This window comes from Coenobita brevimanus, chromosome 24 (genome assembly GCF_032717465.1).
Source record: "Coenobita brevimanus isolate Jiangsu-jjx chromosome 24, ASM3271746v2, whole genome shotgun sequence".
NCBI classification, from domain to species: Eukaryota; Metazoa; Arthropoda; class Malacostraca; order Decapoda; family Coenobitidae; genus Coenobita; species Coenobita brevimanus.
Window position 1 is genome coordinate 5,294,288 of NC_136977.1, and position 144,179 is coordinate 5,438,466.

Below are 144,179 nucleotides of genomic sequence, written 5' to 3' on the forward strand. Positions count from 1 at the left end.
GACATGACACATCCTTGTTTCAATCCAACCATCAAATAGAAGAATTCACTCAGTTCACTATCCACACCTACTGCAGCCTTATCACCATCATATATACTCTTCACAGCATTCAACAACTTCCCATCTACTCCATATATTCTTAATATTTTCCACAATCCTTGTCTATCCACCCTGTCATATGCTTTTTCCAAATCCATGAAGGCGGCATACAATTTCTTTCCCTTCTCAGATATTCATTCTGATGATCTAAGAATGAATATCTGATCTACACGACCTCTTCCCTTCCTAAAGCCTCCCTGTTCTTCTCCAACTAATTTCACTGTTATATCCCTAACTCTGTCAATAAGTATCCTAGCATATACTTTTCCTATTACACTAAGAACACAAATACCCCTATGATTATCACATACTTCTTTTTCCCCTTTTCCTTTGTACCGGGGAATAATTATACTTGACTTCTAATCCTCCGGGATTCTACCTTCCTCTTAGGTCAATCTGCACATCTTCCACATCCATTCTACTACTACCTCTCGTCCATACTTCAGCATTTCACCACACACTCCATCAATTCCTGGGGCTTTCCTCATTTTGACTTTCTTCATTGCTTTCGCAACTTCCATCCTACTGATTTCTTCCTGTCTTCTCACTCCCTCCTTCCCCCAGCCATTCCCCAGCCACTTACACTCGCATTACGTTCATTCTCTATGTTCAACAATTCTTTAAAGTGTTCTCTCGATCCATCTGCTCAATTTTTCTCTCTCCTCTACTAGTAATGTACCATTTTTATCTTTCACTCTCCGGCTAACTTCTTTGGCACCCTGTCAAACTCTCTTTACCTCTTTCCAAAAAATTTCTTTCATTCCCTCCAACTGACACTCAAATTCGTTCCAAATTCCTCATCCGCTCTCTTCTTACTCTCTCTTACTAATCTTTTCACCTCTCTCTTCCTCTCTACATGTAACTCTCTCTTCCGTCTTTCAACTTCTTCCACAACCCTGTTTCTCATCCACTCACTATATGCTTTCTTCTTTTGTGCCACAGCCTCTCTCACCTCTTCATTCCATCATGCTGTTCCCTGTATCCCCTTTCGTCTTTTCTTCAACCCACACCCCACCTCACATGCTGCACAGATTTCTTCTGTGAATATCTTGCACACACCTTCCACGTCCCCCATCTGCTTCAATCCATAATTGCCCAATCGCTCCTCCACTTCCCTCTTATATTCTGCCTTTTTCCCATCCTCTTGCAACCCTTCCACTCTCCTTGCATGAACTACTTTTTCCTGTCCTTCCCTTCTTCTTGTATTTCTCCATTTCCTTTGCACCTTGATTCTGACCACCACCAAGTAGTGGTCAGAAAGTCCGCTTCCCCAACCTCTATATGCTCTTGCATCCATTACACACGTTCTTATCCTTTCATCCGCACACACATAATCATTCTTTGCCTTCCTTTCATTCAGTTCATCACCCACCCTTCTTATCACACACCACGTATACCTATGGATCATTTTTTGTCTAAGAGGGTATTGGCTATCACCAACCCCCTCCTGTCACAAATGTCCACTGATGCACTGCCATTCTCATCTATCTCTTCAGGCACACCCCATTCACCAACTACTCCATCCACCTTCACATTCCCTACTATACAGTACACATAGCCTACAGTAAAAACAAGAGCAGAATAGAAGTGACATGGTATATGACAATAAGTCTCCGACGAGTCCTACATAATGATGATGGGAAGGACCAACACCTTTGACCTAAAGTGGAGAAAGAGACTTCATTGACAAGAATCAACCTGCCCAATGTGTGGACATGAAAAATGAAACCATCGAACACTTTCTGCTATTTAGCAGCGGTTACGGCCAATACGTAACAAAACACATTTTCACAACAGCCCTACATACATGACACCCAAGGATTTATGGCCGATCTACTCGCATTCAAAAATTGACGCGAAAAAAAATAACAGTTAGAAAAAGAATAATTAGCTATACAACTATGGATGAAAAGAAAACAAGTAACTGAACAGGCACAGCCAGCATAAAATCCGCAAATGTGAAAAAAAAAAAAAAAGAGAGAGCCGAATCAGAGGCATATCCCGAAACAGCTACTTGACCGTTCTTGACGTCTTGTAACGTTTGGCAACGTTGGCACTCCGCAGCTGTGTTGCCATAATATTAGGATTGCGGTTGTGTGAGTGTTGTTATGTATTTCTTCGTAAAATTTACGGTTGTTTGAACTGCCCTGTGTACAGTGAGTAATATGATTCGACAACGTTAAAAGCGACCTCGTAGTTTGAGAATCAGACGTGGTAATTGTATCTTCTGCAATAAAAGATTTTGAATGTTAACCAAGAGAATGGTAGTGTTGCAAGCACGAAGGTACGGTAATTTGATATCAGACCTTTTGTTCTATATTCATTTGTTAATTTATATTTTGATTAAAATAACTTGATTTTGCTTTATGCAGTTTTAGTCCCATAAGTACACAGGAAATTTACTAGCTACCTCACTCTGGCTAAGTGCCTTTTTTTTTGGTGACATATGGTTAGGTTAGTTCTGTACCTCTGCATGAAAAAGTGACTACTTGCCATGACATTGTTTCTGGGGGGAAAAAAAAAAAGAACTTCACAAATGTAAATAAAATCATAGCATATTGTAGTGTAACTCTTTTTTTTTTTTTTTTTTTTTTTTAATAAGGTGTAATATCAAGGCTTCAGCTGATGAATAATGCTTTCATTTTGGTGGTAGGTGGTGGTGACCATCATCCACTCACTAGGTCTTGTGCTGCCTACTTCTTCCTTCACCTTTATCATTCTTCATCTGTATCCGTTCCCTGCTCTTCCAGTTTCTCCTTTATTACTTTTTATTACTCCTCTCTCCTGCCGGGTGGCTTTGCATTGAGTGACAAGCCTACCACTTTCCTGTAAGCCGGGAAACCATTTTCAGTGGTGGGTGGTAACCATATAACCAACCCATATATATTCCATACATGTCAACAAGTGGGTTGCCAGAGGGTTAGTGCCCCTCCCCGTAAAACAACTAAGTTAGGTCAGAGACAAACAACATCCATTCTGCTACTATCTCTCCCCCATGTTTCAGCATTTCACCACACACTCCATCAATTCCTGGGGCTTTCCCCAATTTAACTTTCTTCATTGCTTCCACAACTTCTATCCTACTGATTTCTTCCTGTCTTCTCACCTCCCTCCTTCTCCCAGCCATTCCCCAGCCACTTATACTTGCATTACTTCCATCCTCTATGTTCAACAATTCCTTAAAGTGTTCTCTCCATCTGCTCACTTTTTCTCCCTTCTCCGCTAGTAATCTACCATTTTTATCTTTCACTCCCCTGCTAACCTCACTTCCACCCTGTTTTACTCTCTTCACCTCTTTCCAGAACATTTTCTTACAGTCCCTCCACTTTACACTCAAATTTCTTCCAAATTCCTCATCCGCTCTCTTCTTACTCTCTCTTACTAATCTTTTCACCTTTCTCTTTCTTTCTACGTATAACTCTTCCGCCTCTCAACTTCTTCCACGCCCCTATTTCTCATCCATTCATTGTATGCTTTCTTCTTTTGTGCCACAGCCTGTCTCACCTCTACATTCCACCATGCTGTTCCTTGCACCCCCCTCCATCTTCTCTTCCTCCCACACACCACATCACATGCTGCACATATTTCTTCTGTAAATATCCTGTATATTATAGTAACACCTTCATAACTTCACAGCTTTGGGGGTCAATGCTTGCAGAGTTTGTTTGTTTGTTTGTAGAATTCCACCCACTGTGGCGCAGCATAGGTGGACCTCCGTTGTAAGCAGGCTGCTCTGCTCCGCCGTTGGCTCCACGATTCATCAGGGAGTTGTTGACGGAGTTGGGATAGCCTGGTGTAGGTGGCTCATCTGATACTGTTCCCAGCTACTTGTCCAGCTGACGTTTAAAGTAGTTGGTTGTCACTCCTGTCAGCTGTCTGATCGCCTTTGGAATACGAGCTCCATTCCTTGCGAAACTGTTGTGGGTTATTGTAGCAATTTTCTGGGTGGTGGCTTCTGTTTTCCTGATGTAGTACAGTCGTCCTTTACTCAGGTTGTTATTCACTTCCAGTCTCACATCAGGCACCAGCCCTTCCAGTACTTTCCCCACATAGATCACAAGGTAACGCTTTCGTTGTCTTTGCAGAGAGTATAGTTTCAGTTCTTGCAGTCGTTCCCAGGAGTTCATTTGTTGGAGGCCTCAGATTCTGTGCGTGAAGGTCTGCTGGAGAGCTACCAGTTTGATGATATCCCCAGCTTTGTATGAGGTACATTGCTGGCAACAGTACTCCAGCTTGGGTAGCACCAGCACCTTCCAAAGAGTCAGCATACATGACCTGTCCCTGGTCCTGAATGTTCTGAGTATCCAGCCAATGCTCAGAGAAGGTTCCATCTTTTCTCATTAAGACTCCGAGGTCACGCACGTGTTCTTTTGATATGATGTCTTGTTGGCTTACCTGGTAGTTTGTGCTGAGTTTAGTTTCTGCTAGTGGGCCATATCGAAGCGGTTCAGATTTGTCACAATTAATGTGCATGTTGTTTCTGTTATCTACAATAACCACATTTTGTCATTGTTCCTCATGCCTACTGCATTTCTAACCTACCACCTTCTGTCATTGGCATATCCTTCAACAGAGTTAGCTGTGACATCATCCTTATGTACTAGAGCTTGATTGCCAAGATATTCCCTCCATTCCTCACCATCATCTTCATCCCGTAAAAAACTTTACTAAACCTCAAACTATCAACCCTCTGAACTATTCTTGTAACCCATTCTTCCTTTCTCATTTTTGCTGTTGGCATAACTATTCATTCTGAAAATTATGTTGTGATCTCATTTTTATCTCACTGCTCATCTCTTTTTTACATTTTGTTTCACCCAGTGTAGCTATCACTTGTTTTATGTTTCAAGAGCGTGATTTTTTTTTTTTCAGTCACAAAACTTATAGATTTTTAAGCTTGTAACTCTACTAGCTAGGTACATTTAGCTTTTACATGCTCACCATTGCCTTTCAGGTGCTGTAATGTACATAGGGAAATGTGGAGCAAGGGGTTTAAAAGAAATTTTAAAGGATACTGTGCTGTCATTGGTGGCATCCTCATTCACCTTACCCTGGGCAACCTTTACAGCTTTGGTATGTAATATGCTTTCCTGACTGATCCATCACACAGTAATCATGTACAGAGGGGAGTACAGTGATCTGCCATTTATCTGTCAGTTCAACCCAAACCCTGTCAGATAGGTTTTTTTTTTTTTTTTTTTTTTTTTATAAATAATCCCACCCAACCCTTCTACAGGGAGTATAACCCCTATAAAACCCTATACAGGTCTCCCTCCTTATTGACAGGGGTTGCATTCCTAAGATGATGGTCAATACACAAAACCCTTTGATAATGATTTTTGGGGGCCACCTTTATATGTTCATTATGTAAATTGTACACAACCACTCATATTTTATATTAACATGATTTTAAGTATGAAAAAGGTGTTTCCTTTATACATATTATACCATAGGCCTGCCTTATCCACACTGAATGCTTGTTCAGCTGCAGGCACTAAGAATATTATTATCATAAGCGAGATTGAGACGCGTAGCTGGAATTGAGCTAGAACTGAGCCACTTTGTAAATTTATGTAACACAAAGTGAATGTTGGTGTGCATCAGGGGTCAGTCTTGAGTCCCATGTTGTTTATCATGGTACTTGAAGCCCTTTCACGTGACTTTAGAAACGGACTCCTGTGGGAGTTTTTGTATGCTGATGATTTGGTGTTGATTGCAGAGAATGAAAGGGAGGTGGAGGAAAGGTTTAGGAAGTGGAGAGATGGTATGGGGCAAAAGGGTTAAAGGGTAAATGCAGATAAAACAAAAGTGATGATATCTAGGGTTGGTGGCGGTACTGTCAAAGATGAGGGAGAGTGGCCATGTGAAGTTTGCCACAAGGGTGTGGGAAGTAATTCCATCTTGTGCGGTGTGTGTGATAAATGGGTGCATAAGAGATGTAGTGGTATCAGAGGTAGACTGCGAGATAATGCTGATTTTATGTGTACGGCGTGCCGGGGTGAGCAGGTGGAGATTGTCAGATGTGAAAGGATTGAACTTGCTGGTGAATCTCTTGAGTGTGTGGAAGAGTTTTGTTATTTGGGAGACATGCTGTGTGCTGGAGGTGGGGCTGGAGCTAGCTCTGTGGCTAGGGTGAGAAGTGGTTGGAAGAAGTTCAGGGAGCTCTTGCCTCTCCTGACATTGAGAGGGCTCTCCCTACGTGCTAAGGGGTCTTTGTATGCAGCATGTGTTAGGAGTGTAATGCTGTATGGCAGTGAGACCTGGGCAGTGAAGGAGGAAGATATTCGCCGGCTCAGACGTACAGAAATGACAATGATTAGGTGGATGTGCAGTGCGTCCCTGCGTCCAAGGCCTGGAGGGGCTGGGTTTACAATGGAAGAGTTGAGAGGTAGGATGGGACTGGAGTGTATTGGTGTTGTGATGAGGAGAGGTAGATTGAGGTGGTTTGGACATGTGGAGAGGATGGGGGATGATAATTGGGTGAGGAGGGTGAGAAGTGTTAATATTGGGGGTGGGGTTATGAGGGGTAGACCGAGAAAGACATGGGACGAGGTCATTAAGTGTGACCTTAGGGTTAAGGGACTGAACAGGGAGGCTGCAATGGATCGTGCAGCGTGGAGAGCTGCCATTAGGTGACCAAGGCCGACACATGCAAGCATGTTGGAGCCTTTAAAAACGAAAACGAAAACAAAGGAGACAGGTTGGTGCCACCTGTGTGTGTGGCGTACAGACATAAACATTTTGTTATTTTCCACAGAAAAGTTTTCTCTTGTGATGTAAGAAAATGTAGCATCCAAATGGAACTGTAACAAAATGGAATGATTTGGGTAAAAATGTGGTTTCTGCAAAGAATATCCATGCTTTCAAAGCAAAGTATTGGAGGTGGGACAACACAAGCTTAGCTGAAATCCTGTAGAACACAAATAGATAAATACAAATTCACATGATACAAAATAAATTAGCACAATACAGAGGAGATTGACTGGTGCCACTTGCATGTACAGTATATTTATGTATCCATTTTATTATTGCTCACCAAAAAAAAACTACAGGCACCAAGAATACTGTATTTTGGGTCATTCCATCTTGAGGAATGTTACATTCGGAGACAAGTTATTGAACTGCTTACAGTTGTACCATATTTTTCAAAAGTGTGTAATAGAAACAAATGGTTTTTGAAAGTTATAAAACCAACACATCTCTACATCATACCACAGTCAGCTTGTTTATATGTTTTAACTTGGATGTTTATAGATTTTCAAAAGCTGCGTGAGGAACGTTACCGTTGTGCTACCCCCTCTTGTAGTTTGCATGAGTAATTTCAATAAGTCTGTGATTTGACTGGTTCAGTCACAGGAGTGCTTCATATCAATAATATGTCATTAGGTAAGGATCATATGAAGCCATACCCAGCAAATTTGATTATTCCAAATAACTGTTGTTCAGCAAAGGAAAATGTGATCATCAGACACGTTACCCGATAAGTGAGAAGCATTACTTGTGTGATTTTTACTGAAATATGATTATACAATCAACTCTTATTACAGTTACAGTAATCGTAAGTATCTGTCTATCTATCTATCTATTGCCAGACGCCTCAATCCTGTTCGGTGTGGCCACAAACAAATCGCCTCCACGTCGCCGTCCCCCGCCATTTCACTGCCCTGCTCCAGACTCTCACCCCCCTCTCTCATATACCTCTCCATCCCATCCCTCCATCTCTTCCTCAGCCTTCCCCTCCCTCTCCCCCCCTTCCACCTCACTCATATACACTCTCTTCGTCAGTCTTTCACCCTCCATCCTCTCCATATGGCCAAACCACCTCAGTGTATTCCTCCTAACGCTTCCTGTCACATCCACATCTACACCACAATGCTCCTTTATATCCTCATTTGTCAGCCTGTCTCTCCATGTGACTCCACAGGCTCCTCTTAAATAACTCATTTCCACTGCTCTCACTGTTGACTTGTGCCCTTCCAACAACGTCCAAGCTTCACTTCCACGCTAGAGTTGGTATCACAATACTGTCATGTAGTAACTTTTTCACTTCCATGCTCACTTCCCTGTTTCTTATCACTGGTTTCAAGGAACCAGCAACCTTTCTCCCTGCTGTACCCTTTCAAGCACTTCACCCTCCAAACCTACATCCTTACTCATCACACTACCCAAGTACTTAAACGTACTCACATTTTCCAGTTCCTCACCATCCAACCTTGCTGCACAATCACTGACTTCACCTCTCTCAAAGACCATCACTTTACTCTTCCCCACATTCATCTTTAGATTCCGTTTCTTACACACTCTCCCAAACTCATCCACCAAGCCTTGCAGCTCCCCTTCATCTTCACTCAACAACACAGTATCATTTGCAAACAACAGTACAGGGAGTTTCCAAACACTACCCTCTCTCATCAGGGCCGCTCCAGCATCCACTACCCTGCCTTGTACCTCTTTTATTACCCCATCCATGTACAGATTGAACAACCATGGAGACATGACACATCCCTGTTTCAACCCAACCTTCAAAGAGAAAAACTCACTTAGTTCACCATCCACACTTACTGCAGCCTTAGCACCATCATACATACTCTTCACAGCATTCAACAACTTTCCATCTACTCCATATATTCTTAATACTTTCCACAATCCTTGTCTATCCACCCTGTCATATGCTTTCTCCAAATCCTTGAAAGCCGCATACAACTTCTTTCCCTTCTGTAGAAACTTTTCCACTAAAGATCTAAGAATGAATATCTGATCTACACAACCCCTTCCCTTCCTAAAGCCTCCCTGTTCTTCTCCAACTAATTCCTTTGTTATTATCCCTAACTCTGTCAATAAGTATCCTACCATACACTTTTCCTATTATACTAAGAAGACAAATGCCCTTATGGTTACCACACACTTCTTTTTCCCCTTTTCCTTTGTACAAGGGAATAATCATACCTCCGCAACTCTACCTTCCTCCCAGGCCAATCTGCACATCTTCCACATCCATTCTGATACTAACTTTCCCTCATGCTTTAACATTTCACCACACACTCCATCAATTCCTAGGGCTTTCCCCAATTTAACTTTCTTCATTGCTTCCACAACTTCTATACTACTGATTTCTTCCTGTCTTCTAACCTCCCTCCTTCTCTCAGCCATTCCCCAGCCATTTATACTCGCATCACTTCCATCCTCTATGTTCAACAATTCCTTAAAGTGTTCTCTCCATATGCTCACTTTTTCTCCCTTCTCCACTAGTAATCTACCATTTTTTCTTTCACTCCCCTGCTAACTTCACTTCCACCCTGTCTTACTCTCTTCATCTCTTTCCAGAACATTTTCTTACAGTCCCTCCACTTTACACTCAGATTCCTTTCAAATTCCTCATCCACTCTCTTCTTACTCTCTTACTAATCTTTTTACCTCTCTTTTTCATTCTACATATAACTCTCTCTTCTGCCTCTCAACTTCTTCCATGCCCCTATTTCTCATCCATTCATTGTATGCTTTCTTCTTTAGTGCCACAGCCTGTCTCACCTCTTCATTCCACCACGCTGTTCCTTGCACCCCCATCCGTCTTCTCTTCATCCCACACACCACATCACATGCTGCACATATTTCTTCTGTGAATATCCTGCACACACCTTCCACATCCCCCATCTGCTCCAATTCATATTTGCCCAATCGTTTCTCCACTTCTTTCTTATATTCTGTCTTTTTCTCATCCTCTTGTAACCTTTCCATCCTCCTTGGTAATACTCCTTCTTCCCATCCTTCCCTTCTTCTGTTACTCCATCTTATTTGGATCTTGATTCTGGCCACCACCAAGTAGTGGTTAGAAAGTCCACTCCCCCAACCTTTATAAGCTCTTGCATCCATTACACATCTTTGCATCCTTTCATCCACACACACATAATCAATCATTGCCTTCCTTTTATTCAGTTCACCACCCACCCTTCTCATCACTCGCCATGTATACCTGTGGATCATTTTATGCCTGAAGAGAGTATTGGCTATCACTAACCCCCTCCCAGCACAAATGTTCACTAACATAAACAAAATGTGTACTGATGTGAAATTTACATAATAAATTACAGTGAGGCCTTGAATCTGGCATTTTTTTATCTGGCAGTTTCACATCTGGCGACAGGTTAGAAACTTTCCAAGGCCCTGCATCTTGCGAGGTAGCCTTGAATCTGGTGGACGCTCGCCAGGCGAACTTAGCCTATGTGTGCATCCAGCTCGGCACTTGGCAGCCATCTTGTGACAAAGCCATTCTGTATGTTGCCACCTCACAGACCACAGCTACCACCTTGCCTGACTAGTTTTTGTGCCCATGTCTCCTGTTTTGCGGTGTTCAGCTAGAACTTGTTACAATAGTACGTTGGCAACCTTGGGATAAAAGTGCAAAAATATGTAAAATAGGGTAACATTTGGGTGACTCTGTTAATTTTTCCCCATTTAAAGTTTGCCCCAGATCTGGCAGTTTTGCATCTGGCGCAATTTTTTTTAGACTGCTGTATTTACCAGATGTGAGGTCCCACTGCAGCTAACCAGAAAGTAGTTGTTGGGGGCACACCCCATCCACTCACTCAGTGTAGTGCTGCTCTCGGGTGCCTGTCCTTTCCTCTCTTCCTTCTTTCCATCCTTCTTCTTCTGTCTTTCTTTCTTCATTCTTTCTTCTTCCTTCTGTCTATGGGTGACTCTACTGTACACTGAGTGACAAGCCAAATCATTTCCTGTACACCAGGAAACCATTTACTATGCTGGGTGCTGGCCATATAACCAATTTATGGTGCCTGATGGTTTAGTGGGCAATAAAAGCGTTTCAGTTGGATTGAGCCAGGGGTGGTTGGGATTTATTGTTCACATAATGCCACTCAGGGATGGGTGAGGCTGGTCACTCATCTTAAATGTCTGGACCAACTCTCCTAGCCCTGAGCTCCTATGCTCCTCATGGGGCAACACTGGATTAGATGATGAATGAATGAATAAACATAGCAGAAGACGGTTCTTGTTTAAGTCATCAGCAGTATGACATAAGCATAAACTAGTTGATTGAGGGGGGAAGAGTCACCCCTTTGAATGTAAGCACCATTCCTGATACTTGAGGAACTGGCAAATCCTGCACAACCATGTTCTCTGCTATCTCATCTCGGTCTGGGTTGTCAGGGAAAAGAAACGGAGTATGACCCACTCTGTTGATGCGCCCCTTTTTCTAAGGCAATTAACTCAGATTATATCCTCTTCAGGCACTGACTCAGTGACAGCAGTTCATAATGTTTAGACAACTTCTTGGTTGTATAATGAACCTGTACAGTCATGAACACCAATGAGGGGAGAGTCTGCCACTGGACGGCAGGTTAATTGTGTACGTCCACCCTTGAACTCCCTCTCTTTACTCCCACAAAACTACCGACTTGTTAGGCAGATGGATCGGAGATCTGAAGCTTTGCTGTCTCTCGCATCATCCTGCATGTAATATTAGTATAATTGATTCTACCATTAGGTGAATTATTATTTGTATACATCCACCTTCAATTACAATATATTGATGTTTTAGCAGATTTCAGTACTATGACCCCGCTGTATAGAATTTTTTTTTCAAAATATTACTTGTCTTCTAAATGATATACAGTATTAAAATTGAAATAACAGAGTAGATGAGGAATTTGGAAGGAATTTGAGTGTAAAGTGGAGGGACTGTAAGAAAATGTTCTGGAAAGAGGTGAAGAGAGTAAGACAGGGTGGAAGTGAAGTTAGCAGGGGAGTGAAAGATAAAAATGGTAGATTACTCGTGGAGAAGGGAGAAAAAGTGAGCAGATGGAGAGAACACTTTAAGGAATTGTTGAACATAGAGGATGGAAGTGATGCGAGTATAAGTGGCTGGGGAATGGCTGGGAGAAGGAGGGAGGTGAGAAGACAGGAAGAAATCAGTAGGATAGAAGTTGTGGAAGCAATGAAGAAAGTTAAATTGGGGAAAGCCCCAGGAATTGATGGAGTGTGTGGTGAAATGTTGAAGCATGGGGGAGAGATAGTAGTAGAATGGATGTGGAAGGTGTGCAGATTGGCCTGGGAGGAAGGTAGAGTTCCGGAGGATTGGAAGTCAGGTATAATTATTCCCTTGTACAAAGGAAAAGGAGAAAAAGAAGTTTGTGGTATTCATAAGGGCATTTGTCTTCTTAGTATAATAGGAAAAGTGTATGGTAGGATACTTATTGACAGAGTTAGGGAAATAACAGAGAAATTAGTTGGAGAAGAACAGGGAGGCTTTAGGTAGGGAAGAGGTTGTGTAGATCAGATATTCATTCTTAGATCATTAGTGGAAAAGTTTCTAGAGAAGGGAATGAAGTTGTATGAGGCTTTCATGGATTTGGAGAAAGCATATGACAGGGTGGATAGACAAGGATTGTGGAAAGTATTAAGAATGTATGGAGTAGATGGGAAGTTGTTGAATGCTGTGAAGAGTATGTATGATGGTGCTAAGGCTGCGGTGCATGTGGATGGTGAACTGAGTGAATTTTTCTCTTTGAAGGTTGGGTTGAAACAGAGATGTGTCATGTCTCCATGGTTGTTCAATTTGTACATGGATGGGGTAATAAAAGAGGTACAAGGTAGGGTAGTGGATGTTGGAGTGGCCCTGGTGAGAGAGGGTAGTGTTTGGAAACTCCCTGTACTGTTGTTTGCAGATGATACTGTGTTGTTGAGTGAAGACGAAGGGGAGCTGCAAGGCTTGGTGGATGAGTTTGGGAGAGTGTGTAGGAAGCGGAGTCTAAAGGTGAATGTAGGGAAGAGTAAAGTGATGGTCTTTGAGAGAGGTGAAGTCAGTGAATGTACAGCGAGGTTGAATGGTGAGGAATTGGAAAATGTGAGAACGTTTAAGTACTTGGGTAGTGTGATGAGTAAGGATGTAGGTTTGGAGGGTGAAGTGCTTGAAAGGGTACAGCAGGGAGAAAGGTTGCTGGTTCTTTAAAAGCAGTGATAAGAAACAGGGAAGTGAGCATGGAAGTGAAAAAGTTACTACATGACAGTATTGTGATACCAACTCTAACGTATGGAAGTGAAGCTTGGACGTTGTTGGAAGGACACAAGTCAAGAGTGAGAGCAGTGGAAATGAGTTATTTATGAGGAGCCTGTGGAGTCACATGGAGAGACAGGCTGACAAATGAGAATATAAAGGAGCGTTGTGGTGTGGATGTGGATGTGATAGGAAGCATTAGGAGGAATATTCTGAGGTGGTTTAGCCATGTGGAGAGGATGGAGGGTGAAAGACTGACAAAGAGAGTGTATATGAATGAGGTGGAGGGGGGGAGAGGGAGGGGGAGGCCAAAGGTTAGATGGAGGGATGGGGTGGAGAGGTATATGAGAGAGGGGGGTTTGAGTTGGGAGCAGGGCAGTGAAATGGCGGGGGACAGGGCAACATGGAGGCGATTTGTTTGTGGCCAGTCTGAACGGGATTGAGGCATCTGGCAATAGATAGATAGATAGAAATAACAGTGACAAGTTATATGACGACTAGCCCTAAAAGTCCCACTCCTACCTTGTCATATGGGTAGCCACATATCCACCCATCTACCTGCTCACTTAACCCATCCAACACTCACCCTTCCAGCTGTCTGTGCGACCTACCAAGCACATCGATTTCAGCCATCCACCCTACCCACCCATGAATGCCACCCACCAAGCTCATCTAACAATGCCACCCAAGACATCTACGCACTCACCTGCCCATCCTGAACCCACCCACCTGCTGAACCTACCAACCCAACCACCCACACAGAGCACCCTGGCCACACAATCTTCTCAGCCACCCTGGCGACCCACTGTCCATGTCGCCACACACCCTGGCAACCCACACATTCCGACAACCCATCTTGCTCACCAACCACAGTCACTCACCCTCCCCACCCACGAATGCCACCCACCCTGCTCACCCAGCAGTATCACCCATCACATCAACCCACCCAGCCCTCCCACTGTACCCACCCCTCTCTCCTTGAATTAAGTGTAACTGCAGTGAGTTCTTGTCTAAAGCTGTGCGTGAGAAACATTACATCTTTTTCCAGTAACGTTCCTCACACGATGCATGTAACGTGTGTGACGGAGCGTATGGCGTACCAGAGTCTTACAAGGTATTACAGGGCTACATTAGTAAGATATTAGGATGCCTATTTATAATATAATGTTATTTTAATTTCCTCCTATTCGTGAGCTGTGTATGTTAAAAAAACGTCACACACATTACTACTGAAGTACTGGGCTTCCACTTCAAGGTCGTGCCACAGTCTGATCGCAGCTTATACATAAACAATTGTAGTGACAATTACAACTTAAATAGATGCTATTTCAATAAAAGCCAGTGACAGTATTCCAAACAAATACTGTACATACTCAGGTCAGTGATGATAAGAAAATTGCTAATTTCTGCATGAATTTTTCTTCAGTGACATGGTTCGACATTTTTTAATCCCTTGCTCTCAGTGACAGTTTACAAACTTTTCTGTCCAGATCCATAATATTCAATGTTTAAGCTTTAAAATGATATGTAATTTATATATTTTTGGTCAATTTTTAGATTGACACTAAAGGTTGACATTTGCATGGAATGACCCTTTTGTTATTATGAGTGAGAGTAAGATGCATAGGTGGATATGAATACTGATAGAACCAAAAACAGGCCACTAGGTACATAATTTATGTAACACAACACAAAGGAGACAGACTGATGCCCCCTGCATGCATATTTCTGTAAACATTTAATATTTTCCACAGTAGGAGCTACAGGCACTGAGAATATTTTTTTATTTATTAAAATGAGAGTGAGATGTGTAGATGGATATGAGTATAGATGAAAGGAGGTGACTGGCAGCATTAGTTATGTAACACAAAGGAGACAGGCTGATGCCATCTGCATGCTTATTTATGGAAGCATTTTATTATTTTCCACAGAAGGAGCTGTATGCCAGCACAAGGGTATGCAGCATAAGCCTATGCAAATGCTGTGGTAAGGGAACAAAGGCCCAAATTGTAATGCTCACCAATACTAGATGGCTTATTCTCTCTGACTGAGGTGGAACTGGCAGTGGCCTTTGTTTTGGCAGGCATCATCAGTAGTGGATGGGTGATGTGGGGAGCGATGGGTGGTTTGAAAATTTTGGTTTCAATTTGTGGTATCAGTTAATGCAGTAGAAAATGGATATTGTTTTAATTCATACCAGATTTTTTGCGTTGTCAGATGTGAAGTATATTGCGTAATGCTGCGTCAGATAAATGGGGGGGATTACTATTCTGTATGCTTTATATAGACAATAGATGCTCGATTTAACAAACTAGTTCAGCCTACCCCCATTCTGTTATCTCGAATTTTCCACTAAATTGAGTTCTGTAACCAAGGCTCAACATAAGGGAAAATTTTCAGTTATTTCGTGGTACTTTCCGCTAAATCCTTGAAGGCAACCCAAACCTAGCAAATTATGCTAACTCAGTGCTACATACAGCAATTAGAACCCATAATTAATACCCCACATATGCATTACTGTATATGGAATTTCCTTAATGGAATTAGACTCGTTTTAACAGAAATTTTCCCTTAAATAGGGCAGAAAATACCACAAAAAAATTATTCTGTTATCTCGGGCTTCCACTAAATCAGTATTCGTTAAATCGAGCATCTACTGTGTGTGTGTATATATAGCTTATACTAGTACCGTATATATACTGTATATATACATACCTGGTATATATATATATATAAATATATATATATACTGTATACCGGTATATCTATATATCTAGGTATATATATATATATATATATATATATATATATATATATATATACTGTATATATTTATATATATATATATATATATATACCTTTCTTTTTTTCTTTTAGCACATTTAGTAACAGCATTACAGTTTTGTTAGATTATTTTCAATGAAGAAGGTAGATAGCATAAAGTATCTTGTAACTTATATTTATGCTTGTGTTTAGAAATGAATGACCATGTGTAGGTCTTTTCACTTTATGTTGTGTTCCTTGTGTCATTATATGTTGGTGCATGTTCCAGTGCCATTCAGCTGTTCTATAACTTGGGGATGATGTCTAATCAGTATTATTGGTAGCAGTGGAACTTCAGGATATATTTTTATTTATTTACTGGTTTACTTATTTATCCATATATACTGTATACTTAATAACAAAAATGGTCATAGAAATGGCAGTATATAATGAAGACTTAATGTAAGTAATATTAGCCATGTGTGTATGCAGGCAACATGATGACATACATGGCATCTTATCTACACCAACGTGTAGACCCCTCAGTGACATATGCCAACATCATTTGGGTCAACTCCTTCACCACCGCTGCTCAGGGCTGCTTCATGGTGTTGGGTGGCCTACTTGAGCGCACCCTGGGGCCTCGTCTCACCTGCTTCATTGGCTGCTCTCTCCTTAGGTAAACACTTCGATATAGTTGGTCAGTGGCTGTTACTTGACTCCTTGAATGCCACAGTACTCTTAAGTGCCTTCTTTATCTTTGCACAACTCATAATTTTAAACAATGCAGGGGTTTTATTCACTTTTGTATAGAGTGCAGTATAATTCTTATGTGTGGGGAAGGCTCCCCATATACCGCCCTTCTCAGTAGGGTGGCATTTTGTCCCATCAACTTTCCTCTTACCTGCTTTCTTCAACCTCTGTCTCTTTCCTGCACTGTTGCATTTTCATCTCTTTTCTGTTGCCATTTTAATAGCCATTGCTCTTCTTAAGTGTCTGCATTCATTACTCCTTCATTATGGCAGGTGTGTAGCACCCATCTGACAGCAAACATGCAACCCTTTTCTGTCTGGCTTTAAGGCAAGAGTAAACTGATATTCCCAGTGCTTCATATATGCAATAGGTCAATGCTGGAACTGTCATCTTCTGTCTTTATTTCCTTCTGCTGATGACCTTCAGTCTTTTAAATGCAGTGTGTCCAAGTATTTTGAAATGAACAGATCTTTATTTATTTATTTACCTTTTTTTTTTTAATTATTAGAAGTCTTGTAGGCCTCCAGTCTTTGGATCCTTCTACCTGGTATAAAAAAAAAAAAAAGGGGAGTAATCATTTTACGTAATTTATTCCGTGAGTGAGTGTGGCTTGAATTCTTGAAAGTTGCATTACTCTTCGTAGGTAAACACTTTCTTCACCTAATTTAATTTTCAGTGATCCCTTGGTTATTTCACATAATTGGTACTGAACATGGTGCATGATACAGTAATGGAATTGCACAATAACTAAAGCGCAGAATCTATGGGATTTGTCCCAATTGGTACCAGGCATCCCATGTGCAAGTCTTGATTTTCCCCTTTACAACAATTTATATCTACTAAATGCTTTCAAACTGTTATGGTAGGTGTCAGAAACACACATAGACATGGTTAGGTTAATAGAAAGTGATGAAAAGGTCATAGTAAGGAAGAAACACGTATCATTGAGAAGCCTGAGATGGACTTGAGGTAAGGCATTCCAAGGTTAGGGGATGGAGAATTAGTGGTCTCCACCACATGAGATTAGGCCAACTCCTCAAGTAGGGTCTTATCTCTGAATCCCTCAAGGCCATTAGAAACCACAGACACTGCACCACCATTGTCAGCAGAAAACGTCTCAGGTATGCAATAACGATGTTATGAGCTGAAAAATGCACTACAGTAGACCCTCATTATAATGAACTAATTGGGGGAAAACTAGTTTAATAAAAGCTGATAGTTTGTTACATCTGAGGATCCCTCCTCCCCCAGGTGAGATTTCAGACAAATGTTTGAAAATAAATGAGTACTGTTCAGTACTGTAGCATATTCTAGTACAGTACTAAAAATGAAAAGTATACCCATTTTATACCAACTTGGCCCATGATTTCACCCTGCTACAGCTTGTTTCATGTCCCTGTCATAGCACTTCTTCATGATTAGTACATTATTACTATACTATAGTCAGTTATTACAACTCAACAGTCATGATTGGGAGAGGGTAGTTGGGGACTTGTGAAGTTGCCTACCACAAGAGGCCATCACCATTAATAGCTTGTCCATTCTGAGTACATGTTAAATTACCGTGATTTTTCTCTGTTGATGCGAGATCCTGTGTGGCAAAATACCATTATACATTGTTGAAGTAGTGAAAAAGCTTCATAACAAATATATAACAGAAGAGAATACATTGCTCTCGTTGTTTTATTACCCCCAAAACGAAGCTAGAATTGTGAAAATCTGGCACATATATTTCTTTTTGTCATTTTTAATGAACCTGCCACAAAGCTGAGTTAATTCTTGCCTCCTGATATGTTTGATGTATACTGTAGTTTTAACCAAGCACTTGTTTTGTTTGTGTCAGTCTTTTTTGACATTGGTGGAAATTTAATGATGTATTAAATTATTCTACATCAGCCATCCAAGTTCAGAAACAGTCCCTGTTCCAAGATTTGATGTGACTTACTTGAAAGTGGTGAGAGCATGTTTTCCTGGGGGGAGATTTGATATGACTTATTTGATAGTGGTGATAGCATGTTTTCCTGGGGGGATAAGTCATGATCAAATCTTGGAAAGGGGATTTTCTCAGAGCTTGGATGGCTGATGTAAAATAATTTAATACATCATTAAATTTCTGCCAAAAGAGCAATTGACACAAACAAAACAAGTGCTTAGCTAAAACTATGGTACAGTAAACCCTCGATATGACGAACCCCGATATTGCGAATATCGGATATAACGAACGGCCAAATCGCGACCAAACTTCCCCTGGATTTTGCGAACAAAGATCACTAAATGAGGGGGACGTTTGGGAGTCTGCCCACGGTGACAACAGCATCCTTTCCTGCAACAGTAAGTGTACTTCAACAGCGTCCTTTCCTGCAACAGTAAGTGTACTTCAACAGCGTCCCTTCCTGGCACAGTAAGTGTACTGTAACAGTATTACATTATACTGTATTCTTATTATCAGTGCTGGGCAGGTGCGCAAACACTTCCGCAAAGCGCAGTTGCGCACCCTTGTGCTCCGGTGATATCGTTCGCGCATTGCACACCACACGAGACCACGTGCAATTTTGCACTTGCACACGTTGGAGTGTGCCCTGGTGAGAGAGGATAGTGTTTGGAAACTCCCTGTACTGTTGTTTGCAGATGATACTGTGTTGTTGAGTGAAGACGAAGGGGAGCTGCAAGGCTTGGTGGATGAGTTTGAGAGAGTGTGTAAGAAACGGAACCTAAAGGTGAATGTAGGGAAGAGTAAAGTGATGGTCTTTGAGAGAGGTGAAGTTAGTGAATGTACAGCGAGGTTGGATGGTGAGGAATTGGAAAATGTGAGTACGTTTAAGTATTTGGGTAGTGTGATGAGTAAGGATGGAGGTTTGGAGGGTGAAGTGCTTGAAAGGGTACAGCAGGGAAGAAAGGTTGCTGGTTCCTTGAAAGCAGTGATAAGAAACAGGGAAGTGAGCATGGAAGTGAAAAAGTTACTACATGACAGTATTGTGATACCAACTCTAACGTACGGAAGTGAAGCTTGGACATTGTTGGAAGGACACAAGTCAAGAGTGAGAGCAGTGGAAATGAGTTATTTGAGAGGAGCCTGTGGAGTCACGTGGAGAGACAGGCTGACGAATGAGGATATAAAGGAGCGTTGTGGTGTGGATGTGGATGTGATAGGAAGCGTGATGAGGAACACACTGAGGTGGTTTGGCCATGTGGAGAGGATGGAGGGTGAAAGACTGACGAAGAGAGTGTATATGAGTGAGGTGGAGGGGGGAAGAGGGAGGGGGAGGCCGAGTATGAGATGGAGGGATGGGGTGGAGAGGTATATGAGAGAGGGGGGTGTGAGTTGGGAGCAGGGGAGTGAAATGGCGGGGGACAGGGCGACTTGGAGGCGATTTGTTTGTGGCCACCCCAAACGGAATTGAGGCGTCTGGCAATAGATAGATAGATAGACACATGAAAAGGCAGGTGTGCAAGCGCAAGTAAGTTTGCGCTTGTGCACCGGCCTTGCGCACCTGCCCTATGGATTACGCAATCCAAGGGACACGCGGTCTTCCAGGGAACACGTGGTCTTGGGAGCTTCCCACATGGCTGGACAATGGATGGGGGAGGCTGAGGCGGGTTGCGAGGGTGGGTTGGTGGGGGGAGGCGGGAGGGAAGGGGATAGTAGCATTTCTTAATATGCTTCAACAGAGATAATGTATTTTTAATATTTTTTAAATTATTATTATTAGTAAATAATAATAGATATACATTATTTATTAAGATTAGTATATGCAATTCCCTAAAAAACCCATTAAAGCATATCATTTAAATCAAATATCCACAGCCTAATAATTCCTGATATGTTTGATGTATACTGGATATTTGATTTAAATGCTCTGTTTTCATGATTTTTTATATTTTGTAATGAATTACATATGCTATTGTATATCTATACTGAATTATTAAATAAATTGTCTTGACAAGACAAGAGAGAGAGAGAGATAAAGAGCATTATTCTGAGAGAGAGAGAGAGAGAGAGAGAGAGAGAGAGAATAAATACAGGAATGGCAAAGGAGCGTCCCTTTGAGTGAGGAGATAAGGCATAAACTTCGTCCCTCTTCTCTCTCTTATTCTCCATTCCTTCCCTCCTCTCTTATTCTCCATTCCCTCCCTCCTCTGTCGGAGAGAGAGAGAGAGAGAAAGAGTTGATGATACAGTAATCACTTGATCTTTGCCAATGCCTTGGTAAATATAGGCTGTTTTTCTTGGACAATGACCTACTGTACCTCAGTCACCGCGGGTGGTGGGCAGGTTGCTAATTTAGTAATTTATTTAATTATACCAATATATATTTTACAGTAATTCCCACAAATATATGCAAATGATTTGTGCTAGCGCTTTGCGACGTTGCACAAAGCTAAATATTAGATTGCGCACTTGCACAAATTACAAATAATAGAAAATCTATCTGTCTATCTATTGCCAGACACCTCAATCCCGTTCAGGGTGGCTACAAACAATCGCCTCCACATCGCCCTGTCCCCTGCCATTTCACTGCCCCACTCCCAACTCACACCCCCCTCTCTCATATACCTCTCCACCCCATCCCTCCATCTCATCCTCGGCCTTCCCCTCCCTCTTCCCCCCTCCACCTCACTCACATACACTCTCTTCGTCAGTCTTTCACCCTCCATCCTCTCCACACCAAACCACCTTAGTGTATTCCTCCTAACGCTTCCTATCACATCCACATCCACACCACAACGCTCCTTTATATCCTCATTTGTCAGCCTGTCTCTCCATGTGACTCCACAGGCTCCTCTTAAATAACTCATTTCCACTGCTCTCAGTCTTGACTTGTGTCTTTCCAGCAACGTTCAAGCTTCACTTCCATACGTTAGAGTTGGTATCACAATACTGTCATGTATATATGCAAATGGTTTGCGCTTGCGCTTTGCGACATTGCGCAAGCTAAATATTTGTCAGATTGCGCATTTGCGCTTGCACAAGGTAGCCGACTGTGGATTGAGCTTTGCGCTTGCGCAAGGTCCTTCTTCGTTTGTGCTGCCCACCACTGCTTATTATAGGTATTGTATTTATATGTACAACTTCATACAGTATTGTATTTACATGTACAGCTTCATAAACCATTGAATTCTCCATGTAAAACTTCACAGAGTTACTTTAGGTTGTGTTTGAGCATGTAGGACCGAACGACTACCCTTACATAGCGAACTGAGTTCGGTAATCCCTCAGAAATACCAACCCCTCGTATATAGTGAACTTTCAGATATAGCAACCCACCCCTCCCCCCAATTAATTCGTTATATCGAGGGTTTACTGTATAAATCGAACATTTTGTGAGGCAGGATTTAACCAAGCTTCTTAACAACTTAATGAACCCCTAAAAGATGGGTGTCTGCACTTGCTGTCCAAGGGTACTAGGGCCAAAAAGACTGGTGTCCACATATGCAGTCACACCCCCCCCCACCCCACCAAACCCATCCCCTGCCACCTCACCCTCACACCACCTGTCACCCACCCCCACCCTCACCCCCCACCCTCACCCCCCACCCTCACCCCCCACCCCAACCCCACCCCCTCCTCCAACCACCCCCACCACCCTATCCCCAAATCCCCACTGCCGCCAACTCCCCCCACCATCCTCCCAATACCCCCCACTATCCCCTACCACTCCTAACCCCCACCCTCCCACCACCCCTAATCCCCATCCCCCACAACCCCCAATCCTCCCAACCACTCCTTCACCACTCCCACTCCCCCCACCATCCCCCTACCATTTTCCACCACTCACCACCATTTCCCCATCACCCACCACCCCCTATCCCCTACCCTTTACTGCCCATCTCCTATCCCCACCACCCCCAACCCCCTACCCTCCTCCACCCCCACCCCCCAAACAACCCCACCTCTCCAACCCCCAGTGCCACCCCCACTCTTTTCCCCCCACCTCTCTCCCCACCCCTCACTTACCACCCCCATCCATCAACCCCCACCTCCACCATACCCCCCACCCCGACCCCCCACCTTCCCTAAGCACCCAGTCCTCATCCCTGCACCGTCCCATAACCCCCACACACCCCCACACCTCCCCCCCACAAATCCCCCCCACAAATCCCCCACCAAATCGCACCCGCCGATTATGCTCGTCCCGAGGCATGTCTAAACATTCCTATGCCTGTCTTTTAGAGGTTAAAAACGACAAAAATAAATATATAAGTGCCAGGTTTTCAAAATTGGGACTTTGTTTTCAGGGAAATAGAACAACAAAAGCAATGTAATCTTCTCTGTTATACTGTATTTTTGTTAAGAAGCATTTTCAATACAGTACTTTGGTAGTGTATGATGGAATTTTCCTACACAGGGTCTCACATCAACAGAGAAAAATCACAGTAATTGAACACATACTTGGGACAGGGAAGCTGTTAACAGTGAGAGACATCTGGTGGTAGACGATTTTTGGAAGTCCCTCATTTCAGGCCAGACTGAAGTGAGAAAGGGTAGGAAACACATGTACACTGTTCGTGTATAGATGGATTTACACTGCTTATACTGCCACTTCTCGTGTAGGCTGTACACTGAGTCAGCTGTCATTCATTGTCACTGTTGGCAAAGATGGCTTCTGGTAGAATACTACTGCTATCCTCTCATAGTCTCCATGAAATGCTTTAATGCAGGCACCCCCTGGTATACAACATTTTGCTGTAATGATCTTCAACTTATGACATCCTTTTTTCAGTATGTAATTGGCCAGCTCTTGATTTAACCATCACCATGCTGGAGAAACAGTATGATCAGCAGGAATACTACCAGCAAAGCAGTCAGGAGCTTGAGTCATAGAGTGCTATGTACATAAGATCCTCAGTATGGTCTGTAGTCTGTAATTCTGAATGACAGTTCATGTTATGTGACCTCTTAGGTGACAAGAATTGAGTGAATTGTGTCAAGTTATTTAGCTGATCAGCTGGTCACCTTGTAAACAAGTGATTGCATCTTTCCAGTCAAAGTTTTGCTTACTGGTATGTATTGAAAGTTATCCTTAGTATGATCCGTGCATTACAATTCTGAATGACAATATATATATATATATATATATATATATATATATATATATATATATATATATATATATATATATATTTTAGCTTTAAAGTAACAAAAACAGGTGAAGTGTGTGATCATTCATATAGCAGTATGGATCAGCTGATGGCATTGCTTCATTCCACTTCAAATGTTTTCCTTCCTTCAGTGACAATTATCCTCAGGACAATAATGTGCATTTCAGTTCAGAATGATGGTTAATATTATTTGGGCTCTAACAAGACAGTCAAGTGATACGTGTGAACAGCAGTAATAAAAGCACCCCAACCTCTAACTGCAAACCATTTGGGAATGTCTTTGAGCTGACAGTGTTATGATTTCACCATGCCGTATATTCAAAAATCTTTCTTCAGTGGTTTATAACAGCAGTATTGTGGTGTTTTAGTGGTTATGGTTGTTAAGTAGGTTGATTTAAAACCTAGGTAGTTTGGGTTGATTGGTGAAGGAGAGTAAGAAGAAAGTGGATGAAGAGTTTGAGAGGAATCTGGGTGTGAAATGGAGGGAGAGTAAGAAATTGTTTTGGAAGGAGGTAAAGAAAGTATGACAGTGTGAAAGGGGTAATAGTAGGGGAATGAAAGATAGGAATAACAGATTGTTGGTAGAGAAGAGAGAGAAATTGAGGAGATGGAAGGAGCACTTTGAGGATTTGTTGAATGTAGAGAGTGAGAACAGTGCGAGTATAAGTGGTTGGGGGAATGGCTGGGAGAAGGAGAGATGAGTGGAGGGAGGAAGAGATCAGTAGGGCAGAAATAGTGGAAGCAGTGAAGATCTAGATGGGAAAGGGCCCAGGAATTGATGGAGTGTGTGGTGAAATGCTGAGGTACAGAGGTGAGATTGTAGTGGAGTGGATATGGAAGTTATGTAGATTGACTTGGGAAGAGGGAAGGGTTCCGGAGGACTGGAAATCAGGTATAATTGTTCCTTTATACAAAGGAAAAGGGGAGAGAGAAGTATGTGGTAACCATAGGGATATTTGCCTTCTTAATGTGACTGGAAAAATAGATGGTATAATACTCGTTGATAGGGTTAGGCATACAACAGAGGAGCTAGTTGGAGAAGAACAAGGGGGATTTAGGAAGGGAACAGGTGTGTAGATCAGATATTTGTTCTAAGATGTTTAGTGGAGAAATATATAGAGAAGGGAAAGAAAGTGTATGCTGCCTTCATGGACTTGGAGAAAGCTTATGACAGAATAGCTAGACAAGGTATGTGGAAGGTATTGAGAACATATGGTGTGGAGGGGAAATTGCTGAATGCTGTGAAGAGTATGTACGTAGGAGCTAGGGCTACGGTACGAGTGGATGGTGAGCTGAGTGAGTTCTTTGATCTCAGTGTGGGACTGAAACAGGTTTGTGTAATGTCTCCATGGCTGTTTAATATATACATGGATGGGGTTGTAAAGGAGTTGCAAGGTAGGGCAGTGGATGTAGGGGTGGCTCTAATGAATGAGGGTGAGATTTGGAAGATTCCGGTGTTGCTGTTTGCTGATGATACAGTATTGTTGAGTGAAGATGAATGGGAGTTCCAAGGTTTGGTGAATGAATCTGGGACAGTGTGTAGGAGGAGGAAGCTGAAAGTTAATGTAAACAAGAGTAAAGTTATGGTGTTTGAGAGGAATGAAGTCACAGAATGCACGGTGAGGTTGGATGGCAAGGATATGGAGAATGTGAGTGTAATCAAGTACTTGGGTAGTGTGATGAGTAAGGATGGAACTTTGGGAGATGAAGTGCGTGAAAAGGTACAGCAGGGAAGGAAGGTTGTTGGTTCACTGAAAGCAGTGATGAGGAATAGGGAGGTGAGTATGGAAGTTAAGAAGTCACTGTATGATAGTATTGTGATCCCTACCCTGACATATGGAAGCGAGGCATGGATCTTGCAAGAGGGGAACAAGTCAAGAGTGAGAACAGTGGAAATCAGTTACTTGAGCATGTGGAGTGACATGGAGGGACAGGTTGACGAATGAAGAAGTGAAAGAACGTTGTGGGGTGGATGTGGATGTGACATGTGGAGAGAATGGAGAATGAAAGACTGACTAAGAGGGTGTATGTAGGTGAGGTGGAAGGAGGGAGAGGGAGGGGAAGACCGAGGATGAGGTGGAGGGATGGAGTTGAGAGGTATATGAGGGAGAGGGGAGTGAGTTGGGGGGTGGGTAGTCAAATGGTGGGTGACAGAGCGACTTGGAGTCGTTTTGTCTGTGGCCACCCACTGCGTGATTAGGGTGTCAGGCTATAGATAAATAGATAGTTTGGTAGCTGCATAAGAGTAACTTTGGCTGGCTACTTGACATAGTTTCATTGGACCCATGTTGTAGCACTCATGATTTACAGTACTGTACTGTATTTCAGTTTCCAAACTTTTTTTTCTCAGGTGCAACCTAGATATAAATCGAGAGTTACTTGTATGTTAAAATGCCAGTCACATATGTCATGTGTGCAACTTGATGAACAGTACCAAAAAATATGTAACATTTGTCACACACACCTTTGAAGAGATTGTAGCAGTTATACTGAAACAGCTGTGAGAAACCAAGATTTTATTGGGTTGAATGATAAGTGAATAATTGTGTAACCTTTATTCTTAGGCATGCATTTTGATAGATTTCTCCCATTTTTACTTTCTTTTTCCTTGCTTTGTATGTCTTAGCCTCACTTGATCTTAGGCATTAGTAAGGGTCGGGATGATAACAGTGATGAAAATTTAGAGATGCTGAACATCAAGAAGTTGAAGTATTGTTTGTTAGTGTTTACAGTCCATTGACCATGCCATTTTGTCAGTATGTGTTCTTACCTAATTGTTCTTCATAATTGTATCTTTACAGGAATGAGTCAAACTTGTACTGTCCCTTGTATTAAACCATTTTTATCATCCATCCATCCGTCCATCATCCAATCCTACGTTGCCCCATGAGGAGCGTAGGAGCCCGGGGCTAGGAAAGTTGGTCCTGGCATTTAAGATGAGAGTGACCAGCCTCACTTATCCCAGAGTGGCATTACGTGAGCAATAAACCCCAACCACCCCTTAGTTATCATACATATCTTTAAATTTATGAATAGTTTTGGCACACACTGTTTCATTCAGTAGTGCATTCCACTGATTAATTGTCCTATTGGGAAACTGGATTAAACCATTTTTATCGTACATATCTTTAAATTTATGAATAGTTTTGGCACACTCAGTTTCATTCAGTAATGCATTCCACTGATTAATTGTCCTATTTGGGAAACGATTTCCATACATCTTTATCACCCCTCTTTTTATGCAGTTTTTTGCAGTATCCTTTTGCTGATGCCTCCCATAGGTTATATACTCATTGATGTCTGTTTTCTCTTTCCCTGTGATCCATTTATATAGCACAATCATATCTCCTCTTTTCCTTCTGTCTTGTAATGTTGGTAGGTTCAGTTTTTCTAGTCTTTCTTCATAGCTTAGATCCCTTAAGATTGTTACCCATCTTGTAGCTGCCTTTTGTAATTTTTCAACCTTATGTATATGTTTTTTGAGATGTGGACTCCAGACTGCTGATGCATACTCCAGGGTTCGCGTGATGAATAATGTTATTATTTCTTAGCCTGTCGTCATTTATATATGTGAATGCTAATCTCTCTGAGGAGAGCAAGAGGGTAGAAGTGGTGAATGTGTTCGAGTGCGAGATATGCTGTGATGGCGTTGTGTGAAACGAAGATGAAAGGGTGTGAAGTGGAGTGGGAGGGTGTGAAATGTGTAAGATCGGGAATGAATGGGCAAGGAAGATGCAAGGAAGGAGTTGCTTTGTTGATGAATGCGGTGTGGCAGAGTGGAATGAGAGACTACAAATGTGTCAGCTCAAGGTGTATGTATGTCAAGTTCAAGTCTGAGAAGGTGAAAGTCACAGTGGTTGTAGCATATGCACCGTGTGAGGACAGGAGTGAGAGAGAGAAACACAGGTTCTGGGATGAGCTGGATGAAATAGTGGGAGAAGTGCCCAGGAGCTATAAAGTGATCATAATGGGGGATATGAATGGAAGAGTAGGCACTGGTCCTGAGGATGACATAGTGGCTTGTAATGGAGTAGCAGGAGAAAATGATAACGGGAAGTGACCAAAGGATATGTGTCAGAAGAGGAGGTTGTGCTTTTGTAACTCGTATTTCAAACACAAAGATGCACATAAATATACATGGTATAGAGGGAACAGGGATTGTGTTGAAAGAAGCCTGATTAATAACATGCTTGTAGAGAGGTCGATGATGGGAATGGTTGCTGATATGAGGGCCGTGAGAGGACGATGTGGAGGTTTGTCAGATCATATGATTGTGGTATGCAAGATCAAGCTGAGAGGAGTGAGGTGGATCAGGAGAGAGAGGAAGAGTCAGGGAGAAAGACTGCAAGTTGAGAAGCTGAGGATCAAAGAAATGGCAGATGATTACAGGACCAGAGTAGAGGAGGAGTTAGAATCAATGAATTGGAATGAAATGGATCTAGACAGCCTGTGGAATGCATATAGGGATTGCTTAGTTAGGAATGCTAAAGCGGTGTGTGGTGTGGCAAGAGTAACAACAAAGAAGAAAGGTACAGCATGGTGGGATGAGGAGGTTAAGAGAGTGATGGCAGAAAAGAGGAAGAACTGGCTAAAGTGGTTACAGGACAGAGGTTCAGTTGAAATAAGAACTGAATATACTGAGAGCAAGAAGCACGTAAAGAGACTAATGAAGAGGAAAAATAAGGTGGTAAATGATGATCTAGGAAGAAAAATGAATGCGAACTACTCTGAAAATAGGAAGTTATTCTGGAAAGAGGTGCAGAAATGTAGAAGTGAAAGCGGAAAGAAATGTGGTGGTGTGAAGGATGTAGGTGGTAGATTATTAACCCATGGGGATGAAGTAAGGACCAGATGGGAAGAATATTTTGAAAGCCTGATGAATGGGAATAGAAAGAGCAGAGCGGCTGTAAACATGATTGGTTTTGGGGGTGTGCAGAGAAGGAATGCAATACTAGGAGACGTGACACTCGCACAGGTGAAGAGTGCTGTGAAGCGGCTGAAAAATGCGAAAGCAGCTGGTGTTGATAAGGTGTATGCAGAGATGCTTAAGTGTAATGGAGAGAGTAGAATTAAGGGCTTGTTGGAGATATGTAAGAAGGCATGGATGAGTGAAACTGTGCCTGCAGAGTGGAAAAAGGCTGTGATTGTACCCCGGTACAAAAAATAAAGGTGAGCGAAGTGAGTGCAAGAATTACCGTGGCATAACTTTATTTAGTGTGGTAGGGAAGGTATATGGAGAATTATTATAAAGTGAGAGAGGTATCAGAAGTCCTAGTGAGTGCTGAACAGATGGCTTTAGGAGTGGCAGAGGATGTGTGGATCAAATATTTGCAGTGGGACGGATAGCAGAGAAGGCTTGTGACAAGGACCATAAGGTGTTTATGGCATTCGTGGGTCTGGAAAAAGCATATGACAAAGTGGACAGTGAAGGATTGTGGAAAGTTTTGCACATGTACTGTGTAGTTGGCAAGCTGCTAGGTGCCGTGAGGAGACTTTATGATGGTAGTGAAGCATGTGTAAGGGTTAATGGGCATCAGTGGGGTGTACGACAAGGTTGTGTGATGTCCCTATGGTTGTTCAATATATATATGGATGGGGTGATGAGAGAAGTAAAAACATGAGTAATGGAGAGAGGGATGGCGTTGGTAATGAATGGTGATAGATGGAATCTCTCAAATTTGTTGCATACTGATGAAGCAGTACTGCTTGCTTCTTTTTTTTTTTTTTTTTTTTTTTTTTTTTTTTGACAAAAACTTGGTACGCTAGTGCAGAGTTTTGCTGAGGTCTGTGAGCATTGTGCCTTGAGAGTAAATGTAGAAAAAAGTAAAGTGATGGTTATTGAGAGAGAAGGTGACTCCCAGTGCGATGTTACAGTGAATGGAGTGAGACTGGAATTGGTGAGAGGGTTCAAATACCTGGGAACAGTAACAGAAAAGAGAGGAAAATGTGCAAAAGAAGTTGAAAGTAGATTGACACAAGGAAGAAAAGTAGCTGGTCCAATGAAGGCCTTGATAAGAAACAGGGTTTAAATGCTGCAGCTGCATGAGGCTTACATGAAGGAGTGATAGTGCCAACTTTAACATATGGACTATGGTGTGGCAAAAATAAAAAGTCAAGAGTAAGAGCAGTGGAGATGGGACTGCTGAGGAATGTATGTGGAGTACAGAGGTTGGATAGGTTACGAAATAATATGATTCGTGAAAGGTGTGGCGTGAGGAAGTCGGTGGACACCAGAATTGAAGAGAGTTTACTGAGATGGTATGGTCATGTGGAGAGAATTGGTAACAATAGAGTGGTGAAAAAGGTATATCTGAGCGAATTTAAAGGAGGGAGGAGGCGAGGTAGGCCAAGGAGAAGGTGGAGAGATGTGGTGGATGAGTGCGGGAGGAAGAGAGGTTTGGAAGTCGGTGAGGCTTGGGAACTGACAAGAGATCGGGCTGGCTGGAAGAATGTTGTGAGGAGAAGTGCATGGTCAGGGATTTGACACCCCTTTTTAACATGACAGTGTCCGGATTGACTCAATCGGACACGTTTATGTGAAGCCACAGAACATTGTGCATGTTTTTGACGTATCCGATAGAGCCAGGATACCGGGGGCTTGAATGTTGAGTGAATGGAAGCCAGGCCCATTGGATTGGGCAAATTTGGGCTGTCTGGACATTGCCAATCCTCACCCTGCCCTAGGGTGGGAAAGGAGGTCCCAATGATGATGATGATATTCTCATATTAGCAAGCAGTGTATACATGCTCTGTACCTTTTCGTTGATGTGGTTAACCGGAGATAGTCTGTTATTGATAATCTCTCCTAGGTCCTTCTCCACCTCTGATATGTGTAGGGTTTAACTTCCTAGCTTATAATCCCAGTCTGGTCTTTTTCCTCTTTACTAAACTTAGTTACAGTACATGGGATTTGTCCACACTGAATACCATTTGCCATCTGTTGCTCCATCGTTGAAGCTTATTTAATTCTTCTTGTAGCTTTCTGCAAGAGTCTGTGTTTGTAATTTTCCTTTGTATTTTTACATCATCAGCAAACATATTTAGATAGCTTCCATTTCCATAGTTGCCGTCAGTGTCATTTATATACTGTATACCAGAAACATAATTGGTGCCAGTACTGAGCACTGTGGAACTCTGCTGGTCACTTCTCACCATAATGAGTAATTTCCCCTTAGTACAGTTCTCATTTCCCTTTTTCTGAGAAAGTCTTGCATTCAACAGTACAGATTATCTTGGATTCCTCCTTGATGGGACAGTTTCCATAAAAGTCTTTGGTGCGGTACTCTGTCAAATGCTTTCTTGAAATCTAAATAGATACTACTGGGAGGTTCCAAAGATACGAGCAGTTGGGTTCCATTTGGCATAGTCGTATAATGAATTCTCATATAACAAAACACTTAACTAATGGTAAAATATTGGTTGGGTTCAAGGCCCCATCAAAGGCAAGTTTTCAAGCTAAAATATACGATACCAAATGCAACAAACATATCTATATTACTGAACTGTAGAGAAAGCATCTTGAAAGAGCAAATAGTACTGTATGCAAATAACATGACTGCACATTAATTAAACACATAAAACATGCATAACACTCATCTATAGGTGATAATGTTGCATTGGAGGTGGGAAGCTGGCGGTCGCCAGCTGAGCAGCATTGTCGGATTCCCAAACCCATATTACCTTACCTGGCACATTAAAATTATTGCCTTTTGATCAAAATTATCACACTCATAAACAAAGGCATTCTTTCACATAAATTGGTAATTACTGTGGAATTAATATATTTGTATGTGGAGTGATCAGTTAATGTTACTGAATTTAACTGTTAAGTACCTGCCAGATTATAATACTGGTTATCATAAGAGTTACTAAATCCTACTGTTGTAGTAGTGTTACAGTAGACTTGTTAATTTTGCAATCCTCGATTTATTTTTCAGATTATGAAATTAGGAAAGTCATCACATTATCGCATGCATGCTATCGCATATCGCAAAGTGTACCAAATTATTGCATTTTGCGATAATTATCGCAAGTCTAGCAATGCTGCAGCTGAGCAGTCCTGCTACTTCTCTCCGAGGTTGAGAGAAAACGGCAGTGACTGCGTTTGCTGGGATAACTGATCCTCCCACCTCGCCCCAGACTGAATGTCGTGTCATTTGATTTTCGAGATCGTATAATGAAAATAGTCCCTAATCTACCCAGATTGTATCATTGGTTTCTTGAATATCAAGTGGTCGTATAACGGGACCTCCCTGTATCTACTGATCCTTCTCTTTTTCTGTAGTGTTTGTGCAACTCTGTCATAGTAGCTTAATAGATTAGTAACACAAGATTTTCTGTTTCTAAAACTGAACTGTCTGTGGCCAGAATTAGGATCCAAGTAAGATGGAGAAATAGAAGAAGGGAAAAACGAGAGGAAGGAGTAGTTGCAAGGAGAGTGGAAAGGTTACAAGAGGATGAGAAAAAGGCAGAGCATAAGAGAGAAGTGGAGGAACGATTGGGCAAATATGAATTGGAGCAGATGGGGGACGTGGAAGGTGTGTGCAGGATATTTACAGAAGAAATATGTGCAGCATGTGATGTGGTTTGTGGGAGGAAGAGAAGACAGAGGGGGGTGCAAGGAACAGCGTAGTGGACTGAAGAGGTGGAACAGGCTGTGGCACAAAAGAAGAAAGCATACAATGAATGGATGAGAAATAGGGGCGTGGAAGAAGTTGAGAGGCGGAAGAGAGAGTTATATGTAGAAAGAAAGAGAGAGGTGAAAAGATTAGTAAGAGAGAGTAAGAAGAGAGTGGATGAGGAATTTAGAAGGAATTTGAGTGTAAAGTGGAGGGACTAAGAAAATGTTCTGGAAAGAGGTGAAGAGAGTAAGACAGGGTGGAAGTGAGGTTAGCAGGGGAGTGAAAGATAAAAATGGTAGATTACTAGTGGAGAAGGGAGAAAAAGCGAGCAGATGGAGAGAACACTTTATGGAATTGTTGAACATACAGGATGGAAGTAATGCGAGTATAAGTGGCTGGGAGAAGGAGGGAGGTGAGAAGACAGGAAGAAATCAGTAGGATAGAAGTTGTGGAAGCAATGAAGAAAGTGAAATTGGGGAAATCCCCAGGAATTGATGGAGTGTGTGGTGAAATGCTGAAGCATGGGGGATAGTAGTAGAATGGATGTGGAAGATGTGCAGATTGGCCTGGGAGGAAGGTAGAGTCCCGGAGGATTGGAAGTCAGGTATAATTATTCCCTTGTACAAAGGAAAAGGGGAAAAAGAAGTGTGTGGTAATCATAGGGGCATTTGTCTTCTTAGTATAATAGGAAAAGTGTATGGTAGAATACTTATTGACAGAGTTAGAGAAAGAACAGAGGAATTAGTTGGAGAAGAACGAGGGAGACTTTAGGAAGGGAAGAGGTTGTGTAGATCAGATATTCATTCTTAGATCTTCAGTGGAAAAGTTTCTAGAGAAGGGAAAGAAGCTATGTGCGGCTTTCATGGATTTGGAGAAAGCATATGACAGGGTGGATAGACAAGGATTGTGGAAAGTATTAAGAATATATGGAGTAGATGGGAAGTTGTTGAATGCTGTGAAGAGTATGTATGATGGTGCTAAGGTTGCAGTGCGTGTGGATGGTGAACTAAGTGAATTTTTCTCTGTGAAGGTTGGGTTGAAACAGGGATGTGTCATGTCTCCATGGTTGTTCAATCTGTACCTGGATGGGGTAATGAAAGAGGTACAAGGTAGGGTAGTGGATGTTGGAGTGGCCCTGGTGAGAGAGGATAGTGTTTGGAAACTCCCTGTACTGTTGTTTACAGATGATACTGTGTTGTTGAGTGAAGATGAAGGGGAGCTGCAAGGCTTGGTGGATGAGTTTGGGAGAGTGTATAAGAAACGGAATATAAAGGTGAATGTAGGGAAGAGTAAAATGATGGTCTTTGAGAGAGGTGAAGTCAGTGAATGTACAGCAAGGTTGGATGGTGAGGAATTGGAAAATGTGAGTACGTTTAAGTACTTGGGTTGTGTGATGAGTGAGGATGGAGGTTTGGTGGGTGAAGTGCTTGAAAGGGTACAGCAGGGAAGAAAGGTTGCTGGTTCCTTGCAAGCAGTGATAAGAAACAGGGAAGTGAGCATGGAAGTGAAAAAGTTACTACATGACTATTCTGATACCAACTCTAACGTATGGAAGTGAAGCTTGGACGTTGTTGGAAGGACACAAGTCAAGAGTGAGATTAGTGGAAATGAGTTATTTAAGAGGAGCCTGTGGAGTCACATGGAGAGACAGGCTGATGAATGAGGATATAAAGGAGCATTATGGTGTGGATGTGGATGTGATAGGAAGCGTTATGAGGAACACACTGAGGTGGGTTGGCCATGTGGAAAGGATGGAGGGTGAAAGACTGACAAAGAGAGTGTATGTTAGTGAGGTGGAGGGAGGAAGAGGGAGGGGGAGGCTGAGGATGAGATGGAGGGATGGGGTGGAGAGGTATATGAGAGAGGGGGATGTGAGTTTGGAGCAGGGCAGTGAAATGACGGGGGACAGGGTGACATGGAGGCGATTTGTTTGTGACCACCCCAAACGGGATTGAGGCGTCTGGCAATAGATCGATTTTCTAGTATCTTCGTTACCATGCTGGTCAGTAGTTCAGTGGATTTTGTCTGTTTCCTGTCTTGAATAGGGGAACAATGTTTGCATTCTTCCAAATTCTGTATCAGGTAGTTTACCTTGACTTAAGGAATCCATGAATATTGAATATATTGGTCTGCTTAACTCTTCTGCACATTAATGTAGCACCCAGCCTGAAATTTCGTCAGGACCATTTGCTTTTCCCTTGCCTAGTTTGCTCAACTCTTCCTGTACCTCTTGTTCCGTTATTTGTATATCTGGTAAGGCATGGGCATGCATTTTCCTTAACATCTCTCTCAAAATTACTTTTGTCTGTAAAAACTGATTGAAATTTTTTGTTAAATAATTTACAAATGTCTTCTTCTTGGATATAGATTATCTCCTCATTCATGATGGACTATTTTATCATTATCTTTGGTTTTGCTTTGGATGTACCTGTAAAAAGGCTTCAGTTGATCACTACTTTTATTTATAATGAACTCCTCAAACTGTCTTTGAGCTTCTTTCCTTATCCTTGTATACTCATTTCTTGCCTGTTTATTGTTGTTATGTGCCCTCTCACTATTGTGTCTTCTGTATCTATTCCATAGCAAGTTTCTTTTCTTATTTTATTTTTTTACATTCTTTGTTAAACCACTTCTTTATCCTCATTTCTGTGTCTTTGTGCTGAGGGATATAATTTTTGACTCCTTTTTCATAAAATTAACAGAATTTTCTTTATACAACATTTATAGCTTGTCCTCTAAGCTCCTTTTCCCAATTATTTCTAAGATGTACTTCTTTAGGTCATGATAGTTGCCCTTTTCATAGTATAGGCTCTTTTTGTAACTTTCATTACTGCCAACTGTATTATATGCAATCCTGAAGTTGCAATTTAATATTGCATGGTCGCTTTTGCCGAATGGAGGTGGTACATTATGTTGTCAGTATCATTATCGTGCCTAGTAAATTTAAGATCTAATAATGATGGATCATCTAGTCCTCTTTTTCTGGTGTTTCTCTTTACATGATGTGTTAGGAAAAACTCCTGTACAATATTGAGGAGCTTTTGATCCTAGCAGCTTTCACAGCCTCTTACATTTAAAGTACGTATTCCAATTTATATTTGTATTGAAATCTCCAGTTAATATAATTCTTTCATATTTGTCTACCATTCTATGTAGTAGGGCTTTTAAACTCTGAATTGTTCTTTCTGCCAGGTCTTCACATTCACCCCTTTCCCAGGTGTTTGTTTTGGGTGGCATTTACCGGCATAAATTTGCCATCATTATTTGCCCTTTAGATGTGTTGCTCTCTACTCCAGTTAATTCTGCTTGTGGGGGAATTTCTGGTTCTATCTCTTTGACTTGTAGATTTTACATTGCTAATATAACTCCTCCTCCTTTTGTCAGATTTCTGTCTCTTCTCCTTATGTTACATTCCTCAGAGTTTACGATGTCATTTGATATCCTTGGGATTAATTTTGTTTCATTAAGGCAAATAATATGAAGTTCCTTTTCTTTGGTATAGTCTTGTATCTCTAATAATTTGGATACCATTTCATCCATGTTTGAGTACATAATCTTAATCATGTTGTTTACGTTTCTGACATATTTTGAGTCTATTGCCTTCCTTTTTTTTTTTTTTTTTTTTTTTTTTTTTTTTTTAAGTCCTTGTTGGTTATGTACCACTGTCTTACTTGTAATCCCACTACTTTGTAAGAAAAATTTATTCTTCTCTTCCTCTGATCTTTCCTCATTTTTTGTTTTTGCTTCTTCCCTCTTCTCCTTTATTAATCCCTATTCCTTCTGAGTTAGGCATCTTTTTATCCATACTTTTTCAAATTCCTCTTTTTCCCTGAGTTTGTTAGCATTTTTTAATATTTCCTTTACAGTGTTCACACTTTGGAAGGTTACTTTGAGGGGCCTTGACTTATTTCTCTCATATTTTTGTAGCCATTTGTGGGCCTCTGTATCTTTATCAGATATATCCTCTGATACTTCCATCAATTTGTTTATTATGTTTACCATTGATCAGATATATCCTCTGATACTTCCATCAATATGTTTATTATGTTTACCATAAGCGGTAGGTGGGGGCAGTCACCATCCACTCACTTGATGTATTGCTGCTTTGGATGTCTGCCCTTTCCTTTCTTTCATCCTTCCTCTTCTGTCTTTCTTTCCTTCATTCTTTCCTCTTCCTTCTGCCTATGGGTGACTGTACACTGAGTGAAAAGCCAAGTGGTTTCCTGTACACCAGGAAACCATTTACTATGCTGGGTGGTAACCATAAAACCAAATTATGGTGCCTAGTGGTTTAGTGGGTAATTCAAGTCCTCTATTCAGATTGAGCCTGGGTTGGTTTATTTCCAAGGAGTGGTTGGGGTTTATTGCTCATGTAATGCCACTCAGGGATGAGTGAGGCTGGTTACTCTCATCTTAAATGTCAGTACTAACTTGCCTAGCCCTGGGTTCCCATGTTCCTCATGGGATGACATTGGAGTGGATGATGGATGAATGAATGGATATTTACCATCACCTATTTGTCTCTCGAGATTGTTTTTTTATGTCTTCATCAATACTAGTGATTACTATTGTTTTACTGATCTCTGCTGATTCTTTGACCAGTTTTGGATTGTTTTTTATGATTTCTTTCACTTCATTTATTATGCCTTCTACGTTTGTTTCAAAATCTTTCTTTACTTTCACCATTTCAGCATACACAGTTTGTACTTCATCTCTGCAATATCTCAACATGTCATTCAGCTGGGAAATCCATTCTTCAGTATCACTGCTTGCTTCCCTTATTGTCTCTTTAACATTTTTGAACTCCTCCATCATACTCTCATGGTTGACAACCATACTCGCCATTTCACTAGTCTTCCTTCTCAGAGAAACTACCTCAACTGACAGCTCATCTTTTTTTTTTTTTTTTTTTTTTTTTTTTTTTTACTAAGTTTTCATTTTCTTTTGCATGTGTAGTTCCTTTTTAATTTCATCTATTTACATTTGAAATATATTTTCCAGTTTATTCAGTTCTCTACTATTTTATTATATATTTCCATTTCAACCAGTTCTGGGTAGAAATCATTATGCTGTTGTCAGCCTTTATCCCTTCTCTTAACACCATCCATAGTCACTTTTCCAGAGATAGTACTCATCATGCAGAAGGATAGTTCTTACTTAGAAAGATAACTTTTACTTTAAAATTGGCATCTCCCTGCTTCCCATCTGGCAATAATGACAACACCCACCTGATGTTTACGTTGTATCAGCTGATTCCTAATGCACTGACTTTGGATGTACAGTATTCATTTATTTGGACAACACTTTTTGCTTATACATGCTCTGCTATATTAGAATATCACTTAATTTAGCCTAGTACAGATCTTGACTCATATAAAGATAATATTAGGTGTGGCCAGTAGCGGCCAGCAGTGGCCAGTGTGGAACATAGTGACTTGCGTCCCCTCTCAGCCCTCTCGCCAGTATGTGTGTGTGTGTGTGTATGTGTGTGTGTACTATATTTTTTTGCTTTTTTTTTTTCAGTGCTGGGATCATGCTGACAAAGTTTGCAATTGAAGTAGGGTTGATTGGTGTAGTCCTGACATATGGACTCTTGGCAGGACTTGGCATATCCTTATCGTACGCAACCCCCCTTGCTTGTGGTATGAAGGTAATGCTTGCTCTTGATTGTTAAAAATCTGATTTATTGACTGTAATAGTATCTTCTAGAATATTGCACTTATACTGTAAGCTTTTATACTGATTGCAGTATGTGCATGCATTTGAAGAAACTTTATGTTTAGTATGAATGCATTTTAACCATTATACTGTAGTTTAATTTTGCATGAGTACATCAGTAATCTGACTGACTGGACATGCTGTTTTTGAGTCTTATTTTAGATATTGCTGCCAACTGAGAGGTCTGCTTAAGTCATTGAATAACTCATAAATATGCAGCATAATTCTGTATACCTTTCCATTGCTGTACTTGTGCATTTAGAAAGATTATTGTGTGTAATACCATGTGAGAAATAATGATATTGTACTTTATCAGGAGTTCACAGACACTGCAATGTGAAGCAAACAGCAATAGTGAGAAGAAAAGATACTTTTAGACTTGCAAGAAGAAATGTGGAAGACAGAGCAGGAAGTATTGAATTTGTTGATGAACTTTTGCTCATGATGGTACATCCATGGTAGCAATCAACAAAGATATACATTACAGTGTTCTTGGATGTCCAACATTTGTTCTTGTGATGGGGAAACAAAAATAGGATAATATTGATCATTATCAGTTATTGTATAGTGCTTCTGAATTGCAGTACAAGCATATTTTTTCATTGTTTCAGTGGTACCCAAAACAGAAAGGTGTGATTAATGGGTTGATTGTAGCTGGCTTTGGCCTGGGTGCACTTGGCTCCACCACCTTCCAGACACACTACCTCAACCCACACAACAGTCTTCCAGATGTTTCAGGGTTAGTGATTGTTCACCAAGCAGTTCAGATTTCCTAACATACCTCAGTTTGTCTGATATATCTTTTGTGTATGTTTGCCTCTGTGTGGTTGTTTGCTTGTTTGTGTGTTTGTTTTCCAAGTGTAGTGTGCTCATAGGCTATGTGAATAAGTGTATGCAGGCATTGCAGTACTGTAAGTGTTTTACAAATAATGTTATTTTATACTGAACCTTTTCATTCATACAGCTTGCAGATACTGAAATTAAAGTTCCACCATTCAGTTGAGTTGTGGCATCTTCTATAAAAATGCGGTTTGGTTTCTTTGCAGATATTTCACTGAAATGAACATTTTGGATAAAGTTCCATCTTTATTCATTGTTCTGGGCCTTATCTTCCTTGTTATGCAGTATATTGGTTGTTTGCTTATCAACAAGCCATCTGATGAGGAAATGAAGGTAGGACTCATGTGTCATAGTTTCATGTCTGTTTGATCAGTTAGGAAATGGAAATTAATTTATCCCATTTGCAAAGAATTTACAACACTTTTTTTAGTTTGGTTATGTACTGTTTTGTTACTGACTATTCCATGAATTTATAACAGTACCATATACTTGATAGAGGGAATTCTTGAATTATTTATCTGTATAATTGTGGTAGGGCTTTGCAGCAGTGATTGTTGCATGATAAGTATCAACTATCCCAATACTTTATATCGATTATTTAATGAGCATTATGCTATATATGCATTCAGTCTTGAAGGGCACTTAACAGAGTGCATATTTCTGCCAGTAAGTGGTTCATATTTCAGTACTGTATTTATTGAAAATAAGTTTTTGTTAAAGAGTACAGTAGTGCATATTTCTGCCAGTAAGTGGTTCATATTTCAGTACTGTATTTATTGAAAATATGTTTTTGTAAAAGAGTACAGTAGTGTTAATGAAAGTCTTGAAGTCTTTCAGTGTGATAATATCTTTTTCTGGTTTACCATATTTGCTGGTGTATAAGGCCAATCTGTGTATAAGACTATCCCCAATATTTCCATACAAAATGTGGGTCTAGAGGTATACTTTGTGCATAAGATGAGCCCTAACTCTTTAGACACCGGGCGCTTGGTTTATCACTCTTCTAACTGACCAGTGAAATGATACTATAAACACCTTGCTAAACAACACAGCCTTTGGATAGGCTTTACCTTAAACCAGCTTTTTTGGGTTTTACAGGCTATCTACATAGCATACGATATCTAAATGGGTTAAACAGTTAATATTCCAGTATTAACTCATACTGTATTAAAAACTTAAATCATGGTAACGTAAATTTTATACAATAGATTAAAAGAAAGTTACATTTTATTAAAGTCATTACATTAACTGTCATTGATTAAAAACCTTCAAAAATCAATGTCATCCTTATCTGACATCATCAGTTCATCAGATTCATCCTGTGTTAAACTTGCATTTCTTCGTCATAAGGATCAAACTCTGAATTCAAAGGTGTAGCTTTGGCATCAGCTTCCTCCTTCTCATCCAACGTGTCATCTTCCCTCCCATCCACTGAATTGGATGTTACACATTTCATGAAAGAGTTGATGACTTTCCACAGAAATATCATTCCATGTCTTGATAATAAAATCACATAGCACATCCAGATCTGGAGCATACATATTCCCACCTTTTATATACAACTTTTTATCACTGATTATCCACTCATTCTATTGCTCACAGTTATTCAGACATACATTAAGTGGTTGTAGGACTGAAGTTAATCCACCAGTAATAACAGCACTGTCACTGTTGTTTATCATTGAGCCCTGCTTCAGATCTGGTAACCCTGTGCTCGGTGGCAAACAACCCACTACCCAGCCCGATGCTTTCATACTGAGATACATGCCGGTGTTAGTAGCGTGGGCTCAACAGGTTACTCACCTTACTTTTGTCCTCATGGCTGTATCCATGGAGATATTTTTATAAAAATTTGCCTTCATATAGAGAACAAGTTGTGCCATTTCAAGAGTAAGGTAATAATTTTGGTTCTGAAATCATTATTGTCATTTTTGTTTTCATTTTCACTTTTGAAGGCTCCAACATGCTTCCATTCGTCAGCCTTGGTCACCTAATGGCGGCTTTCCATGCTGCTCAGTCTCTGGCAGCTTCCATATTTAGTCCCTTGACCCTGAGGTCACACTCAGTGCCCTCGTCTCAGGTCTTCTTCGGTCTGCCTTTCACTACCCTACCCCCAACATTAACACTTCTCACTCTCTGCTTCCAGTTATCATCCCCCATCCTCTCCACTTGTCCAAACCATCTCAATCTACCTCTCCTCATCACAACACCAATACACTCCAGTCCCATCCTACCTCTGAACTTTTCCGTCATAAACCTAGCCCCCCCAGGCCTTGCACTCAAGGACGCACTTGACATCCACCTAATCATTGCCATTTCTGTACGTTTGAGCCTGCGAATATCCTCTTCCTTTGCTGCCCAGGACTCACTACCATACAGCATTACACTCCTAACACATACCGCATACAGAGATCCATTAGTACGGAAGGAGAGCCCTGTCAATGTCAGGAGAGGCAGCAGGTCCCTGAACTTCTTCCAGCCACTCCTCACTCTAGCTACGGAGCCAGCTCCTTCCCCACCTCCAGAACATAACATGACTCTCAAATAACAAAACTCTTCCACACACTTAGGAGACTCACCAAAAAGTTCAATCCTTTCATGCCTGGCAATATCCACATGCTTTCCTGGACACACCACGCACATGAAATCAGCATTATCTTGCAGTCTGTCTCTAATACCATTACATCTCTTATGCACCCACTTATCACAAACACTGCCCAAGATGGAATTACTTCCCACACCCTTGTGACTGATCGCACATGGCCACTCTCCCTCTTCTTTGACAATACCACCCCCAGCCCTAAATACCATCACTTTTGTTTTGTCTGCATTTATGCATAAGCCCTTGTGCCCCATACCATCTCTCCACTTTCTAAATCTTTCCTCTGCTTCCCATTCATTTTCTGCTATCAAAACCAAATAATCAGCATACAACATCTCCCACGGTAGTCCATTTCTGTACTCACATGAGAGGGCTTCAAGTACCATTATAAACAACATGGGGCTCAAGACTGACCCTTGATGCACACCAACATTCACGGAAAACTTATCACTCAAATCTCCATTCACCCTTACCTGGATGTGAGCACCCACATACATGGCCGGCCATAATGACCCTAACCAGTCACTCCTCGATCACAAACTTCCTCATTGCCCACTTCACCACCTCTCTGGGGACTCTGTCAAAGGCCTTCTCCAAATCAACAAAAACAAAGTACAGGTCCCTTTTCTTTCTTATGTATTTTTCCTGGAGCTGTCAAACAATGAATGTGGCATCAGTGGTTCCCCTGCTTTGCTTAAACCTAAACTGCATCTCATCAATATTCACACTTTCTCTAATCATACCTTCTGTTATCTGGTCTAAAAGCTTTATGCCTCTATAATATCCTCATTCGGGGCATCACCCTTCCTGTTGTACACATTTACAATTACACTTTTCAGCTAATCATCTGGGACGACACACTCACATATAATCGTATTTATCATGTCAGCGACTAACCTCACTTCTATATATCCTGAGTCTTTCAGCATTTCAGCAGTCAACCCAGACATCTGCTGCCTTCCACATCTGCATCCTGCCTATTGCCCCACTCACAGTTTCAACATCAATCAAAAGCCAAGGGCCAACCATTGGATCTGGTGGCTCCAAACCCTCCCTGTCCCAGTCAAACTCCTCATTCAACAACTTGCTGTAATGCTTTCTCCATGTGTCTTTAATATCCCCACTGTTCACCACTACCCTTCCTTCATCATTCCTTACACACTGCCCACCTATGATATCCCGATTATCCCTCTTCATCTGATTTGCCACCTTAAAAATCATATTCGTCCCTTCCACACTATTTAGGTTATCAAGTAAAATTCTCTGACTCAGACTTTGCCCTGTAAATCTCTTTTCTAGCCCTGTGCTTGGCAGCTAAGTATTCCTCTTTGTTACCACTCTTCTTCCATTCCCGGAAAAGCCTTCTTTTCTCTTTAACTGTAGCTTCTACACCCTCATCCCACCACCAGGTCACCTTATGTCTTGTCCATCCACATACGGAATTAATAACTCTCAAGAGGTTGGTCTTGAGGGCTCTGTACTGTTCATTAGCACTTCTGTCCATGTCTCCCTGTTCAGCCACCACTCTCCTTATCTTGCTGTAGAAAAGCATCCCTTACTGCTTGGTTTTCCTCCTAGGTGCATAGGTCCTCTTTTTTTATCACCTGCTCCTTAAGCACCCTGTCACATATAAATAACTTGTGTTGCTACACACACTCCTCGTTCCTTATAACTTTAACATCCCTCACTAACCTCCTATCAGCCCTCATGACCAGGAAATTGTCTGTGTGGCTGCTGTTTCCCCCAGACTCTTACAAAATCAACCTGCTCTCTCTTTTCCTAAAATGTGTCTTGCACACAATCATGTTCAGTGCCTCCCCAAACTCGAGTATCCTTTCCCTTTCCTCATTTCTTGTACCACATACATATCCCCAATGTATTCCTTCATATCCTTGAGCTGCTTCACCTACGTGAGTTTTTAAATCCCCCCCTAATATTACAATCTCATCATCCCCCATAACACTTACTGCATGTATTAAGTCATCCCAAAGTCTATCCTTCTCAGCCTCATCCAAGCCTGCGTGTGGAGCATAGGCCAATATATTTGCAAACATCATCCCACCGAGCAAAATTTTCATTACTATTTTCTTGTCACTGTCATAACATTCATGACATAGTCCAGCCATTTCTCCCTGTGACACAAAAATACAAACTCTGTAAACTGTATCCAAAACTTTGTAAAAACCTTCATAATACTAATAGATTTCCACAGTTTCACATGAAATAGTGCTAGTAAATAGAGGTAAATAACTCTATAATTTAGAGTTACTTACTCCCAAAGAGGGAGAGGAGAATTCCTACTTTTGGGAGTTGGGGGCAGGGGGAATCATCAAAGATTTTCTAGCAAAAGTGTTAAATAGCCAGGAAGAGTTTGGGAACTTCTGGTCTAGGTGAAGGTGATGGTGTGGGGTGATGGTGTAGATTGTTTGGTACTGTACATTTGAGGCATGTTTGTGGTGGTTTTGACAGGCTTGGCAAGTCATTAGGGTTGATTGTAGGAAGGGTCCTGCCCTTAAGCCACCATTTTTCGCATAGGCTGTATATCTCCAACAGTGTGGATGACCATGATGCTGCTCCTAGTACTGCTGCATTAGCCATGTTATAGGCAAGCTAACTGTATATGGAAGGGCAGATGACAAGGGTAACACCTTACTTTTAACATGGCAGTCATTGGAATGCCTTATTTTCTCTTAAGTGTTGCAGCAGGGGCGCAGCCAGAAATATAATTTGGGGGGAGGGGTATAAACCTAGCCCCCCCCACGCCTCGCACTTAATGACGCACTGCACTATACACATTCTGTAGTTAAGAGTTCCACCAAGTTGGCTGTAGCTATTTATGCTGAAAAATTTCACTGAGAAATGTGCTTTTATCATGAAAGGCTTTGTCCACCTCTTGCATCATAAAAGGAACAGTTCCTGCTAATAGGACAGGTCCACCAATGATATACTGCCAAAAATCATCATCAGTATACAGTATATCATCACAAACTGGCCAGTTGCATTTCTCAGTTCCTCTCCTTTCAAAAAATTTCATTGTACAACTCTTGTTCCATACTTTTAACACTTAGCAATATATGCTTTTTTACCATAATCCACATCACAGTATTTTCTCTCTTTAGGGCATGCATGCAACCTGAAAATGAGAAATATCTACTTGTTGACGCCCAAAACCACCATTAATACAGCAAACTACAAAACATAGTAGTATATAATGCACGAAAAGTAGGTTTTTCCCTGAGATAATGACAAATTAAATTGTTGTCCCAACTCACCCTGGCATGGGTGCCCGGAGGGGGGGGCAGTTGCCTCCCCTTGGAATTCGACGGTTTCAGTTCTTGTTCAAGGATGATTGAGTGATTTGAGTTGATTCATGCATTCCGTCACTATGCATGTGATGTAACTCATGTAAGTATATGCCTATGCCTATTTGGAGTGTATGTATTTTGATATATTATAACCGCACATATATGTATAATTTATTTTGCCCCCCATCCTTACAAAAAAATCCAGCTGACGCCCCTGCACCCTGGGTAAAAAAAAAAAATCTTGAGGAGTCGGGACAGTTGTCTATTAATCCTTCAGCATTGCTCTGCTGTAAAAATGCATTTTCTGGATAAAGCACTAAACATAACAATTGAAGATTTCACCCACCAAAAAGTAGACCTTTAGCTCTAAAACTGACTGTGAAAGAGGAAAATTGGCAAAATATGTGTATTTTCAAAAATGGAAATTTTACGAAGATCAAAATGCTGCCCTTTCATATTTGCACGTTTTTCATGCATTAGGCTATTCGTGGTTCTATAGAAAACTAGTATTAACAACATTTGTAAAGCTGGGGCAGGGCAATTGAATGGGCATCATAAAAATGGAAATGACAACTCTCATGTGTGGGGAGGCTCCCCACTTACAGCTCTTCTCAGTAGGGTGGAGTCAAAGGCTTTTCATCTCATTAACTCTCCTCCTCTCACTGACTCCCTTCAACCTCTGTCTCTTCGCCGCACTGTTGCATCTTTATCTCTTTTCTATCACTACTTTAATTGTCACTTCTCCTCTGAAATGTCTGCATGCATTCTTCCACCTCTATGATGGACACGTACCACCCGTCTAGCATCAAATTCTCATCCCTTTTCTGTCCAACTCTCCAATGCAAGAGTTAACCGTTACTCCCAGTCCTTCATTTATGCAACAGGTCAACTCTGGAACTCTCCCTCTGCCTGTATTTCATGCTGCTATGATCTCCAGTCTTTCAAACGCAGTGTGTCCAGGCATCTCGAAATGAATGGATCTTGAATTTGACTCTCTCTTGTATTTTGTTTTACTCTTGGAGGGAGCTCTTAATGCAGGCTCATGGCCTTTGGTTCCTTCTTCCTCGCATTTAAAAAAAAAAAAAAAAAAAAAAAAAAAAAAAAAGGCATTGCAGTGCCCACTGTTCCAACTCACCCCGTGTCCCTGCACTGTCCCAACTCACCACACTCAATGCTAATGTCTGTGAAAATCCATCATATGTTAAATACTTCACTTAGTTCAGTGATGATTACTTCAGTGATGGTTGCCACTCTGGGCACAGGTAGCAATCTATCTATCTATTGCCAGACGCCTCAATCCCGTTTGGGGTGGCCACAAACAAATCGCCTCCAAGTCGCCCTGTCCCCTGCCATTTCACTCCCCTGCTCCCAACTCACACCCCCCTCTCTCATATACCTCTCCACCCCATCTCTCCATCTCATCCTCGGCCTCCCCCTCCCTCTTTCCCCCTCCACCTCACTCACATACACTCTCTTCGTCAGTCTTTCACCCTCCATCCTCTCCACATGGCCAAACCACCTCAGTGTGTTCCTCATAACGCTTCCTATCACATCCACATCAACACCACAACGCTCCTTTATATCCTCATTCGTCAGCCTGTCTCTCCATGTGACTCCACAGGCTCCTCTTAAATAACTCATTTCCACGGCTCTCACTCTTGACTTGTGTCCTTCCAACAACGTCCACGCTTCACTTCCGTACGTTAGGGTTGGTATCACAATACTGTCATGTAGTAACTTTTTCACTTCCATGCTCACTTCCCTGTTTCTTATCACTGCTTTCAAAGAACCAGCAACCTTTCTTCCCTGCTGTACCCTTTCAAGCACTTCACCCTCCAAACCTCCATCCTTACTCATCACACTACCCAAATACTTAAACGTACTCACATTTTCCAATTCCTCACCATCCAACCTCGCTGTACATTCACTGACTTCACCTCTCTCAAAGACCATCACTTTACTCTTCCCTACATTCACCTTTAGATTCCGTTTCCTACACCCTCTCTCAAACTCATCCACCAAGCCTGGCAGCTCTCCTTCGTCTTCACTCAACAACACGGTATCATCTGCAAACAACAGTACAGGGAGTTTCCAAACACTATCCTCTCTCACCAGGGCCACTCCAACATCCACTACCCTACCTTGTACCTCTTTTATTACCCCATCCATGTACAGATTGAACAACCATGGAGACATGACACATCCCTGTTTCAACCCAACTTTCAAAGAGAAAAATTCACTTAGTTCACCATCCACACGCACTGCAGCCTTCGCACCATCGTACATACTCTTCACAGCATTCAACAACTTCCCATCTATTCCATATATTCTAAACACTTTCCACAATCCTAGTCTATCCACCCTGTCATATGCTTTCTCCAAATCCATGAAAGCCGCATACAACTTCTTTCCCTTCTCTAGAAACTTTTCCACTAAAGATCTGAGAATGAATATCTGATCTACACAACCTCTTCCCTTCCTAAAGCCTCCCTGTTCTTCTCCAACTAATTTCTCTGTTCTTTCTCTAACTCTGTCAATAAGTATCCTACCATACACTTTTCCTATTATACTAAGAAGACAAATGCCCCTATGATTACCACACACTTCTTTTTCCCATTTTCCTTTGTACAAGGGAATCATTATACCTGACTTCCAATCCTCCGGGACTCTACCTTTCTCCCAGGCCAATCTGCACATCTTCCACATCCATTCTACTACTATCTCTCCCCCATGCTTCAACATTTCACCACACACTCCATCAATTCCTGGGGCTTTCCCTGATTTAACTTTCTTCATTGCTTCCACAACTTCTATCCTACTGATTTCTTCCTGTCTTCTCACCTCCCTCCTTCTCCCAGCCATTCCCCAGCCACTTATACTTGCATTACTTCCATCCTCCACGTTCAACAATTCCTTAAAGTGTTCTCTCCATCTGCTCACTTTTTCTCCCTTCTCCACTAGGTAGCTAAAGCCTGAAATATATCACAAGGAAAATCTTAGACATTCGTTGGCCTCCAGTTTCTGTGTGCACCTACACTTATGTAGAGCTCATGGCATGACATTATCATTTGTTATTATTACTGGCAGTAATAATATCCTCTACAATGTAATGCATTTGCTTAACAAAAACTTACCTTTTAGAACTTGAAGTCCAATATACTTGATTGCTGCTGCTGCTTCCGTTTCATAATAAAGTGATCCAGGGAAACCCATGGAATACGTCTTTTCACTTCTTGTCACAGTACAACGTGCAAGTAGCATAATTAGCAAGTTGTATGGACTAGTCACTGGTACAACACAATCTGATGAGAGATGACTGATGGTGCAGGCAGATGATGAGCGAGTGACACTCAGCTGATGGCAGGTAAACGTTGCCACAATAGTTTATTTTTCTTGCCAGTTCTGCCACATGTAGGCCTACATGCCCACAGGTACTCCTAACTAGTTAATTACGGTACATAAACCTATTAGTAGTGGAGTTTCCTGTTTTGAACATAATGCGTCATTAGGTACATAAAAAAAAAAAAATTGAAAATTTTGCAGAGCAGCACACGTTTCTTGCTTCCTTTCCTGCCTCCACTGTTCACCCATCTGGGTGCCAATGGCTCCCCGTACGTAAATTTGAATATCTGTCTTGCACCTAAAGTAAAGTAAGTCTTAAAAAGTATATGTTTATACAAGACTTTTTACTCAGAATTGCATATTTTTTCAGTCCTCCAAATACAGTAAGACCTCATTATAATGGACTAATTGGTGCCCAGACTATTCCGATAAATGTGAAATTCCGATAAAAGCGACATCCGGACTTCCCCTTGCTATCCTGGACTTTTTCCGATATATCAGACATTAGTCCAGATCACATGAACGGTTTTTAAACTGTTTTGACTACCACTGCAGGACTGTACTGTGTTATAACTTCACTACATTGATCAAATGGTATAATATGTATAATAACTCTGTACTGTACACTAATAAACATGTCTTTTATTTACCATATTATGGTGAATGTATCTGACGTGATCAGGCTGTCCGGACTGCTTCTGGCTTTATCGGACTTTTTCCAATATACAGTAATCCCTCTAATATCCGGACGCCCAATAACCGAACATCCCCACTAACCGAACCTTATCGTCCTGGGATCAAACATTCCCAAAATGGTCCGAAAATCCAAAAAAATTGGAAAAAAAATCGATTTTTTTTGCCGTCCGTAATTTGAACTTGCCGCGCGCGCCGCGTGAGAGCATTGTTTTGGTTCGTCATTCCTCCGACGTCCGATAGAGCGCCGCTGCATCCTCCCCACTTCCCGCCTGTCTCTCACCGCGACAAGACCTACGCTCTTCGTCATGGCTGCCCACGTGCTCGCTTTTGTGGTGGTGCCGTACTTGCAGCAAGGCCTCCTGCTGCTCTCTGCCCTACTCTTAGTGTGTGTGATGATGGCCCCGCCTCCTGAGAAAAGGAAGAGAGTGGTGTTGACTCTGGAGAAGAAACGGGAGATATTGGAGAAGGTTGATGCGGGTTGGTCTTCCTCTCGCATTCTCCGCGAGTTCAACCTGGCCCGGTCGACTTTGTTTGATATCAAGCGTTCCCGAGACAAGCTCATGCAGTACACGGCTGACTTCTCGTCGAGAAGCAAACGCAACGTGGAGAGGAAGGTTATGTTTACTCCCAAGTATGCAGAGATCGACCGCTCCACGTTGATTTGGTATCGACAGCAACGTGCAGCTGGTGTGATGGTACGTGGAACGGAGCTGAAGGCTGCTGCTGAGAAGTTTGCAAGGCTTCACGACGCCCTAGACTTCAAGGCATCCGAGGGTTGGCTCTTCGCGTTCAAGTTGCGACATGGCCTTACTAACCGTAAAGCACATGGCGAAGCATTGGACGCTAACGAGGATGGAGTGGACGAGTTTCGGCACAAGGTGAAAGGCTTGATCGACAGGGAGGGCCTCACTCTCGGTCAAGTCTATAACGCTGACGAAACTGGCCTATTCTATCGCTCGGTGCCAACGAACACTCTCGCCGATGAGACGGAGAAGCGTGTACCTGGCCGCAAGCTTTCTAAGGAACGGATATCTGCTTTGTGTTGTGCCAATGCTAACGGCATGCACCGGCTTAAGCCCGTTATTGTTGGCCGTGCAAAGCAGCCTCGGTGCCTTCGTGGGGTGATGGATGTCCTTCCTGTCGTATGGTACCATTCTTTGAAAGCATGGTTCACAGCTGTGATTTTCAAAGACTGGTTTCACCATCACTTCGTCAAGGAGGTCATACATTACCAGACGAAGACACTGGGAATTCCTCGCGACCAGGTAAAGGCTCTCCTTCTCCTCGACAATGCACCTGCCCACCCGTGTGACAAGGACTTGGTTGCTGAGAATGGCCGTATTAGGTGCATGTTTCTGCCACCTAATACGACTGCTCTCATTCAACCAATGGACCAAGGAGTGATCGTGGCAACAAAGCGCCTGTACCGTCGGAAGTTCCTGGACGAGGTGATGGTGGTTCTCGAGGACGAGGACGAGCGCAGGGAAGGACGTGACACTCGAGGCAAGCGGACTTTGGAAAACCTTCGCCGCTACAACATCAAGTCTGCGCTGTACAACTGGGCTAGTGCATGGAAGGAAGTCCCTGTGAAAACTCTTGAAAATGGTTGGTCTCGTCTGCTTCTCGGAACAGATGTGGAGTACGATTTCCTAGGGTTTGACGTGGATGACTTCCATGCACGGCTACATACGCACGGCGACGATGTTGATGTGGACGATGTTCGTGAGTGGTTGGACGACGACGAGGGCGATCCTGGGTATCAGACGTTGTCTGATATCGAGATCGCGTCTTCGGTTGCTGGTGTCAGTCCCGAACTTGAAGATTCCGACGACGAAGGCGATGATGATGCAGACTCCGCCCAGCAGGACACTACTCCAGCCATCCCCAAGCTGAGCGCACTCCGGGAACATCTAGAGTTCGTCCTAGACTACCTGGAACACCCGGACTGCGACAGGGAGATGGGGCCCTTGGGACTCGTGGAGGAAGTGCGTGCTTTCCGGCAGCGCATCATCAATCGCCAGAATCGTCGGTCCTTGCGTCAGTCAACGATTGACAGTTTTTCAGGCCCGTGACCCCCGCTGTGCCAAGCCCTGGTTCCACTCCGTTGCCTCCCCAAGACAGGCCCTCATGCTCCGAGCCACAGCCCAGCACATCAGCTACAGTGGAGTCACCGCTCGACGTGAGTTTGCGGCTGTCTTCAGAAGTCTTCTGTAGTCGGTACGCCATCACCACTACCCACCGATGCACCCCTTGGACGCCTGCCAGTGATACTCTCGGGCTCTGACAGTGAATAAACAGCAAGAACTTCTCCACTAGACCACACGGGAATTTTGAGTGTTGTGCAGTGAAAAAAAACGGTGTGTTGTGTTAAGGTTTTCAAGTTGGGAGAAAAGACTAAGTAGAAAAGAAATTTAACGTAACTAACCTTCTTTGTTTTGGCTTTGGAAACTTAAAAAAACTTGGGAAAAGTTAATGTGCAACACTTAAATTTAATGGAACATTATTTGGACTAAAGTGAACACTGTGAAAAGAACGGACTTCTGTGTGTTAGTGACTAAGTTCAGTGCAAGACTTCAGGAAGAGTGTAGTGCAAGTGCTTCAGGAAATCGTTCTTACTGTCAGAGTCCGAGAGGAGGCGGTTATTCATCGAGGTGGCCAGGGACTTGCTGTAAGTAGCCAAAATGTTTCATGTTGTACTATTTTCCATACTATATTTACCAGAATGTTTCATATTGTATTTTTTCCCATACTATACTTACCAGAAAGTGTCATACTGTACTTCTTTCCATACTAAACTTACCTCATGCATGTGCAGTAGGAATGTGTTTTTCAGAGTTCGGTTAGGTTCGGTTAGGTTAGGTTCGGTTAGAGTCCATAAGTACCAGAATGTTTATTAATGTATGAACATACTTCTAAACCCACATTTTATGTGTCTATTGCATTTATTTCAGTCATTTATGTGCCTTATTGGTGTGATTTGGGTGTTAAATAGGTGCTATGCATGTCCGGAGGGAGTTGTATAGGTGTTTCTCTGTGTTAGGGTCCGTAAGTACAAGTCCATAAGCTGGGGCCCAATATCCGGACAAAACCAATATCCGAACCTACCGATGGCTCTATTGATCCGGATATTGGAGTGATTACTGTATAGGAATTTATCCGGTAGCTCCTCGAGTCCGATAAAAGCGAATTCCGGTCTATTGAAGTCCGTTATATCGAGGTTTTACCGTATGTGACATACCGAGTATTACACCCTGGATTAAACAAGTATTCGACATTTAAGATTCACTGTCTATTCTTGAACACACGTAGAAATTTCGGGGGAGGCCCGGGCTTCCATGGGCCCCTGCCACTGGTTGCAAGAGCACTGTTTCAGTAATGTTTTAGTGCAGATGCTGTCAAACTGGGAGGGACAAGGAAAATCCAGCATATTACATATTAAGGTATAGAAGTCCTCACTTGACATTGTGCTATGTCGCAAGGTTGCTAAGGCTTTTGTTGTAGCCAGAAGTAAAAAGTATGTTGTGGATGGTTTGGTCTGTGGGATAGCACTGAGAGTTTTGAAGGAATTTACTTAACTGGATGCTTCAATAGTACTGTAATGTTTCTGCAAATGTGTTGTCCTTCTTCTTGATCCTTCCCATCCCATCTCATTCATTTTTACTATGAAATTGGGCTAGGATGATGATGACAGTAATGATGATGATATTTCAGTGTTATATTTATTATCCCATTGCTTTACCAATATGATGCACTTAAGAAACTCTGAGGGCTATGATAACCCAGTCAGAGGGAGTTGTATTGTTCTCATGGGTCATTCCACTCATCATAGCGATAACTGTGCTGGTCATTAAATTTCTTTGCCAGATATCCACTAGTGGCCTGATAAGTCTCGTGGAAGGACATACGGCATATATATCGTAAATGAATTTGTCTTAGTTCCTGTGGATATCTCTCTGCTTACTGTTATTATTATTATTGTATATATATGCACTTTTGCCATAGTGGCTGGCTCTTATATGATATATAGTGGAATAAAAATAGAATTTTGGCTTGGCCAAATAGAATTTGCCAGATACAGTAGTACTGTATATATAAATATCATACTGAGGTCTACCTCTGCAATGAGTGTTCTGATAGTGTCCTTTCACCACCATCTTGTGATGTCATTAAGTATCATGATTAAGTGAAACTTTAGTAACAGTGTAGAGACAAGCAAAAGAAACACAATTTTCTTGCCCCATATGTATGAGTATACAGTACAGTATGACCTCACTACAATGGAGTTCATTAGACCAGAATTCGCTTTTTTCGGAGTTGAGGAGTCGACCGGAATTACAGTATTTCTTATATGTCAGGAAAACTCCAAAAAAACTAGAAGCAGTTCGGACTGCCTAACCCCCTGCAGGGGCGGCCATAATGTCCACGCAGTTTGTGTGTTTGTGTGTTGGTTGGTGGTGGGCTGATGGCGTCACTATTGTTCCCCCATGCTCTGGCGTCAGTCTGACCCACATCATTTCCCCCCTTCCACATCATTCCCTGGAAGTCCCTGATATACTGCTCGAGGGTGACAAGTGTTAAGTGTGTCAGTCAGTCTATTGCCAGACACCATAATCCCATAAGGGGTGGCCATTTGACTTTGAGTTATTTGTTTTATGGTGAGAGGCACTAACCCTCCACCAAACCACTTGTTAACATGTAGGGAGCATGTATGGTTTGGTTATATGGTTACCACCCAGTGTTGTAAATGGTTTCTTGTCTTACAGGAAACATTTAGTTTGTCACTCAATGTAAAGCCACCTGTAAAGGAAAGAAAAGCAATAAGAAGTGACAGAAAAGGTGGGAGAAATAGGAAAAGAGGAGGGCAGGCACAGAAAAAGAATGATAAAGGCTAAGGAAGAAGTAGGTAGCACTACATCAGGTGAGTGGATGATGGTCGCCACCACCTACCACCAAGTGAAATACAGTAAAACCTCAATATAACGGACTCCAGTAGACCGGAATTTGCTTCTATCAGAATCAAGGAGTTACCAGACTAAGTTCCTATATATCAGAAATAGTCCGATAAAACCAGAAGCAGTCTGGACTGCCTGACCACTTCAGCCATGTTCACCACAATAAGGTAAATAAAAGACATGTTTATCAGTGTACAGTACAGTATTATTATATATATTATACCATTTGGTTAATGTGGTGAAGTTATAACACAGTACAGCACAGTACAGCAGTGGTAGTCAAAACAGTTTAAAAACCAATCGTGTGATCCGGACTAATGTTTGATACATCAGAAGAAGTCCAGGTTAGCAGGGGGAAGTCCGGATGTCGCATTCATTGGAATTTCTGGTACTTCGGAATGGCTTGGGCCCCAATTTGTCTGTTATAGTGAGGTTTTACTGTATACAAAGTGAATATCTTTAGTTTGTTAGATTGTAAATACGGTAAAACCTTGATATAACGGACTTCAGTAGACCAGAATATGCTTTTAACGGACTCAAGGAACTACCGGACTAAATTCCTATACATCAGAAAAAGTCTGATAAAGCCAGAAGCAGTCCGGACTGCCTGACCACTTCAGGTATGATCACCACAATTAGGTAAATAAAAGACGTGTTTATCAGTGTACAGTACAGTATTTTTATATATATTATACCATTTGATTAATATAGTGAGGTTATAACACAGTACAGAACCGCATTGATAGTCAAAACAGTTAAAGAACCGTTCATGCGATCCAGACTAATGTCTGATATGTATATATTGGAAAAAGTCTTGATTAGCAGGGGGAAGTCCGGATGTCGTTTTTATTGGAATTTCGTGTTTTTCGGAATGGCTTGTGCCCCAAATAGGCCGTCATAGAGAGATGTTACTGTAATAAGGTGCATAAAGTGTTCAGTGCAGTATTTGAAAAGTGTTTAAAATTAAGTTGTACCAATAAAGTACTTTCTAAATGCTAAAAAATTAGAAAAAGGGTCTGCATTAATATTAATATTCAAGACACCAATACTCACATGACAAGCGGTTTGTATGTTCGTGCATTGGTTGGTGGTGGGCTGGCGGCGTAACTTTTGTCCCCCTGTGCTCTGCTTCAGTCAACCCACATCATTTCCTGGAAGTCCTTGATAAAACTGCTCGAGGGTGACCAGTGATAAGTGAAAAATACAAAGTGAACATCTTTAGTTTGTAAGATCGTAAAAAATAACGTGTATAAAGTGCACAGTACAGTATTTGAAAAGTATTTAGAATTAAGTACACCACACTGCATGCAAGGTACAAGCTACACCTCCAGTTCCCGTCCATGATTCAGCTCCTGCCAGTGAAGACAATAAGGAGGATGATTCACTGTTCTTTGACAATGACCCTGAAGATAATAGGTAATGATTTTGAAGGATTTTCTCTGAAGGATCCTTCACCAGGTGCTGAATGATGATAAACACCCGGCAAGGTGGGGGGGGGGGTAGAGTAGAGTGAACCAAGTGAGTGGTTACATGAGCCTTTCTTAAATTTTACTGTGTTATGCAATAAATTATTTATAGTGGCATTTGAGAAAAGAGGCAAGTGGGATATTGCCACGAGTTAGAAGGAACTTGTGGAGTGAAGCAGGATGGTGGACATGATGCTTTTCATGTATGAAAATGTCTTCTTTTGTGTGTTACATATTGCCTTTATCAAGTCTAAATTTTGCTAAAATTATACTGTGTTATGCATTAAATTTTTTATAGTGGCATTTGAGAAAAGTTAAGAGGCAAATTGGATATTGCCCCGAGTTAGAAGGAACTGGTGGGGTGAAGCAGGGTTGTGATCATAATACTTTTCATGTATGAAAATAACTTAGCAGGGGGAAGTCCATATATTGCTTTTATCGGAGCTTTGCTCTTTTCAGAATGACTTGGGCCTCAATTAGCCCGTTCTAGTGAGATTTTACTCATCATATGCTGTATTAAGTTCTTTAATTATTCTTTAATTAAAAGTTAATATTTATAAGAATACAAATATTGTACTGTAAGTGTGAAAAATGTAGTTACATTTTCTGTGTGTTGTTGCTGTATAACAACAAATACTACAGTACATTCAATCCTTCCTGACCTCCTGTCCTTAGCTGTTGCACTAGTGTGACCTGCCACTGCAACCACCCTCAGTGGCTCCAGAGAGGTAGTGTAGTCAGGCTTCAGACCCACTCTTTCACCTAACCTTGCTCACCCATACCATCATCACTTCCATTTGTAAGCAGATGTCTGGTATAGAGAAATTGAATTGCATGATTATGCCTCATTGCAGCCATCTCAGCAGGATTTTGTAAATATACAAATTACTTCTTAGATATAGTACTAGCATGGATTATACCAGTAGTTTGTAACAGTCATTATTAATTAAGCTTTCTAATTCAGTACTGCATAGTTCTAAACATTAAATTTTTTTTCTATAGCTTTCGTTTTACAGGATGACTTTTAATCATTAATTAACAAAATACCTCACAGTTAGAAAACTTTTATTACTCGTTACAAATTTGAGTGAAAAGTGGAGGGACTAAGAAAATGTTCTGGAAAGAGGTGAAGAGAGTAAGTCAGGGTGGAAGTGAAGTTAGCAGGGGAGTGAAAGATAAAAATGGTAGATTACTAATGGAGAAGGGAGAAAAAGTGAGCAGATGGAGAGAACACTTTAAGGAATGTTGAACATAGAGGATGGAAGTAATGCGAGTATAAGTGGCTGGGGAATGGCTGGGAGAAGGAGGGAGGTGAGAAGACAGGAAGAAATCAGTAGGATAGAAGTTGTGGAAGCATTGAAGAAAGTTAAATTGGGGAAAGCCCCAGGAATTGCTGGAGTGTGTGGTGAAATGCTGAAGCATGGGGGAGAGATAGCAGTAGAATGGATGTGGAAGATGTGCAGATTGGCCTGGGAGGAAGGTAGAGTCCCGGAGGATTGGAAGTCAGGTATAATTATTCCCTTGTACAAAGGAAAAGGGGAAAAAGAAGTGTGTGGTAATCATAGGGGCATTTGTCTTCTTAGTATAATAGGAAAAGTGTATGGTAGGATACTTATTGACAGAGTTAGAGAAAGAACAGAGAAATTAGTTGGAGAAGAACAGGGAGGCTTTAGGAAGGGAAGAGGTTGTGTAGATCAGATATTCATTCTTAGATCTTTAGTGGAAAAGTTTCTAGAGAAGGGAAAGAAGTTGTATGCGGCTTTCATGGATTTGGAGAAAGCATATGACAGGGTGGATAGACAAGGATTGTGGAAAGTATTAAGAATATATGGAGTAGATGGAAAGTTGTTGAATGCTGTGAAGAGTATGTATGATGGTGCTAAGGCTGCAGTGCATGTGGATGGTGAACTAAGTGAATTTTTCTCTTTGGAGGTTGGGTTGAAACAGGGATGTGTCATGTCTCCATGGTTGTTCAGTCTGTACTTGGGTGGGGTAATAAAAGAGGTACAAGGTAGGGTAGTGGATGTTGGAGTGGCCCTGGTGAGAGAAGGTAGTGTGTGGAAACTCCCTGTACTGTTGTTTGCAGATGATACTGTGTTGTTGAGTGAAGACAAAGGGGAGCTGCAAGGCTTGGTGGATGAGTTTGGGAGAGTGTGTAAGAAATGGAATCTAAAGGTGAATGTAGGGAAGAGTAAAGTGATGGTCTTTGAGAGAGGTGAAGTCAGTGAATGTACAGTGAGGTTGGATGGAGAGGAATTGGAAAATGTGAGTACGTTTAAGTACTTGGGTAGTGTGATGAGTAAGGATGGAGGTTTGGAGGGTGAAGTGCTTGAAAGGGTACAGCAGGGATGAAAGGTTGCAGGTTCCTTGCAAGCAGTGATATGGAACAAGGAAGTGAGCATGGAAGTGAAAAAGTTACTACATAACTATTTTGATACCAGCTCTAACGTATGGAAGTGAAGCTTGGACATTGTTGGGAGGACACAAGTCAAGAGTGAGATTAGTGGAAATGAGTTATTTAAGAGGAGCCTGTGGAGTCACATGGAGAGACAGGCTGACAAATGAGGATACAGAGGAGTGTTGTGGTGTGGATGTGGATGTGATAGGAAGCGTTAGGAGGAATACACTGAGGTGGTTTGGCCATGTGGAGAGGATGGAGGATGAAAGACTGACGATGAGATTGTATGTGAGTGAGGTGGTGGGGGGGGGAGGGATGGGGAAGCCAAGGACGAGATGGAGGGATGGAGTGGAGAGGTATATGAGAGAGGGGGGGTGTGAGTTGGGAGCAGGACAGTGAAATGGCAGGGGACAAGGCGACGTGGAGGCAATTTGTTTGTGGCCAGTCCGAACGTGATTGAGGCATCTGGCAATAGATAGATAGATAGATTATATGGAGACATGCATAAACTACCGTACAATACCACTGAAGTTTCTCTTCAAAGCTTCATGCTCTCTGCAACAGAACATACAAGGATATGCAGTATTTCTTATTTTGAATACCTGTTTGCCATATTCAGTGTTTCTGGGTGTGACAGTACTTCTCTTTTACATTTATTTAAAAAAAAAAAAAAATAAAGCAGTAGTAGGGTAATACTTTTTCTTTTGCATTCACTGTAGTTTTTTTCTTTTAACTATTTTAGCATTTAAGAAGAAAGCTTAAATCAGTAATATTCTGGTTATGCAGCACTTTTTTGGAGTGAATGGCATTTTATCAGTATAATTCCGGTTATCCAGCACCTTTTTTGAGAGAGTGGTGCCTGTAATATTTAGAGAGAGAGAGAGAGAGAGAGAGAGATTTTGGTTATTTGGTACTAACACTTGGACACCTAAAAACTATATACTGTAATGAAAGCATGTTTAATTATTTTTCTTGCTGTAATACTTTTAAACAAAATCAGTGGAATTAACCCGAGACGTCCCGTCAACGTATGGATACGTTGCAACATTTTGGATTTGCCAGTCCTGTCGACGTACTGGTACGTTTTGCAATTGCAAGTTGCATAATTTCCACAGTTTTCAAAATTCGTCCTTGATTTTTGGTACGTAGCGTCGCACGACCTTCCCCTACCTGCCACCAGGCGAGGACACTCGGCGACCCCGCACGACCCGCGCTCACCTGCAGCTCGGTCACTCACCTGTTAGCAACGGTCCCGCTCAGACATGGCGCATAGAGGTCTCTCGGAGGAGGAAATTCAAGCTGCCCTGGATGCCTTTACTGGCGACAGTGATTCACCACTCGATGACGAGGAGATGGACAAAGGTTATGTCCAACCAGAGGATGTGGAAAGCAGCATCAGTGATGAGAAAGTCCCATCCCCCAGGAAGCGGCGCTACGTGACTTATCGTGCTGCAGGAGAGGGTCAGGCTGCTCAAAAACAACATGCAAGATCCTCTAGCCAGCCCCTATGTGACGTGGAGCCCAATTTTGGGGACGAGGACATAGCCGTGGGACGTGCTGCCACGTGGTACGGCCATGAGGTTATTACTCATCGCGGCCCAGAGTGCACACCACATCATTCTAACAGGTATGGGCCTAGTGTTTTGTTTGGGGATGGCGGAAGTGGCGTTGAGGGAGTGGGGAGTGAAAGGGAAAGTGTTGGGAGGAGTGTGAAAAGTGAGAGTGACGGGAGTGTCACATGGTGGTGTGAGGCGGTGGGGCTTATCACTTAGGGCAGTGAAGGTGGATGGTGAGTCACGTGGTGGTGTGAGGCGGTGGGGCTTATCACTTGGGGCAGTGAGGGTTGGTGGTGAGTCACGTGGTGTGGTGATGGAGCAGGGAGGTGAGGAGAAGCCACTCCCCAGCACGTCTTATGCTCCCCAGTATTCCCGGGCTTCCTCCCCACAGCCCCCTGATGTTCCCCAAGGCCGTAAGGGTAAGGGAAAGGGGAAGGGTAAAGGCAGAGGGAAGAGGAGTGCGAGTCGGGAAGCCCTACGCACTCCTCCCCAACCTCCCCCACCATCATCTCCTCCCCACCCTGATGAAGGCGAGGATGGGCACGATCGGGACGAGGAATTTGTGTCTTGGAATTGGGAGAATGGGAGTGATTTTACTCCCCTCATTCACCCATTCACTGAGCAGGGGCATGCTGGATGCATTGCTCCCGGTATTCACCCAAATTCAACCAGGCTGGATTTTTTCCACCTTTTCTTCAGTGAGGCTTTTGTGGAGGAAATAGTGGATCAAACAAACTGGTTCGCTAACAGCCAGCGGCGTGAGAGTGAAAGACAGGGCACAAGGAGCAGGCATTCAGTCCTCTATGATTACCCAGTCTCCCTTGCAGAAATGTATTTGTTTTTGGCCTTGGTACTTTTGATGGGTATTGTACGAAAGAACCGAATTCCTGCATACTGGACAAGGGACCCTATTATGCTTACACCAATATTTGGCCAAGTAATGAGCCGTAATCGGTTGCAGCAAATTCTAAGCCGCCTCCATTTCTATGATGTAGCTGATCCTGCAAATGCTAATGACACAGATAAGATGAGGCGAATTAGATTGGTTTTTGATCACCTAAGGCAGACATTCCGTTCCTCATTTTATCCCTATAGAGACCTCGTCATAGACGAGAGTCTTGTGTTGTGGAGAGGCAATATTTCATTTCGGCAGTACATACCCAGCAAAAGGCACCGTTTTGGGTTCAACATCTTTGTTATGTGTGACTGCAGGACTGGGTATGTGCAAGACATAGTCTTGTACACCGGTGCACAGACAGACATAATAGAAGATCGGAGTATTGGTCTGTCGGGAGCAGTGGTAAAGACAATGATAGAAGACTGTCTTCATCGTGGTCACGTCCTTTACCTTGACAATTGGTACACTAGCCCTCTTCTCGCTCGATATCTACACAGGCATGACACGGGGATATGTGGGACCGTCAAGGTGAACCGGCGTCACATGGTCAAGGTGGGGCGGAAACTTGACAGGAATGAAGTTGTCTTCTTCCAGGCAAACAATATCCTTGCATCTGTGTGGAACCACATTAGAGAAGTCCGCCTCTTGTCCACGGTTCACCGCCCCTTGATGCACCGTACTGAGTCGGTAGATTATCGGAGCGAGAACAGGCGCCATGTATGGAAACCTGAGTGTGTGCTTGATTATAATATCAACATGCGCCTGGTGGACCAGTAAGACTCCATGATATCCACTGTCGAGTGTGCCAGGACCACGATGAAGTGGTACAAAAAACTATTCTTTCACCTGCTTGGCATTACTGCCCTGAATTGCCACCAACTTCACGCCATGACAACAGGAGTTCAGGAAACCTTTGAAGGGTTTGTGAGGGAGCTGCCACAATTGTTGCAAGATACGCGGTTGAAAGGCCCCAACACCGCACCCGCACAGCCCCAGGTGCCCACCCTCCCCTGAGATTAACCCCCGCCATTCCCCCACTCCCATACCTCCCCAAGCAAATAGACCTAGGTCCCAGCGCAGGTGTCACGTGTGTAGCAATTCCCGCTTGAGACTCACCACTCAGAGAAAGGACACCCGCTTTGAGTGTGTTCAGTGTGACGTGGGTCTGTTTATTCACCCATGTTTCAGTGAGTTTCAGACGCTCCTGCACTTCTGATAAGGTGTGAATGCGATAGGATGCTGATACTCTGAAATAAATGCGACAAACAGACGCTCAGTGTAATTATAAGGCCCGTAGATCTGTAAATAGTAGTATGGAAGTGAATACGGGTGTAATATAAGTGGAAAATTATTATGTAAGTATGAATATTATCAAAGTGGAAACATACCCTGCGAGGGTATTTTGATGCGATATTCAGACGCTCAGTGGAATAAACAAGGCCCGTAAATATGTAAATAGGAGTCTACAAGTGAACACGGGTGTAATATAAGTGGAATATTAGTATGTAAATGTATGAGTAATTTCTAAGTGGAAACATACCTTGCGAGGGTATTTTGATGCGATATTCAGACGCTCAGTGGAATAAATAAGGCCCGTAAATATGTAAATAGGAGTCTACAAGTGAACACGGGTGTAATATAAGTGGAATATTAGTATGTAAGTGTATGAGTATTATGTTGGTCGAAATATTCATTGCGAGGGTATTTTCATGCGATATTCTGACGCTCACTAGAATAAATAATGTCAGTAAATATGTATAGTGCAGAATAGGGTGTAAATGGGTGTAATATAAGTGGTAAAGTATATTGTGATTGAAGAAATAAAGTAAAAGTGGAAACACGAGTGTTAGAGAGTGTGGTTGCTACGAAATTATGCGCTAGCATTTCGCTAAATGCCCTCGTAATGAATATAAATAATTGAAAACGTTTATAGTGGTGGAGGAAAGGTTCAGTGTAAAGAAGAAAATATTATGAAAGTGTTAAAACAATGTTGTATGTTGATATACGAGTCGTAGCGAGTGCGCTGAGTATGCATATGTGCGCTATACTTTTGCTGCATGTCATCGTAATGGATGAAAACAGCTGAAAACATTTACATACAGTACAAAATGGTAAAATGGCAGTGAAACAGTAGTATACAAGTAGAAAAAATGATATGGTGACTGAAACAAGAAACTTAGCACATAGCGTATTACCAATCGGACCAAACTTGCTATGCTTGCGCGAAGGTACAATGCTTATTTTTCATATATATGTCATTGAAATTCATTATATTGTTATTCTTATTGTTTATTAGTTCAAATTCAATAAATGTAGATGTGTTGTTTGTTGTTTCTCCCAAAATTACCTACTATAGAAAACGTGAGCGCCTCACACCTCTATGATAGAATACGATACCTGGCGCGGGGGACCTCACGTGTTCTGACCGGTTGCGGACCACGGTAAGCACTTTCTTTGTGATTTTCCTTTGTTTCTCAACATAACCGGAAGTTTTAGCCAAAAAAAAAAAAAAAAAAAAAAGTGGTCGGGACTGGGGGGTGTCATAGGTGCGAAAGTGGTCGGGACGTGACGGGTTAAAGAAATAAACATATTTTTATGATATAAAGTAAAAGTGTAAATTGAAAACTAGATGCAGTGCTTTGCTGCAAAACTTGGGAAATCATAATAATCAGGCATCTACCTATCACTTGGTTTCTGCTCATCTGTGTTGAAATTATAGATGTTGTTACACTGTATTATGAATTCCAAGCAGATTAGTAGTTTTATGATTGATTTTATGAATCTTTGAGCACCAAGTTACCTTGTAGAGAATTTGCTTTTTATTTATTTATTTTTTCCAGAAATTCCCTTCCTCATGCTTGCAATATCAGTCTATTTATCTGTCTATCTATCTATTGCCAGATGCCCTAATCCCATAAGGGGTGGCCACAAACAAATCGCCTTCATGTCACCCTGTCCCCTGCCATTTCACCACCCCTCTCACAGCTCACACCCCCCTCTCTCATATACTTCTCCACTCCATCCCTCCATCTCATCCTTGGCCTCCCCCTCCCTCTTCCCCCCTCCACCTCACTCGCATACACTTTCCTCGTCAGTCTCTCACTCTTCATCCTCTCCATATGGCCAAACCACCTGAATGTGTTTCTCTTAATGCTTCCTATCACATCCACATCCACACCACAATGCTCCTTCACATCCTCATTTGTCAGTCTGTCTTGCCATGTGACTCCACATGCTCCTCTCAGATAACTCCTTTCCACTGCTCTCACTCTTTGACTTCTGTTCCTCCAACAAGGTCCAAGCTTCACTTCCATACATTAGAGTTAGTATCACAATACTGTCATGTAGTAACTTTTTCACTTCCATGCTCACTTCTCAGTTTATCACTGCTTTCAAGGAACCAGCAACTTTTCTTCCTTGTTGTACCCTTTCAAGCACTTCACCCTTCAAACTTCCATCCTTACTCATCACACTACCCAAGTACTTAACCATACTCACATTTTCCATTTCCTCCTCATCCAACCTCACTGTACATTCACTGATTTCACTTCTTTCGAAGAGAGATTCCATTTCTTACACTCTCTCCAAAACTTATCCACAAAACCTTGCAGCTCCCCTTCATCTTCACTTAACAACACAGTATCATCTGCAAACAACAGTAAAGGGAGTTTCCAAACACTGCCCTCTCTCATTAGGGCAACTCCAACATCCACTGCCCTACCTTGTATCTCTTTTATAACCCCATCCAAATACAGATTGAACATCCATGGAACATGACACATCCCTGTTTCAATCCAACCTTCAAGTAGAAATATTCACCCAGTTCTCTATTCACATGCACTGCAGCCTTAGCACCCTCATACATACTCTTAACAGCTGTCAACAACTTCCCATCTGCTCCATATATGCTTAATACTTTCCACAATCCTTGTCTATCCACCCTGTCATATGCTTTCTCCAAATCCATGGAGGCTGCATACAACTTCCTTCCCTTCTCAAGAAACTTTTCATCAGTCAGTTGGACATTTTCAGCATAAAACACAAAAATATTGCTTGACTCATGTCCGTCATCTTTCAAGCATGATGGGAGTGACTTTTTTCAACCCTTGTTTTATATTTTTATATTAAGAAAAACTCTCATTATAGACCATATGATTTGATGGTACAGTTTGTAGAAGAATCTGCATTGAAAGCAGCACATAACAGTGGTCAATTTTGTGTTATTGGGTGGGTGTCAGATTTTTTTGCTGGTTGCAAGAGTATCGGTAAGCCAGTTGCTTGAGTTTCAGATAACTGGCACTGTACCATATTTGACTTCTTCATTACATAATGCATGGCTTCATAAGTACAGTGTTTTACCTCTTTAATTTATAATTATTCTTGTAATGTATATGTCACTGGTGGTGGTCTCTGTTATATGACTACTTTACTAATTATTATGAGATACAGTAGATGCACAGTAACTACTGTATAATGACAATGTCAGTGTTGTAATTATAGTATTGATTCATTTAATAGAAGTTCATTATTATCAGTTATGCAGCTTGAATATTTTTTACTAGGAATCTTGGCCTCGGCAGGAGCAAGAGAGTTTACTAAGGGATATCCAAGAGGAAAGGAAGAGGGAGGTTGAGGGAGTTGAGGAGGAGGTGGAGCAGATAGCAATGACCAGCAACAAGTCCCTTGCACCGGGTAAGTTGTTAACTGTTACAGTACAATTTACTCTTATGATGATGTGGTAGTTTTATTGTCCTTCATTGAGATGAACTGCTCTGAACTACTGTGCTGTATTTGTGTATAAGAAGATTGCAGAAGTGTATGTATATATATATATATATATATATATAGATATATATATATATCCATCCATCCATCCATCATCCAGTCCTACATTGCCCCATGAGGAGCGTAGGAGCCTGGGGCTAGGCAGTTGGTCCCAACATTTGAGATGAGAGTGACCAGCCTCACTCATCCCTGAGTGGCATTACATGAGCAATCAACCTCAGCCACCCCATGGATATAAACCTTCACCGGCATAATCCGATTGGGGCACCATAATTACCCGCTAAACCACCAGGCGCCAAAATGTGGTTATTTGGTTACCACCCAGCATAGTAAATGGTTTCCTGGTGAACAGGAAACCATTTGGCTTGCCAGTCAGTGTCGAGTCACCCACAGGCAGAACGAACAGGAAACAATGAAGGAAGGAAAGACAGAAGAGGGAGTGCAAAGTCACACATAGGCAGAAGGACGAGGAAAGAATGAAGGAAAGAAAGACAGAAGAGGATGGAAGGAAAAAAGAATGGAGGAAAGGAAAGGGCAGACACCTGAGAGCAACACTACATCAAGTGAGTGGATGGTGAGTGCCCCATCTACCACACATATATATGTATGTCTCTCTCTCTCTCTCTCTCTCTCTCTCTCTCTCTCTCTCTATGTATTTTATATATATATATATATATATATATATATATATATATATATATATATATGTCTCTACCAGACAGCCTAAGCCACTGGGTAGAGATACATTGGCTTGTATCGTCCCTGCTTCGGTAGGGATAGGCCGGTCCTGCAGTGGACCTCAACAGCTGATGATGATGATGATATATATATATATATATATATACAGTATATATACAGGTATATATGTATATGTAAGTAATCCCTCCAAGATCCAACGTAATATAACCCAAGCAACGTCCGGGACTTGGTCTTGCCCGGGACTTGGGGAAAATGCCCCTGGACAGGTACTTACAGACCCCAACCCAACCTAACTTTGAAAGCCACTTAAATAACTCCCTACCAGACATGCACAGCACCATTTTAAGACCCTAGTCACACAAGTAAGGGACAGAAACCATAAAATTAATGAAAAGGAACCAGAGAATGAAAACTGGAAGTGAGTAAGGAAGGGTACTTACGACACGTTCGTGGCTGTTGCGAAGATTAACCTGCCTCCTCTATGGCAGTGACAGTGGTGAAGGTGCACTTGAAGCATGTAAAGTAATCCAGTGTTGCACTGCACTTAATCCTTTGCACTGTAAATTATAATTGTTTAACAGTGCACATTCTGTTCTTACTTGCGCCATGCCAGTTGCAACATGCCAGTGTTGCACTCAGCACTTAACCCTTAAACCGCAGGCTTGTTTTGCTTTGACTTGCGGCTCCCGTGGGCATATTTGCACTCTGACAGACTCTCTAAAAATATTTGCCAAAAATCAGTTATTAGTCCTAGAATATTAAAATCACATATACTTATGGCACATACCTTCAGCTTTCTCCTTGGGTGTTTGTTGAGCCTTCGTCGAGTACCGTAGGACTTGTGGAGGCCTCTGAAGTTGGGTAACGAAGTCTCCGCTTTAGCTTCCCGAAACTCGTAATATGATTACCACAGCCTGATATTATCACTCGAAACACTATTCTATGATTCTCAAATAGTTTGGAATCCATACTCCAAAAAAAAAAAAAAAACCACTGTAAAAGCAATGAAAATTACGAGGGCGTATGACCATCCCACTTCCGATTGTTCGCCGCTAGTGTTGTCTATTATTCATAAAAACACTCACAGTTTATATTTCTGTTACTATATAACACATATATATCTACAGTCTTTATCCATAAGTTTCCTTCAGTAATAGTAGTTTATTGTCACTGTAGGGATCCAATTTCTTTCAGTAAAATACGTAGCATTCACTTTCTCTTCCTGTATACTAGCATTGAGAGTGAATGTCACTTTCACCTTCACTCTCATAACTCACAGTATTCGTACATGCTACAGTGAAACTTTCACTTTCATTACTCCTAGTATATATACTCGTATTCTTATAATACTACTCATATACATTTCTGTTTACGTTCTCTATTTTATTTAAATTATTTACATTTCTATTTTATTTACACTGTGTTATGCACTGTCACTTGAAGTAACTTATAAAACTATTTTCCACCGTTCACTTATATTACATTCATTTTGCTTCCACTTGCTGTTTACACATTATTTACAATTCCATTTGCACTGTTTTACTCAATAAAAAGATCGTAGTCACTCTCTGTCAATTGTCAGCCCTTTACCTCTTTCCACACGAGGTTTAGTAGGGGGTAAAGGTCACAGGGCCCTTTGCATGGGGCTAGAAAGCGGCGGAAGTTAGCAGGAGCTAATCAGACATACTCCCACCTTCAAAGACGACAGTGAACTGATAGTAGTGGCCTCCTGCTGCCTGGCTAGGGTGAGTGCAATACTACCAACTTCAGCCCTGTAAGACCTGCTAATATATAGCAATGAAATGATTGGCAGGAAATCAAGACAATACATAATACATTAGGTAGTTCCAGGTGAATGTAAATATCACTTAGGCTTCTCCCTTCCCTCCTTATATGTACAGTATATTTATTACGAAAATAGATTATACGGCATATTTCAAGGGGAAATAAACAGCGAAAATTAGCGAACGAGTGCACGTGAGGTGTTGTCAGGTGATAATTAGCCAATTCCAGGTGTATGGCACTATCACTTACCTTATTTCTTTTTTGTATATATTATTTGGTATAAGAATAGGGCATAGGGCCTATTTCAATGGATGAAATCAGTGGAAAATTCCAGGGAAGATTTACTTAGCGTAGAATACAGTGTGGTGGCCTGCAATAATTAGGTAGTTCCAGGTGAATGTAAATATCACTTAGGCTTCTCCCTTCCTTTCTTATATATATTTTTATTATGAAAATAGATTATACGGCATATTTCAAGGGGAAATAAATAGCGAAAATTAGCTAACGAGTGCATGTGAGGTGTTGTCAGGTGATAATTAGCCAATTCTAGGTGTATGGCACTCTCACTTACCTTATTTCTTTCTTGTATATATGGTATAAGAATAGGGCATAGGGCTTATTTCAATGGATGAAATCAGTGAAAAATTCCAGGGAAGATTTACTTAGCATGGCACGGCCGGGCAGGCGAGAGGATAGGGTAATGGAGGGGACGTAGGGAGGGGAGTCAAGAACGGGGAGAAATGGTTAAATTGTCAACAATGGTTGGGAGTACAGATGAGATTAGGAGTGCTGACTAGTGTTGGACATTAGCAGTACTGATAGATGATACAAGCCACCACTTGAAAGCCCGGGCGAATTCAAAATAACACAGAATCACAAAAGTGTCGCCCCGCGGTATGATCCCTTGCTCCCAAGCGTCACGAAAGTGACGCCCCGCGGTTAAGGGGTTAATCCTTTGCACTCTAAATTCTAATTTCATAACATTGCACAACACTGTAAATTCCCATGTCATCTGGTGGCAAGGTATTGCAGTTTATTCACTGTTTATTCACAAAAGCGAGCACGTGGGCAGCCGTGGCGACAAGCGTCCAGTCACGATGGTAGGTAGGCGGGAAATGGGGAGGATGCAGGAATGCTGTAGCGGACATTGCTGGAACTATGCGTCAAAACACAGCTGTTCATCACCGCACAGCAGATTTAGAGTACAAATAAACACATGTCCCCCCCCTCCCAAAGGCCAAAATGTCCAGGAATTGGGGTGTCCGGGTCTTGGGCGTCCGGTTCTTAAAGGGATTACATATGTATATATATATATATATATATATATATATATATATATATACATACATATATATATTATATATATATATATATATATATATATATATATATATATATATATATATATTTTTTCCCGAACACCAGAAAACCGTTTACTATGCAGGGTGGTATCCATATAACCAAATTTTGGCGCCTGGTATCCATATAACCAAATTTTGGCACATGGTGGTTCAGTGGGTAATTATTACACTCCAGTCGGATTGAGCCGGTGAAGGTTTATATCCAAGGGGTTGTTGGGGTTGATTGCTCATGTAATGCCACTCAGGAATGAGCGAGGCTGGTCACTCTCATCTTAAATGTCAGGACCAACTGCCTAGCCCAGGGCTCCTACGCTCCTCATGGGGCAATGTAGGATTGGATGATGGATGGATGGATATCTATCTATCTATCTATCTAGATCTATCTATCTATCTATCTAGATCTATCTATCTATATATATATACTGTATATATATATATATATATATATATATATATATATATATATACATATGTCTATCTATCTATCTATCTGTTGCCAGATGCCTTAATCCCTTACGGGGTGGCCACAAACAAATCGCCTCCACATCGCCCTGTCCCCTGCTATTTCACTGCCCTGCTCTCAACTCACACCCCCCCCTCTCTCATATACCTCTCCACTCCATCCCTTCACCTCATCCTCGGTCTCCCCCTCCCTCTCCCCCCCCTCCACCTTACTCACATACACTTTCCTTGTCAGTCTCTCACCCTCCATCCTCTCCACATGTCCAAACCACCTCAGTGTGTTCCTCCTAACTCTTCCTATCACATCCACATCCACATCCACACCACAACACTTCTCTATACCTTCATTTGTCAGCCTGTTTTTCCATGTGACTCCACAGGCTCCTCGTAAATAACTCATTTCTACTGCTCTCACTCTTTACCTCTGTCCTTCCAACAACACCGAAGCTTCACTTCCATAAGTTAGAGTTGGTATCACAATACTATCATCTAGTAACTTTATGACTTCCTTGCTCACATTCCTGTTCCTTATCACTGCTTTCAAGGAACCAGCAACCTTTCTTCCTTGTTGTACACTTTCAAGCACTTCACCCTCCAAACTTCCATCCTTACTCATCACACACCTCAAGTACTTAAACATACTCACATTTTCCATTTCCTCACCATCCAACCTCCCTGTACATTCACTGACTTCACCTCTCTCAAAGACCATCACTTTACTCTTCCCTACATTCACCTTTAGATTCTGTTTCTTACACACTCTCCCAAACCCATCCACCAAGCTTTGCAGCTCCCCTTCTTCATTTAACAACACAGTATCGTCTGCAAACAACAGTACAGGGAGTTTCCAAACACTACCCTCTCTCACTAGGGCCACTCCAACATCCACTGCCCTACCTTACATCTCTTTTATTACCCCACCCAAGTACAGACTGAACAACCATGGAGATATGACACATCCCTGTTTCAACCCAACCTTCAACGAGAAAAATTCACTCAGTTCACCATCCGCAAGCACTGCAGCCTTAGCACCATCATACATACTCTTCACAGCATTCAACAACTTCACATCTACTTCTTATATTCTTAATACTTTCCACAGTCCTTGTCTATCCACCCTGTCATATGCTTTCTCCAAATCCGTGAAGGCCACATACAACTTCTTTCCCTTCTCTAGAAACTTTTCCACTAAAGATCTAAGAATGGATATCTGATCTACACAACCTCTTCCCTTCCTAAAACCTCCTTGTTCTTCTCCAACTAATTCCTCTGTTATTTCCCTAACTGTCAATAATTATCCTACCATACACTTTTCCTATTACACTAAGAAGACAAATGCCCCTAAGATTACCACACACCTCTTTTTCCCTTTTTCCATTGTACAAGGGAATAATTATACCTGACTCCCAATCCTCCGGGACTCTTCCTTCCTCCCAGGCCAATCTGCACATCTTCCACATCCATTCTACTACTGTCTCTCCCCCATGCTTCAGCATTTCACCACACACTCCATCAATTCCTGGGGCATTGCCCAATTTAACTTTCTTCATTGCTTCCACAACTTCTATCCTACTGATTTCTTCCTGTCTTCTCACCTCCCTCCTCCTCCCAGCCATTCCACAGCCACTTATACTTGCATTACTTCCATTCTCTATGTTCAACAATTTCTTAAAGTGTTCTTTCCATCTGCTCACTTTTTCTCCCTTCTCCACTAGTAATCTTCCATTTTTATCTTTCACTCCCCTACTAACTTCACTGCTACCCTGTCTTACTCACATCACCTCTTTCTGGAACATTTTCTTACAGTCCCTCCACTTTACACTAAAATTCCTTCCAAATTCCTCATCCACTCTCTTCTTACTCTCTCACTAATCTTTTCACCTCTCTCTTCCTTTCTACATATAACTCTCTCTTCCGCCTCTCAACTTCTTCCACGCCCCTATTTCTCATCCATTCAATGTATGCTTTCTTCTTTTGTGCCACAGCCTCTCTCACTTCTTCATTCCACCATGCTGTTCCTTGCACCCCCATTCGACTTCTCTTCACCCCTCGCACCACATCACATGCTGCACATATTTCATCTGTGAATATCGTGCACACACCTTCCACGTCCCCCATCCTCTCCAATTCATATTTACCCAGTCGTTCCTCCACTTCACTCTTATATTCTGCCTTTTTCTCATCCACTTGTAACCTTTCCACTCTTCTTGCAACTACTCCTTCCTCCTGTCCTTCCTATCTTCTATTTCTCCATCTTACCTGGGTCTTGATTCTGGCCACCACCAAGTAGTGGTCAGAAAGTCCATTCCCCCAACCTCTATAAGCTCTAGCATCCATTACACATCTACACATCCTTTCATCCACACACACATAATCAATCATTGCCTTCCTTTCATTCAGTTCACCACCCACCCTTCTCATCACTCGCCATGTATACCTGTGGATCATTTTGTGCCTGAAGAGGGTATTGACTATCACCAACCCCCTCCCGGCACAATTGTCCACTAACGCACTGCCATTCTCATCTGTCTCAGCAAGCACATCCCACTCACCAACTATTCCATCCACCTTCACATTCCCTACTTTACCTTTCATATCACCAATCAAAACACTTTCTCATTCCTTCTAAACTTTTCCAAGCACACTTCCACATTTGTCCAGAACTCTTCTCTCACTCTGCTTGCATGATCTTGCGTTGGCACATACATGCACACAATTGCCCACATTTGTATTCCAACTTTCAATCTTACCCACACAATCCTCGAGCCAACTGATCCATACTCTCTTATGTTCGTCATCCATCTTTTGCTCACAACGATACACATTCCTTCTTTTACCCTCTCATTCTCACCTACTCCTGCACATATACCCCATTCAGACTCCCATTCTCTCACACTGTCTCCTCTCCATTTAGTTTCAGTTACTCCACATACATCCACTTTCGCACCCTCAAGCACCTGGACAATCTCTTTCTCTTTCACCTCATCATTCGCACCCCTTGCATTCCACGTCGCTATCCGTACCATGTCCTTTGTCCGGTCCTCGGTCGTTATCTTTTGGTTAGTCCTTGTCCAAGGCTCCTTGTTCGTTTTTTTAGTTAGCTGTTTTCCGGGGAGGGGCATTAACCCTCTGCCAACCCTTTTAGTCGCCTCATACGACAAGCAGGGATACTGGGGGAGTATATATTATGGTGCACTCTCTTAACTCTTAATTAATCACCAAAAGGGATAAGGTAAAGCTCTCAAGAAAACTAACTTAACACTACTGTACACTATAACATACAAACACCAAAGAAGAAACCAGGATTCGTTTTACAAAGGGGAATTCACATAGGCCTAAGAATACAAATATAAAACTAGTTATTCTTACCCAACCAGATTACACCCAGTGGAGGCCACGTACTCACAAAACTCAAGGAACTTGGAGAACTTGTTGATGATATAATCCAGATATAATTCACACTAGTGTAAATGGAGGCGTGAACCAAAAATGGGAAATGGTGCACAAACAGTGTGTTTCGTAATCAAAGTCACATATTGAGTAATGTGTGAAAATATGAGGAAAAGTGCATCAAAATGTGACAAAAGTATAATGTGACAGTCAGTGACAAAAATGTGAAAATGTGAAAAAAAGTACCTCTCTCACATTGTCCTCTAGCTAATAAAGCAGACTTACTCCGCCTCTCTCGGCTAACTAGCCACTAGGCTGTCTTAAGAATAATCTACAGCTACTCACAGACAATAGAGGCACCTTCTACCAATGGGAGCCTTACATAACTCACACATAACCATTAGCTAGTCATGAAGAAAGCCAGGAAAACTATTTAGGCTTCGATTGGCAAACACTCTCATTTTGCTTCTCCCACACTATAAGACGCACCCACTGTGGTCAAGGACAAAAGGATTTTCTGCACAATTTGTGGGAAAAACAGCTAGTGTGTTATCTGCTCAGAAGGCAAAGTTGACTGCTGGTAAACACAGCTGAGGCCTAGGGTTACCCTTACAGCCAGCAAAACTGATAAGAAAATTATTTAATGTTCTTAATGGCTTGCCTCTCTCTCCTTACATTATTATCTTATCTTCTATTTCATCCCTTCGCTACTGGAGTAACTACACGAGTGACACCTCCTTATCCTAGAGGAGAAATTTCCCAAGGGGAAATTTCTGGATACTATACAACTTTAAGTTCTGGACAGGTAATCTGCTAAAACATTACTAACACCTTTTACATGTCTGATCTCTAAGGCATATTCTTGCAAAAATAGGGCCCAGCATGTCAGTCTAAGATTTTTGTCCTTAAATCAGGACAAAAATTTCAGAGGGTGGTGATCAATGTACACTACAACATCACCTGACCCTGGACCAACATACACAGAGAAGTGTTGAAGGGCAAGTATGAGTGCAAGGAGTTCTTTCTCAATAGTTGAATAATTTCTCTGGGCCTTACTGAACTTTTTGCTAAAATAGCACACAGGCATCTCAAACCCTTGATCATTATCCTGAAGCAAAACTGCACCAGCCCCTAGGCCACTGGCATCAACAGCTAATTTAAAGGGTTTGTCAAAATTTGGAGCTTGAATCACTGGGTGACTTAACAAGATGGCTTTGACTTTAGAATAGGCATCCTCACATTCTGGCTTCCACTCATACTTGACTCCTTTTCTTTACAAATAAGTGAGGGGAGCTACAAGATCAGAGAAGTTCAGGACAAAATGTCTGTAGTACCCTACGTTACTCAAGAATTGTCGCAACACTCTCTTTTTTTGGGTTGGGGGGAACTTTAATGTTAGGTGGACTCACTTGGCCTAAACCGACCACGTAACCTAGGTACTGCACTCAAGCCCTTACAAATTCACATATAGTTAAATTAAGCACTAAATTAGCAGAGGACAGTCTCTACAGCAAGGCATCTAGTTGGCTCAAGTGTTGTTCCCAGGTGTCACAAAAAATAACATCATTATCAATGTAACACAACCATCGAAGTCCTTGGTGAGATCATTCATCAGCCTTTGGAAGGTGGCAGGAGCATTCTTCATACCGTAGGGCATGATCTTACATTTATAAGTATTGCCACCGACCACAAAACTGGAAATTTCTTGGGCCCTTTCTGTGAGAGGGACTTGCCAATATCCCTTCATCAAATATAATTTTATAATAAACTTAGTTCTGCCTATCGCATCCACACAATCATCTACTCTAGGAAGTGGTTAGGTATCAAGTCTTGGTAAGGGAGTTGACTTTACGATAATCAATACAGAAGCAATGTAACCCATTGGGTTTTGGAACCAGTATGACCGGAGAGCACCACTCACTTTGACAGGACTCGATTAATCTCTGCTGCAACATGTAGTTCAGTTCCTCTTGAATGATGGTCTGCTTCTGAGGACTAGCCCAGTAGGGGTACTGCTTTACAGGACTGGCATCTCCAACGTCCACGTAGTGCTGTGCTATTTCTGTCCGTCCTGGGGTGTCCCGGAAGACATCAGGGAACTTCCTGAGAAGGGCAACAAGCTCGGCACACCGCTCTGCAGTCAAATGGGAGAGTTTATCAGTCAGTGTACTCCAAGTATCCTGGTTTTCTCCCCAACTGGTTGGCTGGTCCAAAGTCAAAGGGCAGCCCTCGTCCTCTGCCAACTCGACAGCCGACACCACGCATGCAGCACTAGGGGGGTCCACGTCTCGCCTGTGGTACTCCTTTAACATATTTACATGGCACAATCTTCGTTCCTTCCTCCGGTGTTGATTTATGGAGATGGCTGTACTGAGTTGAGAGGTAGAGATATTAGACTTTGTAAATGGGTGTCTGAGTGTGAATGAACTATGTAGTGTTGAGTCATCTGCATATGAGTGGATGGGATTGTGGGTGACATATAAGAGATCATTAACCCCTTCGTTACCTCATCCCCCTCTCCCCCGCTCAGCTACCGCCCCTGCCAAACCGAATTTGCCCCAGGTGTGACTCTTTTGTGGGGTAGTATTTATTTTATCATTTCATTGTTTCTATTTGCTTTATATTATTTATTTTTGTATTGGTAAGTAGATATTGACCAAGAGATGTGTTTATATGTTAAAATAATGTACATGACAATATTACATATCTAACCAACTGATTTAGTAAACATACAATATACAGATAGATATAGTAGATAGAGATATAAATCAATGAATAGGGAGGAGAATAATCTCTATCTATCTATTGCCAGACGCCTCAATCCCGTTTGGGGTGGCCACAAACAAATCGCCTCCAAGTCGCCCTGTCCCCCGCCATTTCACTGCCCTGCTCCCAACTCACACCCCCATCTCTCATATACCTCTCCACCCCATCCCTCCATCTCATCCTCGGCCTCCCCCTCCCTCTTCCCCCCTCCACCTTACTCACATACACTCTCTTCGTCAGTCTTTCACCCTCCATCCTCTCCACATGGCCAAACCACCTCAGTGTGTTCCTCATAACGCTTCCTATCACATCCACATCAACACCACAACGCTCCTTTATATCCTCATTCATCAGCCTGTCTCTCCACGTGACTCCACAGGCTCCTCTTAAATAACTCATTTCCACTGCTCTCACTCTTGACTTGTGTCCTTCCAACAATGTCCAAGCTTCACTTCCGTACGTTAGAGTTGGTATCACAATACTGTCATGTAGTAACTTTTTCACTTCCAAGCTCACTTCCCTGTTTCTTATCACTGCTTTCAAGGAGAATAATGATTGTATTATTTACCTTGTAAGTATGACAAAGATCCATGAAGAATGAGGTACGAGGTAGGCAGGTCAACAGTAGGTGGGAGTGGGGTGATGCGCTTCCAGGCCAAACTGATGCCAGAATCAATATCACATTCCCCATTACTATCGCCCACTGCACCATCATTCTCGGCCATGTACACCTCATCAGAGTCGCTCACAGTTATGTCAGATTGTGTTTCGTTATCGTCAGACACTTCTAAGTCACCATCCAAGTCAGATTCATTGCCGTAGGATGCCATAGCACAAAAGTAAATCCAAAAGCACTGACACATGCAGCTGCTTGAAAAACACTACGGCGTGCTCTCACACACTTTCCCGCGGTACCACCACTGTTGCTAAGCTAGCAACAATCCCCTCACCAAGAAGCATTATCTGGCTATATTATATCACGTGTTATAGGGCATTATATATACCAAATTCAAAATATATAGGATACAATGACCTACACAACATATCTGAGTCATTTTCTTAAAACTACGCCCCATGGCAGGGGCATATGGCATGGGAGTGTGGCATCAGTGACAAAGTTGCCATATGTCATCACACATGGGATCACAAAGCACCCAAACCGAGGAAAAGGAAGCCCAATAGGCCCCTATAATGATCGTGAGTACCCTAGTACTCAATCGTATTTGGTTCCGCTGCCGACATTTCATTTTGAGTACGGGGGTACACATTTCGGAAATTCGGTAAAGAAGGGGTTAATATGAACCAGGAACAGGGTTGGCGCCAGAAATGATCCCTGTGGCACACCGGCATTAATTGAATGGAAATTGGAATATACATCATCTACTTTTATTCCTATTTTCCTGTCACTGAGATATGAGGAAATCAAAGGAACAAAAGATGTTAGTCCATAGCAAGGGAGTTTGGACAGCAGGGAACGGTGCCATACTCTATCGAAAGCTTTAGAAATATCAAGGGCAACTGCATGAGTTTTTCCATGTAGGTCAATTGATTGATGGATGGTATGAGTTAGGAGATTGAGTATGTCAATGGTGGTTCTTTCGTGGCGAAAACCATATTGTCTATCACTAATTAAGTTGTTGGATTCAAGTGACAAAAGTGTGAAAATGTGAAAAAATGTATCTCTCTCACATTGTCCTCGAGCTTATAATGCAGACTTACTCTACCTCTCTCAGCTAACTAACCACTAGGCTGTCTTAAGAATAATCTACAGCCACTCACAAACAGTAGAGGCACCTGCTACCAATGGGAGCCTTACATAACTCACACAACCATTAGCGAGTCATGAAGAAAGCCAAGAAAACGTTATTTAGGCTTCATTTGGTAGCTACTCTCATTTTGCTCCTCCCACACTATAAGACACACTCACTATGGTCAAGGACAAAAGGATTTTCTGCCCAATTTATGGGAAAAATAACTAGTGTGATCTGCTCAGAGGGCAAAGTTGACTGCAAGGTAAGTACAGCTGAGGTCTAGGATTACCCTTACGGCCTGCAAAACTGATAAGAAAATGATTTAATGTTCTTAACGGCTCACCTCTCTCTCCTTACATTATCATCTTGTCTTCTGTTTCATCCCTTCGCTACTGGGGTAACTACACCAGTGACACTATATATATATATATATATACAGTATATATATATATTTTTCAATACACACACACACACACACACACACACACAGCATTGCATATCTTCCTTGTTGTGTATATTGTTTTTAAGTGAGTCAGAAATAGTGATTATAGTGCAGTGACTTTAGAAAACTAGATAATTTTTCAGCTTCAATACTGTTGTAGTTAACAAGAGTTTGTTAGAATGCACTTCTCAATGTACAATTTATTTCAGAACTGAAGCCATCACAGGTTATAAAGAACAAATGCTTCCACATCTTCTGGTTGATATACTTCTTCAATACCATAGCTGTGGGCTACATAAATGCTATGTACAAGAGCTTTGGCCAGACATTTATCAACGACGATCATTATTTAGCACAAATTGGATCATTAGCAGCTATATTTAATGCTGTCGGCAGAGTTTGTTGGGGACGACTTATGGACAAGACATCTTTTAGAGTAAGTTCAACTTTAACATGTATAGTCTAATCATACTTAGACTGTTTATGCTGGTTATTCAGAAATTCATGTGGATTTTAATTGCCTCTTTGGGCTACTGGGTTAACATTGCCTAACCTGCAAAACAGTCTGTCCTGTATTGTATATTGCCTTACAGATTTTAGATAACACTCCTAAAATGTTGGGTACATTTTTCTGTTAATGGATAATTGTAAAGAATAAATGTTTCTGTAGTGCTAGACTCACCATTACTTCTGTACTGTATTGTAAGGAGAATATACATGAAGTACTGAATATTGAAAGTCTTTAGTAAGTACAGGAATGGTTTTGATCTTTATGGCTTTCTGTATGTGCCTCAGGTTGCAATGCGTACACTTACAATCCTCCTCATGATGCTGTATGCCACCATGCCACTCACTAGGTATATGGGCAAGTTTGGCTTCACCTTGTGGGTTTGGATGATATTCTTCACATTCTCTGGAACATTTGTATTGATGCCCACTGTGATAGAGAAGGCTTTTGGATCCCAGCATTACTCCTCCAATTATGGCCTTCTCTTTACAAGTCAGGTATGGTTTACCACTTAAGTGAGATAATGCATACAAAGTCCTTGTTATGTCTTCCTTATTAGCATTTTTTATTTCTTAAGTCCACAGTAATTTTTTTACATGTATTAAAAGTTCATTACTATACTGCTCTCAGTCTAACATGGCCCCAAATTGCCCTCATCCATCTTGAATGCCAAGTTGTAAAAATAAATTAACCCATTAACTGCTCTATACAGCCTGGGCTGTTCCGAGTACGACTACTTAATACAGCCCTGGCTGTGCAGGTGAATTTCGAATATAGTGCTGTGGTGTCCAAGGCTGACCAATGCAAGCTTGTTTGAGCCTTCAAAACTGAAACTGAAAAAGAAAACAAAAACGAAAACCATACATTCCAGTAGGGAATCAGACACTTCGATGTTCATCCATGGCTTTACCAAGGTAAATATTGAGCTAATATTTTGTTACTATATACTTTGGCATGTGTTCTCTCAATTCCCAAGACAAAATTTGGCCTTTGGGAAATTTCATTTTTACCCCTATGTCTGTGCACCATGCACACCTCCAAAACCCCGCCATGAGCAGTTAACGGGTTAATGCAAGAATATGGTGCTAGTCATGAAGAAGTACTATGATATGGATGTGGAGCTGTAGTATTGTCTTTTTCCTCCACTGCTCAACATGAAGTAAGCAGCAAAAGGACAAATTTGGGCCAAGTTTAAGTAAAATGACTTTATCTGTAAAGATTATATGCCTGTTTCCCTCCGTTTACAGCACCAGTTGCATACGAAAAAGTTGTGGTACAGTACTTTACTGTGGAACAAACTTTTGACATAATGAGGGCTTTTATTTCTGTTTGTTTTTGCAGTTTCCATATGTTTTTATTCAGCTTATTTTTTTTTTTTTTTTTTTTTTTTTTTTTTTTTTTTTTTTTTTAAATGCTAGGGAGAAGGAACCAAAGGCCATGAGCCTGCAATAAGAGTTCCCTCCAAGAGTTAAACAAAATACAAGAGAGAGCCAAATTCAAGATCCATTCATTTCGAGATACCTGGACACACTGCGTTTGAAAGACTGGAGATCGTAGGAAGCAGGAGATACAGACAGAGGGAGACAGTTCCAGAGTTAACCTGTTGCATAAATGAAGGACTGGGAGTAACGGTTAACTCTTGCATTAGAGAGTTGGACAGAAAATGGATGAGAGTTTGCTGCTAGCCCTTTGCTACGTGCCCATTGTAGAGGTGGAGGAATGCAAGCAGACAGTTCAGAGGGGCAGTGACCATTGAAGTAGTGATAGAAAAGAGATAAAGATGCAACAGTGCAACGAAGAGACAGAGGTTGAAGGGAGTCATTAAGAGGAGGAGAGTTAATGAGACGAAAAGCCTTTGACTCCACCCTATTGAGAAGGGCTGCATGTGGGGAGCCTCCCCACACATGCGAGTTGTACTCCACACAGGGGCGGATAAAACCCATGTATAGAGTCAGCAATTGTGCAGAGGTAAAGAAGGAACAGAGTTGGCTTAGCACACCTAATCTCTTTGAAGCAGATTTTACAAGAGATGTAATATGATCTTTCCAAGATAAGTCCCGAGTGAATGAAACTCCAAGCATGTTCAAGGATGATGCAGGATTAAGCTGACTATTATTAAACATTAGTGGGCACACCTGCGGAAGATTTTGTCGGGTTGATAGGTGTAAGAACTGAGTCTTTGATGCATTAAAAACAAGATTATTTTTAACCCACTCAGAGATATGAGCCAAGTCAGACATTAGGTGTGCCATAGCCTCATCCCTTGCTTGTTGAAGTAACTGTTGAGATGGACATTGCGGGAACTGAATGGAAAGGTGAAGAGTGGAGTCATCAGCGTACAAGTGAATAGGGTTAGATATACAGCTTAGAAGGTCATTGATGAATAAAAGGAAGAGAGTTGGTGATAGGACAGAGCCCTGAGGAGCACCACTATTGATAGATCTAGGAGAAGAACGATGGCCGTCTACAACAGTGGCTATAGAACGACCAGAATGGTAGCTAGAGATGAAGGCACAGATAGAAGGATAGAAACCATAAGAGGGCAGTTTGGAAATTAAAGATGTATGCCAGACTCGATTGAAAGCCTTTGAGATGTCAGGTGCAATGGCAAAGTTTTCGCCAAAGTCCTGAAAGGAGGATGACCAGGTGTCTGAAAGGTAGGTGAGAAGATCGCCAGTGGAGCGTCCCTGACGGAACCCATACTGACGATCAGAAAGAAGGTTGTGATAGGAAAGATGCTTTAAAATTTTCCGATTAGGAATGGACTCGAAAACTTTTGAGATACAGAATGTTAAAGCAATTGGACGATAGTTAGAGGGTTGGGAGTGGTCATTCTTCTTTGGGACTGGCTGAATGAGAGCAAACTTCCAGCAAGAAGGAAAGGTACAAGTTGATAGACAAAGATGGAAGAGTTTGCCTAGGTAGGGTGTAAGAACAGAAGCACAGTTCTTGAGAACAACGGGAGGGACTCCATCAGGCCCATGTGCTTTGTTAGTATTGAAGCCAGTGATGGCAGAAAATACATCAGCTGAAGAAATTTTAATGTTAGCCATGAGGAAGTCAGAGGGTGGAAGTGATGGAGGAACAGCACTGGAATCATCTAAGGTGGAATAGGAGGAGAAAGTCTGAGCGAAGAGAGCTGCTTTATCAGTAGAAGAAATAGCTACAGAACCATCAGCGTAGAAAAGAGGAGGAAAGGATGATGAGGTGAAGTTGTTAGAAAGGTTTTTGGCAAGGTGCCAGAAGGAGCTGGAAGAATTCAAGTTGGAGAGTTGAGAGCATTTAGTACGGATGAAATAATTTTTAGCAGAGCGAAGAACAGACTTAGCACGATTCCAGGCGGAAACATAAGAATGTTGTGATTCGGAAGGGTTGGCTCCAGTACCTTTTATAGGCCCTCTTCTTGTTGCGGACAGCATTAGAACAAGCATGATTAAACCAGGGCTCTCTTGCATTAGTCAGAGGATATGAGAAAGGAATGTATGCTTCCATGCGGGAGAAAATAACCTCCGTAATGCGCAAGGCACACTCAGATGGCTCCAGGCCATGGAAGCAATAATCATTCCAGGGAAAATCAAAGAAGTACTGCCTGAGGGCCTCCCAATCCACAGCTCCAAAGTGCCACAGACGACGTTTCTTTGGAGGGTCCACAGGCCGTACTGGAGCAATAGGACAGGTTAAGGCGATAAGGTTGTGATTGGAGGAGCCCAAGGGAGAGAAAAGATTAACAGTGTAAGCAGAAGGATTATTTGTAAGGAAGAGGTCAAGTATGTTGGAGCTCTCTCCGAGGTGGTCAGGGATACGGGTAGGGTGCTGTACAAGCTGCTCTAGGTCATTAACCCTTTCTTTACCGACCCCTTCTCTCAATGTAAACACTACCGACGTGATAGCTCCCCCTCCCGTTGTGTGAGGGGTAGTGTATATTTTTTGCCAAGCTGAAACTATTCACTCTTTGTGATTTGTTTGTATACTGATGATCACATAAACCCAGCATGATGTTGGTAATAAAAAAAGATTATAAAATCTATCCATCTATAAATTGCCAGACACCTTAACCCCTTAACCGCGGGGCGTCACTTTCGTGACGCTTGGGAGCAAGGGATCATACCGCGGGGCGTCGCTTTTGTGATTCTGTGTTATTTTGAATTCACCCGGGCTTCCAAGCGGGGGCTTGTATCATCTATCAGTACTGCCAATGTCCAACACTAGTCAGCACTCCTAATCTCATCTGTACTCCCATCCATTGTTGACAATTTAGCCATTTCTCCCCGTTCTTGACTCCCCTCCCTACCCCCCCTCCATTACCCTATCCTCTCGCCTGCCCGGCCGTGCTACGCTAAGTAAATCTTCCCTGGAATTTTTCACTGATTTCATCCGTTGAAATAAGCCCTATGTCCTATTCTTATACCAAATAATACATACAAGAAAGAAATAAGGTAAGTGAGAGTGCCATACACCTGGAATTGGCTAATCATCACCTGACAACACCTCACGTGCACTCGTTCGCTAATTTTCGCTGTTTTTTTCCCCTTGAAATATGCCGTATAATCTATTTTCGTAATAAATATACATGTAAGGAGGGAAGGGAGAAGCCTAAGTGATATTTACATTCACCTGGAACTACCTAATTTATAATGTATTGTCTAGATTTCCTGCCAATCATATCAGTGCTAGACAAAGCTGTTTCAAGATATAACATTGGTAGCTCTGAATATATATCCTAAGTAGGCCTCTAATCTATTTTCGTAATAAATATACATGTAAGGAGGGAAGGGAGAAGCCTAAGTGATATTTACATTCACCTGGAACTACCAAATTTATAATGTATTGTCTAGATTTCCTGCCAATCATATCAGTGCTTGACTTAGCTGTTTCAAGAACCAATATTGGTAACTCTGAATAACCCCTAAAGCAGGCCTCCACGCTGGCCCTCGCTCCGTTATCAGTTTACTCTCACCTTCCGAAGCGAGAGTACGTATGTTTCTTCTTGCTGACTTCAAGGCCTTTTTTCACCCCCATGCAAGTGGCCCTGTGACCTTTACCCCCTACTAAACCTCGTGTGGAAAGAGGTAAAGGGCTGACAATTGATAAAAGAGTGACTACGATCTTTCTATTGAGTAAAACAGTGCAAGTGGAATTGTAAATAATGTGTAAATAATGTGTAAACAGCAAGTGAAAGTAATGAATGTAAATATACGTGAACAATGGAAAATAGTTTTATAAGTTATTTCAAGTGACAGTGCACAACACAGTGTAAATAAAATAGAAATGTAAATAACGTAAATAAAATAGAGAACGTAAATAGAAATGTAAATGAGTAGTATTATAAGAATACGAGTATATACCCTAGGAGTAATGAAAGTGAAAGTTTCACTCTAGCATGTCTGAATGCTATGAGTTATGAGAATGAAGATGAAAGTGACATTCACTCTCAATACCAGTATACAGGACGAGAAAGTGAATGCTATGTATTTTACTGAAAGAAATTGAATCCCTACAGTGACAATAAACTAATACTACTGAAGGAAACTTATGGATAAAGACTGTAGATATATATAAGTGTTATATAGTAATAGAAATATAAAGTGTGAAGGGTTTTATGAATAATAAATGACAGAGTAACAAAAGCGAACTAGTGCCAGTGCGATGATCAGACGCGCTCGTAATTTCCATTGCTTTCACAGTGTTTTTTTTTTTAGTATGGATCCCAAACTACTTGAAAATTGTAGAATAGTGTTTATAGTGTTTGTATCTGGCTGTGGTAATCATATTACGGGTTGTCGGGAAGTGTAAAGTGGAGACTTCGTTACCCTACTTCAGAGGTCTCCACAAGTCCTACGGTAACCGACGAAGGCTCAACGATCATTCCAGGAGAAAGCTGAAGGTATGTGCCATAAGCATATGTAATTTTATTATTCTAGGACTAATAACTGATTTTTGGCAAATATTTTTTGAGAGTCTGTCGGAGCCCAAATAACCCCGCAGCACACGCAAGTCATTGGTAAACAAGCCCGCGGTGTAGGGGTTAATCCCGTTCGGGGTGGCCACAAACAAATCGCCTCCACGTCGCCCTGTCCCCTGCCATTTCACAGCCCCGCTCCCAACTCACACCCCCCTCTCTCATATACCTCTCCACCCCATCCCTCCATCTCATCCTCAGCCTCCCCCTCCCTCTTCCCCCCTCCACCTCACTTACATACCCTCTCTTCGTCAGTCTTTCACTGTCCATCCTCTCCACATGGCCAAACCACCTCAGTGTATTCCTCCTAATGCTTCCTATCACATCCACATCCACACCACAATGCTCCTTTATATCCTCATTTGTCAGCCTGTCTCTCCATGTGACTCCACAGGCTCCTCTTAAATAACTCATTTCCACTGCTCTCACTCTTGACTTGTGTCATTCCAGCAACGTCCAAGCTTCACTTCCATACGTTAGAGTTGGTATCACAGTACTGTCATGTAGTAACTTTTTCACTTCCATGCTCCCTTCCCTGCTTCTAATCTCTGCTTTCAAGGAACCAGCAACCTTTCTTCCCTGCTGTACCCTTTCAAGCACTTCACCCTCCAAACCTCCATCCTTACTCATCACACTACCCAAGTACTTAAACATACTCTCATTTTCCAATTCCTCTCCATCCAACCTCACTGTACATTCACTGATTTCACCTCTCTCAAAGACCATCACTTTACTCTTCCCTACATTCACCTTTAGATTCCGTTTCTTACACACTCTCCCAAACTCATCCACAAAGCCTTGCAGCTCTCCTTCGTCTTCACTCAACAACACAGTATCATCTGCAAACAACAGTACAGGGAGTTTCCAAACACTACCCTCTCTCACAAGGGCCACTCCAACATCCACTACCCTACCTTGTACCTCTTTTATTACCCCATCCATGTACAGATTGAACAACTATGGAGACATGACACATCCCTGTTTCAACCCAACCTTCAAAGAGAAAAATTCACCCAGTTCACCATCCACACGCACTGCAGCCTTAGCACCATCATACATACTCTTCACAGCATTCAACAACTTCCCATCTACTCCATATATTCTTAATACTTTCATTATGGTATATAAGTTTACATATGCTGAAGTACTGTTACTGTACAAACTGGTTTGAAAAAAATGTGCAGCACAGATGGATGGTTTATTTATTTACCTTGTAAGCTGAGCATGAAGTGTGTGGACACACGTGATGGTGATGGCGACCTTGACCCACTTGTTGCCGAGAGTGCAGCATCACTAAGCTCGTTACTACTTTTTCCTCCTTCTCCTCACTCACATCAACCTCACTATCATTTTCAGGATCACGGTCATCTACTGACACATCAGACACTGCTGCATCACCATCTTATACATCTAAATAGGTATCCTCATGAGGAATAAGCTCGTCACTATCAGAATCCGCCAGAGATGCCATGAGAGAAAAATATCCTGTACACCCTATCTCGTGGTAAAGTGCGTGGTAACTGACTCTCTCAGGCAGGCCAAGGGGTGTAAATTTTGCCGTATGTCAGCAGAATATATAGTACGATATCTGTAGTAGAAATTATAAATAAAATAATGATTGGTCTAAAAGAGATTACATCACAGAAGAGTGAGCAAGTCATTGGTGCCACTGCAACTCGGTCATGACGTATCTTATGATGTCAGAATTCGTCAGAACTTCATCACAGTCTTTGTTGCCAAAACACAGAGCTGTTGCTAACACGAGGTCCTCAGAAACAGCCTTACCGGGCTACCCTGAGACCCATAAGCTGCCATTCAATAGAGGGTGTACCAGCGTACCACAGTAGCGTTCCGGTGTATCACGGGTGTTTACAGGCGATGTACGGGGGTACATCAAAACACATTTTAGGTAAAGAAGGGGTTAAGGATAGAAAAGATGTAGGCTTGTTCACCAGGTGGATCAGTGAAAGGAGAGGAGAGCCAAAGGTGATGGTGGACATTGAAATCTCGTAGAATGGAGATTTCAGAGAAAGGAGAAATGGATAGAATGTGTTCCATTGTAGAAGTAAGATAGTCGTAGAATTTTTGATAATAGAATTAGGGGATAAGTAAACAGTGCAGATATATTTAGTCAGAGAATGACAGGAAAGCTGAAGCCAGAGTGTAGAGAATTCAGAAGAATCAAGTTCAAGAACACGAGAGCAAGATAAGTCGTTGCATATATATACACAACAGCCACCTTTGGCTTTGAAATGAGTATAGAGAAAGTAGGAGGATACAGAGAAGGGTTTGCTGTCAGTTCCCTCAGACAGCTGAGTCTCAGTCAGAAAAAGAAGATGAGGTTTAGAGGAGGAGAGTTGGTGCTCAACAGAGCGAAAATTAGAGGAAAGGCCACTAATGTTGCAGAAATGAAGAAGAAGTGAGTCAGACAGTGGTTCCAGGCAGCTCAACTCGTCACCGGGAGAGGGGCGGAAGGTGGGGGCATTTATGGTCCCCCCCCCCCCCCGGGACTCCGAGGCTGAGTGTTGTGTAGCAATGATTTTCCTTTTTTTTTAATTTTGGAAAAAGGAGTGTAGTGTGTACTGTGTATGTAGTTTGGTGTAGATAGAGAAACTTGTGTTGGAGAGCATGCTGGCATACTCTCTGTGTTACTGAGACACTGAAAAAGTTCAGCAAAGGGGGATGGTCAGGAACTAGTCCCGGGGGCTGATGAAACGGGAGCTCCAGCTCTACCTGTCATCAACTTTCCATCCACTTTGGGAGTACTGCCCTGCTCGACTGGTGCTACAGTCTACTTCTCTAGTATAGCACCCTGGTAGTGATGGGGTTAGTAAAAGTTCTATCTTTCCCTCCCTGGTTTACAAAGTTTTTACTTAGCTGAGTGAAACTATCTGGTGGTAGCAAGAATACAATGAAAAATGCATCATAAGATTGTCTGTCAGTGTATTAATAGCCAGATGCCTTTATCCCAGAAGAGGTGGCCAGAAATTACTTGTTTCCATATAACCCTCTACTGTGCCATCAGGCTGCCCTCTCCAACTGACATCTCCATTCTCATAATCTCTCCACCCCATTTTTCCACCTCATCATCAGTCTCATGCTCCCTACGTGTCAAGTGGGTTGGTGGAGGGTTAGTGCCCCTCCCTGTAAAACAAATAACTCAGAGTCAAATGGCCACCCCATACGGGATTATGGCGTCCGGCAATAGATAGATAGATAGATCATCAGTCTCTGCCTTCTTCTGCTCCCCTTCACCTCACTAACATACCTCACTTAGTCAATCTCTCATTCCCCCATTGGAAGTTACAGCATTACTGGCTTGGAATTTCATGGTTCTCCACAGTTTTATGGGTGTCTGTAGTTTCACTGCAAAAATTTTGTTGATTGCCAATTATTGTCTTGGTTTAATAAAAGGAATGTTTAGGGAATAGTAGTTGGTGTTTGTTTATTAGCATACTTGGCACTGTACTCAGTACTAGATGTAGGCCTGTACCTCTAACCCCCTCAGACCAATAATGTATATAGTAGTTATTTTCTAGCAGCTTTCATTTAGTTTCATTTTGCCTGGAGAAAAGACTAAGGTCGTGAAGGAATTAATGGAGACTGTTTTTAACTGTATCACAACAGATTATTTCTCTGGAGTTAATAAAATCATCTAGAGGTTATCTGCAATTTAAGTTACAGTAATCTAGGTTTGCAGTGCAGCTTTCTATGAAAATTTTTTTGGAATATGCAGTTGAAGACAATATTATAGCTCCACCTTTTCAGCATAGAGTTACAGAATTCATACAGATTATTCTGAAAAATTTGTTGGCCTCTATAAAGATCTCATATTTGAATTTCAAGTCACTGTGGTGGCCTTGTGTATTATGATGTAGATTACTGTTACTGAAAGCAGCAACAACAGTATATGTGCTTTCTTGTTGCAGACTGTCTCAGGACCACTAATTGCCGGAGTTAATCAGCTGTTATGGAGCACAGTTGGCTACACTGGCTGTTTTCTCTTAGTGTCTGGCATCATTGGTCTAAGTAAGTATAGTGCCAGGTGCTCTTCATAGTATGGTAAGTTACATTAGTACAGTCAGCCCTCCTCCAAAACTGACTTTTACACTGTCCATTTTATTTGTCTGCCATGTAATAAAATGAAATTTTTTGATTACTTAAATCTAAGGGTAGATGGGGGCACCCAAAATCCACTCACTCAGTGTAGGGATGCCTTATGGTCTCTTCACTGAGTGACAAGCCAAATAGTTTTCTGTACCCAGGAAACCATTTATTACGCTGGGTGGTAACCATGTAACCGGGTTCTTTTTTGGCCGGGTCGTGTCCCCCAGATTCCTTTATCCAAAATCATTTAATCATGGCAAATGTTTTGGAGAGCCTCAGAGACCCCAGTACCTGCCAAGGGCCCCAGCCAAATGGACAGATTTGCATGGCCATGTGGAATGTGAGAGGTGTGAATGAGGAGAGCAAGTGGGTGAAAGTAGTGAATGTGTTGAAGAGTGCGAGAAATGCTGTGATGGCATTGTTTGAAACAAAGACAAAAGGGTGTGAAGTGTGTAAGATCGGTCATGAATGGGTGAGGAAGATGCAAGGAAGGAGTTGCTTTGTTAACGTATGAGGTGTGGCAGAGTGGAATGAGAGATTACAAATGTATCAGCTTGAGGTGTATGTATGTCAGGTTCAAGTTTGAGGTGAAAATGGCTGTGGTTGTAACGTATGCACTGTGTGATGACAGGAGTGAGTGAGAGAGAAAGACAGGTTTTGGGATGAGCTGGATGAAGCAGTGGGAGAAATGCCCAGGAGCTATAAAGTGATCGTAATGGGCGATATGAATGGAAGAGTAGGCACTGGTCCTGAGGATAACATAGTAGGTTGTAATGGAGTACCAGGGGATGATGGTAATGGGAAGCAACTGAAGGATATGTGTCAGGAAAGGAGGTTGTGTATTTCTAACTCATATTTCAAACACAAAGATGCACATACGGTAAATATACATGGTAATGAGGGAACGGGGATCGTGTTGAAAGGAGCCCGATTGATTGCATGCACGCTGGGAATGGTTGCTGATACGAGGGCCGTGAGAGGACGATTTGGAGGTCTGTCAGATCGTATGATTGTGATATGCAAGATTAAGCTGAGAGGAGTGAGGTGGACCAGGAGAGAGAGGAGCAGTCAGGGAGAAAGACTGAAAGTCAAGAAGCTGAGGATCAAAGAAATGGCAGACGAATACAGGACCAAAGTTGGGGACGAGTGGGAATCAGTGATTTGGAATGAAATGGATCTGGTCAGTCTGTGGATTGCATATAGGAATTGCCTAGTCAGGAATGCTTAAGCAGTGTGTTGTGTGGCAAAAGTAACAACAAAGAAGGAAGGTGCAGCATGGTGGGATGAGGTTAAGAGAACAGTAGAGGAAAAGAGGAAGAGGTGACTAGAATGGTTACAGGACAGGGGTTCAGTTGAAATAAGAGCTGAATACATTGAATGAAAGAAGCATGTAAAGAGACTCATGAAGAGGAAAAAGGAGATAAATGATGATCTAGGAAGAAAAATGGATGCAACTTACTCTGAAAGCAGGAAGTTATTCTGGAAAAAGATGCAGAATTGCAGAAGTGATCAGTGAAATGAAATGTGAAAGTGTGGACAATGTAAGCGATAGATCATCAACCCATGGGGATGATGTAAGGACCAGATGAAAAGAATACGGTGGGATTTCGAATTTCGACTGCCATAGATGCCTAAAAATCACCGCGAAATTCAATTCATCGAAATTTAAACTGAACTTGTTATGGGAAAAATTAGTTTGAGTCCGGGACCTCCAAACCTAACTACGTAAAATCATGATTTTTTGCCCCCACCCCCTGTAATCTTTATGAACTATAATTGTGGTTAAGTAACTGTAGTTCTGCATTGTATTACCATACTGTCAGCAAGTGTATACTTGGTGTATTTCTGCCCTTTCCTGTTTTGCCATTTCTCTTTTGGCTGCTTCCATATTTTGACGGGGAATTATCTGATGGCGAATTGACTTGTCGGTGAATTGTCTCGGAACCATATCTTCGTATGCTTCACATATGAATAAATGATGTTGATTCTCCTTCTCTTCTTGACACATGTCACATGTTAGGTTAGGCTCATACTTTTTCTTATAATTTTCCTTCACTTCTAGCATTTTGGTTTGCATCAAAAATATTATCTTTGCTTGTTTTGGTTAGAATCTGGCCCTGAGAGCATCGAAACACACGATATGCATCGAAAAGTGAGGTAGGTGGACCACTCCAAAAAGCATAGAAATTTGAATTGTCAAATTCTGAACTGTCGAAATTCGAAATTCCACTGTATTTTGAAAGCCTCATGAATGGGAGTAGAGAGGGCAGAGGCAATGTAAACATGATTGGTTTTGGGGGTGTGCAGAGAAGGAATGCGGTGCCAGGAAACGTGACACCTAATCAGAGAAAAACGCTGTGAAGCGGCTGAAAAATGGGAAAGCAGCTGGGGTTGATGAGGTGTATGCAGAGATGCTTAAGTGTAGTGGAGAGAGTGGAATGAAGTGCTTGTTGGAGATGTGTAAGAAGGCATGGATGAGTCAAACTATGCCTGCAGAATGGAAAAAGGCTGTGATTGTACCCCTGTACAAAAATAAAGGTGAGCGAAGTGAGTGCAAGAATTATCGTGGCATAAGTTTATTGAGTGTGGTAGGGAAGGTATATGGAAGAATTATTATAAAGTAAGAGAGATATCAGAAGTCCTAGTGAGTGATGAACAGGGTGGATTGAGGAGTGGCAGAGGATGTGTGGATCAAATGTTTGCAGGTAGACAGATAGGAGAGAAGGCTTGTGAGAAGGACTATGCGTTTATGGCATACGTGGATCTAGAAAAAGTATACAACAAAGTAGACAGAGACGGATTGTGGAAGGTTTTGCACATTCACAGTGTAGATGATAAGCTCCCAGGTGCTGTCAAGAGTTTAATGATGGTAGTGAAGCATGTGTAAGGGTAAATGGACATCTAAATCATTGGTTCATGATCGGTGTGGGCATGTGACAAGGTTGTGTGATATGCCCATGGTTGTTCAATATATAATGAATGGGGTGATGAGAGAAGTAAAAACATGAGTAATGGAGGGAGGGATGGCAATGGTAATGAATGTTAATGGATGGAATATCTTAAATTTGCTGTATGCTGATGATGCAGTACTACCTGCAGATACTGGACAAGAACTTGGTAGACTAGTGCAGAGTTTTGTTGATGTCTGTGAGCGTCGTGTCTTGAGAGTAAATGTAGAAAAGAGTGAACTGATGGTGATCAAGAGAGAATGTGACTCTCATTGTGATGTTACAGTGAATGAAGAGAGAATAGAATTGGTGAGAAAGTTCAAATACCTGGGTACAGTGGCAGAAAAGAGGAGAAAATGTGCAAACCAAGTGGAAAATAGAGTGACACCAGAAAGGAAAGTAGCTGGTGCTATGAAGGCCTTGATAAGAAACCAAGGCTTGAGTTTTGCAACTGCATGAGGCTTACATGAAGGAGTATTAGTGCCAACTTTAACATATGGAAGTGAGACTATAGTGTGGCATGAAAATGAAAAATCAAGAGTGAGAACAGGCAAGATGGGATTGCTGAAGAATGTATGTGGAGTACAGAGAGTTGATAGGATAGAAAATAATGTGATTTGTGAAAGATGCAGAATGAGAAAGTCTGTGGGCACCAGAATTGAAGAGAGTGTGCTGAGATGCTATGGTCGTGTGGAGAGAATGGATAACAATAGAGTGGTGAAAAAAATATATCTGAGTGAATTTGAAGGAGGGAGGAGGCGAAGTAGGCCAAAGAGAAGGTGGAGGGATATGTTGGATGAGTGTGTGAAGAAGAGTAGTATGTAAGTTGGTGAGGCTAGGGGACTGAAAGAGATCAAGCTGGCTGGATGAATGTTGTGAGAAGAAGTACATGATCAGGGATTTGGCACCCCTTTTCAGTGTTGCAGCATTTGGATTGACTCTATTGGATACGTTTATGTGAAGCTACAGAATGTGGTGAAAGTTTTTTGGCGTATCAGATAGAGCCAGGATTCCGGGAGCGTAAATGATGAGCGAATGAAAGCGTGGCCCATTGAATAGGGCAAACTTGGGCTGTCTGGATGTTGTTACTCCGGGAAAGGAGGTCCGGATGCTGATGATTTTATATATACACTCGACCCTCGATTTGGCAGACCCCTATTTCCCGGATTTCAGATTTCCCAGACATGGGCTGAGGCCGGACTATATTATCAAATGCCAGACAAGTGCCTGTACAAGTCTGGGATTCTCAACAAAAGTCCAACCATTATTCTCTCATATAAAATTATAAGCAGTCTGCTGCACAACACAGTATAATTTTAGCAAGGTTTTGACTCAATAAAGCCATTTGTAACACAAGAAATTATTTTCATACATGAAACGCATCTTGGCCACCAACTCGCTTCACGGCACCAGCTCCTAACTCATGGCAATATCTCATTTACCTCTTACCTCTCTCAAGTGCCACTATAAGTACAGTACATCCCCCTTGTACGTGCCTATATGGGTGGCAGAGGACGTTGCGTACTAGGAATTCACGTACTGTGAATACATAAACTTTTGAGAAAAATTACATATGGGTGGCACCCCCCTTCATGGGCAACCCTTGAAACGCCTTTCAGACCTAAGTATTGTACTATACAGGGAAACTATCTAAGACATATTACCTAACATAAAATAAACCTACAAGATTATGGCTTTACTAGGTAAATCATTGGTGGTAGGTGGTGGTGACGATCATCCACTCACTTGATGTAGTGCTGCCTACTTCTTCCTTAGCCTTTATCATTCTTTTTCTGTGCCTGCCCTCATCTCTTCCTATATCTCCCATCTTTTCTGTCACTTCTTGTTGCTCTTCTTTCCTTTACAGGTGGCTTTACATTGAGTGACTAGCCAAATGGTTTCCTGTAAGCCAAGAAGCCATTTACAGCACTGGGTGGTAACCATATAACCAACCCATACGTGCTTCCTACGTATCAGCAAGTGGGTTGGTTGAGGGTTAGTGCCCCTCCCTGTAAAACCAATAACTCAGAGTCAAATGGCCACCCCTTACTGGATTATGGCATCTGGCAATAGATAGATAGACCTTTACCTGTTATCGCTGCTTGGGGGGGCAATGTCGCATAATCAGGGTAACCCCAGATTTAGGCCACTTTTCGCTGCCCGTCTCACAAGGAGTTCAATTCGCGTACTAAGAAAAAATACACTAATCCATCCATCCATCCGTCATCCAATCCTACTTTGCCCCATGAGGAGCGTAGGAGCTGGGGCTAGGCAGTTGGTCTCGACATTTATTGAGCAATCAACCCCAACCACCCCTTGGATATAAACCTTCACCGGCTCAATCCAACTGGAGTGCAATAATTACCCACTAAACCACCAGGTGCCAAAATTTGGCTATATGGTTACCACCCAGCGTAGTAAATGGTTTCTTGGTGTACAGGAAACCATTTGGCTTGTCACTCAGTGTAGAGTCACCGACAGGCAGAAGGAAAAGGAAAAAATGAAGGAAAGAAAGACAGAAGAGGGAGTGTAAAGTCACCCGTAGGCAGAAGGACAAAGAAAGAATGAAGGAGAGAACAGAAGAGGATGGAAGGAAAGAAGGATGGAAGAGAGGAAAGGGCAGACACCCGAGAGCAGCAGTACATCGAGTGAGTGGATGGTGAGCGCCCCCACCTACCACAAATATTTAAAAAAAAATAGGTCCTTGCGTACAAGGGGGATCGCATACTCAGAACTCGCGTACTGTGGGGATGTACTGTAGTTTATTGCATAACACAGTAAAGTTTAAGGAAGTCTTGGACACAATAATATTCATAGGTAATAAAAATATATATATATTTTCTTATGGACAAAGTCAGTGGGGTCCATTCGTACTCACTTAGCTCACCCGACTCGGTGTGATTAAATACTGCATCGGCACTTTTCACTGGAAAGTATTTTAATTTTTTTTACCACAGTACGTGGTTCATACACACCTAATTATTTGAAATCTACTTAAAAAATTTTACTTAATATAACTTAATTTAAAAATTTGGTTTCAGAGCTAAAATGCACGAATGTTAGCAGATATTTCCCCTTCAGATCATCAGTGTTTATATCTCGGTCGGCTGATGAGTGGTTGGCCAGTGTTAGCAGATATTTCCCCTTCAGATCGTCAGCACACATTGACAGACTTCTATTTTGCATAAATATTTATTTTGAGTACAAAAAAAAAAAAAAAAAAAAGGTATCTGCATTGTAAATCGATATTTATCCAAAAACAAAAGTCCGTCAAGGTGAGTTGTTAGGCTAGAGGCAAAACACTTCTGCTAACTTTAAGAAATTTTCATTTTGAATCCTGATTTTCTCTTAATAATTAAATTAAGCACAAAGTTTTAACTGCATTTCAAATAATTAGGTGTGCAAACCTGTATGATGATAAAGATTAAAATATTTTCCAATTAAAATTGCCAATTCTGTCCAAGATCGAGATTACATTCGATGACTGTTTGTATCTCAATCAGCTGATTAATGGTTGGCCAATGTTAGCAGATATTTCCCCTTCAGATCATCAGGACGCCTTGACAGACTTCTGTTTTGCATAAATATTTATTTTGAGTACAAAAAATTGTATCTGCATTGTAAATTGATATTTATTACAAAAGAAAAATCCGTCAAGGCGAGTTGTTAGGCTAGAGGCAAAACACTTATGCTAACTTTTAAAAATTTTTACTCTGAATCCTGATTTTCTGTTAATAATTAAATTAAGCACAAAATTTTGACTGAATTTCAAATAATTAGGTGTGCAAACCTATATGGCGATAAAGATTAAAATATTTTCCAATTAAAATTGCCAATTTGGTCCAAGATTGCGTGTTTGTATCATTAGTGGTTGGCTGAGCTTGTGGTGCTCCATTCCATGTTCATTTTCCTTTTTTTTCCTCAGCTTTCTGATTTTCTTCTATCATACCCTTCACATTTTCGTCAACAACTGTCTAAACTACCGTTCTTAGAGTTGTAGCTAGCAATATACAGCCATTGTGTCAGTTATTATTATTGTTATTGCATCAGTGTTATTATTTTATGTACTGTGTATGTTAGTTATGTTGGTATAGGTAGCCTACATTCTAGAATGCTCTAGATTATCGGAATAATTGCCAGACAATATTGGAGAATTCGGACAAAGTATGGTAATAATCCGGGAATGGTATGCGGGGCTGGACTTTTGCCATTCCCGGACTGGTCTACCCCCCCCCCTTTAGTCCGGCAAATCGAGGGTCGAGTATATTTATATATATATACAGTATATCATCATCATCAGCCGTTTGAGTATCAACTGCAGGACCGGCCTATCCCGACCGAAGTCGGGACGATACAGCCAATGTATCTCTACCAAGTGGCTTAGGCTGTCTAGTAGAGATTGTATGTAGGGTGAGAAGTGCTTGTAAGTGTAATTGTAGTGTTGGATTGGCTTTGGATGTGTGTGTAGTCTGTGAACCAAGTGTAATCGGCCCGCGCAAGCCGACTGGGTGAAAGCATACTTTATGGTAAGCGACACTGGTTCAACCACGGCACCCCTTGTGTCCGCCAATGCAGTACGTGGCCAGGTGAACACTCCCAAAGTTTATTACCCTGGCGGGGCGCAAACCCTGGTTCACCCGTGTACGAAACACACACTCTACCACTGTACCACAGAGGCTTCATACAGTATATATATATATATATATATATATACACAGTCGACCCTCTGTCTTCGTGGGGGTTAGGGGCCTGAGACCCCCATGAAGATCGAAAATCCATGTAAAATTGGTGCCCCCCTAAAAACACTCCTAGCCCCCCATTTCCTTCTTTAATGAAAGAAAACCCCTGTGTACATGTCAATAAACACTTTATAATTAAAGTATGAAAAAAACAGTTTAATTGCGTAGGTGGATGGCCGCTCACATTGCTCGTCACAGCTACACTCTCACCCTCCACCACTGTTACCGGGATTTTCCCTCCTGTAACTTGTCTAGCAATTCTACCTTCTCCAGCAGGGTCATTACCTTCTTCTGGCACTTTGGGGTGCCTTCAGGAGATGTCTTGGCTACTCTCTTAGGGCCCATGGTAGATAAAATGATGGTGTCACGGAGAGATCAGTGAGTACAAGCACACACAAGTGTGGTCACAGTGAGAATGGGTTTCGGGACAATTCGCCGTCACAACAATAACAAGACAATTCGCTGTCAGGACTTTTTGCCGTCAGGAAGATTCCCCGTCATTTATTTATGTACTGTAATAGTCTTTTAAATATACAAGTTTTAAAAGTGGTGGTGGTTTATTGTTTTTATAATAAATGTAGTGACATCTGTTGAGGCTCAGCCATATCTTTCCCCACAGTTTGCGTCCACTATGGCCGATCAGAATAACACGTTGGATATTGTCATTTGAGATGAACATATACTTGTACCTCTTCAGAGTCGTTTTAAAATATACCCAGGATGTTGTAGTACCAATGAAAATTAATGAAGACAGCTACGGGTGATGCTAGAATATAATTCAAAGTCGACCACAGCGAAGTAGAAACACGTTAATTATTGGCTAAAAGTGCAACTTATAAATTATATCCAAAGCCTACGCTATTGAATGAACATAGACTTTGATAGATCCCGCTGAAAATTAGTTATTAAAGTATTACGGTAATTATTCAAAAATAAGTATATTTATAGAATGATGGGGAATCGTCCAGGGTGCAAATTGTCCTGACAGGGAATCGTCCATGTATTGACGGCGAATTATCTCGGAACCTGAGAATGAGAAAGCCTGCCGCGAGAGATTCAAAATAATGCGGGGGTGGTGCTGCGGGCGGTATGCAGTGTGTGGCGCACGATTTGAATGTGTTTCCATTTTTCTCTGGACTTCAGAAAAGGTGATTTAGTTTTCCTGGTGACAAACCGCGAACAATCAAAACCACAAACAGAAGAACTGCGAGGACAGAGGGTCGACTGTATATATATATATATATGTAGCAGCTGTGGCTCAGTGGATTAGAGCGCTCCGTTCTGACCGAAGGGTCAGAGGATCGAATCCACCCATGGGTCATTGGTAGACATCAGGAAGGGCATCTGGTCATAAAATGCTAGACGCTTCAGTCCAAAAGTCCTCTGCCCAGGGGCAACGCCATAGTCCTTCGGGGATACCTGGCGTAAAACCAAATTATTTTATATATATATATTTATATATTTATATATATATTTATATATATATATATATACATATATATATATATATATATATATATATATATATATATATATACACACATACGTACAGGTCTCCCTCATTGTACGATGTTTCGTTTTACAATTGAGCTCCCCCACATTTACGATTGGTATTGTGGAGAAATCCTCTGCTCACAGGCAGATCACCTGAGAGTTGCGTGGCATACCCACCCCGCGCATACAGTTTCCCATGCTTCCGCCAACCAAGCATCACTGGTTCTGAGACAGTTCGCCATCGAGTCAGTTCGGCGTCAGACAATTTGCTGTCAAAACATGGACAATTCCCCGTCAGGACGATTTGCACCCTGGACGATCCCCCTTCATTCTATAAATATACTTATTATTACTTAATCAATACCTGTACTTTAATAGTGGTAGGTGGTGGTGACCATCATCCACTCACTTGATTTAGTGCTGCCTACTTCTTCCTTGGCCTTTATCATTCTTTTTCTGTGCCTGCCCTCCTCACTTCCTATTTCTCCCATCTTTCCTGTCACTTCTTATTGCTTTTCTTTCTCTTACAGGTGGCTTTACATTGAGTGACAAGCCAAATGGTTTCCTGTAAGTCAAGAAACCATTTACATTGCTGGGTGGTAACCATACAACCAAACCATAGTGCTGGGTGGTAACCATACAACCAAACCATACGTGCTTCCTACATGTGAACAAGTGGGTTGGTGGAGGGTTAGTGTCCCTCCCCGTAAAACAAATAACTCAAAATCTAATGGCCTCCCGTTGTGGGATTTTGGCGTCTGGCAATACAGAAGGCTCTCGATCTTCGATCAGTTTTGGGACCCAAAAAAACGATCAAAATGCGATTTATCAAAGTGCGGATTGGTAAACGTATGGAAAAAAATAAATGGGACCGGAGTGTCACCAACAAACCTACATCAACTTTTACGTATACTCTTATACCCACCCAAAATCTTAACACAGCCGTATACTGTATTTGCTTATATTTAGGTACATATTTGCTTACTGTTAGCAATAAAAGCAAGAAATACAGGCTGCACACACTTTAATATAGAAAGAATGACGCTCATGTGGTGAGTGTTGGGTTCTAAGACAACTCACCTCAGTTCGCCATCAGACAACTCGCCATCAAAACATGGACGATTCCCCGTCAGGACAGTTCACACCCTGGACGATTCGCCGTCATTCTATAAATATGCATATTATTAATTAATCAATACTCTAATAACTATATTTAAGGGGGATCCATCAGAGTCTATGTTCAGTAGCTTAGGCTTTGGATATCACAGTATTTATTAGTTGCACCTTTAGTCAATAATTAACTTGTTTCTTCATCACTGTAGTCGCCTTTGAATTATATTCTAGCATCGCCCATTAATGATGGCGAACTGTCTTGTTATTGTTGTGATGGCGAATTGACTTGACAGCAATATTGTCCCGACTGGTTCTGAGGCGACGGTTGAGTCACTGTTGCCAGCCACCAGTGCCACCCTCGCTGCCATCACTTGCACTCGCCCCAACCCCGCTTGAGTGAACACCTGCTTCCTTATCCTTGTCCTAGTCACCATGGCCACTGCTGCTGATGCTTTCACTGCCTCCATCATCACAAAAAAGATTTCAAACGTTTGAATGAGGGCAAGCTTCACCAAGCGGCCGGTAGCTGGCATGACAGATGAACAGATGGGCTTCAACTTGTGCTCGCAACCCGGCTTGAGTGATCGAAGCACGACTTTTGAAATCGAAGCATGAATTTGGGACGAGCAGGCAAGTCTGATCATGGTACGAAATATTGAAGTAATATTAATCGAAGGTCGAGATCCTACTGTAGATAGATAGATAGATAGAATACTTTAATAACTATACAGTATTTCAGGGGGATCCATCAAAGTCTATGTTCAATAGCATAGGCTTTGGATGTTATTTATTAGTTGGACCTTTAGTCAATAATTAACTTGTTTCTTCCTGGCTATAATTGCCTTTGAATTATATTCTAGTGTCACCCATAGCTGTCAACATTAATGATGGCGAATTATCTTGTTATTTTTGTGACACAAGTTGACTTGACGGCGAATTGCCCTGAAACTGCATCACTGCCAGTCTCACCCACGTGCTTGTTCAGCTTTTTTTTTTTTTGTCCAACTCTGGGCATAGGCTTCACAGCCTGCTATCAAGGCCCAGCAGTCCTCCTACATACCATACACCTCCACATGTCACCACTTCGGTGCTAACACCCACCGTCCATACTGAATACATGCTAGGGCTGTCTCATGCAGGACTGGTTTATTGGTATTAGCAGGGATATTTTTACAACATGTCGGCGGGGCTTCTGGTAGATCAGTAAAGCCTAATTTAATGAAATTCAAATCCTTAAACTGTTTCCTGCCCCAGCGGAGATTTGGACCTGGGTCCGCTAAGACCGATTGAGCCACCACCTCCCCAGGCTTACAACCTCCGTGTGCCTGTGTGCGTCAGTGCCCAGGATATTACTATTTTTCCCGTTCTTCATACTGTACCGTATTTCATGTCATTGTTTATGCTGTTTCATGTCTTTATGTGTGCAAATGTACATTCATATGTGATTCAGATGCACTACAGTACATAAAGCATCATTATTATTGCATATTAGATCACTTGTATGGGTGCTGGATTTCTTATATAAGAGTCCAGGAATGCATCTCTGTTTTTCCCATTAAACCTTAAGTTTGCTATACGATATTTTGGTATACGATTGCCTTTCTAGGAACGCATACCTATCATAAAGCGAGGGAGACCTGTATATATATACAGTAATCCCTGTACTATCCGGATGCCCACTTTCCGGACTCCCCACTTACCGAACATTGTGGGCCTGGACCTTTGGAACCCAAAAATGGCCAAAAAAAAAAAAGAAAAAAAAATCAAAAAAATCCAAATTTGTTCCCACCCATAATTTGAAATTGCCGCTCAGCACCAAACAGCTGTTTACACCACAGCCCCTTCACCCCTTCCCTCCTCCCCTCTCCCCCCTCCCCAGTCAGGGATGCCATTTGGTACTTTTCATTACCAAATGTGGGCCAATTTGGTATTGAAAAGTTTGGTAGTGAATCAGCATGATCCATTACCAAACAGATTTTTCACATGTATGAAGATATAGAGAATGAAGACAGTGGACTGTATGCTGTCTTTGATTAATCTATGCTAGCATATATAACGCAGAAATAAACATGCTGCTGATTATAAGGAGAGTGATTATTTCCATTTGTACATATAATTAGTGAAGAATAAATGCTTCCTTTAAGAATTTGGTAATGAAAAGTTAAATTGGTAATGAAAATTGAGGAGTTTGGTAATGTGGCCGAGCTCAGATCTGGCAACCCTGTCCCAAGTTACTGCCTAATCATCATCGAGGATGGATGTTTATTGCAATGGATGCTGCACGAGCTCATTTTTGTGAATAAACAGTGAATAAACTGCAATACATCGCCACTAGACCACTTGGGAATTTATAGTGTTATGCAGTGTCAAGAAATTAGAATTTAGAGTGCAAAGGATTAAGTGTGGAGCACAAAGTGGCGGTTGAAACTGGCGTGGCGCAATTAAGAACGGAATGTGCAGTGTTAAACAGTTATAACTCAGTGCAAAGAATTAAGTGTAGCACAACACTGGATTTCTGTACGTGCTTCAAGAGCATTTTCACAACTACCAGAGCCTAAGAGGAGGCGGCCACAGACGGCCATAAGTACCCTGTACACTTTTAAATACGTTCCATAACCACTTCTATTTCCTCATTCTCTGGTTCCTCTTCATTTATTTCATGCTTTATGTCCATTGTTGGTGTGAACAGGGTCTTAAATAGGTTTAATAGGTGCTATGCAAGTCTGTAGGGAGTTCTTTAGGTGGCTTTCAAAGTTAGGCTGGGTTAGGGTCCTTAAGTAACAGTCCAGCAGGCAGGGGCCCACTATCCGGACGGACCCACTTTCCGGACATGCCTTTGGCTCTATTACTTTGGATAGTGGAGGGATTACTCTATATATATACAGTATATATATATATATATATATATATATATATATAATGTGCATATGATAGAAAGCATTAGGAGAAATACAGGCTGTCTGGAGAGGATGGAGAGCGAGAGACTAGTGATGAGAGTGTATGCGAGTGAGGTGGAAGGGGGGAGAGGGAGGGGGAGGCCGAGGATGAGATGGAGGGATGGAGTGGAAAGGTCCATGAGAGTGGGGTGGTGTGAGCTAGGAGCAAAGCAGTGAAGTGGCATTGGACAGGGTGACATCGAGGCATTTTATTTGTGGCCATCCCTTCTGGGTATGAGGCCTCTGGCAGTAGATAGATACAAGTGCTCGTGCGCCCTTCAAGCCCCTCGCAGTTGCTCCTGCGGAGGGCTCTCGCGTTTATATGCTGTTCTAGTGTAACTTTGTCACTTGGATTTTTTTTAATATGACCAATTGATCGTGTTATTTGCAGCTTCGGGAATGGAACCCAAGTTGTCCAAATGCAAGTCCGAAGTACACACACAGACACACGGCTACTGCTACAGTTTATTTTAGTTCTCCCTCTGGGCAAAAAATTCTACTGAGATCCTATGCCGGGCTCCGGGAGCAGCATTTTTTGGTCAAAATGTGATCGCTCTTTAAATATAGTAAAAGTTTTTCAATCATGATGGGACCAATTTTTTTTACATCAGCGATTTTTTTGTGATTTTTGTGCCAATTTTGGTGTGATTTGAATGTGTAGTTTTGGCTGCCCAAAACACACACACACACACACACACACACACACACACACACACACACACATGGCTAGTGCTATAGTATATTAGATATATGATATACATATGGTATATATATCTCTATATGTATCCATCTATCTATCTATATACTGTATATAGATAGATAGATAGATAGATAGTTTGCCAAGAAGTATGCACGCTGGACATCAGATGAGTGGAGAAAAGTTATGTTTTCCAGTGAAAGCACATTTCAAGCGTTCCAGGTCCATTCTGCAAAGGTTCGTCACCCTGCTTCCTGTAGTCGATATGACCCAGCTTACGCAGAGCCGACTGTTAAGCACCCACAATCAGTGATGGTATGGGGGTGTTTCTCAGGTGAAATGGGAAGGGGAGGCCTCTACTTTCTTCCTAAGAACTTGATGATGAATGGTGGCCAGTACATTCAAGTTCTGAAAGATCATTTGTTAAACTTTTTTGCTATTCATGGGTGCGACTCTTTCATGCACGATTCAGCTCCATGTCACAAGTTAAGAAAGGTGACAAAATGGCTTCAAGATAATCGGATTGAGGTCCTCGACCAGCCTGGCAACAGCCCGGATCTAAGTTCGAAAGAAAACTGCTTGGCAATGATGAAGAAAATCTTGGTAGAGAAGAAGACATCCAATTTGGACAACCTCAAGACTGAGCTGATAAATGTTTGATGCAAAGAAATATTCTTAGATTACTTTAAAGATCTAAGTGATTCCATGCCAAAACGCATCCAACTGGTCCTGAAAAACAAGGGAAACATGATTTCATATTAATGAATGGCGTTTCATGAACAAACATTGTGATATTGTCATTTTTAGGTAGATAAATGTCCTGGGAAAAATCCTGGAAAATTGCCCCAAAAGGTGAAGTTGGGGCTGGCTTGGGTACCATGAAACCCTTTAACATGTAAACATATGGCTGTATAACGCGGAATTTTTCATAAGCGGGACCTGCCAGGAACAATATTCACGCATTATGTGAGCAGTGACTGTATATATATATATATATATATATATATATATATATATATATATGTGTGTACTTTAAGAGGATCAGTATGATTATTTTTGCTTTGCCGTCCATATCCAGTTTCCCATTTCTCATGAGGTACAAGTTATGCAGTGATATTTTGGTACTGTAAATAACTTCATGTACCATTTTCACAACCATGAAAAACACATTATGTTGTTAGAAGTGGAGAGAAAATATGCAGTCTTGTAACTTGTTTTCTTATCCACAGGTGTGATAATGACATTCCTGGTTCCCAGAGGTCTGTGAGGCAGTACATGTCTTCTTCATGTCTGGATTAGGTTGTGATTGTGGAAGTTCTTGACAAAACTAGATATTCGCTTTTTTTTAAATTTTTTTATTTATTTTATTTTTTTATACAGGTGTGTCAGGTCTGAATCAGCTTGTGTTCATGAAAGTTCTAGACCAGATATATACTGTATATATATATATTTTTTTAAAATAAAGGTGTATCAGATCTTGATCAACTTGTGTTTATGGAGGTGCTAAAGAAAACCAAATATATACATACACTGTCATCTTAAATGTCAGGACTAACTTGCCTAGCCCTGGGCTCCTACACTTCTCATGGGGCAACATAGGATTGGATGATGGATATTATATACTGTACTGTACAGTAAACCGATATAACGAACCCTTTTATAGTGAACTTTGGATACAACGACCCACCATTTCCAGAGCGAACTTCCACCGGATGTAGCAACCTTTGGTCACTATATCTGGTGGAAGTTCGCTCCCTTGCATGGTAAGTGTACTGTAACAGTACTACATTATAGGCATTGTATTTATATGTACAACTTTATACTGGATGATATTTACTGTACACGTACTGTATAACTATATAAACCATTGAATCGTCCATGTGAAACTTCATAGAGTAAGTTGTGGTTGTGCACGTAGGACCAAACGACTCCACAGGTATAGCGACCTTGGGTCGGTAATCCCTTGGTTAATAATGACCATCGGCGGACTTTCAGATATAACGACCCACCCCTCCCCCAATTAGTTTGTTATGTCGAGGGTTTACTGTATATTTATTCATACATATATATATATATATATATATATATATATATATAGATAGATAGATAGATACACACTATATTGTATGTATTAGGTACATATATATGTATATGTACTGTATACACATATATATGCTTATTTATTATATAACTGTGGTAGGTGGGGGCGCTCACCATCCACTCACTTGATGTAATGATGCTTTGGGTGTCTGTCTTTTCCTTTCTTCCTTCCTTCCTCTTTTGTCTTTCTTTCCTTCAATCTTTCATCTTCTTTCTGCCTACAGGTGACTTTACACTCCCTCTTCTGTCTTTTTTTCCTTCATTCTTTCCTTTTCCTTCTGCCTGTGGGTGACTACACTGAGTGACAAGCCAGATAGTTTCTTGTACACCAGGAAACCATTTACTATGCTGGGTTGTAACCTTATAACCAAATTATGAAACCAGGTGGTTTAGTGCGTAATTAAGGCACTCCAGTCGGATTGAGCTGGTGCAGATTTATATCCAAGGGGTGGTTGGGGCTTATTGCTCATGTACTGCCACTCAGGGATGAGTGAGGCTGGTCACTCTCATCTTAAATGTCAGGACCAGCTTGCCTAGCCTGGGCTCCTATGCTCCTCTTGGGGCAACATAGGATTGGATAATGGATGGATGGATTTTATATATATATATATATATATACTGTATATACAGTACCATCGCGTCCAACACGCGTTTGTCCAGCACGATTCACGTCCAGCACGGAGAGCAAAAAATTAGTACGATTTAATACGATTTAAGTGCAGTACTGTAAAACGTGTGCGTAAGCATAACACTGACAGAGCTCCGACAAGTGGGCAAAATCCGCAGAATTCGCCTCTAGCACGATCACCCCTGGTCCAACTCGGTCATACCGGACATTCCTGTGACGCTGACAGCCAATCAAAACTTCCAGTCAAGTAGAATCCCCCACCCGCTATCATGACGTGATTGTGATGTTGCCCAATGAAAAACACTTCTGCTCTCAAGTGATGTTTTATTTAAATTTCTCCCGCCACAGTGCCATTCAGTCGCATAATTCACATTAGATGGTGCTTTTTTCTCGCTGCATTTTCTGCCCTTGCTACTGAATTTTACCCTGCTCACAATGCCTAGGAAGCCTTATGAGAACCCCAAGAAGCGGTGGCACCTCCCTCAGGCCAACAAGCTAGAATTCATCGAGAGGCAGAAGAAAGGGGTGAGGAATTTCAAAGGATTTATGAGGGAGGTTGAGGAGGAGCAGCAGCCATTATCTGCTAGTGAAGCCAGCAGCCATCCTCCAGGGACCCAGTAGGACTACCTACAGCCTCGGATATCACCTTCCATTCCCAGCAAGCCCACCAACACTGTCCTAAAAGGTTAGTTATCATTCATAGTACAGTACCATTTATTATAATTACATTAATACTAATATACAGTATGTATAGGTATATGGTAGGTATTTAGGGTGACTTTTCCTAGGGTTGCTGACATAATTCATTTTTCCCCATAAGCTCTGTTGTTTGTCCAACACGTTTTTGGTCCAAGACGGGACCCATGCATGACAATATTACCATGTTGGACGCGAGGGTACTGTATATATATATATATACAGTATATATATATATATATATATATATATATATATATATATATATATACAGTATATATACATATATATATATATATATATATATATATATATATATATATATATATACACTGTGTATAAAAATATATATATATATATATATATATACAGTATATATACAGTATGTATACATATATATATATATATATATATATATACACAGTGTATATACATATATATATATATATATATATATATATATATATACATACAGTACAGTATATACAGAGGTGGGCACTGTCAATCAAATAGTTAACTTCGTTAACCGTTAATCCATTAACCGAAAAGTTAACTTCGATAACCATTAATTAGTTGAAAATATAACGGGAGTTATCGATAATCCGTTAATGTTACTGTGTATTAAAAAAAGTGATTTGCCCTAAAACAAGCCTGCTCCTGCTAAGGTCCACTGGCACCAACAGTTTCAACCTCAACAACGTCATCAGTGTCAAAAGATTCAAGTTCTTGAGATGCCATCATGCCATGATGATGTATAACATCAGAATCACACACGTGTCTGTATTGAAAATGTGAAAATAATAGAAGCTTTTAAAAGTTTATGAAATGTCAAGTGCTACCTCTATAGATACAGTATACATAACAGAATATAATATGCTAAACACACACAAAAGATGGAAATGCAATAAAAAGTATGTACAGTAGTGTAGTAGATGAATTGTGAAGCTGTGGATGTTATTGGTAGTAAGAGAGAGACCAATGAGACAGAGCCTCTGAAATCCGATACAACAAATCCACAATACACACACAAACGCAAAACTTAGTCTCATACGACGCACATTCAGGTATGTCTGAGGCCGTGGCTAGGCTAAGGTAAATTAAATAGAACAGACGTGTAACTGGTTATCTTATATTTTTAGGTTAATGGACTTGAGTTAACGGAAGTTAAATGTAATGAAAGTTAATTCCGATAATGATTTTCATAGTTAACTTAAGTTAAATCATTAACGAAAAAGTTAACTTCATTAATTAACGATTAACAGTTTGGCGCCTAGGTGTGTGTGTGTGTGTGTGTGTGTGTGTGTGTGTGTGTGTGTGTGTGTGTGCGTGCGTGCGTGCGTGCATGTGCGTGCGTGCGTGCATGTGCATGCGTGCGTGCGTGTGCATGCGTGGTCAGAATCAAGGTCCAAGTAAAATGAAGAAATAGAAGAAAGGAAGGACAGAAGGAAGGAGTAGATATAAAGAGAGTGGAAATGTTACAAGAGGATGAGAAAAAGGCAGAATATAAGAAAGAAGTGGAGGAATGATTGGGTACATATGAATTGGAGCAGATGGGGGATGTGGAAGGTGAATCAAGGTCCAAGTAAAATGGAGAAATAGAAGAAGGGAAGGACAGAAGGAAGGAGTAGATGTAAAGAAAGTGGAAAGGTTACAAGAGGATGAGAAAAAGGCAGAATATAAGAAAGAAGTGGAGGAACGATTGGGTACATATGAATTGGAGCAGATGGGGGATGTGGAAGGTGAATCAAGGTCCAAGTAAAATGGAGAAATAGAAGATGGGAAGGACAGAAGGAAGGAGTAGATGTAAAGAGAGTGGAAAGGTTACAAGAGGATGAGAAAAAGGCAGAATATAAGAAAGAAGTGGAGGAACGATTGGATACATATGCATTGGAGCAGATGGGGGATGTGGAAGGTGAATCAAGGTCCAAGTAAAATGGAGAAATAGAAGAAGAGAAGGACAGAAGGAAGGAGTAGATGTAAAGAGAGTGGAAAGGTTACAAGAGGATGAGAAAAAGGCAGAATATAAGAAAGAAGTGGAGGAACGATTGGGTACATATGAATTGGAGCAGATGGGGGATGTGCAAGGTGTGTGTAAGATATTCACAGAGGAGATATATGCAGCATGTGAGGTGGTGTGTGGGGTGAAGAGAAGATGAAAGGGGGTGCAAGGAACAGCATGGTGGAATGAAGAAGTGAGACAAGCTGTGGCACAAAAGAAGAAAGCATACAATGAATGAATGAGAAATAGAGGCGTGGAAGAAGTTGAGAGATGGAAGAGAGAGTTATATGTAGAAAGGAAGAGAGAGGTGAAAAGATTAGTAAGAGAGAGGAAGAACAGAGTGGATGAGGAATTTGGAAGGAATTTGAGTGTCAAATGGAGGGAATGTAAGAAAATGTTCTGGAAAGACGTGAAGAGAGTCAGACTGGGTGGCAATGAAGTTAGTAGGGGAGTGAAAAACAAAAATGGTAGATTACTGGTTGAGAAGGGAGAAAAATTGAGGAGATGGAGAGAACATTTTAATGAATTGTTGAACACAGAGAATGAAAGTAATGCGAGTATAAATGACTGGGGAATGGCTGGGGGAAGGAGGAAGGTGAGAAGACAGGAAGAAATCAGTAGGATGGAAGTTGTGGAAGCAATGAAGAAAGTCAAATTGGGGAAAGCTCCAGGAATTGATGGTGTGTGTGGTGAAATGCTGAAGCTTGGGGGAGAGATAGTAGTAGAATGGATGTGGAAGATGTGCAGATTGGCCTGGGAGGAGGATAGAGTCCCGGAGGATTGGAAGTCAGGAATAATTATTCCCTGGTACTAAGGAAAAGGGGAAAAAGAAGTATGTGGTAATCATAGGGACATTTGTCTTCTTAGTGTAATAGGAAAAGTATACGGTAGGATACTTATTGACAGAGTTAGGGAAATAATAGAGGAATTAGTTAGAGAAGAACAGGGAAGTTTTAGGAAGGGAAGAGGTTGTGTAGATCAGATATTTATTCTTAGATCTTTAGTGGAAAAGTGTCTAGAGAAGGGAAAGAAGTTGTATGTGGCCTTCATGGATTTGGAGAAAGCATGACAGGGTGGATAGACAAGGATTGTGGAAAGTATTAAGAATATATGGAGTAGATGGGAAGTTGCTGAATGCTGTGAAGAGTATGTATGAGGGTGCTAAGGCTGTAGTGCATGTGGATAATGAACTGGGTGAAGTTAAGAAGTCACTGCATGATAGTATTGTGATCTTTACCCTGACGTATGGAAGCGAGGCGTGGACCTTGCAAGAGGGGAACAAGTCAAGAGTGAGAGCAGTGGAAATGAGTTACTTTAAAGGAGCATGTGGAGTGACGTGGAGGGACAGGTTGACGAATGAAGAAGTGAAGGAACACTGTGGGGTGGACGTGGATGTGGTTGAGAAGATTAGGAGAAATATACTGAGGTGGTTTGAACATGGGAAGAGAATGGAGAATGAAAGACTGACTAAGAGGGTGTATGTAGGTGAGGTGGAGGGAGGGAGAGGGAGAGGTAGACCGAGGATGAGGTGGAGGGATGGAGTTGAGAGGTATATGAGGGAGGGGGGGGGAGTGAGTTGGGGGGAGGGTAGTCAAATGGTAGGTGACAGAGCAACTTGGAGGCGTTTTGTCTGCGGCCACCCTTTGCGGGATTAGGGCGTCGGGCTATAGATAGATAGAATAGAGTTTCTCTGTGTGAAGGTTGGATTGAAACAGGGATGTGTCATGTCTCCATGGTTGTTGGTTGTTCAACCTGTATATGGATGGGGTTATAAAAGAGATACAAGGTAGGGCAGTGGATGTTGGAGTGGCCCTAATGAGAGAGGGCAGTGTTTGGGAACTCCCTGTACTGTTGTTTGCAGATGATACTGTGTTGTTAAGTGAAGATGAAAGGGAGCTGCAAGGCTTGGTGGATGAGTTTGAGAGAGTGTGTAAGAAATGGAATTTAAAGGTGAATGTAAGGAAGAGTAAAGTTGTGGTCTTTCAGAGAGGTGGAGTCAGTGAATGTAGAGTGAGGTTAGGTGAGGAGGAAATGGAAAATGTGCGTATGTTTCAGTACTTAGGTAGTGTGATGAGTAAGGATGGAAATTTGGAGGTGAAGTGCTTGAAAGGGTACAGCAGGGAAGAAAGGTTGCAGGTTCCTTGAAGGCAGTGATAAGAAATGGCAAAGTGAGCATGGAAATGAAAAAGTTATTACATGACTGTATTGTGATACCAACTCTGACGTATGGAAGTGAAGCTTTGTGTTGGAGGGACACAAGTCAAGAGTGAGAGCATTGGAAATGAGTTATTTGAGAGAAGCCTGTGGAGTCACATGGAGAGACAGACTGACAAATGAGGATGGGAAGGAACGTTGTGGTGTGGATGTGGATATGATAGGAAGCATTAGGAGAAACACACTGAGGTGGTTTGGCCATGTGGAGTGGATGGAGAGTGAGAGACTGATGAGGAGAGTGTATGTGAGTGAGGTGGAGGGGTAGAGAGGGAGGGGAGGACCAGGGATGAGATGGAGGGATGGAGTGGAGAGGGATGTGAGAGAGGGGTGTGTGAATTGGGAGCGGGGCAGTGAAATGGCGGGGGACAGGGTGACATGGAGGCGATTTGTTTGTGGCCACCCCATATAAGGGATTAAGGTGTCTGGCGATAGATAGATATACGATTAAATCCAAAATCACTTAATCATGGCAGTTGTTTCAGAGGGCCCAATACCTGACCAGGACCCCAACCAAATGGGCAGACTCGAGTGGCCATGTGGAATGTGAGAGGTGTGAATGAGGAGAGCAAGAAGGTGGAAATGGTGAATGTGTTGAAGACTGTGAGATATGCTGTGATGGCACTGTGTGAAACAAAGATGAAAGGGTGCGAAGTGGAGGAGTGGGAGGGTGTGAAATGTGTAAGATCGGGAATGAATGGGAGAGGAAGATGTAAGGAAGGAGTTGCTTTGTTGATGAATGAGGTGTGGCAGAATGGAATGAGAGACTTCACATGTGTCAGCTCGAGGTGTATGTATGTCATTCAAGTTTGAGAAGGTGAAAGTGGCAATGATTGTAGCGTATGCACTGTGTGAGGACAGGAGTGAGAGAGAGAAAGACAGGTTTGGGGATGAGCTTGGTGAGTAGTGGGAGAAATGCCCAGGAGCTATAAAGTAACCGTGATGGGGGATATGAACGGAAGAGTAGGCACTAGTCCTGAGGATGACATAATGGGTTGTTATGGAGTACCAGGAGAAAATGATAATGGGAATTGACTAAAGGATACATGTCAGGAGAGGAGGTTGTGTATTTGTAACTGATATTTCAAACACAAAGATGCACATAAATATACATGGTATAGAGGAAATGGGGATCGTGTTGAAAGGAGCCTGATTGATTACGTGCTCATAGAGAGGTCGATGATACGAGGGCTGTGAGAGGACGATGTGGAGGTCTGTCAGATCATATGATCGTGGTATGCAAGATCAAGCTGAGAGGAGTGAGGTGGATCAAAAGAAAGAGGAGCAGTCAGGGAGAAAGACTGAAATTGAGAAGCTGAGGATCAAATAAATGGCAGATGATTACAGGACCAAAGTAGAGGACACGTTAGAATCAGTGAACTGGAATGAATTGGATCTGGACAGCCTGTGGAATGCATATAGTGATTGCTTAGTTAGGAATGCTTAAGTGGTGTGTGGTGTGGCAAGAGTATCAACAAAAAAGAAGGGTACGGCATGGTAGGTTGAGGAGGTTAAGAGAGCAGTGGAGGAAAAGAGGAAGAAGTGGCTAAAGTGGTTACAGGATAGGGGTTCAGTTGAAATAAGAACTGAATACATTATATTGAGACCAAGATTAACGTAAAGAGACTAGTGAAGAGGAAACAGAAGGAGGTAAATGATGATCTGGGAAGAAAAGTGAATGCAAACTACTCTGATAATAAGAAATTATTCTGGAAAGAGGTGCGGAAATGTAGAAGTGAAAGCGGAAAGAAATGTGATGGTGTGAAGGATGCAGGTGGTAGGATAGTAACCCATGGAGATGAAGTAAGGACCAGATGGAAACAATATTTTGAAAGCCTGATGTATGGGAATAGAGAGAGCAGAGTGGCTGTAAAAATGCATGGTTTTGGGGGTGTGCAGAGAAGGAATGTAGTGCCAGGAGACGTGACACTCGCACAGGTGAAGAGCGCTGTGAAACGGCTGAAAAATGGGAAGGCAGCTGGGGTTGATGAGGTGTATGCAGAGATGATTAAGTGTAGTGGAGAAAGTGGAAAAAGGCTGTGATTGTACACCTGTACAAAAATAACGGTGAGTGAAGTGAGTGCAATAATTATCGTGCCATAAGTTTATTGAGTGTGGTAAGGAAGGTATATGGAAGAATTATTATAAAGTAAGAGAGATATCAGAAGTCCTAGTGATTGATGAACAGGGTGGCCTTAGGAGTGGCAGAAGATGTGTGGATCAAGTATTTGCAGTGAGATAGATAGCAGAGAAGGCTTGTGAGAAGGACCATAAGGTGTTTATGGATCTGGAAAAAGCATACGACAAAGTAGACAGAAAGGGATAGTGGTAAGTTTTACGCATGTATTGTGTAGATGGTAAGCTGCTAAGTGCTATCAAGAGTTTTTATGATGGTAGCGAAGCATGTGTAAGGGGTAATGGGCATCTAAGTGAATGGTTCATGTTTGGTGTGGGTGTGTGACAGGGCTGTGTGATGTCCCCATGGTTGTTCAATATATATATGGATGGGGTAATGAGAGAAGTAAAAACATGAGTAATGGAGAGAGGGATGGCGTTGGTAATGAATAGTGACAGATGGAATCTCTCAAATTTGTTGTATGCTGATGCAGTACTGCTTGCAAGTACTGGACAAGAACTTGGTAGGCTAGTGCAGAGTTTTGCTGATGTCTGTGAGTGTCGGGCCTTGAGAGTAAATGTAGAGAAGAGTAAAGTGATGGTTATTGAGAGAGTAGGTGACTCCCAGTGTGATGTCACAGTGAATGGAGAGAGACTGGAATTGTTGAGACAGTTCAAATACTTGGGTACAATGATAGATAAAAAAAAAAAAAAGAGGAAAATGTACAAAAGAAGTTGAAAGTAGAATGACACAAGGAAGAAGAGTAGCTGGTGCAATGAAGGCCCTGATAAAAAACAGCTTGAGTGTTGCAGCTACACAAGGCTTACATGAGGCAGTGTTAGTGCCAACTTTAACATATGGATGTGAGACTATGGTGTGGCATGAAAATGAAAAGTCACGATTAAGAGCAGTGGAGATGGGATTGCTGAGGAATGTATGTGGAGTGAGGAAGTCGGTGGAAACCAGAATTGAAGAAAGTGTCCTGAGATGGTATGGTCAGGTGGAAAGAATGGATAACAATAAAGTGGTGAAAAAGGTATACCTGAGCGAATTTGAAGGAGAGAGGAGGCGAGGTAGGCCAAGGAGAAGATGGAGAGATATGGTGGATGAGTGTGAAGAAGAGAGGTTTGGAAGTCGGAGAGGCTAGGGAACTGACAAGAGATCGAGCTGGGTGGATGAATGTTGTGAGGAGAAGTGCATGATCAGGGATTTTGGCACCCCTTGTCAGCATGGCAGCGTCCGGATTGACTCAATGAGATATGTACATTTGTATGAAACTGTAGAATGTAGTGAATGTTTTTGGCATATCCGGCAGAGCCAGGATTCCAGGGGCTTGAATGGTGCGTGAATGGAAGTTTGGCCTATTTGGATTGGGCAAGTTTGTGCTGTCTACACACTGCTACTCCTCACCCTGCCCTTGGGTGGGAAAGGAGGTTCGGATGATGATGATGATTAAATGTGTGTGTGTGTGTGTGTGTGTTTGTGTGTGTGTGCGGGCGCATCAGTCATAGCCAAAACAACGAAGGATTATTCAATGAAACTAGGCAAAACGGGTGGAACTGGGTCACAGATGTGTCTGTTTCACTTTCATGTCAACTGAAATTTTCTGAGTGTTTTGGCCCTTAATTATTGTTCTTATTGGTGTTACATTACATGGATATGCAGTACATGTTGCAGGGCATTTCTGTGGAGTTTCATGCTCAAGTGGGAAAGAAGTTTCAAAGTAAATAAGTTCATGTGAGGAGCAGGTGTCTCTCCGTGGACAGAAATAGGTCCATGAATATGTTTATGTGGGAAAATAGGTTTGAGGGAAAAATAGGTCTAAGAAAGAACTTGTCCATGGATGAAAGAATAGATGGGTTTGTGGTTCACCCCTAGGGAATGTAAGCAGAGATGGCTCGTTTGCACTGAACTGGCATCAGTCAGCCTATTTGCTAGTGACTTCCTTAAAAGAAAAAGTTCTTTGTAAAACCCTTTAAATGTCATTGCCGCAACTCTTACCTCCCAGATGGGTGCTAAAATGCTACAATATCTGCTTTATATTATGTACAGTAATTTCTCACATAACACTATAGAGGTATTCTTAGAACCTAAAGTATTAAGTGAAAATGATAAGGTGAGGGTATGTCCAACAAAAAAGAAAATCTCAAATATAAAAATTAAAATCAAGGTTACATAAAAATATCTGCATCAAAGTGTGTTTGATGCTATGACTAGGTTTATCTGTATGTCTGTCTATCTTTCTACAGCCAGACACCATAATCTCGTAAGGGGTATCTGATGTCGAGTTAGTTGTTTTACGGGGTGGGGCACTAACCCTCTGCCAACCCACATGTTGAAACATATATAAGGAACACGTATGGGTTGGCTAGGTTACCAACCAGCCTTGTATATGGTTTCCTGGTTTACAGGAAACCATTTGACTTCCCACTCAAAGTAAAACCATCTGAAAATGAAAGAAGAGTAATAAAAAGTGACAAAAAAGATGGGAATTACAGAAAGAGAGGAGGACAGACACAGAAAACAAATGATAATGGTGAAAGATGAAGTAAGCAACACTCCATAAAGCAAGTGGATGATGTCTGCCACCACCTGCCACCTTCATTATTACGTAATGAATGTTAATGGTCTCTAAATAATTTTCTTTAAAGAGATATTATGAAATATCTGCTCTCATAAGCTATATCAACCATGACCCTTCAGTGCATAACTTCACTGCTTAATGCTGAAAAATGGTAGGTATGCGAACAAATGTTCCTATGTTTACATTTTATTTTATTGAGACTTCCTACTCATTTTTGTTAAGTTTTACAAAAACCATTTGTTGAGTTAAAAGTCTCCATTAACCTCCTAAACTGGGGAAAAAAAAAAAAATTAAAAGCAAAAACACAGTGTTCTTTGGGAAAAATATGTTAAGTGAAAGCATTTTAAACACTGAATTACTGCAGTGGTTAACCAACATCTATAACCAAACACCCAATTGAAGTTACTGTACTATATCATGCGAGAGTGAAGGTCCAAGAATGCCGGAAAATGAACATACAGAAAAGTTATACAGATAATGTCATTTTATTATCATTATTTTGCAAAATTCACCATATGATGTATATTAAGGGTAAAGTATTAACACACAGCACTGGCAGGATTACAGCAGAAGCTTCAATTATACTAAGCTTATCACCTTTTTGCTTGATAGAAAATTACAGCTTAATACTATTTACAGCTCTGACTTTTAGGATTACACTAATACAATCTTTAAAATTAAGAAGTGCTATAGGCAAAGAAGATTTTGTCCTTAAGAGAAAGTATTCAGACTATAATCTTTAATGGCACTAACTCCTGCCTTCTATCTTTTCCTTCCTCTAGATTACAGTACATCTTAACCAGGTAAACATCTGATGCACAGGGAATAGTACAAAAAATACCAATGACATTACAGTACTCAGTTTCAGTAAAGTTGAGTACAGTACCTTACTTTATACTAAACTGGAGTTACAGGTAACTACTGTTTATTCACTTTTCAGAAGTGAGATAAATTTTGCCCATAGATATATAGTTATCCAATCACAGCTTTGGTATACTTCAACAAAAAGTTCTTGGGTACATTTTTCACAATTTTGGTTGTAACTGCTGATATACTTCCCTCATATACAGTTCCCTACTAAGTACCATTATCATTTATGTCCACAGTAGTAAACTCTAAGTTGAACAAGGATTAGAAATGTTTGTTTAGAGTATGAATGAAAGAATAAAAATGCGCATTATCATCATTTAGGTCTTCTTTTACCAGGCAGCAGGCAGACTCTAAGCAAGCACTTTCTATCCTTCTTCAGTTTGGACATTATTACAGCAGGCACAAATGATAATGGTACACAACACAAGCAACAAGATAAGAGGGAAATTTACCACCACAAAACCAAAACTGTGGAAAATAACACCAAGAACTTTGTTAAATATTCCTAGCCTCTGACAGTACGAGTATTATGACACATCAGTGGGTAGTGCCTACCTTACCTCGGAAAATGATAAAATTTTATCTTTTTATGGGAGTGGGACTTGAAGGTGATAGATCATTTCACAGTTGTATATCTGTGCTAATACTGTATTGGATATACAGCCTCAGAGCTTTTTACCATATGCCAGGCTTCCTGTATTTTAAATTGCTCAGCTGAGAATCTTTTACTAAAAAAATGACCAGCACTGATAATTTCACAGCTGTATTTCTGTGCTAATACTGTATTGGATATAGGGTCTCAGAGCTTTTTACCATATGCCAGGCTTCCTGTACTTTAAGTTGCTCAGCTGAAAATCTTTTATTAAAAAATTACCAGCAAGGTATCTATTTATTTGCAAACATCCACAGGGATGGTGTGGGCTCTAGTATGGCTGAAATACCACAGGTACCATGCACTGTTCGTACCATCAGCACTTTGTACTGTTTGCTTCCATCCTAGCTCAAGTGCCATATCTGTCCACCACTGTTGCAGCTTTCCCTTTTTGTCTAGCATTTTGGAAACTTTATTCAAATGCTTTTTCCCACCTTGTGAGAAGCAGGTGAGAAGTAGCCTGCCTGGCACAGAAAAGCCTGTGTACACTCACTAATATGGCCCACCACAAATGGCTCCCCCACTCCTAACTCCTGAAGGGTCTGCTGAGCTCACCTGGACTTCAGCCTGCCCCTTGAGTCATTTCCCATTGCTTGTGTCTGCTGGGGAAACAAATGCTAGAAGTAGGTCCTCTATGTCTTCCTTCGTCACATCAAATACACTACACAACTCCTCACCCTCAATAAGAATCAATGTGATGCATCATGTTGTGCTCCAGGACTCCCTATCGTGATGCACTATACTGCAGTTGCTTATCCACTGTATAATTCCTTTAATTTTATTGATTCTTGGGGCTGACACACAGGGTACATCACATACTGCTTTAAAATTAGTCAAACTTGACATGAACCAATGTGATGAATCATGTAGCATTCAAGTGCGAAACTATACTCCATTTCACCACGTCTGGCACTATATCAGTGATGTCGTCAACACCTGTAGAATAATTGATAAGGGTCCTCAGTACTGCATATACCTTTTTGTATTGTCTTTACATTGGCTCTCAAGGTAACAGAGTTTCACCTAGTGCAGAGGATTTACGTCAACACTACAGGTGTTGACATCGTGCATGGTCCCAAACTTAGTGAAATGGAGTATCGTCTCAATATAAGCCAATCCGATACATCATATAGCACTCGAGCGGTACACAACTAGTCTCAATATGAGCCAGTGTGACAAGTCATGTAGGACTCCTATAAAAACCGATTGTTTTCTCATCTTGACAAATTTTTTACTTTCTCTTTGACTTTAAACATTTCTGGCCCTCTGACACCTTTTGACGAGACATTTTCTACTTGAAGGCACCACCACATATGGTATGTTACTGACACCTAACTCTGGCCTCCAGTACTAGTGACATCGCACATCACGACATGAGTTACTCAGAGGTACATAGCAGTCTGCACATAGGTAACATGATGTTCACTTTTGTTCTGGCTTGAATTCTACTGTAGAGAAGAATTTGGCTTTTCTAGGCCATCATGCAGGGATGTCCTTTGACAGAATAAACCTTTTGTAAAATAACCACATTTCCTTTCTCATCATCATCCCTTTAGGCAAACACAAAGTTTACCAAACAAGCATGGCACACCAACCTCTGCCACTCATACACACACTTAGTAGTTTTAATACCAGGGTGGGTATTGAAACTAACTCATGGCCAGGTCTCTTGGTTATTTCACTGTTGAATGCATGAATGATAATGGCCACCAGGCACTTGAATTCTGCATGAGCCATGTCTTGAAACTATGCTTCACCAGATTCTCACATCCTTGGTTATTGCAGTAACATCTGCTAGACCACAGCATTACCAAACAAGTCCATTCTCAGAATGTCCTTCATCTTCAGTCTTAACAAAGTGCTGATAGCAAGCAAACTGACCAAACCATCACTCAGTCACTTAAGGATACCACAGCAACACCACTCAAAGTTCTTGACTAAATTGAAATAATCTGCTGCAACCACTCAGGATGCAGCTAAATGTCAGCTTTTTTTGGAACGACTTCACAGGATGAAAGATTCATTTAGAGAAATGTGACAATCTTCTGTGATAACTTGATGGAAAATGTCTACAAGTCTGCACTCTCAAGCTTTGGAACATGTACTCCAGCATGACTGCTCCATTGACCGACATCATAACTCCATCTCGAAAACGGCAGCGCGCCAGCAATAAAATGCTCACCCAACCTGATCCGCTGTGATGAAGTATCGCAATGCCAGAAATGCACTTCAGAGCATTACTCGTGCTGTGCAAATGATTACTGATTGTAGCTATGCTCTGAAATCCAAGTGGCCTCTGACACTGGTGACATGGATGTATGAGGGCATGTGAAGTGCAACAGGACCATCAATTACCAAAGCAGTGGTGCTAAAGTCTAGAGCTGGTTAGATCCTCAATGAATGCAACAAATAGATGGAAAGATAACAAAAACACTAGTTCGGTTTAAATGCCACCCAGAACGTGGCTTTTTGCTCCATACCCCAGATCCCTACCGGGAATGAGTTGGACCAGCCATCCTCAAGCAGATACATAGAAAAGGTGATCAACAGCATGCCAAATGGGAAGTCACCTGGCAATGACAGCATCCAGCTGAGGTTCTCAAAAAGAAGGATGTCCTTCTACCTTAGCTATACAAACTCCTGCAACTTATTCAACAAGAAGCCCCTCAAGTCATGTGGGATGCAATCCTCATGACGCTGTACAAGAACAAAGTAGACCACTGTAACCACAACTATCATGCTATCTCCTTGCTCAACTCGGTGTGTAAGGTGTTTGCCAGGGCCATCTAGAAAAGCCTAATTCTTTGTTGAGCAGACTCATCTTAAAAAACAAAGTGGATTTCTTGTCAACAGATTAATCATGATATGACTTCTCCATTTGTCAGCTGCAAGAGAAATACTGAGAGCAGGGCTGTCCCTTCTACCTGTTTTTTTTTAACCTGACTAAGGCCTTTGAAGCAGTCAACAAGGAAGTTCTCTTCAAATGTCTCAGCTTGAATGGGTGCCCATGAAAGTTTATCTGGTCCTTCCACAACATGAAAGCTTCTGTTTGGTTTGTTGAGACGACAACCTTAAAAGTCTATACAAACATGTTTGTGTTCTCACACTAAACCTTTTCTACATTTTCTTTTCACTACTGATACATGTTTCCAAGGGACCTGGAGATGGATATTTAAATCCAAACACATTGCACTGGTTGTCTCTTTACCTTACATCTACATGCCCAAATCTAAAGTGTGCTGGAAGACCATCAGACAACTGTTTGCAGATGATACTGGATTTGTTGTCCACTATGAGGTGGCTCTTCAGCTGTTGTCCTAATTCTTTCATGTCTGTGAAAATTTCAGACTTAACATCAGCTTAAAGAAAACTGTATTCATGATATATAATCTAATCCAAACAGCCCTTAATCAAAGTAAGGCAACAGATGAGTTCTGTTTTGTTTGTTCAGTGGTGACAAGAAATGAGACTTGACACTAAATGCCAACCAAGACACCAAAACTGGTAAAACCTCGATGACCTTGGTAAGTCAACACAGAAGGTATGGTATAACAAGACACTGACACTTGTTACCATAGTCCAAGAACGCAAGGTATGTATTCTGTCCACATGACTGCGTTGAAGTGAAAACTGTCCTGCCTATGTCCCTCAGGAAAATGTCTGAAGCCATCCACATGCAGTTCTTGTGAAAGATTCTTGGGGTGTCTTGGAAGGAGAAGGTCTCCAACCACAATATCCTTACTCATTTTGATCTACCAACATTACAAGTCTTCCTGTGCCAGACAAAAGCTCACTGTTCTGGTCACATCAGCCACATGGAGGAAAATCAACAAAAGACTTCACTTGACTACCCTTTTTGCAAGTGTCCATTGAACAAAGCAATGGATGAGAGAGACAGAAGAGAGTGAGAATCATCCATTACTTTATTCAATGGACACTTGCAAAAAAGGTAGTCAAGTGAATCCTTTCTCGACCAATAATGACAACTGGAAGAACCTTGCTGCCAAGAGGGGGGAAGTGGCAGTCTTCTGCTTTTGTGTGTCTGTGGGGGGGAACCAAGTGGCAAATCCCAGCCCCGTCTAGTTTTGCGAGTGAAGTGTAGAAGAGGCTGTCACTCACAGGAAGGCTTGACAGAATTACACAAGTGTACACAACAAGCAATGCACATCACTGTCAGTTACAACAGAATACATGCACAGACAGGGAGAACAGAGGTACTCCCCATAATATAATTTTCAGACTTCATCCCTGGACACACTCAAGACTTTTAGGGTCTTCACACCTAAAGTTATATAACTTTATATACTTTCATTAGTGGCAGAAGTAATCTGACAAGGCCTACATCCTTCTTCATTAACCACCACAGGACTAACATGAGCCTTCCTGGAAATCTTTTACTAGGTTCTTACAAGCCAAAGATTTTCCGAATGTCTCCTCAGTTATCCCCGGATTTCCTAAAAGACTTATTCTTTGTTTGAAAATCCTATCCTGGAGCTGTTTTCGACTTGCAATCTAAAGCATCAGGAGTTGTGTCAGCTCAAATGGTAATGTACTTATCTCATGATGTGTGAGCCTTGAGTCTTGAGTTTAAACCCAACACACAGAGGACATGGGCACTGGTAGTATGCATATTCATTTGCTTGCATACATGCACACTTCTGGTTCTAAAAATGGCATATACAGATGTAAACACAACCATTAGAACACTGGTTTTCACATGCATCATTCTTCCTTGAGGCACTCCTTCCCCATTCATACCTCAACATAGGGAAGAAGTACTATGGGTATATTCCTCCCTCCAATGAGGGAGTCTGGTCATGCAATGGATCTAATATATGGTCTGATAAAGGACCCACATTTCTGGGTCTTAATATTTTTATCCCAGAAGTGTCAAATAAAATCCGTCTTCACCTCCCACTCCCACCCCTTAATGATCCCGCTATGAGGTCATGAACAATTACCCAATTTCCCTCCTAACTATTCAGTGACCTAAGGATTCTGGACCCTGTATAAACTCCATTCCTTATAGTCCTAGCCTAGAAAGCAAAGGTTTCAGAACTGACAGCAATGACCAAATGCAAGACTTTAACTGAGTTCTCTCCTTACAATCTTGGTACTGCGAGTTGTTCCAACTCAAACCTTGGAGGATTACTTTAACTGAGTTCTCTCCTTACAATCTTGGTGCTGTGAGTTGTTCCAACTCAAACCTTGGAGGATTATCCAGATCTAATTTAATTCTAGGTACCTATCACTGTCTCTAGGTCAGACATTTTAATTTTGCAAATCAGTGAAACTCAGCTAATTCTAATGCTCAACGGAATTAGATCAAATTATGAGAAACCTTTTTCTTCAGTCCAGACTTTAAAAGATTTTGATCAGTGACAGAGCCAACAAACAGACCTTGCTTCCATTCCTACTGTCCATGAGGTTAGAACAGTTGCTGCTCCAGTTTACCTCCAGATCATTTTTCAATTAGTGTAATCAGGCAAGGTCTGTGGGATACACTCACTACCTTCTTTAAGTTACATTTACAATCTGGAATCTCAAATTCCACCTGTGACAACAGGGCTCATTCCATACTGTTCAGTGCTATACCATTGTTGGCTTGTTTTCACCTATGAGAACTGATCCAATCCACAGCTTGAATACTTATGTGTGAGTGCATGAAATTTGAGGGGCCTTTGTTATACGACATGAGGCACCTTCGTTAACAGTTAAACTGACCCTCCAGACTGATTACACTTTGTCATTAACTATGCTGAACAGGACTACATATCTCTATCAGATTAAAACAAACATGCTACAGATAAGAGGTGGATGGTTACCATAGCTTCTGAAAGGTTCTACCGTGGGAATGGTGTGTGGCAAAAAGCCTGATCAGATGGTCTTGCACAACACTTCCAAGCTAGGAACTCAACCATATTTACACAAAGTTTGGGCTGAGACTATTGTACATAACTACATATCTCTTCTACAAAACTATAATCTGTTCCCTGGTGTTGGGGGTTGAATGGACTCATCAGCACTGGCTGAACTGCTGACTACAATGAAAAACTCCAGATTCAAACTCTGAGGTCCCACACAGGTTTGGCAATTGGGTAGTAAACATACAAGTGTTGCAAATGTGGCTTCCATCCAGGAATCAAACCTCCACATTTCTTCCTGCACCTCGCTGTCACAAAGCGCTGTCAACTGCAAGGGTGCATCAGTTCACTGCACAGGATGGCTTTGCAGGGGTGGTTGCTTGTCTGTGGCTGATGGGTCTGCTTGGTCAGACAGACCAAGGATGATTAACAACAGCAAAAACAACAACAATACTGATGATCCTGGTGCTACATGACACCCACTGTCACTGTCAACTTTAAATAACAAGCACTCAAGGACATGACCTTATTCTGGGTTTAACAGATGGCCATAGAGGAAGGCCAACCATGTTTCCTATATAGCTTTCTGTTACTTTACCCAGATGTTTACCTGGGGCATATTCATTCTTGGCTGGAAATCTAATTATCCCCTCCATAATAAGTTTACCAGAAGGCCACATTCATCAAAGAAGCACATAACACCATCCCTGAAGAGGTTTATGAATAAATGCCTCACCAGTGACTTTTCACTTAAGATTCCCTTCTCTGTTGCATGATTTAAAGTGCATGAAGCCTCCTCACAAGCACATGCCTTGCCAGAGATTTTTCATGGAAGATTCTCTTCCCTAACATGCTTTCTAAAGTACAGGAAGCTCATTCTAGGCCTACCATAGGATACATATAACTCTTAGACACAACACCCATCAAGCCAGCAAATAGGTTCTATCCTAAAAACTGTTCAATTTGTTAAGTGAAAGGAAATGGACTAAACACAGTATTAGTCATGGTAATAATGTGGGATATGGTTATGTGGATATTTCATTAAAGTCAACTAATGAAGAGTCTAGTTTCCACACAACACATCACACTTCGTATCATCTAACAGGCAGATCACATAACAGTGGGTAGCTTGTAAATATACTGAGAGCTATTTGTAAGTACACTGCCAAAACAATTTCGCAACCAAATAATATGCACTAAAAACAGCGCAAAAGTAAAACAAAAGCAAAAAGCTAACTCAAGATTTAGTGTCAACTCATTACTAGATGCCTGTTCAAGGAATGTTATGATATTAAATTTTGGCAAGTTGAAATGCATGTACTTCTTACCTGTACAGGGAGAACTAGCAGGCATGGGGTTGGCAAAATATATGAAATATATTTAATGTGCATACTGCTGGGTATGTTCATTCATAGTACAATAGCAAAGTTAATAAACAAGCAGCATGCATACCAAGAGCATAAATTTGGAAAAATCTTGTTAATATGATTCAAACTGGTTGTATGTACAGTGAAAGCCCAATTATCCAGGTTTTGGTACATCCAGGCCATGACTGAATGGTTCAGTGATACGGTAATACATAAAATTACCTGTGCGATAGCTCCAGTTAAAACAGCAATCACCTGGTTGTTAGCAAGCCAGCCAGGGGTAGACGAGCACGAGTCTAACTCCAACCCACGCCTCCTGCTCACAACTCAATCACAGAGGTGGTGGGGTGGTGTTTGGTGAGGTGACTGATAACCTAACCTAACCTAACCTAGCTTTAACTACCTAATAATTTAATTTACCCTAATCTAACCTAACCTAACAAGGACTAGTTAGGAAACTGGGAAACGAAATTCACCTTTGAGTATGTTAAGTAAGTTTCTTCCACAATGCCGCAAATAATCGCATGTACAGCTTAAGGAACGTGATGATAATGGAAACCTTTCAACATGAGAAGGTATTTTACCACCCTTAAACTAGTCAGAAAAATACAGAAAACAAACTAGAGGCATATGAATTGAAATGGTATGGTCTTTAGGCTGTATGCTTAGATGAAAATTTATGGGTTTCACAATTTTAAAGGATGAAATGGAACAGTAATGTTTGGTAATAAAAAAAAAATTACTCTTTCATCCCACGTATTCTTGTAAGTCAGCATTCGCTTCCTCATTCTTCGTTCGATATCACACTTCCCAACACATTTTGTAACGAATGAGCACACATTTACTTCTGCTCCTTGGAGTTAAGTGTACATTTACTGCTCATTCTTTTGTTCATTCTTATAAGTATGTGTGAAAGAGAGAGTACTGATACAAACAATATTGTATGCCATTAACCCCTTCATAGCTGCCAGCCTTGAACAACGCTTTACTGTTCCAGTGTCAGTGATGAATAAAGACAAGCTATAAAAAACTGCGAACAATTATGGGAAGAGAACGAAGGTCATTGGTATGTTTACACAACCCTACTCTACCATCCCAAGCAGTCAGGCGGTCACTTCATTCCAGATGTTTTTGCTCATTTGTTTACATGCTAATGTAACATGTGCCCTAATTTTATTAATTCTTTCACGAATCATTAAAAGTCACAGGATGGGTTGAGGGGGGAGGAGCCAGGTGTGCCAGATGAGTCTTGTCACATCTGTAAGAAAATGAAAGATTATAGAACTTTGAAAAATGGTCCCTAAGCCAGCCACGGAAGCACGCAAATTTCTGAACTCACGGCCATTGAGGGGGCTAAGTATACGCTTTACTGTAAGCAGTAGAAGCACCTTACCAAATCAGTTTTTCCTGACAGTCTGTATTATTTTTCTGATTATTTCTGGGTTGGTAAATAAACGTTTCCTGTTCAATCTGTTTCCCTGCTGTTTTTTGATGTTCTGCTGTGACAACTCTTGATGTGCTAATGTAATGGTGAAAGGGTCTGTTCTTTTAGGTGTTTAACCAAACCTGGCCTAACCTAGCTTAACTGTACCTAATAAATTAACCTGACCTAACCTCCAGTTTGGAAACTGGGAAACAAAATCCACCTTCGAGTACACTGCCTTGGAAACAATCGTTGGTACGGCTTAAGGAATGTGACGATAATAAGAGGGAGGTAATTTTTCAGCAGGAAAAAGTAATTTACCAAAAAGGAAATCATCATCATGATCATCATCTGGACCTCCTTTCCCACCCCAGGGCAGGGTAAGGAGTAGCAATGTCCAGACAGCCCAAATTTGCCCAATTCAATGGGCCACGCTTCCATTCGCTCACCATTCAAGCCCCCGGAATCCTGGCTCTATCTGATATGCCAAAAACCATGTTCTGCAGCTTCACATACACGTATCCGATACACTCAATCCAGACGCTGTCACATTATAACGGGGTGCCATATCCCTGATCATGTGCTTCTCCTCACAGTATTCATCCAGCTAGCTCGATCTCTTGTCAGTCCTCTAGCCTCACCGACCTCCAAACCTCTCTTCCTCACACATTCATCCACCATACCCCCCCATCTTCTCCTTGGCCTACCTCGCCTCCTCCTTCCTTCAAATTCGTTCAGATATACCTTTTTCACCACTCTATTGTCATCTATTCTCTCCATATGACCATACCATCTCAGTACACTCTTTTCAATTCTGGTGTCCACAGACTTCCTCACATCACATTTTTCGTGAATCACAATATTTCGTATCCTATCCACTCTCTTTACTCCATTTACTTTCCTTAGCAGCCACAGACTTCCTCACTCCACATCTTTCATGAATCACAATATTTTGTATCCTATCCACTCTCTGTACTCCATTTACATTCCTCAGCAGCCCCATCTCCACTGCTTTCACTCTGGACTTCATTTTCATGCCACACCATAGTCTCATATCCATATGTTAAAGTTGGCACTAATACTCCTTCATGTAAGCCTCGTGCAGCTGCAATACTCAAGCCTCTGTTTCTTAACAAAGCCTTCATTGCACCAGCTAATTTCCTTCCTTGTGTCACTGTACTTTCCACTTCTTTTGCACATTTTCCTCTCTCTTCTATCACTGTACCCAGGTATTTGAACTCTCTCACCAATTCCAGTCTCTCTCCACTCACTGTAACATCACACTGGGAGTCCTCTTCTCTCTCAATAACCATCACTTTACTCTCTTCTACATTTACTTTCAAGGCACGACACTCACAGATATCAGAAAAACTCTGCAGTAGTCTACCAAGTTCTTGTCCAGTATTTGCGAGCAGTACTGCATCATCTGCATACGAGAACAATATATTCGAGATATTCTATCCATCACCATTCATTATCAACGCCATCCCCTTCTCCATTACTCATGTTTTTACTTATCACCCCATCCATGCATATATTGAACAACCATGAGGACACCATACAACCTTCTCGCACGCCCACACCAATCGTGAACCATTCACTTAGATGCCCATTAACCCTTACACATGCTTCACTACAATCATAAAAACTCACGATGGCACCTAGCAGCTTACCACCTACACCATACATGCGCAAAACCTTCCACAGTCCTTTTCTGTCTACTCTGTCATATGCTTTTCCAGATCCATAAATGCCATAAACACCTTACAGTCCTTCTCACATGCCTTCTCTGCTATCTGTCTCACTGCAAATATTTGATTCACACATCCTCTGCCACTCCTACAGCCACTCTGTTCATCACTCACTTGGACTTCTGATATCTCTCTTACTTTCTCTATAATAATTCTTCCAGATACCTTCCCTACCACACTCAATACATTTATCTTACGATAATTCTTGCACTCACTCCGCTCACCTTTATTTTTGTAAAGGTGTACAATCACAGCCTTTTTCCACTCTGCTGGCATGGTTTCACTCATCCATGCTTTCTTGCATATCTCCAACAAGCACTTCATTCCGCTCTCTCCACTACACTTAATCCTCTCTCCATACACGCCACCAACCCCAGCTGCTTTCCCAATTTTCAGCTGCTTCACAGTGCTCTTCACCTGTGCAAGTGTCTCATTTCCTGGCATTGCATTCCTTCTCTGCACTCCCCCAAACCAATCATGTTTACAGTGGCTCTGCTCTTTCTATTCCCATTCATCAGGCTTTCAAAATATTCGTTCCATCTGGTCTTTACTTCATCCCCATGGGTTAATAACCCACTACCTACATCCTTCACACTTTCACATTTCTTTCCGCTTTCACTTCTACATTTCTGCACCTCTTTCAAGAATACATATTTTCAGAGTAGTTTGCATTCATTTTTCTTCCTAGATCATCATTTACCGCCTTGTTTTTCCTCTTCACTAGTCTCTTTACGTGCTTCTTGAACTCAAAATATTCAGTTCTTATTTCAACTAAACCCCTGTCTTGTAACTGCTCTAGCCACTTCCTCTTTTCCTCCACTGCTTTCTTAATCTCTTCATCCCACCATGCTGTACCTTTCTTCTTTGTTGTTACTCTTGCCACACCACACACCACTTTAGCATTTCTAACTAAGCAATCCCTAGATGCATTCCACAGGTTGTCCAGATCCATTCCAATTCACTGATTCCAACTCTTCCCCTACTTTGTTCCTGTATTCATCTGCCATTTCTTTGATCCTCATATTCTTGACTTTCAGTATTTCTCCCTGACTGCTCCTCCCTCTCCTGGTCCACCTCACTCTTTTCAGCTTGATCTTGCATACCGCAATCATACAATCTGACAGACCTCCACATCGTCCTCTCACGGCCCTCGTATCAGTAACCATTCCCAGCGTCGACCTCTCTATGAACACGTAATCAATCACGCTCCATTCAACACGATCCCCAGTTCCTCTATACCATGTACAGTATATTTATGTCACCTTTGTGTCTGAAATATGAGTAACAAATGTACAACCTCCTTTCCTGACATATATCCTTCAGTCGCTTCCCACTATCATTGTCTCTTGGTACTTTATTACAACCCATTTTATCCTCAGGACCAGTGCCTAATCTTCCATTCATATCGCCCATTACAATCACTTTATAGCTCCCAGGCATTTCTCCCACTGCTTCATCCAGCTCATCCCAAAACCTGTCTTTCTCTCTCTCACTCCTGTCCTCACACGGTGCATAAGCTACAATCAATACTCAGAAAAAATACAGAAAAAGCTGGAGGAATATGAATTGAGTCTGTAAGGTCTTTCTGCTGCTTAAAAGGTTCATTGACCAGTAAATAAATCAGTCTAACAGTACTTGTGTTTTGTTTCCGTCGGGTTAATCGTGATTTCAGACTATTCAGGCACCCCTTCACACCATATAGCCTGGATAATCAGGCTATCTCTGTACTGTACAACTTAACTACAGCTTGGGTCCTCTGTTATATATTACATGAAAAACAAAGTACTTCAGACATTACTACTTCATTATCCTCAGTGCTTACATATTAATTCCATAGGTTTTGACTTCACTTCTGAGTCACAACCAAGATCTATATTACCCAGATCCTGAAGGACAGAACAAATACACAGCCAGTAGTCACTCCCAGTAAAAAGACATGACTAGCTGCCTAACTGTCTGGGAGAAAACTATTTTGCATGAATAAACTTAAGTGTTCACTATCATAAATAAATTATATGCATACAAATCTGAAATCATAAGAAGGTGAAAGGATAAACAAAATATTAGCTATAAAATTACACAAAAGCACAGTTTAGACTAAAGTAATGATAAAGAAAATGGAATACAAAATGCAAAACCAAATGTCTTCATACATTCTTTTTCATATTCATTTTTTACATAAATAATGGGAACAGGAATATCAACTTTCAATGAAAATAGTTAGGATGAAAGACAGCTTGATAAAGTGTTGCTTGAAGGAACACGATGGGAAATTTAACCCTTAAAAGACAGGTGTCCGCATGTGCAGTCCATGAGTACTAGTGACAAAGAGACAGGTGTCCATGTATGCAGTCCCACCATTTTTCAAAGTAGCACAGGTATGGAGGCAGATTCTCATGATCTATGGAGGAGTATTTTTTTCTTTTTTTTAAACATCAAGACCCCTTTTTTCTATAAGGGCTAAGGCATTGCCCCTGGGTAGAGGACTTTGGTTTTGGAGCGTGTAGCACTTTATGATCGGATGCCCTTCCTGATGTCTTCCAATGACCCATGGGTGGACTTGAACCTCTGACCTTTCAGTCCGAGCACTCTAACCCACTGAGCCATGGCAATAACAAACCCTCCCCAACACCCCCCCCCACCATATCGCACCAGCAAAACCAGCGACACACTCAGTATTTGTCCAGAATTGTGACCGAGAATATGTCGCACTCTACACCCGTCTTTAGGGGGTTAATACCATCTGGAGGAGGAAAAAATAAATAATAAATAAAATAAAAAATAATAATAATTAAAGCATGTAGAGAAACAGGTCAACACTGCTGCCCATGACTGTACACCAATAAGTAAGTTTGGCTGCATAGGAAATTACATCTGCATACACCATTCTTTTCTCCTGTTCCTAATCAGCTACATCTACACACAAACTTCTATATGGAAATTACACTTACACTGTTATATGGCATTAACAATACGAACTCATCCATCCATCCATCCATCATCCAATCCTACGTTGCCCCATGAGGAACGTAGGAGCCCGGGGCTAGGCAGTTGGTCCTGACATTTAAGATGAGAGTGACCAACCTTACTCATCCCTAAGTGGCATTACGTGAGCAATAAACCCCAACCACCCCTTGGATACAAACCTTCACCGGCTCAATCCGATTGGAGCACAATAATTACCCACTAAACCACCAGGCGCCAAAATTGGGTTAGATGGTTACCACCCAGCGTAGTAAATAGTTTCCTGGTGTATAGGAAATCATTTGGCTTGTCACTCAGTGTAGAGTCACCCATAGGCAGAAGGAAAAGGAAAGAATGAAGGAACGAAAGACAGAAGAGGGAGTGTAAAGTCACCCGTAGGCAGAAGGACGAGGAAAGAATGAAGGAAAGAAAGACAGAAGAAGATGGAAGGAAAGAAGGATAGGTAGTAAACACATTATTAATACAATTTATGAAAAAATGGTAATAAAATTTGGTATAAAACAATAAACAGTGGAACCAGATAAAATACAAATGAATTTAAATAATTTCACTAATCCTGCTGATATATTTTGTGTCTTACCATTACTACAGCATATCAAAATGAATGCTATTGTATTCTGCAGTTCAAACTCTTAACTCATGTTTCCTGAAGGAATGGTAATTTACATACAACAGTGATACTGCACATGAAATGTATGTTTGGGAAAAATTGATATACAATACTAAATACCTACAATTCTGTTCAACATGATAATAGCACTCATTTGAAAAAATATACTGTATGTATGAAGGCTTCCCACATGTCAAAATACATAAGCAATTATATAGCTCAGAAAGCCAGTATCTTATTAAAAAGTTTGTGACTAAACATAATTGGGTCAATAATGATGAGTGAACAAGAGTAAAGGAAGGCATGAAGCTAATTCAGTGATATCATTTCACTGTTTTATCAGAAAACTAGCTTTGTGACCAATTTAAATTTAAAAGATGAAATTTTACAAAATTACTGCACAAACATTTTCCATTAACAACTTAAAATGATGGGACAAAATTTCATCTGTCTTCTCATCCTAAAAATGTAGTTTCAAGAAAGGGCCAATACTGAGATGAAAAGGCTTAAAAAATAGAGAGTATCAAGACTAATAAAGCAATAACTTGACTCTGAGCTACAGATGCAGGGAACAGTCCTTACAGCAAGATCCATGAGCATCACTCATGCTGCACTCACACTTGTCAAAGTAAAACACAACCTCACTGTCACCTTTTTGCACTTGAAGCATCTCTAACCGTGTCACCTACAAATACACTCTTAAATTGTAACTGCAATATCCTGTCAGCATCATATAATACAGTAAATAATTTGTGTACATATATATATATATATATATATTGTATACATATATATGTATATAAATATTTTTTTTCCTTTGTGGCAAACCTGCTAGATAAAAAACTTACGACATTTTTCTTACTGTCTTCTGAACTTAGAGAGCAGAAGAGAAGGAAGGCAAGTGTGATAAAAGTTATATCCTAATTCCTGATTATCATGACACTGAGGATTCATGGGATTCTCGTAGTGTAGTGTCTTTGGCGTCAGCACTATGGTTATTTGTGGTGCGAATGGTAGCGGTGGTTGAAGATGTGGAGGTGAGGAGGTCCTCCAGTGTGGCTAGGTCTAGTTCTGTCTGGGTGCCCATATCCACACCTCCGTGGCTACTTCCTGTCACAGATCCACATCGGCTGGCAATGTTCAGCATCTCTCGCAGACCCTAAATGTTCAAACAGGGTAGCATCAAATCATTACTATGATACATTTTACTAGACACTGGCACGAGCATGTAATTACTAACTGGCATGTCGACATCCTGAGTAGATGAACAGTGTCTGGTGGTGTACAGTATAGGCTCTACTGACTTAATTTTTCAATTTTTTTTTTTTTTAACTTTCAACCTGTATATGGCATCTGACATTGAAATGCCAACTGGATGAGAATTGTCGTTCTTGAAACAAAACCAAATTTTTAACGTTCTGGATTTATTGTCAGCTTACTATTAATACAGTAGTTAGTATGGTAACATACATGCTACTTAAGACATTATAATGATCATTGTAATTTTATTTCCTATTAATACCAAGGCATGTAGCAAATCCAAAAGGAAAGTTCAAAATGAAGGAAAATTATGAACTGTATCCAGCGAAACTGAGAGAAAATTATGAACTGTATCAAGCGAAACAAAGAAAATTATGAACTGTATCCTGAAAGACTGAAAGAAAATTATGAAATGTATCCAGGAAAACTGAAATTTACAATGCATCTGTGGAAGCATACTACAGAAAGTTGGAAAATATTAGTTAATACACTTCAAATAATATTTCACAAACAGTCTTACTGAAATTTTCAACTTCTCCTGGACTCAACCAAACCCTGGATATTTGAAAGAAAACAATCATTCTCCCTACACTCAAACTCAAAAACTTCCCAGCATTCCTGCATCATACAGATCAGTATCTGTCCATCCAAAATCATGGAAATGGTTTATATGAATATCCACTACATCCTTCCATCTAATTCCAACCACACTCAACCAACACCCAGACTCAATGCATCCTGGATGGTTTCAATAAGAACCAATCACCATTAAGGAGCACACTAGAAGCAACAGACATAAACAAAGCTTTTGACAAGGCACCAAGATACCCTGATAAGTAAAACCTTAAACCAAAGTGAAAGAAAATTATTAAATATGGCTTGCCAATTTCCACTTAGGGCAACAAGTCTCGGAATTCTACCAAAGTTCTAATTTCAAAATACAATCCAATGATGTCCCACAGAGTTCAGTCCTTTAACCCTCACCTTTTAACCTGTTTTTCACCATGACCTTCCATTCCCTCCTCCTTCAGTAACAGTACTGCCCTATGTTGACGACTTGGCAACAGCTTCACAGCACTTCAAAACTCAAGCAGTAGCCCAGCTCCAAAATGCACCTACTCCCACAAAAACACTACCTTAGACAAAAATGAATGACTGCCTCACCAACCAAATCAACCATTACCCTGTTTACTACAGACACACATAAATCTCAAACACAACCTCATGATTTTCTCCTCAACAAACTACATGTACTCCCACTGGCCCACTGTAAAGAAACCTCCAAATTCGAGGACGAAAATCAGGACACCAATGACTTTTTCTCAGCATACCAGTAAAATCAGTGCAGAGACATAACTGTTGTTCTGAAACAATATTCTGAAAACATTCACAAGCACTACCTTCACACAGCAGAATGATCCAAATTATCTGAACAACAGTGAATTATGTTTGCCTAAGCTGAAGCTCAACCTTAACCAACACATACATAAGCTTCAAATAATAACCTTAAGAATATTAACAGGATGAAGGTCTCAATAAGAAACAGAGGCTTGAGTGTTGCAGCTGCACGAGGCTTACATGAAGGAGTATTAGTGCCAACTTTAACATACGGAAGTGAGACTATGGTGTGGCATGAAAATGAAAAGTTAAGAGTGAGAGCAGTGGAGATGGGACTGCTGAGGAATATATGTGGAGTACAGAGAGTGGACAGGATACGAAATAATGTGATCTGTGAAAGATGTGGAGTGAGGAAGTCTGTGGACATCAGAATTGAAGACAGTGTACTGAGATGGTATGGTCATGTGGAGAGAATGGATAACAAGAGTGTGGTGGAAAAGGTACATCTGAGCGAATCTGATGGAGGAAGGAGGCGAGGTAGGCCAAGGAGAAGGTGGAGAGATATGGTGGACAAGTGTGTGAAGATGAGAGGTTTGGAAGTCAGTGAGGCTAGGGGACTGACAAGAGATCAAGCTGGCTGAATGAATACTGTATTGTGAGAAGTGCATGATCAGGGATTTGGCACCCTTTTTTAATGTGACTGTGTCTGGATTGACTTTATCAGATAAGTTTATATGAAGCTACGGAACGTGGTGAATATTTATAGCACATCAGATGGGGCCAGGATTCCGAGGGCTTGAATGGTGAGTGAATGGAAGCGTGGTCCATTGGACTGGGCAAATTTGGGCTGTCTGGACACTGCTACTCCTCACCCTGCCCTGGGGTGGGAAAGGAGGTCCAGATGATGATGATGATTTAATAATATTACATCAACAGATCACCTATATCAAAAAACAAACACTTCCATTCATGGATCATTTGAATATGAGAGGCACACAGTTGCCTGTGACAGCTTGAGACTTATACTGCCCTTGTAAATTTAGGCTGCATCACCCCCTCCCCTCCCTCTACAGAGAAACAACTATTCAACACTGCACAGTGTCACAGAAATATCCCTCTTCTTGCACGTAACACAATTACACACATACATATGAAGTTTGTCCAGGAAAAAAAAATAAAAAAAATAAAGTGCACCAACTGGCTGGCTTAGCATGATCATTAACAGTGCTGTGTAGCAGCGACTTTGAGCTTTAGTCAATCACTAGCCACATCATTTAGTCACCAAGGTGCCTGTGTAAACCACAAAAATTTTCCATGTACTGTATACACTGAACATTCAGCACTTGGGGTTACTACACATAGTAAACTCTCAATTATCCTGCACAATTCAACCAACCCCCATGCTGGATATTGCTGAACACCAAATATTGCAAAGTACAGTACCTCCAATCAGATATCCATTTGGCGTCGAGCTGGATAATGTTACTATTTGTCTTGACCCTCTATCCTAAAAACTTTCCTATAATATTACAGTACTATTGAGTTCGTTCGTTCATTTTTGAAGGCTCCACCATGCTTGCATGTGTCAGCCTTGGTCACCAAATGATTTAATACAGAATGTAAAAAATCAAAAGAAAAAAGGGATTTGTTGTGGAATAGACAAAGAAGACACAATAGTGAGAGGGCAAATAACAACTATAAACAAGCAAGAAACGATTACACAAGGATAAGGAGAAAAGCCCAAAGACAATTTGAGGAAGACATTATGAATACAAGTAGTGATCAACTGAAGCTATTTTACAGCTACATCCAAAGCAAAACCAAAGTTAAAGATAAAACAGAGTCCATTACGGATGAGGGGATCATCTATACACAAGAGAAAGATATTTGTGAAGCACTAAATAAAAATTTCTGATCAGTTTTTACAAAAGAAAATAATTTTGAAAGATGATATGGAACAAGCATGCCCAGACATATTACCAGACACACAAATATCAGAAAAGAAGGAGTTACATAAATCAGGCAAAGGAAGAGCAAATGGCCCTGAAGAAATTTCATGTTGGGTGCTACATGAATGTGCAAAAGAGTTAAGTAGACCAATATACTTAATATTCAAGGAATTTTTGGGTCAAGGTACTATCTATCTATCTATTTGTCTATTGCCAGATGCCTCAATCCCGCATCGGGTGGCCACAAACAAATTGCATTCATGTTGCCCTATCCCCTGCCATTTCACTGCCCTGCTCCCAACTCACCCCCCCCTCTCTCATATATCTCCACTCCATCCCTCCATCACATCCTCAGCCTCCCCCCCCCCCACCTCACTCACATACACTCTCCTCGTAGGTCTCTCACCCTCCAACCTCTCAATATGGCCAAACCACCTCAGTGTGTTCCTTCTAACGCTTCCTATCACATCAACATCCACACCAAAACACTCCTTTATATCCTCATTTGTCAGCCTGTCTCTCCATGTGACTCCACATGCTCCTCTTAAATAACTCATTTCCACTGCTCTCGCTCTTGACTTGTGTCCTTCCAACAATGTCCAATCTTCACTTCCATACGTCAGAGTTGGTATCACGCTACTGTCATGCAGCAACTTTTTCACTTCCATGCTCACTTCCCTGTTTCTTATCACTGCTTTCAAGGAACGAGCAACCTTTCTTCCTTGCTGCACCCTGTCAAGCACTTCACCCTCCAAACTTCCATCTTTACTCATCACAGTCCCCAAGTACTTAAACGTACTCACATTTTCCATTTCCTCACCATTCAACCTCACTGTACATTCACTGACTTCACCTCTCTCAAAGACCATCACTTTACTCTTCCCTACATTCACCTTTAGATTGTTTCTTACACACACTCCCAAACTCATCCACCAAGCCTTGCAGCTCCCCTTCGTCTTCACTTAACAATACAGTATTATCTGCAAACAACAGTACAGGGAGTTTCCAAACACTACCCTCTCTCACTAGGGCCACTCCAACATCCAATGCCCTACCTGGTATCTCTTTTATTACCCCATCCATGTACAGACTGAACAACCATGGAGACATGACACATCCCTGTTTCAACCCAACCTTCAAAGAGAAAAAGTCACTCAGTTCACCATCCACATGCACTGCAGCCTTAGCACCATCATACATACTCTTCACAGCATTCAACAACTTCCCATCTACTCCATATATTCTTAACACTTTCCACAATCCTTGTCTATCCACCCTGTCATATGCTTTCTCCAAATCCATGAAGGCCGCATACAATTTCTTTCCTTTCTCAAGGAACTTTTCCACTAATGATCTAAGAATGAATATCTGATCTACACAACCTCTTCCCTTCCTAAAGCCTCCCTGTTCTTCTCCAACTAATTCCCCTGTTATTTCCCTAACTCTGTCAATAAGTATCCTACCATACACTTTTCCTATTACACTAAGACGACAAATGCCCCTATGATTACCACACACTTCTTTTTCCCCTTTTCCTTTGTACAAGGGAATAATTATACCTGACTTCCAATCCTCCGGGACTCTACCTTCCTCCCAGGCCAATCTGCACATCTTCCACATCCATTCTACTACTATCTCTCCCCCATGCTTCAGCATTTCACCGCACACTCCATCAATTCCTGGGGCTTTCCCCAATTTGACTTTCTTCATTGCTTTCACGATTTCTATCCTACTGATTTCTTCCTGTCTTCTCACCCCCCTCCTCCTCCCAGCCATTCCCCAGCCACTTATACATGCATTAGTTCCATTCTCTATGTTCAACAATTCCTTAATGTGTTCTCTCCATCTGCTCACTTTTTCTCCCTTCTCCTATCTACCATTTTTATCTTTCACTCCCCTACTAACTTCACTGCTACCCTGTCTTACTCTCCTCACCTCTTTCCAGAACATTTTCTTACTGTCCCTCTGGTTTACACTTACTTCCATTCTCTATGTTCAACAATTCCTTAAAGTGTTCTCTCCATCTGCTCACTTTTTCTCCCTTCTCCACTGGTAATCTACCATTTTTATCTTTCCATCCCCTACTAACTTCACTGCTACCCTGTCTTACTCTCTTCACCTCTTTCCAGAACATTTTCTTACTGTCCCTCTGCTTTACACTCAAATTCCTTCCAAATTCCTCATCCACTCTCTTCTCACTCTCTCTTACTAATCTTTTCACCTCTCCCTTTCTACATATAACTCTCTCTTCCACCTCTCAACTTCTTCCACATCCCTATTTCTCATCCATTCATTGTATGCTTTCTTCTTTTGTGCCACAGCCTCTCACCTCTTCATTCCATCATGCTGTTCCTTAAACCTCCTTCTGTCTTCTCTTCACCCCACACACAACGTCACATGCTGCACATATTCCTTCTGAGAATATCTTTCACACACAAGGTACACTACCTGATATTTGGAAGAAAGCAAATGTTGTTCCTCTATTCAAGAAAGGGAATAGACAAAATCCACTCAACTACAGACCAGTATCACCAACCAGTGTTGTATGTAAGATATTAGAAAAGCTGATTAGAAAAGTTTGGGAGAAACATCTAGAACACATGATATCAGAAAGGTAGTTTCCTTTTAGAAAGGAAAATCATGTTACGAATCTATTAAGCTACTACGCTACAGCTGCAGAAACATTACAGGAAAGAGAAGGACGGGTGGACTGTATCTATCTAGATTTCAAGAATGCATTTGACAGAGTACCGCAACAAAGACTTTTATGGAAGCTGTATCATCAAGGAGGAATCCAAGGCAACCTGTACTGTTGGATGCAAGATTTTCTCAGAAAAAGGGAAATGAGAATAGTACTAAGGGGAAATAACTCCTCATGGAGGGAAGTGACTATCAGAGTTCCACAGGGCTCAGTGCTGGCACGAATTACAGTATGTTTTTAGTGTATATAAACGACATAGATAAACGATATAGATAGTACTAATGGAAATGAAAGCTATCTAAATATGTTTGCTGATGATGCAAAAATACAAAGAAGAATTACTAACACTGATTCTTGTAGAGAACTACACGAAGAATTAAATATCCATCCACCGATCATCCAATCCTACGTTGCCCCATAAGGAGCACAGCAGCATGGGGCTAGGCAGGTTGGTCCTGACATTTAATATGACAGTGACCTGCTTCACTCATCCCTGAGTGGCTTTACGTACACAATAAACCCCAACCATCCCTTGGATATAAACTTTCACAGACTCAAACCAACTGGAGCGCCGTAATTACCCACTAAACCACCAGGCGCCAAATTTGGTTATATGGTTAACACCCAGCATAGTAAATGGTTTCCTGGTGTACAGGAAACAATTTGGCTTGTCACTAAGTGCTGAGTCACTCATAGGCAGTACGAAGAGAAAAGAATGAAGGAAGGAAAGACAGAAGAAGGACTGTGAAGTCACCAGTAGGCAGAAGAATAAACTTCATGAATGGAGCGATAAATGGCAAATGGAATTCAATGTGGACAAGTGTCATGTAATTATGTTTGGTTAAAGTGGAAAAAGACCAGACTGGGATTATAAGTTAGGAAGTAAAACCCTACACATATCAGAAAGAGAGAAGGACCTACGAGTGACTATCAGTAACAGATTATCTCCAGCTGACCACATCAGTGAGAAGGCACGGAACATGTATACACTGCTTGCTAATACGAGAATAGCATTCACATACATAAATGAAGACATGCTGAGAAAGATAACAACATCATTCATCAGACCAATCCTGGAGTATGGATCAGTAGTCTGGAATCCTCACCTCAAGAAACACATAGGTAAGATTGAAAAAGTTCAAAGGGTCACTACAAGTTGGGTACCAAGCTTAAGGGATGTAAGCTACGAAGAAAGATGAGAAAAATTGAATCTGCCAACACTACAGGAGAGAAGGAAAAGAGGAGACATGATTATGCTATATAAATGTGTCTCTGGGAAAGAGAAAACAGACATAAATGAGTACAGCAAGCTCGCCCCGAATGCGTGGGTTTCGATCCAACCATGGTGCGTTCAGTGTGAAGCCACGTACATTCGAACTACTCCTTATTTTGCTCCCTAGACCCCCTAAATGTGGTGTTTTGCTGTTATTTCTCATTGATATAATCAATATAGAGCACTTTAAGTAGTTAGAAGGTTTATATAGTGTTAAAACTTACAAATACAGTACTGTGCAGCAAAACTTCAACATACAAATACGTAAACAAAAGGCAACAATCCAACACCAATCACAGGTAATCATATAAATCAGGTTAACTGGTTACAAGGCTTTATTTACTGCTTTAACTTTATTCAAGTGCTTTAACTTACAAGTACATACCAGAATAGTAAATACTTAACTTACAAATACAGTGCTGTGGAAAAGCAGCCGAGGTCATCATGTGATCAAAACAAACCGCGCACACTGTGCTGATGTTCGAGGGTTTGGCCTTTCAAAGGCCTCTCTTGGGTAAATTTATAGTTTTCGTAAAGGTTCTTTAATCTTACATTGTCTTACACATATATCCCAGCACTTACCGCGTATAATTGCGAGTGCATTTGGTGAGAACGTGTTCAGGGAGAGCTTACTGTATATAACCTATGGGGAAGCATCAACAAGACAACACTGCAAAAAACTGCATAAAAAGAGAGGTGATAAAGATGTAAGGAAATTCAGTTTCCCAAATAGCACAACTAATCAGTGGAATGCATTACCAAATGAAATAGTCTGTGCCAAAACAATACATAAATGTAAGGATATGTATGATAAAAGTGATTTAATACATGGTACATTACGAGCTTGACTCATTCCTGTTAAGATACAATTAGGTATGTATATATACACATACACACACACACACACACACACACACACAAAAGACTGTTTGTGCTTGTCAGGCAAAGCAAAGATTCTGAAGACTTGAGTGACAGGTGAATGATAATATCACCCTCATTTCACAGAAACCTAACAGTTCTGCTACTGTTCAACTGTAACAGGTAATTCCATGCAAATGTCAACCCTTCGTGTCAATCTCAAAATTGACCAAAAATACAAAAATTATACATCATTTAAAGTTTAAACATGAATTTTATGAATCTGGAGAGAAAAAGTCTCTAAACTGTCTACTGAGAGTGAGATATTAAAAAATGTCATACCATGTCACTGAAGAAAAATTCATGCTGAAATTAGTGATATTCTTATCATCATTGACCCGAGTATATATTTGTTTGAAATGCTATCGCTGGTTTTTATTGAAATAGCATCTATTTGAGTTGGAGCTGCCACTAGAGTTGCTTACATATACTTTGTGGTCAGACTGTGGCATGACCTTGAAGTGGAAGTACTTCAGGAGTAACGTGTTTGACTTTTTTAAACATTTTTCCCATACACAACATACAAATTGGAGAAAACTAACATAACTTTACATTATAAACAGGCATCCTAGTACCTTACTAATGTAGCCCTGTGATACCTTGTAAGAGACTGGTAAGCCATAAGCTTCATCACACACACTACATGCATAGCGTGAGGTGTGTTGCCGGAAAAACATGTAACATTTCTCACACACAACTTTAAATGAGAAATCACTGCAGTTACACTAATTCAGGGAGAGATGGGTGGGTACGGCGGGAGGGGTGGATGGGATGATGTCATGGATGGCACTGTTGGGAGAGCAGGATGGATGGCATTTGTGGGTGGAGAGGGTGGGTGATTGTGGTTGCTGGGCAAGATGGGTGGTTGGAATGTGTGGGTCGCCAGTGTGTGTGGTGACATGGTGGGTTGTCAGGGTCGGCTGAGAAGATTGTGTGACCAAGGTGTTCTGTGTGGGTGATTGGGTTGGTGGGCTAAGTGGGTGGGTGGGTTTTGGGTGGGTAGATGTGTTGGGTGGCACTGTTGGATGAGCTTGGTGGGTGCCATTCCTGGGTGGGCAGGGTGAATGGCCAATATCAGTGTGCTTGGTGGGTCGCACAGGTGGCTGGGAAGGGTTAGTGTTGGATGGGTTTAGTGAGCAGGTGGATAAGTGTATGGGTGGATATGTGGCTCCCCACATGACAAGGCAGGACTGGGACTTTTAGGGCCAGTAGTCATGTAACTTGTCACAGTTAATTAGATTTTAGTACTGTATATTGTTTAGAAGACAAATAAATATTTGGAATAAAATTTTATACAGCAGGGTCATTCTACTGAAATCTGCTAAAGCCTTAATACAATTATTGCTCTCTGAGCTGAAGGTGGATGCATATATACTCGTAATAATACACGTACTAGTAAAATATATTATTACGTGTGGCAAGATGTGAGAGACAGCAAAGCTTCAGATCTCCAATCCATCCGCCTAACAAATCGGTGGTTTTGTGGGGGTAAGGAGGGGGAGTTGGAGGGTGGATGTATACAATTAACCTGCCCTCTGGTGGCAGACTTCCCTGTCCCCTTATTAGTGTTCACTGCTGTTCTGGTTCATTACACAACTAAGAAGTTGTCAAAACAATATGAACTGCAGTCACTGAGTCAGTGCCTGAAGAGGGCATGATAAAAGCTAATTACCTTAGAAAGAGGGACATAAACAGAGTGGGTCATACTGTACTCAGTTTCATTTCCCTGACAACCCAGACAGAGATGTGATAGCAGAGGACATGGTTGTGCAGGCTTTGCGAACTCTCAAGTATCAAGAATGGTACATACATTCAAAGGGGTGACTTTTCCCTCCTCGATCAACTAGTCTATGCTGATGTCATGTTGTTGATGTCACTTGAATATGCTGAAGTCACTTGAACATGAATTGTCTTCTGGTTGGTTCATTCATCATCTAATCCAGTGTTGTCCCATGAGGCACACAGGTGCCTGGGGCTAGGCAAGTTGGTTCTGACATTTAAGATGAGAGTGACCAGCCTCACTCATCCCTGAGTGGCATTATGTGAGCAGTAAACCCCAACCAACCCTTAGATATAAACTTGCACCGGCTCAATTTGATTGGAGTGCCTTAAATGCCCACTAAACCACCAGGCTCCATACATTAGTTATATGGTTGCCATCAGCATTGTAAATGGTTTCCTGGTGTATAGGAAACCATTTGGCTTGTCACTCACTGTAGTGTCACCCACAGACAGAAGGAAGAGGAAAGAATGAAGGAAGGAAAGACAAAAGAGGAAGGATGGAAAGATGGAAGGAAGAGAGGAAAAGGCAAGCACCTGAGAGCAGAACTACATCAAGCGAGCAGATAGTGAGCACCCCCACCAACCACTTTCTGGTTAGTTTATTGTGTAAATTTCACATCAGTACAAGTTTTGTTTATGTCTGTGATATTTGCAATTACTGTAACTGTAATATGAGTTGCTTGTATAATCGCATTTCAATAAAAATCACACGTGACGTTTCTTACTTTACCAGTAATATGTAAGACACTGACATTTTTCTTAACAGCACAACAGTTATCAGGAACATTCAAATCTGCTGGGTATGGTTATGATCCTTATCCACTGACATACCAGTATTATTGATATGAAGCACTCCTTGTCTGAACCAGTCATATCAAAGACTTATTGAAATTCCTTATGCCAACTACAAGAGGGTGTAGCATCATGGTAACGTTCCCCATGGAACTTTTGAAAATCTATATATCACTCAAATTAAAACATATAAACAATCCGACTGTGGTATGATGTAGGGTAATGTGTTGGTTATATAGCTTGCAAAAACCATTTGTTTATATTGCATATTTTTGCAGATATAACAGAGTAATTCAATAACTTGTCTTTGAATGTAATGTTCTTCATGATGGAATGACCCTAACTCTCTTGTTTTTGGATCCTACCCATTCATGAAAGATGTAAATCAAGGAGTCTATGAACAACAGACCTGAAATGAGTGTGCTTACATGGTACCGTCATATGGAGAGACTGGATAAAAATAAGGTGGTGACAAAGGTATATGTGAGTGAGTTTGAAGGTGCAAGGAGGCACAGAATGTAAAGATGACAGTGGGAAGATGAGGCTAATGAATCAGTTAGAAAAAGAAGGACAGAGCTTGATGGGGCTTTGGAAATGGCAAGGGACTGAGCTGGTTTGACAAATTTTGTAAAGAGAGGTGCATGACAAAGGGCTGACACCCCTTTTTTACTCTTACAGTCATAAGATTGACTCCAACAGGTAAATATGAAGCTACATGAAGAAGATGTGCCTAAGAGGCTGAGGCAGGATTCTGGGGGCTTGAATGGCGAAGGAATGATTATGTTGCCCATTTCACTGGGCATGCTTTTGATTTTTTTCACACAGTCATGCATTTCTTTCTTTTACTTTGCTTTCTGGACCCTACCTTATCCCACCCGTGGGTGGGAAAGTGATGAGATGACGACTGCAATGATGATGACAACGAAGGTGATGATGATGATGACGATGATGTTGACAATAGTAATGGATCCTCTATCTATCTATCTATAACCAGATGTCCTAATCCTGTGAGGGGTGGCCACAAACAAATCACCTCCATGTCACCCTGTCTCCTGCCATTTTGATGCCCTCCCTCAACTTACACCCCGCATCTCTCATATACCTCTCTACTGTTCTCCATCACTTCATCTCATTCTTGGTCTCCCCCTCCCTCTCCCTCCTTCCACCTCACTTACATACACTCTCCTAAATAGTCTCTCACTCTTCATCCTTTCCACATGGCCAAACCACCTCACTGCATTTCTCTTAATGCTTTCTATCACATCCACATCCACACCACAATGCTCCTTCACTTCCTCATTTGTCAGTCTCTCTCTCCATGTACCTCCAGATGATCCTCTCAAATAACTCATTTCCACTGCTCTCACCCTTGACTTGTGTACTTCCAGCAAGGTCCAAACTTCACTTCTACACATTATATAGGGAATCACAATACTGTCAAGCAGCAACTTTTTTACTTCCATGCTCACTTTCCTTTTTCTTATCAATGCTTTCATTGAACCAGCAACATTTTTTCCCTGCTGTACCCTTTCAAGCATTTCATCCTCCACAATTCCATCCTTACTCATCACACTACTCAAGCATTTAAAATGCATTCACATTTTCCATTTCCTTACTATCCAGCCTCACTGTGCATTCTGTGATTTAATTTCTCTCAAAGACTAAAGTTTTACTCATCCATACGATCACCGTTAGAGTCCATTTCTTATGGTACATACTCTTCCAAACTAATTCACCAAGCCTTGCAGTTCCCCTTATTCTTAATTTAACAATACAGTCATCTGCAAACAAACAGAACAGGAAGTTCCAAATGCTGCCTTCTTTCATTAGTGCCACTTAAACATCCACTTGGCATACCTTGTATCTTTTATAACTTCACCCATATACAAACTGAACAACCATGGAGACATAATACATCCCTGTTTCAATCCAACATTTGGATAGGAATATTCACTTAGTTCACCATCCACACGCACTGCAGCCCTTGTACCCTCATGCATACTCTTCAATGGCATTCTCCTGCTTCCCATTTATTCAATATATTTTTTATATTTTCCACATTCCTTGTCTGTCCACTCTGTTATATGCTTTCTCCTACTCAGTCCATATTTTCAGTGGAAATAAAGGTTAGGAGGAAGTTGATGATGATAATTTTTGTCACTAGTACAGTAACAGAAAGAGAAATAAAGCAAGATGAACAGAGTAGTACACATGGGTGGAGAGGCACTTGAGAAGGTAATAAAATGAAGT

The 144,179-nt window shown here is 41.4% G+C and overlaps 2 protein-coding genes across 5 annotated transcripts in view; one reads left to right on the forward strand and one right to left on the reverse strand.

Annotated features, from left to right (window-relative positions):
* Window positions 1-2,257: 2,257 nt before the first annotated feature.
* LOC145393474 (apicoplast pyruvate carrier 1-like) lies at window positions 2,258-103,737 on the forward strand. 3 transcript variants are annotated; one of them, XM_080267581.1, is made up of 12 exons: window positions 2,319-2,383; window positions 5,054-5,172; window positions 16,364-16,550; window positions 37,869-37,995; window positions 38,675-38,802; window positions 39,110-39,236; window positions 64,681-64,810; window positions 77,769-77,995; window positions 78,355-78,564; window positions 87,956-88,055; window positions 103,290-103,374; window positions 103,526-103,579. In XM_080267581.1, exons 1-11 carry the CDS (start codon window positions 2,346-2,348, stop codon window positions 103,325-103,327), a joined length of 1,431 nt encoding a protein of 476 aa, XP_080123707.1. In that variant the 5' UTR covers window positions 2,319-2,345; the 3' UTR covers window positions 103,328-103,374; window positions 103,526-103,579. The 3 variants fall into 3 exon arrangements, with proteins under 3 accessions (XP_080123708.1, XP_080123707.1, XP_080123706.1); XM_080267582.1 differs by lacking the exon at window positions 2,319-2,383 and adding an exon at window positions 2,258-2,313 and having other exon boundaries at window positions 103,290-103,737; XM_080267580.1 differs by having other exon boundaries at window positions 103,290-103,737.
* A 27,008-nt stretch (window positions 103,738-130,745) lies between these two features.
* The window catches only part of LOC145393478 (FGFR1 oncogene partner 2 homolog), an 84,425-nt gene continuing 70,991 nt past the window's right edge, over window positions 130,746-144,179 (reverse strand). For both annotated transcript variants that reach the window (XM_080267587.1, XM_080267586.1), the window contains one exon: window positions 130,746-131,075. In XM_080267587.1, coding sequence (XP_080123713.1) covers window positions 130,851-131,075 — 225 coding nt within the window. In that variant the 3' untranslated portion in view covers window positions 130,746-130,850. The remainder of the gene's footprint in view (window positions 131,076-144,179) is intronic.

Bases quoted from the DNA above. Each gene is read 5' to 3' on its own strand.
- LOC145393474 (XM_080267580.1), top strand. From the start codon at position 2,346: ATGTTAACCAAGAGAATGGTAGTGTTGCAAGCACGAAG. The intron at 16,551-37,868 runs GTAAACACTTCG...TTTTTTTTTCAG, and splicing joins ATTGGCTGCTCTCTCCTTAG to TGCTGGGATCATGCTGACAA. The intron at 37,996-38,674 runs GTAATGCTTGCT...TCATTGTTTCAG, and splicing joins CCCTTGCTTGTGGTATGAAG to TGGTACCCAAAACAGAAAGG.